We start from the raw sequence: 144179 nt of genomic DNA on the forward strand, positions 1-144179 counted from the left end.
ACTGCTTTTATTCAAGATCTTATGGAGAAATACTATAACTACCCACAATCCTAAGCGTAAGAACGAAGTCTCTTGTTGGTGGAAACGAAATGTTAAGCCAACCCGTGGACGGCTAGAGCGAGCTGCTACAATTGAAGTCTATGATCGTTTCTGTCTTGTACCTTTCTCTTATTGCTGGTTTAAAAATGTTCTTTTGCGCCGAATCATATTTCATGGTCACGATTTATCTCGTAGCTAGTTGGCTTGGTTCCAGGCTTAAAACTCTTTATATAAGCATTTCCTGAAAATGTAAATGGAGATATTGAACTGGGAAAACACTTCTGGAACCAGAGCCCACAAAAAAGTGGAGGGTCACTGTTGAGCTCTATACACACAAACACACATACCTCTGTCTTTCCAAGAATCTACAAAACCATACAGCATGTGTCATTGTGAACGACCTCAGACCAGCTTTGAAGTCCACACATCTTTTTCATAACTGACCATATCTGTTTTTTTTTGTTTTTTTTTTTCATTTAACATTTGTCAGTAGTACAGAGAATTGTCAAAATTGTTACCTGGCAGCCATAGTTGTTCCTCTGTCACACATTGTCAATCTCAATGGAAAAAGATGCTCTTTAACAAGCAATATATAAGGTATGATACACTATCTTTCATATCACCAGGATAATCAGTAAATACATAAATGAATGTTACATTTTTTAAACACCAGCAGAACTGCCTGTTTCTAACATTAAACTTAAACACAAACTACATGCAAGAAGAATATTTTACACATTTTAAAATGTTAATCCTTAAGATTATCAAATAAAAATGCCATTATATATTATACCTTTTCATTGATAATGTTGGGATCTACCTGCCAATATGCAACTTTATGCAAAGGAAATGCTGTCCAAAACAGAAGGCAAACAGTGGCTGTGGCTAATCAACCATTGGCATAGTTTTGACAATAATATATATGTGTGTGTGTGTGTGTGTGTTATTGGATTATCTTCAGATGTCCAGTTAAAACAGAAAAGGAGGCAAAGTTTGGCTCAATATTCCAACAAGTTTCCAAAGAAAAAGGCGATATCTTGTATCTCTTTTTTCCTTGGCACCACACTTTTGGCACTCTTATTTTTTTGACATTATGGAGCGTCTGCAGTGTGGGTAATGTAGGCACCGGGTTTTGAGGAAGGACGTGTGGAATATCTAATTAATATATAATCTCTGGTTCTGTTGCATCAATTTTGATCCTTTTTTCAAAAGCTGTCCATGGTGAGTACTGTGCTCTTTTAACGCCCGCTGGTTTGTTGAGGTTGTATCTGTATCTGTTCTGTTTTTTTTTCTTCTAATGAGGAATAGAATAACTAGTTGTAGACCAGTTGCTGCAAGGTATACCGCCTATATAAAAATACAATATGTGTGTTTGCCACCACCAATAGCCACACAGTAAACAATGGTTCAGTCAATACAGACGCAAGTTTTACATTACATGCATGTTTTCTTAAGGTTGTAGCTATACAGTTGAGTTCCTCTTCTTTTGAATTTTGGTGAATTTTGTTGCAGTACAGCGTATTGCGTTGCAGTAATGCGTGTTGCTTCCCACCTGAGGCCATCACTGTTCTGTTTCAGATGGGACTCTTGCTATGTGCACCAGCCACCACTGGGTGTCGCCACACCCATCAAAACATAGAAACAATCTGGAGGATTAACAGTCTCAAAACACAAACAACATAATAACACAGTTTACCAGCAACTGTTATAAGTAAATCATAGTTACACACCTATCACCTAAATAAACCATCTGTTGTATATTTAAAAGGAGTGATCAAAGATTAGTCTCACATGTATCAGAGATCTGATTTCCCTCTATTTACCCTAAAAGTAACAACAAGAACAGCTGACCCTGAATCTGCACGTGAAAACATTTTAAGCCTGTTTTATGGTTCTGCAGAGGCTCCACGCAGAGCTTTCGCCGTAGCCTATGTAAGTGGCCTGATGTTTACACTTGTGCGCTGGTGTATGCGTCGAGCCGGCGTGTGTGTGTGTGTTAGAGCGAGGGAGATGCAGATTGACGGTGATCAGCTTCAGAGTGAGTAGCGACTCTAGACTCATAGTGAGAGAAACAAAGTGTCTCCCCTGTTCTTTCTGACCACGGTGGGAAATCTTTAGCAGGAAAAGTTTACCCTCTCCTTGATTTCATGTTGTTTATGGAGAAGGAGAACCAGGAAATGAGTGGGGGGGGCTACCAAGCCATGACATGCGTCGCTGCAACGTGTAGTTAGATTTTTCGAGAGGTGCACGTCAGGCAACGGCGTAAAGTCTGGTGTAGACGCAGAGGGGTCTGCGGGGGTACGCCGTCGTTTCGACGCAGAAGCATAAAACAGGCTTTAGTGTTGGTGTGGTCTTTAGTACATTATCTCCAACATCTCTACCTTAACTGTGTGTTTAGACTTTGAGAGTTGTGTTCAGCAAAGTGATGCTCTGATGCCAGATATAGAGCTAACCAAGGAAGTTAAAAAAAACAACTCAATCTCTTTCATTTCCTTTCCTCCTTTCTTCTTTTCCTCTTTCACTAGTGTCTGTCTCACCGAACTTTCCAGCGAGTGGGATGTTGACTGACACAGGCGTGCCATCCAAAAGGAGAAGTCAGATTTTGTAAAGACACACAGCCCGGTTGAACCCTTTTAGGTCTCATGGAACCCTGTTTGTTAGAGATAATGGTCCAAACTGTCACAGCTGGGAGACAAAGCCCCCGTTTAAACCAGGCCCCCCACATACAGCGCTCAGCCCCTCCGCTGATTTTGTCCAGTGGCCACTGGCCGTATTGCAAAGAAAAATCCCTCTGCGACTCAGAAAGGATTTTCCCCAAAGGCCACCATTGTAAAAGAGACGTGTAAAACTGCTGTCAGGACACCTCCACTGCAAACAAGCTCAGTTATAACTCTTTCTATTCTGAATTTTTAATCCATGGCCTTCTTATTTTTGAAAAACCTCCCTCGAGCCAAGAAAAGCGATTCAAAAATCTGTGATGTCACCACAATGTAAAGTCTATGGGCCGAGTGAGAGAAACACTATTGTGCATAGTCAGTGGTCACATATCACGGAAGCAAACACGGAAGCTTGGAAACATTTTGGCGGATGCGCCACTGAACAACTCTCATAGGAATGAACGCTTGGCCATTAAAGCTGCATCCAGGTCTTATAATACATCCATGGGTTAAACTTTCAGTAACCCTCTGTTACAGTCATAGAAATATAGAGCTGCTGCTGATGTGGCTGGGCGGCAGACTGAGGCTCAGAGTGGGGCTGAGGCCTGAGCTGAGAGTGGGCTGGGGGGAGGGGGCGGACATATCTATGCTGAGCTGATTCAGGTTGGCGTGGGAGCTGTTGAGGTTGGGTGTAAGATTGAGGGGATCTGTCGGCGAGGCGTCGCTGTTGGCCACGCGGCGGAAGACAAAGTGGAAGGGAGTGGCCTGCGAGCGGCTGAGGAGCTCTGCCTTGATCTTCTGAGGGTGGGTGTCTGGCGCCAGCTGCTGGCTGCTGCCCTCCATCAGCAGGAACAAGCCGTAGTTCTCAGGGTCTGACACTTTGAACTTCTGGGCGCACAGGCGGCACACCTCCTCCACTGAGGCGTACGGGCGGACCTGTATGGTCTTGGCAGTACAGCCACTGTCCAGCTCCTGCAGCGCCACCCGAAGGTAATTCTGAGGGACAGACAGAAAAAAAACTCCATCAGCCTTGGACATTGGAGATCTGAAAGTACTGAACACAATTTCTGGGTGGTAGCTAAAAAGCAACTACTATAAAAATGCCAAGGTGCTTGTGACTTTTGTAACTTTAAGAATGAGCTACGTCAACATTACTATTGGGAAAGAAGAGGATTGAAGGCGAAGCCTCCAGTGTGACTGTGCTTCTACCTGGAAGTCATCGATGGATGGGGCGGAGCGCTGGGTGGTGCGTCGGCGGTGCCACTGGTGGAGGGTGTTCCTGGTTTCAGAGCTCAGCACTCTGGCTGCCTGCTCCTCCTGGAAGTTTCGAATCAGGGACATGGCTCCATATGCGCTGGTCAGGTAGTAGCCGCCTGAACACACACAGGCACGGGGATAACAATATTAACATAGACGGTCAGAAGTAAAATGTTCTTTTTCTGTGGGGTGTTCAGGGTGGAGGCTCTCAAGTTTGAACCAAACAGACCTTCTCCATGGAGCAGAGAGGGGTCCAGCAGCTCCATCATGTAAAGGATCTCGTTGTCCAGCTGGGGCATGTCGCACTGGGCCAACACGTAGGTCAGCATGGGCAGGAAGTCATCAGCACCGTACAGACGACCTGAGAGGCAGACAGACCACACTGTGAGATCCTGCACTTTCAATTTCATCATTTGACACTTTTTAACAGATTTTTTAAATTGTATTAATTGTAGGTCTGTCAAAATTAACGCATTAATAACGAGTTACCTCAAATTCTTTTTAACAGCCCTATTTCTTTTTTTACGCGCAATTAGCGCGTGATTAGTCTATATCCACGATGTTCCACTTCCGGGATTTCTCCGTTGCTGCCGGAAGTTTCGCCATTTGTCCTTCTTTTTGGTTTTTTAGCTTGATTTACCTCAACTGAACAGCTTCGGAGTCATTGGAATGGTTATACGACTTTTTTCGGGTTGAATGGTGGTCGTCTCGCTTCCCCCTAGCGCCTGTGAGCGGAAAAACCACCTTTGCAACTTTGGGCCGGCGAGCTGCTGGCCTCAGCATCAGGAAGTATCGCGTAATATCAGGTCTCGCGATGTAACGAATTGCTTCACAGCACTGCACACATACGGGAACTGGCTAGCCATAAGAACAAGGTAGAAATGGAGTTTTTCACACTATCGTCATGGCTGAGCTGGCAAAGAGGAAATGGCAGACTGACCTAGCGAGGAGTCAGACACGAGTAAACATCGGACCTGCGTTTTCGGATAAACTCTGTTTAATCTTTGTATTTCTTGTTATTGTGACCTCAGGATGTTTGCTATTGTCTGTAAAGGTTTTTATTATGATCGCTGTCCGTTACGGGCTTACTAGCTGTCTACCTCAGTGGACATGGTTCTGTATGTTCGCCGGCTTCTATGAAAACAAATGCACATGACCAGAGGGAGAAGATGGGAGGGGGGGGGTCGCCAACGAGTTTTTACAGTGTTGCCAAATATCTATTCCGAAGCTGTAGGGGGGGCTCTATAGAGAAACCTGCAAGCAAAAAGTGAAGAAATTGCCAAAACTGCATAGCGCCCCTTTAACTGCTCCTCAGATCTCTGCAGGGTAAATCCAGACAGCTAGCTAGACTATCTGTCCAATCTGAGTTTTCTGTTGCACGACTAAAACAACTTTTGAATGTACACATGTTCCACTAAAACAAGCTCCTTCCTGAGGCTATTTTGCAGAGGCACCGGGCTCCATTCGGTGTTTAACGCCGCCCAAGACGATTGTGATTGGTTTAAAGAAATGCCAATAAACCAGAGCATGTTTTTCTCCCATCCCGGAATGCTGTGTGGACTAGCCAGACCCTCCTTCGCAGCGCTGTGGAGGAAAGTCTGGCAATGCGAGACTAACGCACGTGTGTTCTGTGATTTTGCTCCGTAGTTTGCGAAATCAGGAAGCGATGCAGAAGTAACATTGTGGACAGTGTTGCAAACTTGGCTACTTTCTCGCTAGATTAAGTGACTTTTTCAGACATTTGGAGACAGAGCAGGCAGTCAGTAGTCAGTAGGGCTGGGTTCATATATCCATGAATGGGAGTGGATGGATAGCAGAAACAAAGCTTCCGGAGCACAAATGGATACGGAAAAGGGTTTTTGAATGGCAATTTGAGTTTCAAAGACCTTCAAGACGGTTCTCTCCACAAGAATGAAGTTATTTGCATGTACTGTCGATATGAATTGAGTTACAACGGAGTATGTTGAGTCTCTAATACCACTTGAGCATTAAAAACTTAAAAAATATCCCTTTTAAAGTACATTTAGAACTGATGAAAAATGTGTGATTCATTTGCAAGTCAACTGGGACAAAATGTAATCGATTGACCGCCCTAATTAATTGATTTGAGGATCATTGTGTTTCTCATATTGCAGAACATTGGTGCAGTGCTCAGATGTTCACCTGAGTTGTCCTCCATGATGGTGTAGATGAGCTTGCAGACTCTCAGCAGCATGGTGACCTTCTTCTCAGGGGAGTACATCTTACTCATGGTGTGGAACTTGTGCTTGATCTTCTCTATGGCCACGGGGTCCGGCGGCAGTGTGTCAGCCACGCCCATTTCCTGCGGCTGCCGGGCCTTGGCCAACGCCAGGTTCTCCTTCAGCTCCTGCCACTCGCCACTGCGCACCTGGAACTCCTGCAGGGCGGCGCTCACCACCGGTTTCAGGCTCTTCAGGAGGCACTTGTGCATGGCTTTCTCCAGGACTTGGTCTGGGGAAAGGAGAAAAACAGTTGAGCTTTCTTATAGGGATCTTCTTGCAGTTGTTCTAATTTAACACGGTTCAATACGATTATCCTGTCAATGATTTGAATCAATTTGATATCACAAAGCATCACGATGCGTCACCTCCTCAATTTTATTATATATTATTACACATGGTTTTCATCGACAAATTCAAGCAGTCAGAGATATATATATATACTCCCCTTTTTATTGTATCTGCTCTTGAAAAAGACACTTCCTGAATGTAGCGGAGTCTGAACACAGCAGACAACAGACAAAAGGCAGACGTAGCCCCCAGTTTGTGCCTCTCATGTGTTACCATTGCATTACCTTACAGATCCGAGAATCAGTTTTTTCAACTGGTGCTTTCCAGTTTGGAAATACCTTCTGAAGTGTTGTTAAACCACCCTTTGCAAATATTGCTAAGTATTATTTTTTTTCAGAGAAAAAAATTCTTAGCACTGTGACTTGAATCTAATGGTGATACATGAGAAGCAGAAACTGGCATACACATTAACAACCCTTTTAAAGTGCTACAAGGACCATTTTTTCTGCCAACAGTGGAAGAGTTTTGGTTATTTCACAAGAGAAACAAACGTCCACTACTGTCATCACGCGTTGGTTATGTTGCCAGGCTAAACAGTCCTGAAGCTTGAGTGTTGCACTCCTAATAAGTTAGAACTAAAGAACGTTAACTGTGATTGTTGCTTATTTAGCCATAAATAATTTTGTTGATTAATCTGTTGATTATTTTTCTTGATTAATCCATGAGTTGTTCGGTCTATAAAATGCCAGAATATGTCAATCAGTGTTTCCCAAAGCCCAAGATGACGTCCTCAAATGTCTTGTTTTGTCCACAACTCAAAGATATTCAGTTTACTGTCACAGAGGAGTGAAGAAACTAAAAAATATTCATTTTCATTTTATTTAACAAGCAAGAAGACTCAGAGAATTTTGACTTTTCATCTCAAAAAATTACATTTGACAGCTTTTAAAATGTTATTTTTCCTAAGAAAAAAAAGGAAATTCCTGAACACACTCTGCATTGGTTTATTTGGTAGCTATTAATGGTTCTATAAAAACTAAAGAGATTTACAACAGTTCTGCTGTGTTCCTGTTTTTACTACTGACATTCTGCAATCCACTAAGCACTTGCTGCACTTTACTTTTATTTATTTCTAAATTCCGAACTACAGGATGGCTAAATACAACCGTCAGATAACAGCGTTGTAAAAGAATCCACAGATCACATGGACTGGTAAACATCGCCTTGTATTCCCACCTCTGAAGACATGCACACTAGGCTTATTTGTGACCCTAATTTGTCTTTATGTTTGTTTGTGTCAGTACTTAGGTCTTATCACACAGTCTTATCTGTCCACTGTCAGTCTATTTTGAGGAGATTTCATTTCAGAGCAAACACGTCGAGGTTAACATCCCATTCCTTATCGGTCTTGTCAGTCAGGAGCCACAGGCTTCCTGGAGACTGCCAAGGCAAGGCCACTACTTTTGTATCACTTCACGTGGGAGACTCAAGGCCGTTTTACAGTCGCCGCATCCGAGCTTGCGCACGCCAATGTGATGTCAAAATGACGTAGATCTCGCTGGCGTGCCAGGATTTTGAGTGCGCGTCCAGAGGGCACCACTCTATTTTTTTTAGCGATGTGCAACAAAGCGGAAACAGGAAGCATAAACAAGCTTGAAGGTAACCGGATGCCAGGACTCTCAGAGTGACTGCAAGTCTCTCTTGTAAACTTACTGTGACACGCGGGAGTATAAACAGTTACGGCGCTCCCATGACGTCACACTGGCGCTCGACAGGTCGGCTACGGCTAGTTTACCGCACGTTTCAGGCTCTCATTGTTCTCCATGTGAATACATCAAAGTACAAGACAGCTGTGTGTGGTGGTGTTTGGAAAAAAAAAAAAAAAAACAATGTAAAGCTAATATATCGATATTATCTCGATATATGAGGCTAGATATCAACTTAGATTTTGGATATCGTAATATCGCTTTATGACACAAGTGTTGTTTTTTTCCTGGTTTTAAAGGCTGCAAGTGATGTCATAACCAGACTTACCAGACTGTTCTAGCTGTTTTATTATTTTCCTTTACCCACTTAGTCATTATATCCTCCTTTTGGTAATTATTTATCAAAACTCTCATTGTGTTGATATTTTGTGAAAGCACCAAATGTCAACCCTTATTGATATAATATCGTCGCAATATTGATGTATTTGGTCAAAAATATCTTGATAGTTGATTTTCTCCATATGGCCCAGCTCAAGCTGAATGAGGAAAAAACTTAAATTATTTTAATCAGACCCTTAAGCGAGAGAAGAATTGCACTAAATGCTTGGTGGCTTTAAATTTTAATTCTCATTTTATCAAGGTTATTAAAACATTCTTCTTTCAGTCAGATTGTTTAACTTAAAAAGATGCTGAAATACTCACTCATGCTTTTACTATCAGCCAATTAGACTGTTGCAATACCATTTTTACTGGATTACCTAAAAAAGTCTAAAGAAACTACAGCTAGTTCAGAATGCTGTGGCCAGAGTCTTAACTAAAACAAGAAAAATGGATTGCTTAAGACACTGCACTGACTACCTGTATCTTTTAGAATTGGTTTTAAAGTTATTCTACTTTAAAAAGCTTTAAATGACCTCGCTCCTCCATACATCAGCGATTTTCTTTTTTTTTTTTTTTATGTTCCAGCAATATCACTAATGTCTTCCGCTATGGCTTTCTTTTAAATGTTCCTTATGTTTCCCATAAAAGTACCGGGGAAAGTGCAATCTGTTTTTACACCCCTCAACTGTGGAACTCACTGCCCCCGGATATTAGAATGGCAAGGCAATTAAAAACCTTTTTTCTTTTCTTTTCAATCTGGCTTTTAATTTGGAGTAATGTTTTTTTTTTTGTTGCCATTTTAGGCCTTTATTCAATAGGACAGCTTAGGCATGAAAGGGGAGAGGGTGAATGACATGCAGCAAAGGGCCGCAGGTCGGAACCAAACCCACAGAGGACTGAGCCTCTGTATGTGGCCGCGCGCTCTACCAGGTGAGCTACCCAGGCAGCCAATCATTGCTTTTTTAAAATCATTTATTAACCCTGGTGTACCTTTTGTTCTGTTTGTTTTATTTGTTGATTTACTTAACATTTTATCATCTTGTTTTTTGTATTATCATCTGTGTTTTAATTGTGTTCTGATAAGAACTTTGGGCTGCATGCTTGTATGAAAGGTGCTATATGAATACAGTTGAGTTGCTGCTGGAGCAGAATTATCCAGATTTCAGCGTGCGGCCAACAACATGTCAACATCAGCGTTTACAAGCTCAGTGTGTGCAGTCTGACTATCTAAACCATGATATCATAACACAGACAGGATGGATGCAGAGAGGGAGGCCAAACCACAGCACTCTTGAATAAGGACTGTGTGTGCGTGTGTGTGTTTTGCTGACTTTCCTCCAGAAATGGGGTGAAGTCAGCAGTTTTTTTTTGGCTGAGCACATCTGCAGACGCAGATTTTACTTTCCACCACAGCCCGATGCCATTCCCAAAAAATCTGTCTCTGTCAGTGTTAGGAGGTGTTGAATTTCACCTCCCTCACTGTTCTTACTGGAAAATTGTCTCCACAACTGCATTACTGATACCTTTGTTGGAACTGAGCCAGACAGAACATTCTCACTTCCTCATTCTACAACTAGATACCGATAGACAGTTGCCAGTCAGTGAGGGCAAGCCTGGCATGTTTAACTGGCATCAGCACGATTAGTGTTGGTTTGGTTCTGTGACACAGAGTGTAAGACTGAGAGGGTTTGTTGATCTTTGACAGCTAATTTTAGTATTCCAGGATGAGACTTTCTGACTTTTTTGGATAAAAAAAGACAACCTGTCTAAGGGTTTACAATCGGTACAGCATACGGAACCCTCTGTTTGTGGCACTTTTCACAGCGCGAGAGTACAACCAGTGGTGTAGTCTACGTGATACGCAGGTATACGCCGTATACCCACTAGGAAAAGTCAAGGATTTCCGTATATACCCACTTACAAAAGCGCGATGATACGTAACAACATTGTTTTGTGACAGAACTTTCTCACTTTCATTCATAAATTCACCCCGTCTGTGTTGTGAAGCACTGACATTTGGACCTTTGGGGCTTCCGTGGCCGTGCCCTGGATCTGACGTGATGTCACTTAACCTTACTAAGCAACAACAAGTTGCATTTTTGCACGGTCTTTCCTTCTCGCAACTATATGAAACGTAAACAGACCCAAATAACACTACTTCAGTGTTTTCAAAAGTCTGTCCCTGAAGCTACTGCCGCGTCGGGTGACACTGCATTGCAGCTGCCACAGATCCTGATTACCCGATCGTTAACGTTACCGTTACAAAAAACCAGCCCGAAAATTCTACCGCAACGTTACTGCTACCTGGTGAGTGAGAGTAGCTTGTGTGTGTGTGTGTGTGTGTGTGTGTGTGTGTGTGTGTGTGTGTGTGTGTGTGTGTGTGTGTGTGTGTGTGTGCGTGCGCCTGGCCAGCAATGTGGACTGAAATTCAGGCTAGGGAGTTTTAAAACAGGCATCCTTGGTTAGAGTGGAGGGACAGAAAGTTAGGTAAATATCAGCACACATGCAAAGCTGATATAAGCAATGGAAATTCATAAGGTCAGTGCAAATTAGAGTAAATTCTTCAATCTTAACTGTGCATTACTTTACACAATTAAATTACTATATGGTAATGTTAGTTATCACTGGTCAGATAATTAACTAAAATAGAAAGAGTGGAGATTTGTTCTCCTTTCATCTGCTTTTTATGCATTTGTTAGCCATGGTGTTGAAGATTGTAAACAGTTTATTAAATCATTTTGAGTAAATTTAGGACCTGTTCAGCAGATGTTATTACTAATAGATACAAAACTTGTATGATGATGCTAATTATTAGTCATGGTTTTGTGTGCCAGTGTAGGGGTGTTGATTAAATGGCTCATTTGTGTGATGTCCTGTTGTGTTCAGGTTCGGTTGCGTTTCTCAAAAAGTTAAATCTGTCTCATCTTTTCTCAACTTCAAGTGTTGTTTTTCCAGGGCTCTAAATAAACGGCATCAATACTGAAATGTCAGTTGTCCGTGTACAGTTGGTATAGGGAAACGTCACAGTGCTTAGTGTATGGGGTGTCGCTCTGGGACAGGTGATTATGAGGCTGGGAGGGGAAAATCACAGTATACTCACTACAAAAATATAGACTACACCACTGAGTACAACTATGTTACGGATCAAGCTTCAAGATTCACGCAGCGAGGCTATCCAGCAGAATGGGTTGGAAAAGCCTATAAAACAGCCCTTAAAAAGCCTCGATCAGATTTACTTAAAAAAAGCAGAAAGTCTCTGTCACATGCATTACATCCTATTCTCCACACTCGCATATACTACGTCCAATCTTTAAAAAGTATTGGCACATCTTTAAAAAGTATTGACACATCTTGAAATCAGATTCCGAACTTTCCGAGACAATGAAAGACATGCCGCTATTTGTCCGTACGCGTGAAAAAAACTTAAAACATCTGCTGGTGCATGCAGACTTCTCCAGATACAAGTTGAGAATCGCCTCACAAAAGGTTTCTGAGTCCATTGCCCACTGGCAACTACCGCTACTACTACTCACAAGACCCTCACATTCCGCCACCCACACAATAACACGTCATTCCCAATAAAAAGTGTCATAACTTGTTCCTCTATACACATATTGTTCATCTTGACATGCCCATGTGGTCTAGTCTATGTAGGTAAAACCACTAGACAGTTAAAACAGCGTATAAGTGAACACAAAAGCACAATCCGCAGAAATGACCGGGATTACCCAGTAGCGGCACACTTCAACGATTGTGCCACAGAGAGGTGGTAACCATAATTTATTAATAAAAAGACGTGAAGCATACTGGATTTTCACATTAGAAACACTATCTCCCAAAGGCCTGAATGATGGGTTCAACCTAAATATCATGTTGTAATATATTTTTTCCTTTTCCTTTTCTTTTCATGCACTTTCTTATTTTGTCTTCTTCATCATTTAATTATGTATTTGAATTGATCAGATTGTATTTTTCAAGTCAGATTTCTAATATCTGTTAATGGAGAATGGTTGACAATATTCTGACTGTGTTAAGAGAGAGCTGACATTACCTCTATTTGTTACTCACAGATGGTGATGGAAAGTCACCTGTGAGCAGATTCTGATTGGTTCAGAGTAGTCAACCAAACTACTTGAGCGCACAATTCAATGTGAAGTGTAAATTCACCTGAGGAAGGTCTGTGTGACCGAAACATTGTGAAATAAAGTATTTGCATGCGTAATGGACAGTGTGCAGGACTTCTTCAACAAACGGAACAAGCTTTGAAATTGTAATACAGAAAACAGGTATTTTCCGACACAACCTGTAACAGGAACAAGGACTAATCAAATGTTTTAACTATCACACTTCCCCTTCTTCGGAAGAGTAATGTGAGAAATAAGAATTAGAGAAAAGAGATACAAGGGCTAGAAGTTCAAGACAAAAAAGCTTTTTCTCAAATTTCTTGTGTCATTGTTTTGCTAGACAATAGTACTAGAGCTGCAATTAACAATTTGTCATCATTATTGACTAATCTGAATATTATCTTATTGATTAATCATTTGATTGATAAAATAAAAACGATAAAATAATGAAAAATGTCCATCACAAGTTGAAGTTGATGTCTTCAAATATCTTGTTTTGTCCAACAGTGTAACCCCAAAGATATTCAATTTACTATTTTTTATATGTATAAAATAGAGAACTAAGAAGCAGCACATATTCATCAGGCAGGTTGGAACCCTAACCCTATGTTACAGTGATTAAAGGGCTCTGTTTATGTCATTCTAAAAGGGAGAAAAGTCCAAATGTACAGACATAGAAAATGAGACCGCTCAAAGTAAAGGTTGTGTGTGTTACAGGCTTTTAAGTTTAGTTTCAATGTGGCCATGAGTTTTCCCCACTTTAGAGGAGTGGCCAACAGGGTCTATAATCAACACTCGCCAGACAGCAAATGCGGGGCCAATTTTCCGTTTGGCGAGTAAATTTCAGAGGGCTATCTGCCACATGGTGAGTAAACCTGTGTCTTCGTTTTGTCGAAGCTGCAGCTAATTTCCTCTGTTCCTCTGCTGTCTGCATGCCATTTTTTTTTATCTACCCGCCGACTTGGCCGGTGAGTAAAGTTGATTTCGGACACTGGCGGCCAAGAGTGAATGCTTACCCCTACGTATTCCTGTGTCCTGCTCTGGCTTCACAGGGAATCCATGCACCTCGCTTACATGGCACTGTGACTTACCTCCCTCCCGTCTCCTTTGTGTTTGTTGTATCACAGACGGAAGGTAGGAAACACAGAGGAGTCAGTCTGCAACAATCAGACACAAACAGGGCCTTCCCGCTTGATATAAACATCCTCTAACCAAACATCCTCTCTGTCCTCTTCTAGCCTTTAACTAAACATCTTATCCTTCATAACTCTACAAGGTAAAGTCAACTGGGGTTGCACAATTAATAGCAATTTTATCAAAATCGCATTATGGACTAGTGCAATATTCACACACTATTTCTTAAAGGCAAAATGTGTGTAAAACACCATTCTGAGTTGTGGTGCTGCAGAAACGTCCCGACCTACAAGTTTTAAGAAAAAAAATCTTTCTTTGGTACAGATCCTCGCAAAAATCACACCATGATCCTTTTAACATATTTTTCAATGCAAATGAGAATTAGGATGCAAAAATGACCATTTCCTCCAATATCATTGCTCATATCGCAATTGCAATATCAGTCAAAATAAACGCAATTAGATATGTTCCTCAAATCGTCCAGCCATAATTTATTAATTAAAAAGGACATGCTGCATTTATGCTGAATTTATGCAGCATGTATTTATCACATTGTTGTTATATATATAGTTATTTATATTTTATATATACATAGTTTTGCGATTCTTTGCCACGGTGGAATGGCCTTCAATGCTCATTCTCCCAATGATTTAAAAATGCATTTTATTCCTTTGTGCTAGAGTTTTCACTTCAACTTCAACATTTTGGGGCAAAACTTTAGGCAGATAGAATCACAGTAAACACACACAAAAGCACCCATACACACAGAAAAGCAAAGCCATGCAGGAAATGAAACTGTGTATCGCTGTAGTAAAAATAGCCTGGTGTAATCAGGAGGAGAGTGTCTTGTCACTTAACCAAGGAGCTCTCCTGATACATAGTAGATTGCTTACTTCCTGCTTGGATAATATACGTACATCTTAAAAATAGCCTTTGTACCTATCCTTGGGTCAAACAAACCAGCAGCGACCAGTGTGTAGAGATAAAGGTAAAGTATCACAATGGTGGTTATCAACTTTATTTGTTAACCCAGAGTTTCTCCTTTAGGCTCTGTGCGTGTTGCCATAAAAGCTGTGCTATCAAACTGTATGCACCGCGTTGTTTTTTTTTATACGGAAACCTACATGCATTCAGTTGGTGATGCAGAAAATCTGAGTAAGAACACTGTATGCTGTAAGTGTAATTTTTTCCCTGTATGCTTCAGGAAATATTGCCACATTAAATGTTATGTTATGTTATGTTATGGCATACCATCCACAAGAGTGATGAAGGCACAGCAACTACATACCAATTTGGGTTAAGTCTTTATGCTTCGTTTTGCACTGCTGGTATTTCAGCTAATAGAACACTGATTAGAAAAAGGATTAGTCTAATGGTATTCATCACAGATAATATTCAATCAACAAAATTAATTTCACTTTGATTTGGCCAAAAACTGAATTGTATCCATTATGGGACAGTGTCAGACGCAGTTCTTGAGTATAATGTTTAATCAAGTTCAAAGTTTAAGAGCTCTATGATGTGCAGTTGTCACGTTAGACATTAAACAGTAGGCATTGAGAGTGCAGTGAGTGGTAAAATAAATATATTAACTTTAACAAATTTACACAACTAGTCATTTTCTGCCAGAATTCGTCTCATGCCTAATTTGTTGCAATTTGCCTAAATTGTTGTATTTTCTAATTTCTTCATAGCTATTCATTTTAACAACCTGTTCCTCTTGACTGAAGTAGGTGGCACACATGGTCCATTTTGTGCGGTATAAAAGGCAAAAAAAAAAACGTGCCAAATGTCCCCTTTTATGGGAATGCGCACCACAAACAGGTCCATGACGTAGAGTTGTCTCAGGCTATCTGCCAGAGGAGAGCCTCGCTGTGCGGGATGAGTGGAATACAAGGAACTCTATTCTGCCCCCCCACTCCACCATCCCCCCGTCTGAACATCCTGAACCCAAACACACACATGTTTGGGTTGCTGAGTGAGCTACTAGAAGGGAACAACAACAGCATCTTCCATATTTGAAACACTGGTTTGTCTCCCCTTACTTTCTGCACATTTGTTGTTTTCACCTATAAATTGGCATAATTTAGCTCAAGTTTAACGGTAAACAACACCGTTTTTACTTGTATTTTTTTAAATATGTCCATATGTGTTTGTGTTATGTCGTGAATGTGAAAATGAACTGCTACCTCCTCTGTCAGCTCTAGCCACTAAAAAAAGAAAAAAGCGGAGAAATCAGGCCAATTACAAAGCTGGTCAGTCTGACGTGGTGTTGCCTGAGCTCATTACTATTCATGAGCTCGCCCAGTTGTGCTGGATAAAGGATGCTGATAGCCAGGCTCTCATTGGCTAGCTGTTAGCCAATCAGAGTCAAGCAGCTTAGCTCGTTGAATAGTAATGAGAACTGGCACAAATCATGCTGAGTCTTCCTGCAGGATTTCTATACCACACTAGAATGGCTTAAAACAAGGTAACCAAGGCATTTTTTCCACACAAAATGTTACAGAGTCCATGGTAGAACTTCAGACATTACCACAAAGTAATGAAATACGTGTGGCAGGGCACCTTTAAGGCATTAAAAGTTACCATACTGTCAAAAAAATGAGTCCCAATCCCCCATCCCTCCTTTACATTAAATACTGCGTGAAAGCACCAACAGTCATACCAAAATACTGGCACATTACTTTAAAGCAAGGAGAGCGGAGGAGAGAGAGAGAGAGAGAGAGAGAGAGAGAGAGAGAGAGAGAGAGAGAGAGAGAGGGAGGGAGGGAGGGAGAGAGAGAGAGAGAGAGAGAGAGAGAGAGAGAGAGAGAGAGAGAGAGAGAGAGAGTGTAAAAGAAACACAGAAACCAAGAAAAAATACAAAGAGTGTCAGAGAACGACAGAGAGACAGAAAGTGGAGGGGGCTTGCCTTAAATCTTCCTCACTGATTGGAGAGTTAGTTTAAAAGAACTGGAGTTGGAGTAAAAAAAAAAAAGAGAGTGGACGACTTGGCACACAGTCACCCAATGCATCTGGGCCAGCTGGCCTTTGAGTTGAACAGAAAACACTCTCTGAAGCGGTCACAACAAAATGTTGTGCAACTATTCGAAGAACTAAAACCGCAGCAGTTCCCATTGTGTCATTCCTGTGGAAAATAGATCATTCAGAAAACAGGCAACAGAAGGGGCAACCACTACACTCAACATACAAGCATACAAACTAGCACTATAATTAGGCACATGCCAATCAAAGCTAAAACGTTTTTTTGTTGTTTTTTTATTTAGGGAGTTTTATGCCTTATAAGAGAGCAGTAGAGGGCACCAATATCTCTCTTTTTTTATTTTACCCAAACGTGGAGAAAATAAATTTATAAAAGTGGTAACTGATTGGCCCCCTCACAGCGAGGGACAACTAATCACTCAACAAAATCCTGACTGTTCGCTGTTCTGGCTCCAAAATGGTGGAATGAGCTCCCTATTGACATCAGGATGGCCAAAAGCCTACGCATCTTCCGCCAAAGGCTAAAAACACATCTCTTCTGACTGCACCTCAGATAAACATAAAATAAAAGAAAAATAGTATATATATTTCTTGAAGCTGCACTTTCATATGGCTCTTTGTAGTTTTGCTTATGTAAAGCTAATGTACTTGCACTTACTACTTGTTGTCTGGAGTTTGCACCTTCAGGGTTGAAAGCTTTGGATAAAAGTGTCAGCTAAATGACATGTAATTGTGCATTTATATGTATTTAAATGTATTTATATGCCTACTCAGTTCTAATTAATTTTCAAAAATCCCAAACACCATAAAAAAAGACCACTTGCTGTGTGCCAAAGCACTTTTGCTGGAAAAGACCTTCTCACAGCACATGTTCAGAGCTCAACATGTTAAAGCAGTGTTGCATCAGTTCACAAATGCTGTAAGTGATAATGAAGCATTTGCTGTTGCTGTGTATGTCACTTCCATAATGTTGTTTGATTTGTGAAACACAGATTAAATTAAATGAATGAGCAAAATCAAAGCATCCAAGATCATTTTAGTCCCTAGCTGTAGTCAAGCTGGATCCTACATTTCCCATAATGCAACTGGATGGTCTTTCATTTGACTTTCAATGCTTGGTAAACACCCCCATCTTCCAAACTCCACACTTCAAATTTGTGATCCAGCCTCTCAAGACATTATACAACTGCTTTCACAGGATGAGTAGAACACACACGAGTAAACTGAACTTCCTGTGTAAAGAGGTTGAAGTGCCCCTTTAACAAAATACCGTGCTTTGAAAAGGAAACAAAGAACAGATGCTGACATTGCCACCAATAACATTTTCAAATAAGTTAAGTAAAAACATCATTCTTACAATTAAAAAGTTGCTAAAAAAACTAATATGAAAATGTAAAATGTCAGCATTCAAGATTAGTATTCATGTTGTGTGATGACTGATAAAAAGACAGCAGTTTTTCACCCAGTTCATGACTCCATAATTACAGCCCTGTGGTGAACCATTTGAACTGGGCCAGTAGAAACAGGTTGGTTCACCAGCTCCCTTCCTCCTGAGATAAAACCCTCTTTGTGCTTTCTGTTTACATGTTACTCTGTCCAAGGTCTAATGCAGCCACTGAATCTTCGCCTAAATGATTCAGACCGCTCTTCCGGCAGGTGTGTGTGTGTGTGTGTGTGTGTGTGTGTGTGTGTGGTTGTGTCGGGTCCCCCTTTCATGTTGCTCTCATGATATTGTACGATGCAATAAAAGGATGGATATAATAAAGGGCAACAAGATGGAAATGCAAATGTTAGGACTGGACCTATGGACTATAGGAGCTTTGCACTCCATTTCAAAAGGTAAGATTGATTTGACTCCATGTTCGCCTGTCCTTACTTTCTTTTTCAAATGGATACTGACTTACCAGGATACATGACAACGATTAACAAAAAATAGCCTAATGGCCACCAGGGATGTATACATATGCATAAACCCATGTGCACGCATCCAGCTGCAAACACGGACGATTTCCAATGTACTTACTGCTAGAATATTGAAGTGAAACCGCTGTGTCTGCATTGAACACACTTTCTGTGACACAGTGTTTCTGTATAATTTAAGATTTCTCTATAAATAAATCAGTCATTCACACTTCCTGAAAATAATCACTAAAATATTCGTAAACACATAAATAGATGACTCTCACCACCCTCCGTGTTGAGTTGAGCCTGAGGTCATAATGCTAAAAGGTAGACATGTTGCAATCGAGCAGCCCCAGCATTTCAGCAGTAATCTAAGATGTATTTATTGTAATTGCGCCAGTTTTAACCAGTCAGCTAATTTTCAACTGTAGTCCTAGTTACCTAGAATGCATGTCTATATGTTGGGAGGAAACTGGAGCACCCAGAGGAAACACACAAAACACGGGGAGAACATTGAAACTCCACACAGAAAGGCCATGCCCGGGCCAGGGATCTGCAGTGCCTACTAGCTGTAAGGCAGCAGTGCTAACCACTGAGCCAACCACAGTAGACCTTTTAGGCACATGACATTAGGGCTGGGACATAGTCGATGTAATCGATTACATAAATGCGTCAGCACAAATAATTTGCGTCAACTTGTCACGTGTAGAAATCTATAAATAACCGGCTGCCTCCAGCAACCGCGCAAGTATGGATTCCTCGCAAGTTCAACAACACGTTGAGAAAAAGGCTCGCACACGGTATTCTAAAGTGTGGAAGTATTTTACTCTTAATGCCAACAACAACGTGGTAGTCTGTAGACTTTGTAAAATGCATCCCTGAGTCAGGATAACAGCAGCAAAACACTGTAAGTTCTGCTCACCTTTTTGTCCCTTTCCCTCCCAAGTAGAGTTTAGATTCTCTGCCAGAGCCCGAACTTGACCCACGGGCCGGCTCGGGCAGATATGTCCCGCCACTATCCTCGGGCCTTCATCAAGTATTTGTGTTTTTTTAATCATGATTTTATTATCGTTATTGGGTGGGGAGAAAGCTATGCCTCTCCAGCTTCTCCTGTAGCTCTGGATATATGTCCTGCACTGACTTGAGTGTGAGGTAAACTGTGCAAAATCGTGTCTCCCCCATCTGTAGCACTGTCTAATTACTAATTGCGCAACCAGGCCAGATTGTTTCAGATATCTCACGAGTCCTTTATAACGTCAGTTATAACGGCCCACGTATTAAAAAAATTGTCGGGTTAAAACGCCCGGGCTCATAATTCCAGTTAATGTGTCGGGCTGGGCTCGGACACAACGTGCACTGTAGACGTGTGCGATTATCAACAAAGTGACACGGAATGTGTTCCCAGTAGTAGCCCAACGGTACGTTAGTCCGTTGATTCGTTTTAATGCCCTGCTATGACTTAACATTAAGCATCATCAAACGCTGTCAATCGGCAGTACTATTTTTTTAGTTTACCATCATCATGAGTGACCCAATCGATTACAGACTGTTATATTAGACACTCTGCAACTTGCCTTATGTTGGATTTATTTGATACATCTGATTGTTTGTTTATTGCACTTTTTTACTGTAAGATTAAAGGGAGAAGAGCTTGGATGTTAAACAAGAGCTTATTCATTATGTTAAAAAGCAAATACAGGCTACTCTTTTGTTTACTTTAAGTTTTTATTTTTCTGAAAGTGACTTTATTTTGTTGTTGGATTGATAGCCTACATCTGGCTTCAGGTTGCACTACAAATTAATTTTACTTCAACAGTGCAGTGTTAAACAATTTGAATAAATAGAGACTTGAACCTTTGTTTTGTGTAAATTGTTAATAATTGAGCAATAAGAAAATAATCGCTTATTGTAAAATGAATCGTTAGATTAGTCGACTAATCGAAAAAATAATCATTTAAAAAATAATTGTTTTAAAAATAATCGTTTGGGACAGCCCTACATGACATGCGAACACCCACAATTACTGTTATTAAAGCATAAAGCCGACATTGTTCCAGAGAGAGGCAACAGTTACATTTGCAGTGCACAAGCCATTGCTGCCAAAACTAGTGAAATAACAAGTATGAAAAAACAGAGCTAAGAGTAAAAGATGGTGGAACTATTTCATTTGTTACTCACCGATCTGATCTTCAGGAATGAGGCTCTCAAGTGGTGGCTCCAGCTCGGAGCTCTGTCGCAGGTAGCTCTTCATCTGAGTGATGAACTGGCGGAGAGTCTGCAGCAGCTCCAGTCCAGAGGCGTAGCCCTGCCAGGCCTGGGTGCCCGCACCCTCTCTCATGTAGCTCAGGTAGTCCTGCACCAGGCAGCCGAAGTACGAGCTTTTATCTCGGGACAGCTCCAGCACCCTGCGAATCGCCCTCTTCTCAGGCGTCAGCAGCGAGTTGAAAACACCGCTCATCTTGCGCAGCTGCCCTCGCAGGGCCTTCTGCAGGACCAGAGCGCTGGCGCTGGGGCGGCGCTTTGTGCGGTGGCCCGGCGGTACCATGGTCAGGTCCTGATCTTGGTCCTGGTCGCTCTCCAGACTGACGCCATAGTCGGGGTCCTCGTCATCGTCGTCTTCCTCGTCATCGTCGTCCTCCATGCTGCAGTACGGCAGGTGGGACGGTGGGATGGAGAGGGGGAGGTGGGTGTTAAAATCCGCCACCGTGGGGGGACTGGGGTCATGCAGAGGGGGAAGGAAGAAGGCCGAGGACTGAGAGAAATCCAGAGAGTCTGAGGAATCTGTGGAAAGGCTCATGTCGCTCAGCCGCTGGCCGCCGCCACTGCATTCCTCGCCTGCTTCTTCTTCCTCTCCTCCTGTCTCAACTGCCTGCTTGCTTGGTGTCATCAGCGAAGGGTCTGGAGGACTACTGGAGTCCTGGGTGGAGGTTCTGGTAGCATTACACCGAGACAGTCTGGCCCTAATGAGGGCCTTCTCTATAGTTTGGTCCTCCAGCGCCAGGTGGCACTGGGCATCTTCCTGACTGGATGATGGGGAGGCCTTGGCCCGGCGTGGAGAGGAAGAGAGAGTTGATAGAGAGATGGGCAGGGAGGGCCGGGGGATGGATATGGGGGAGCTGATGCTAAATCTCTTGGGAGGGGAGGACGAGGGGCTGATGCTTAGCGAGGAGCCCAGACGAGAAAGGAGGCTGCTGCCCCTCTCCCTCTCCCTGTCCTCCATCTTCTCCTTGGGGATGTTGATCCAGGCGATCTTCTCCGGCATACTGCGCTGTCGGAGAGGAGGGGCTGAGCGTTGCAGCACAATGCTAGGCGGGGGTGGACGTGGAGGTGGGGACCGCGGCACGCTGTCTGCAGGGCTTAGCTTCTGGCTACTGCTGACGCTGGTTTGGCTGTCAATGTCCGGTAACTCTGTGTTTCTGTCGAGGCTCTGAAGGTTGCTTTGAGCGAACTGGCTGCTGTCACTTTGCTCTGAAGTACAGACCTGATGACTGTCTCTGCAAGAGTGTTGCGTGCCCGTGCTGTTGGTTTCTAGGCTGTCGCTGACAGTTTCCTCCCTCAGACCTTGCTTTGCTGTACCAGAGGGATTTGAAGCGGTGCTGTGGTCACCATCTGGTTGGTGAACCTTTATGAAGAGGGGGTTGATGAAGCAAAGTGCTCCATTAGACTGGCAACACTCAAGCTCTGATGGGGTGCGGGTTAGAAGCCGAGGGCGCCCTGGGTTGGTGGCCGAGGAGACTAGTCTCTGGGCAGGGGGAGGTGGTCTCTCGGGAGCAGCTATTCCAGACAAGGAGACCGAGTCCTTCCTCCTGTGGTAACACTGAGCATCCCAGAAGCCTGTGTGAGACAGTGAGAGAAATATGCTACCTATATTATGTTGACAAGGTGTAATACAACATGAAAGCACCACATTTAATATGTCTGGCCCCTGTCTCATCCCAAGGGGTTTACATACTAGTATGTGGCTTGAAGCCTTTTCACCAGCTTTCAGACAAAATAAAGAGTACTCCACTAATTTAGCATTGCACTCTTATAATGTTGTTGGACTCACGATAGTTAAATTATCAAAATCGATGCAGAAGAACCAGAGATATTGTCTTTGTTATTCTAATGCGTTCTTTTTCCTCATCAAAACCTGGCGCCTACATTACCCACAGTAATAATAACTTTATTTGTATAGCACCTTTAAAAACAACAGCTTACAAAGTGCTTTAACAGAAGAAACAGAAGCATAAACAAAACATAAATATTAAAAGGGCCCCGCCCGAGGATCTAAGGCTGCGAACAGGCTCATATGGGACAAGCATCTCCAAGATATAGTCAGGGGCCAGACCCTGACGAGCCTTAAAAGTGATCAGTAAAATCTTAAAATCAATTCTCATACGAACAGGGAGCCAGTGAAGTGAAGCTAGGATTGGAGGAATGTGATGTCGTCTGTTAAAACCAGTGATCCAATGCAACTGGACTGCCTACAGTTTGGGTATCTTATGCTAGTAGCTGCTAATGTAGCCTAGAACCTCCAGGCTGCAGCAGAGATGAGGTGTGTTTTTTACATTTTCAAACTCTTCAGCCCCAACCGACGCTGACCCAAGAGCCATCACCTGAGAACATTTATCAGACGCCACACAGCTCCATCTGGAGACACTAAAGGCTTCATACACCTTTTTTTACATATGCAGTAGACCTTTAAAAACAGACTTTGATGTGTAAAAGTGGTGAAGTTCCCCTTTAACAAACACCCATTCCAGTTATTTTCAGTAGATCATGGAACACTTTTGAACACATGAATTTCCATCACTATTGCCAAAACCAGAAATAGTGTCACTTTGTTGGCAATGATTTGTCAGAAAATAGCTCCACTGAACACACTTACTCATTTGTGATGGCATCGCCTAGAAATGTCAATTACTGGAACTAGTCTAAAACTGGCTGAGTTGCAAATCCCTCTCTTACTTACTGCAGTTCCACGCAGGGCCAAAGCAATAGCAAATGCCACAGAAATATGTTTCCTTCACATTGTGGTGGCCCCTGCTTAGTCTGCTTGTGTGTTTGTGTGCTGCATCGCTTACTGTGTTTACCTATGTTGTTTTCAAGGTGCCAGAGGAGCAATAAAACTGTCAATTGTCAGCTGTTTGTCTCCTGCTGTTCTTTTGGTAGCTGACAGTTATATAGACTCAAACCAAACTGTGCTATACTACAGTGAACGGCAGCAAAAGATATGGACTAAAAAATGCTTAACTTAGTTCTGTACTCAAAATTCAGAACATTAATATAGCAGCATATGTAAAGGTATAGTGAAGTAATGGCATCCTGATCAGATAAATGAAGTCACACTACCTCTGTGTGTGCTGTAAACCGAGCTTCTTTGTTCTTTGTTTTGATAGCTGGTCCAGCTGTGCGTGCATGTTAGTGCCACAAAATGACGGCGTTTCACAATTGGTGGTCTGTGAGAGACGTGTGGAGGCAATCCCAGCCCACTTGTTTTCTTCAGTATTTTGAATATAGCCCCTTTAACTTTTGCCAACTTCAACTCGTCCACTCATCCACTCCCAATGACTCAATACAAGACCTGCAATTACAACCAATCTAAAAAAAACTCTAAGTGCTGCTTCGTGCAAAAATGCCTGTTTCCTTTAGCAGACTAGAGGCTCAGCCTGTCAGGGAGCGTATCTTTTCCTAGCAAACAAGAAAGAGGAAAAAAGCAATAAACTACTGTAACACAACAATTTGTTGAACCTTTAGAGTCCAAGCCGTACCAGACAGAGCAAAACAAGACAGACACACACCAGTGGGAACAATACGGCATGAGGAATACTTATACCAGACACAGAGCAGCCCCTTCACACAACTACAGAGCAGAAAGGAGAGGGCAACAATACTCACTGTGATCCTAAAGCTCAGTGACACACAGACGAGCTGTCGGTCGCACACTCAGTCAAACTTCTCTGTATGATGGTGTTGCGGAGGACACGCCGTTGTGTCTGCACAGGCTGAAGCTTCTCTGGCTCACTCATGCTCAATCTGTGTTATGACTCACTCCTGGTAATGTGTGTGTGGGCGGGCTGTTAGCACAGTATTCCCGCCTCCCTTCCTTGCTTTCCGTTGGAGTTTGTGGTCCGTCTCGCTCCTCTCTCTGTTGTTCTCTTTCTCTGACACACAGAGACACGTTTTTCCCATTTCCCTCCTACTCTACTCTTGTTTACTCTCTCTTCTATTAGTATATTCTCCTTTTGTTCTAGGGCTATGCAATGAATCAAAGTTTGATCGCGATTTCGATTTTGGCTCCTAATGATCACAAAGACAGAGTAATCGAGAAAAACGATTATTTTGCACATTAGGTTTTGCAAATCAACTTATTTTGTCTTGTGTTCTGAATGGGGAATTCAAATATTTTGAAAAGTATTAAGGGATATTTCACAATTCAAGGTGTTTTCACTGTTGATTTGTTTCACTGTTTCTATAAGTTCAATTTATGCAACATCTTTCCAAAAGTCAATGAGTAATTGTGTTGAATTTTTCAATATTGACCAAAATAATTGTGATTTTGAATTTTTCCATAATCGAGCAGCCCTACTTTCTTCTGTTACACGCTCTGAGTGTATCACTTATTACTGCTGCCATGTCATCAGATACAGTTTTGATAATTCTGTTTGTTCTCGACAATTCCAATTTCGTGGAATTGTTTTGATTACTCAGTTATACTTACAGGCATGTTCACACAAGTATGTGCCAAGCGCTGCTGTACAATCTTCAAACACACATACACACAGCATAGAGGAATGTGGTTTGGTGTGGTGATGTAAGAACTGGGAAAGTCAACGTTAAGTCAAGGGCAACTTGTAGAGACATAAATATGACAGCTGAACTGGAGCCATAAATAGACAGAGCTAACACACTGCACAGGACGTCAGTCACTTTGATTGGTGCTGAGCTGGGAATCTTTCAAAAACCTAATTACTCACTGGGCTTATGTATAATTTACACAACATATGTAGATCAAGCAGACATAAACTTATGGCATGTCAAAGTGAGCAGTAGATTAGACTTTGATTACCACGCTGCATGTTCCTAATGTTAATTAGTACACACTAACTAATTAATTAAATATATTTAATATATGTGCTATAAGTGCTTTGTGGATCTGGAGAAGGCGTATGACCGGGTCCCCCGGGAGACACTGTGGGAGGTGCTGCGGGAGTATGGGGTGAGGGGGTCCCTTCTCAGGGCCATCCAATCTCTGTACGACCAAAGCGAGAGCTGTGTCCGGGTTCTCGGCAGTAAGTCGGACTCGTTTCAGGTGAGAGTTGGCCTCCGCCAGGGCTGCGCTTTGTCACCAATCCTGTTTGTAGTATTTATGGACAGGATATCGAGGCGTAGTCGGGGTGGAGAGGGGTTGCAGTTTGGTGAGCTGGGGATCTCATCGCTGCTTTTTGCAGATGATGTGGTCCTGATGGCATCGTCGGCCTGTGACCTTCAGCACTCACTGGATCGGTTCGCAGCCGAGTGTGAAGCGGCTGGGATGAGGATCAGCACCTCTAAATCTGAGGCCATGGTTCTCAGCAGGAAACCGATGGAGTGCCTTCTCCAGGTAGGGAATGAGTCTTTACCCCAAGTGAAGGAGTTCAAGTACCTTGGAGTCTTGTTCGCAAGTGAGGGAACAATGGAGCGGGAGATTGGTCGGAGAATCGGCGCAGCGGGTGCGGTATTACACTCAATTTATCGCACCGTTGTGACGAAAAGAGAGCTGAGCCAGAAGGCAAAGCTCTCAATCTACCGGTCAGTTTTCGTTCCTACCCTCACCTATGGTCATGAAGGCTGGGTCATGACCGAAAGAACGAGATCCAGGGTACAAGCGGCCGAAATGGGTTTCCTCAGGAGGGTGGCTGGCGTCTCCCTTAGAGATAGGGTGAGAAGCTCAGTCATCCGTGAGGAGCTCGGAGTAGAGCCGCTGCTCCTTCGCGTCGAAAGGAGCCAGTTGAGGTGGTTCGGGCATCTGGTAAGGATGCCCCCTGGGCGCCTCCCTAGGGAGGTTTTCCAGGCACGTCCAGCTGGGAGGAGGCCTCGGGGAAGACCCAGGACTAGGTGGAGGGATTATATCTCCAACCTGGCCTGGGAACGCCTCGGGATCCCCCAGTCGGAGCTGGTTAATGTGGCTCGGGAAAGGGAAGTTTGGGGTCCCCTGCTGGAGCTGCTACCCCCACGACCCGTTACCGGATAAGCGGAAGAAGATGGATGGATGGATGGATTTAATATATGTAATAATACTGTTACAATGGTGGATTATCTTTGTAAATGTCGGGGCAAATAGTTTGGAAAACAGGAGCCTCTCACGTCCAGGAGGTAAAGCAAACCTGCAGCAGAGCAAAGTAAAGTAAAACGCTTGGCTTCCTTCCTTCTTTTAAAGCAGCCAATGTCAACTGGCGGCCCGCGGGCCACATCCGGCCCGCCAAAGCGTTTAGTCTGGCCCGCAGAATAATCATGAATTCAGAAAATGTGAATAGGAAAAAATGTGTTCTGTTATTTAGCATTTCAAGCATTTACAGCAGGTAACATTACAAAGGTAGAGCACAAACCCAGCCCCTGTATTTGCATTTCTATTCACATGCCGGGATTCTGTACAGATGCCTGCGCTCCACACACACAGCTGAGCCGAGATGTGTGTGCGTTAAAACACGCAGTACCTGACTGGGAACGATACAAAGAGGATTACCAACGGCCGCTGGGGCAGATCAACTTACACTACTCTCGTTACTGTAAGTAGGCTACAATAAAACCTTTGTGAGTAAAAAGTCAATACTTATCAATGGACTCACCTGTATAGACAGGCATAAACATGTAGAAAGCGATATTTCAATCTGCTCTGTCTGCTCAGTCCACTCTTGTCCACCACGCTGTTTTACGCGAACACAGCTCTACTCTGCAAATAGCAAATTTTTACAAACAAGCTAAAACAAAAGCTGTCGGTTTGTAGTCTAACTGTTTATCTTAGTTTGCTGGGAATCTTGAAATTTGGACTAATTTTTATAAATGTAACTGTTGGCTGAACGAGCCATCCTCTCCGCTGGAGCGGTAAATCTATGGATGTATTATAAGACCACAACAGACGCATGTGGCTACTTAATATGCACGTGAATGACGCGATCGTTATGTTCGCGTTCTTCATTGTTGATGATGATGCTGGTTGTATTATTTTGCAACAGCATCGTTTCATTGCAAATGGGGCATACATGAGGAATGCATGGCCTGCTTATCAGTCCATTCATCATTCACCATTACCTGACAACAGCCATTTCTTTCTGCAAGCATTTTCCACCAATCAGGACGCTGCATACTACAACCATGTTTCCCTAATCACAGACTTTAACCATCACTCCTCAGTGAACTGCCTCCTAGTCTGAGATTTTTTTCTAGTTAAAGAGCCAGTTATCATTATGGAGTTTCTATGTTTTTTAGGAGTTCACTCACACTAATACATGTAAAAAAAAAAAATGAAATATAGCATTAATTCAGTAACAAAGTGAAAATTTCAAACAAGAATAGGCGTATTAGGTATAAATTCATTTCATTTTCTTTATTTGTAAGTCCGGCCCCCGGAGTGTCTGCTTAGAAACATTCTGGTCCTTGGAAAAATGTAGTTGATGACCCCTGTTTTAAAGGCATTCATCTACTGTAGCTGCAGAGGGAAATATTGAGATTGAGATATTGAGATTGAAATTTGCTAAATACGAGATGGCTTACATGCAGATTGGTGATGAGCAATACCAAAAACAATGCCATGAATCAGAGATGCTCACAAATCTCTGAGCTAAAAAGCCGAGCCAAGTCTCACGTCTTTGAGTAGAGTCCACATGTTTTGCATTCAGCGCTTATTTTGTTTGGGCCTTGTTGTATGACGTTTTTAAAGCCAAATTCTGATGAATGGCACAGAAGCAGGTACGGTCGACATGCTGTCCTCTCTCACGTGTAGCGCAGCAGATCAGTACATGTTACGTGTTACGTAAGTACTGTAGGTTATAGGTTACGCAGGGAGGGGAATAACCTCATCAGACATTTCCTGAGAAAAAAAGATTGTTCACAAGTCCCGAATCTCGAGCTGAGTCTGAAGTCTTTTGAGGACGAGTCTCAAGTCAAGTCTAAGGTCACTATGTGTGTGACTTAAGTGCGACTTGAGTCCAAATCTCAAACTCCAGTACCCATCTCTGCTATAAATACAGAATCCCAACTGTGCATTCATTCTGCAAGCAACACGTCAACAAGTCACTAGAAGACAATGTATTTAATTTATTAAATAAATTAGTTCCACTAAACAAATACACAAACAGTAGTTTGACAAATAATCTCAAGGTCCATTTACAGCGTCTTCTAACTGCATCTAGCAGGCATCCTGAAGACAACTTCATTGTAGCCATTTTAAGTTTCCCTTTTTGAAAGACTACAGAAAAAAGGCCTTAAGAAACGTTCAGGGTGCAGGTTTTTTCAGATAATCAGCATTGATTACGTTACTTAGTTAATGCTACATAGCTGATATAGCTTTAGAAAGGAAAAGCCGAAGTAGCAAAAATGCACAACCCACTTGTTCAGTCAATATACGTACAGCAACTAAACAGTGTTGGCGTCCTACACTGACTAAATAAATGTTTATTAATAATTGATAGCACGAACACATCATTTTCTAACATTGACAAAGATTAGTGTCTCTGTGTCCCAACCGGCACCTGCAGACGCTTCCCACCAAGAGTCAGGGTCTCTCACAGGTTTCTGCCTAAATGGAAGTTTTTCCCACCACTGTCGCACTAAATGCTTGCTCTTGGGGGAATTGTTGGAATTATTGGGTCTTTGTAAATTATAGTGTGGTCAAGACCTCCTCTATCTGTAAAGTGTCTTGAGATAACTCTTGTTATGATTTGATACTATAAATAAAACTACATTGAATTGAATTGAAAGACATTTTATTAAATGTGGATCAGTCACATCTGGTACCTGATCCCCTAAATAAGGTCAGTATCAGCCCGGGTACCAATCTCTTGTAAAATACACCACCAAAGCACAAATGAAAACTGCAATGGTTAGGGCCCTCTGTCAAAATCAAGTTTAAATACCTAATATTTTAGTTTAACTCAGGTTTAATCAATTATAACGAACTGACAATGAACCTGGAACTCCAGTGTAGAAATTTTAGTTGGTTTCTGGGAATGTCAGAAAAATAGGTTGGGGGAACATGTGTGTGTAGGGCTCCATAGTGGCCAACAGGTCATTTTTGCCCAATGGTGGGTTACAACAAACAAACTGCCTCCTAAACCAAACTGTCATTACAGGTGGAGAGTCATATAACAGAACGTAAACAATACGACACTGTGAAGAGCCAACAGTACTGTTCTCATCTTTCCCAGCCATTAAGGTTGCACGTATGTACCTACGTAACAGCCTTTTAGATCAACTATCCACTGCCACTCAAGTACCTTAACAGACACAAAAGCCGCCATTGTGTCACCTCACTAAACAAGAACCCTTTTGTGAATAGAGAGAGAGAGAGAGACAGATAGAGTGACATAACTGTATTGTGTTGTGTAATGGAATTATTTTGTAATAGTGTGTTGTATAGCGATCTGTAAAGTATAGAATGTCACACCTATGTATTTAATATGTGATATGTATATGAATTTGAGAGAGAGAGAGAGAGAGAGAGAGAGAGAGGAATACAAGAGAGGGAAAGAAATAGAAAAAATTTTTTATGTCTGTAGATCATTTGAGACTATTTGAGACTACAAAAGACTCTGATCGAATCATTGTGTGTCATCCTGAACTCTTTCAGAAGCTGTCCGGCAGAGGGACACTGGAAGTCTGGCCGAGTCAGCCGAGAGTACACATAACAGCTCAGAGCTGAGTCACAGAACACGAGCCTGAATGCACAGAAAGGTCACTCTAAGTGGGTTATGGAAAGAGCAGTGGTGTGGAAAATAAATCCACAAACATCTACACAGTTTTAAACCATTATTTTTGCCTCAACTAGGTGCAAAAGTACATAGTATAAGTTAGGAGAGGCAGGTAGTCAAAATAATGTCTGCTCTTCAAAGAAATACATAAATGAAATGGTTTTGTGATAACAACATGGTCTTCATTACAGTAAAAATGTCTTCACCCTTTTTTGAGATGAAGGTGTCAGATTATATGAATGAAAATGTCCAGCGTTTTTAGGTGATGGCTGTAAGAAGGCCGAGGCCTTCCGCAGCTGGGAGGAAAGCGGAAAAAAAGCTCCAGAGGAACCCAGCTCTCGCCTGAGTCCATGCCCAGCTGAGCAGCACTGATCTGGGCCTGGAAGAGGCTTTTGTCCCTGGGGGGGTGAGTCATTTAGCAAAGGCATGCCAGTTAATCTTTCAAGCAGAGGGGAATGTGGTTGACAGGGGCTTTACGAGTGTAACGCCTCAGGAAAAAGGAAAAAACTCAATTTTTACAAGAGATGTGGAGTGGAGTAAAACACTTAACTTTTCTGAATCAGCTAGAAGCTGACAGAGCTACACAAATCAGTTTGGCTGCAAACAACTGATGCAATACTACCAATAATTGATTCAAACTGGCTGGTGTCTCTGTTGACACAATAAGGAAGATTTATAACAAACACAACTTATGACATGACACACTGATACTACACCACTGCACACAACCTTTACATAGTTTACATGGTAATCCTTTCTGGAGACTCCTCTCTAGTGATTTTAACATGTCTCCCTATCCTACAACTCTATATTTTCATTACTTAATATGATTATGGGAACACCAAATGATGTACATTTACATGCCTACATCCAACATTACACATACTATGTTTTCATGCTCGACTATTACTTTTTTTTACATGTGTTAACAGCTTCATTTGCAAATGTTATAAGCCAATTTTCTAATTCTTTCTAGATAAAAAGCAATCACTTTCCCCATGAAGCATGATTATTTCCTTTATCTATTGTGTTTTTATCTAAATCATGTTGCTTTCTGCTGCAATGGAATCAAGAAACGTCCTCTTCAGTTTCCCACCTTCAGCTTGCAATCAGTTCACAGATTCCCCCAATTGCATTCTTGTTCCCCAAATATATATTCAAATTTGAGAACAAACCTGCTCCAAGTTTAGCAACCTCCTCGAGATCAGCAGACGTTCTGGCTGAAGCGATGGCTTCTGGAAGCTTCAGAGTGAAGGGCAGCACATCCCTAAGAAAAAGAGAAAATATGGAGTGTAAGGGAGAAAGACCTGGTCAACAGAGAAAAGAAAAGAGGGCGGGACTGACAGCCTTTTCAAAACGTGTGTGAGTCACTTTGTTGAAAAAGAGGAGCATGGTGTAGCTTGGGTATGTGGTGTATGTTGGACCAGACAGCTGGAGGGTAATATATGCCCGCTGCTCTCCTCCCTGTGGGTCTTTACAAGCTTTTCAAAGTTCTCAGTCAAGCAAACCCGAGTCACCAAAGCTTAACATTTTACCTACTGATTTGTGAAGGACATAATAATTATAGTGTACGTGCAATTAAGTGAAGTCCGGGTCAGTCCTGGTGAAGTCTGTCTTGTGCCAGCGCACCAGGATATAAACAATCATTATCTCGAGCTGATGTTAACTACAAAAGCTCATAACCGTAAACTTTGCTACATAGCACTGGTTGGGAACATTCCAATGATCTGCCACTGCTGGTAAACAAAGTGACTGTACTGAGAGAACCTTAGTGTTTCCAATTATAATTCTGATCAAACCTGCTTTCATTGTCTGTCCTGTTTAAATTACATAACAATGAGTAGTTGTTTTGTTCTGGCACCAGTGGTGCTATGTGCATTGGAATAGTAATGCACTAGTGATATATTTCTATTTCAACTATGTATCCATCTAAAGATGCTTCTGTGCTTCCCTGTTAAGATAAAGGATGACAACATTCTTGATACCTCCTTCCTGGCCTTTGTTTTAATTTGTAGCTTTCATTTCATTCTTAATGTTAAATAGCTATATTATGTACTGTATGTGTTATTTGTTTTTTTATTTTATCGTTTTTTTTTTTAATGCACCATCAACCAAAACAATATTTCTTAAAGGCAGTGGTGGAATGTAACGAAGTACAAATATTTTGTTACTGTACTTACGTACATTTTTCACGTATCTGTACTTTACTTAAGTACAATCAATAGTGCATACTTTTGACTTTTACTTCGTTACATTTTGCAGCAATTATCTATACTTTCCTCCACTACATTTCTACAACGTTCTGTTACATTTTCGTTTCATTTCAGATCAGTTTTTCCCCCTGACAAAACGTCTTCCTGACCGTCACACGTTTGCAGCGGCCGTCCAGCTCCCGGTGCCGCTCGCGATATTACGAATCCCACTATGGCCACGCCAAGACCCGCCCTTCAATAGCATTTATTGGCCAAGCGCGTACCGCTCCCGGTACTACCGCTGCTGCTCCCGACACTCTGCTTGGTCATATGTGAAGCATCCGTTCACATAGGGTTAATATACAACCTGTATATCTATCTTAAAAACATTCCCGGTCCTCCTCAGCTGTGAAGCCATGTACTTGTTGTCCAAGCCTGTGTGTTCTTGCTAAATAAATGTGTGCAGCATTCACTGTCCCGTGGGAAATAATGCAAAGTCGAGCTTCATGCAGATCACCCTGATAGATAACCAGAATTGTAAGTCAGAATGCAAACTGGGCCACAGATGGTAAGCACAATTACATTAACCTAAAACTAACTTAATTAAAATGCCACAGCCCATACAGTTTTTTGTAAATTATTAGAATATAGACATTAAGAGAGTAAATCGTTATGCAAGTACTTTTACTTTTAATACTTAAAGTACATTTAAAATCAGGTACTTTTTACTTTTACTTAAGTAGGGTTTTCATTGTTGTACTTTTAATTTTACTAAAGTAAATATATCTCTGGTTATTTGTACTTTTACTTAAGTACTGAGATTCAGTACTTCCTCCACCACTGCTTAAAGGCAAAATGTGTGTCAAAATACCATTTTGAATTACGTATAGTTGTGGTCCTGCAGAGATGTCCCGACCTACAAATCCTATCCTACAGACTAAAGAAAAAATCTTTGTTTGGTACAGATCCTCGCAAAAAAATCACATTTTAATCATTTCATTTTAATATTTTTTAAATGAAAACGTGAATAATGATCGAAAAATGACGATTCCCTCCAATATCGTGAATTACATCATAATTGCAATTTCAGTCCAAATAATCGCATTTAGATATTTTCCTCATATCGTGTAGCCCTAATGTGTATGAAACATATAGTATTTCGGACTGATGAACTCACCTGCTGATGCAGCAGAAAGCCACCAGACGGAAAAGGTCAGCAAAGCTCAGGCCTGATCCCACCAAAGAGAAAGCTGTAGGAGCACAGAACAACAAGAAGATGATGATGAACACAGCAAACTATCAGAGGAAAATCATTAAAAACAAAAACAAGGTTTAGTCAAAACAGCTCCAAAATTAACCATTTCATTTAGTAGTTAAACTCTAAAGACCACCGAACCATACAAGATTTTTTTGATTTAATTTCATCAAAGAAATCCTGCGATTTTGGGCATAAACTGTAACTCTTAGAATATAAAACCATGCAGATTCCACATGCATCATGTTTTTACTTATTTTACTGGCAAGGGGCAACGAGGATATAGCTGAGAAACAAGCACAACAACCAGAGCAACTTGTTTTAAACCAATGCATGCTAAAGGAATGGTTTACTTCATCTTTAGAATCCCTCATCTAACTTAAATTCCCCTAAGGATAAAAGAATTAGACTGGTATTATAAGTGTCATATAAATAATCGGAACAAATAGCAACCAGAATGACTGTGGTGCTAACCACTTTCTCCATGTGGACTCAAATTGTTGCTTAATGCATTTGTAAGGGATTAAGTGCACACAGAACAGTTGGGAGGAGGAAAACTTATGCAACTTGTCGGTAATACAATAGTGAAAACGTTTTTTTGCTATGGGCACACAGTTGCAACAGCTTACAGTCATGCCTACTGGCACTGTACTCAGTGTTTTCTGATTATCGACAGAGATAACAGGCATATCTGTGTGTTGTAAGATAAGCAGTGTGAGATTTTATCAGTCAATAAAATGGAATTGTTTGCAGTTATGTCTCTACAGTACATTTGAATCCAAAGGTTGATTCAAATGGTTGAATAGGTTGAAGGATGCAGAGACAGCGAGAGAAGAATACAGGTTTACACTTTGGAGTGAATGAGAAGTGGGTTAAAGCCAAACATATGTCTAGATGGGAGCAGGCCTACAACTTAGCACTCTCCTTATCTGAAATCCCCAATGAGCTATAATCTATCACACTCTTGTTCAAATATTGACATTTATAAGTGAAAGATTTATAATTATTATTTTTATCTAGCAACATCCAGTCAAAGAACTACTAATGAAAAATTTGCCCTTTTGGCTAATTCTGGCACTTTTAATCCATGTATAATCATGTGTTTTATTAATTTGCACTGGCCTTAAATAAACTGAATTGAATGGAACTAAATAAAACTACGGAAGAACCTAAGCCGTGTCAACTTTCGTTGACAGTTTTCAATACTTGGCGCTATGAACACCAATTCAATTCTCAAAATGTGCTGTGGGTTCCAACACCCAAAATAACATCAACACGGTGGGATGAAACAGTCAAAAACAGCCGCAAAATCAAACATGCGTTACATACTTTAGTTCTAAAGTCATCAAACCATACTTTGGATAGAGAGTTTTGATTTGGCAAATGGGCCAATAAGACTTATTTGCTTCATCTGCACAGACTATCTATCTATCTATCTATCTATCTATCTATCTATCTATCTATCTAATTTATCTATCCATCTATCTACTAGGATACACTAAACAATTTTACGCAACTCAACAATTCTCTGTTAAAGAACACAAGTTCTAACAGGCCACAGGACAATGTAATCCTCAAGTAGCGTGAGAGTAAAATGAGTCACATACAGTAAAACCGAAATCCAATTCAATCAGGAAACTTGTGCCAAGGTTTTAGTCATTTATTGGAAGAGAATACACACTTAAGCAATAACCAGATTATCAGTCATGCTAATGGCACGGCTTTATGGGTGGCAATATCATTCTGTTGGTCAGCCCAGCACTTTGGTTGAGACTTAAATAAGGCTTTTACTGAAATATTTGTTTTGGATGGATGGATCGCCACAAAATTTGGGATCCAGTCAATGTGTCCAATTCTTTGTTTATTGAGCAAATATTGGTAAAATGTATGACATTTCCATCAGCCTCAGCTCTACTTTAGTTGTGTTTAAGCAATTGTTAGCATGCTACCATTCTAAAATACGGCGAATGAACATGGTAAGCGTATCTGTTTCGCATCAGCATGTTAGCATTGTCACTATGGTTCTGCGTAGAATCAACGGCGTACCCACACAGACCCCTGCAGACCCCTCTGCGTCTTCGCCGGACCCTACACCGTAGCCTGACGTGCACCTCTCAAAAAATGTAATTACACGTCGCGGCCACGCACGTCGCTCGGCCGTGACTCATTTCCTGGTTAGGGTTAGGGTTAACTTTTCCTGCTACAGATTTCCCACCGTGGTCAGAAAGAACAGGGGCAACATGGCATCATGACTGCGTAAACATACACGCCACTTTCCTAAAGCCAAATGGCGTGTTATCTGTACGCATTTTGGGCTACCCACATGTATGTCTACGCTGTATACAGCAGATGTAAACATACACACCACGTCGTGTCACCACGTGGCGTGTAAAAAAAAAAAAGGTTGGGTTTAGGGAAAGAACATTGGGAAAGGCTTTAGTAACACTAAAACATGACAAAAACAAGACGTTGACCAACGCTTACGAAAAAAATAAACTGTTGGGTTTAGGAAAAAACATTGGGGAAGGCTTTATTAAAGCAGCCATATTATGCTCATTTTCAGGTTCATAATTGTATTTTAAGGTTGTACCAGAATAGGTTTACATCGTTTAATTTTCAAAAAACACCATGTTTTTGTTGTACTGCACCGCTCTCTCTCACTGCTGCAGCTCCTCTTTTCACCTGGTCTCTGTTTTAGCTACAGAGTGCTAGCTGGGAGACTTCTAAATGAGGGCGCACATGTAAGTAGTTCTTTTGTAGATTATGGTGAACTTGTGTATGTTGTAGCAGTGCTTTGCTATTGAGAACGAGGTAGCATGCTACCGTTAGCATTAGCGTTAGCATGCTAACACTAACGCTACGAGCTGATGGTTGCGGTTAGCCTGCTCGTTTCGGCTTGTGACGTCACAAGCCGTGCCGATTTTGAACAGCTCACCCAGAGACTGAAGGCAGGACACATTCAGAAACCGTATCTCACTCTAAACAGCATGGATGGATTTTTTTCAAAGTTTGTATGTGTGTGGAAGCACCAGAGACACCAAAGAACACCCCAAATCCCAGAAAAAGTGATTTTTTCATAATATGGGCACTTTAAAAAAAAAAAAAAAAAAAAAAAAAGGTTGTTAAACGCCACACGCAGGACGCAATCGCGGCTCTCCTGGGTGAAGTCCTGTGTTTTACCCTCCGGAAACCACACACCCCCTAGCGTTCTGGCGGTGAAATGCACCGCGATGCAAAGAAACACGTTCAACCGCGACGCAGAACTCCGAAAGGGTCACAATGCTGTAGGAGCGACAGCGTAGCTACGGCATGGAGTTTATGCACAACCATAAAACAGTTTTTATTGTTTATTTTGTTTATTAGTTATGATGTGAGCATGCTGACGTTTGCATTTTTCTCAAAGCACAGCCTCACAGAGTTGCTGTAGACTCTGAGAGCCTTCACAATTTCATTTTATAGTGTCAGATGAATCATAACAGAAGTTATCTCAAGGACACTTTACAGACAGAGTAGCTCTAGTCCACACTCTATAATTTACAGAAATCCAACAATTCCCCCCAAGAGCAAGCATTTGGTGTGACTTCCTTTTAACAGGCAGAAACCTCAAACAGAACCTGGCTCTTGGTGGGCGGCCATCTGACGCGACCGGTTGGGTTGGACCGGTTTTCACACCTGAAGGTGCAAACCAAGGTTTCCAATTCTGCTACATTGTATACATTTGATCCGGTCAGTTTTGGTTTCACATTGCAATTTTAGCAAGCGCACTAAAGAACACTACATGATATACCTTTGTTCTGTAGTCATCACAATGGGAGCTGCGTCTCCCTATACTTGCAATTGATTGGTTCGTAGATTGACGCGCACCTGTCAATTCTGCTGGAAATTCCACCGGATGTCCTTCTTTTCTGCAGGATGTCCGTCACCTTCCGCATTCTAAACTCTGGTGGATTTATGAGGACTATGGTTAACTGCTCCTCAGATCTCTGCAGGGTAAATCCAGACAGCTAGCTAGACTAGCTGTCTAATCTGAGTTTTCTGTTGCACGACTAAAACAACTTTTCAATGTACACATGTTCCACCAAACCACCAAGGCTATTTTGCAGCGGCAACATGTCTCCGTCCTCCTCCGATTGTGATTGGTTTAAGGAAATGCCAAGTTTTTCTCCAATCCCGAAATGCTGTGTGGACTAGCCAGACCCTCCTCCGCAGCGCTGTGGAGGAAGGTCTGGCAATGCGAGACTATGGCCGCTATAATAACATTGTTATGAACAAATCACCTGTGGCGTCCTGTTGTTTACTACAATATTATTATTATGGCATCACTACCAGCAGCACCTTTGTATACTGCTGGCCAGTGATGGAGTACTCGAGTCCTGGACCCTGGGGATATATATAACGAGACTCGACTCGGACTCGGATGAAGATCTGACTTAATAGGTTATAAAAATTTGATATAAGATGTTACACTTTCTCCTGTTTCGGCCGGGATCTTTTTTCCCACACAGCCACACATACGCTTCTCAGTTGGACACCGCTACCGCTCGCTCTCCTTGCTTGACAACACACTTACTGACGTCACTCGCTTAACGCTGCTAATGGCTGTGTTATAATAACAAAAGGTCTACATACTGTAAGCACTGGCTAATTGAATGTGCATCAAATCAACACTTTTTGTGATGCTTTGTGTTGTGTGTGATTACCAGTTATATGGCCACTTGGCCAGTGCGAATGCAAATGGAAAAAACGGTTTTGGGGGAGAGTAGCTACCAGTTTAGAAGTGGACTGTCCCTATAAATACGTTCCTGTAACTACTTGGTCGCAAAGAGACTCATATTCACATTTGGAAAATGCAGAGATGCGCCCCGGATCGTGAAGTTTGCCTACACGGATTTTGCACCCAGAAAAGTAAGTAAAATGCTTTCCATTGGCTAACGTTAGCTTTAGCTTATGCCACTTCGCTGTTTTATAAGCCCGTTGTCTGCGTGGGGTTTTGACATGTTTAACCACAGTTGCGTACGCTATATCGGCATTGCTATCCTTGTAAACTGCACCCCGTTCACATAATCTGCGCCGCCGGTGATTCACATACAGCGCATACTCTCACTAGGTAAGCATTGGGAAATTCCAGTCTGGTGCCAAAGTGTGCACACACAGGTAGAGGAAGAAGAAACTACACATTCAGAGCAGTGAGATGACTGTTCAAAGCTTCAGGAAAATCCCTGTGTTTCAGGTAACTGAAAATAGAACAGAACAAAGAAGAAAAGATTGTATTGAAGCCTCTGACACATTAGATTGAGATAACCCTCTAACTCTGGAACAAAGCCTCAAGAGGAATTACTGTACACACAACAGAAGGTTAAAACAAAAAAAAACCAATGGTGCCAATAACATTGCTTGAAACTGTTTGTTATTTATTGGTTATGATGCTTTTGCAAACTAATTACATTGTGGGTGGTTTGACTGTAGTAGAAGTTGAGTTACTTTGAGCAAATCTTTGTTGCTGCAATGCATGCCTGTGTTAGTCAGGCTGTTGTAAGTCAATAGTTGCTGTCAGTTTCACCAAACAGGACAGCACCTTCATCATTTTGATTAAATTGATTTTACAACAAAATAATTATATTTCCGGTGACAACCTCTTCATTTCATTCTACTTTATAATAGTTTGTGTTGCTGGTGGAGGACTTAGAAACCTGATAGGCAGCTTCATCAGTGGTGGAATGTAACTAAGTACATTTACTCAAGTACTGTACTTAAGTACAAATTTGAGGTACTTGTACTTGACTTGAGTCTTTTCTTTTCATGCCACTTTCTACTTCTATACCGCTACATTTCAGAGAAGAAAATTGTACTTTTTACTCCACTACTAAATTTTCAATGCAGCACTTTTACTTGTAACAGTATTTACCACTGTGTGGTACTAGTTTTTTTACTGAAGTAAAGGATCTGAATACTTCTTTTAACCCTGAGCTTCATGCTTATTAAATGTTTATACACACACACACACACACACACACACACACACAAAGCACATGCAGTAGGGGTTCCCAGAATCTTACTGTACTGGCTCTCCTTGACAGGGAAGTCTTTGACAGGAACTGCAGATTCTTTGTCCATGCGTAGAGATATTACTTTCCTCTGCAGGCTAGTTGACTTCCTCACCACAAATGTCTGCAGGCCAGGGGAGGAAACATCCAATCAAAAACATATACTTCAGTGTTTACTGAAGAACTGCGTCATTCTTTATGAAATTATGCTGACTCAAGTGTATTTTTGAGAGATTAATGTCATAGTGGTTTTGTCTGTGCGCTTCCCTGTATTTTAAAGAGGACAGGCTTCAGTTGGGAAAAGGTTTTGTCATGTACTTTCCATGCACCAATCAGGATTTAGCAATAAGAAAAAATACAGGGTGCTCACGGTTGTACGGTAGTAAACACCAGGTGAATGCAAAATGCTCTTGGGCCCCGTTCCGACATGGTTTTAAAATCTGATCTGAGTGATGGGATCACAAGTGGACAGCTCTACTGTAGGTACGCGTGTTCCCACTTGGCAGTAGAATGTGTCTCCAAATGTGTCTACAGTGACCACTTGTGATCCAATCACTCAGATCGGATTTTACTACCAGGTGGAAACGGGGTGTTGAATTCAATCTGGTCACCTATAGAAAAAGAGAAGACACTAGGGCTTACTTAAGGCAAACTTGCACCGAGCAAAGGATGTACTGTAGTTAAAATGCCTTAATCAGTTTAGGGCATATAAAAGAAAAATATATCACAAACGCCGACTGGTTTCGACCACACAGGATCTTTCTCAGGGCGAGACTGGAAAGAGTTGCTTTAGTCTATATCCACGACATTCCCCTTCCGGGATTGCTCCGATGCCACCGGAAATTCCACCGGATGTCATTATTTTCGGAAAAAAGAAATGCCAATTAAGACATAGATGGATCATAGGTAACCTTCATGTTGGGCTGGGCAATATCTTGATAATATATCGATATATGAGATTAGATATTTTGGAAATCGTAATATCGTAATATGACATAAGTGTTTTAAAACGTGTTTTAAACGCTGCTTACGCCCAGCTCTACCTTCATGTATAAAAGGAAACAGCTGATTTCAGGTGGGTGTTCCATTGTTCATGAGTTCATGTTTGGGAATAAACATAGGAAGGCGTATAATGCCTAAAAAAGGGTGCTGAACTTGGATTGTATATAATAAACTCTCTACATTTTGTGTTTAGGTGATCAACCACTGCATCTGTCATCACTACAGCCCTACCCATCACATACGGTTTTGTTCTCTTCTATTCACAAACACAGTAATCCACACAAATGAACCTATGCATTGGGTGACTCGTAGGGGTTGGGGGAAAAAACGATACAGCATAGTATCGCGAGATTTTCCGTGGTAATACTGTATTGATACATGGACGTTAATATCAGTCTTTTATAATAGAAATTGCACATGAGAATTTAACATTTTGGTACTAGAATAATAAAATCAACCGCTTTTAAGACCAGATAAAACCGATGTTTACAAAGTTTTCCTTTGGGACATAATGTGAAGTTTAAGAAAAAGGTCATAAATAATGAAGTAGTAAGAAGTATCGTGATAATATCGTATCATGGGGCCTCTGGTGATTCCCACCCCTACTGACTGCAGTTATTTTCAAGACTGCACTTTGTCTCATACTTCGCTAAGTACACTTTTGTTGGACTGTGTTAAAAATGAGTTAATTGGTGGCAATGATTTTGAATGCTGTAGTAACACCGAGGAGGCGTTGAAATGATTGTTTCAACAGTGTGGATACAAGGAGTCCCAGTGGCTGCTGTTCCCTTACCCCAGTGGGTTGGCTCTGCAGTATATGTATGGCATCCTGGTGGTTGAGGCCCAGCTGGAGCCACACAGCATGCGTCTGCACCAGTCTGTCCAGAACACTGAGCCGCCGATGCAGGGAATCGTAGCCCGAATCTCTGGCTCTGGCCAGCCCCGCTCCCATCCCGGCACAGGGGGAAGCCTGCAGGAAGAGACCTCCCACCTCTTCACCCAGTCTGATAACAAGATCAAACAAATATGAAATATATGCTACAGAAACTGTGTCTTAGAAAATGAATTACCAGAAATGCACACTAATGATTCCAGCAAAGGTATGCTGGGCTTTAGGGCTGCACGATATAAAGAAAATATGCGATATGCGATAACATTGTTGAATATCGTGATAACCATATTACTTAAATATATACATAAATATACAGATAAAGTGAACTCAGTTTGGCATTTCTGTTGCTTTCAGTATTCTGCTAAAATTAAACAAATTGCTTGTTGAATTTGAAACAAAGGAAAGGAAATCATTACCAACATTCTTATATTGAACAAACTGAACATTGCTTTGAATATAAAAGGCACCACTGAAAAAACAATGACAGCTATGTTATGAGTGCAGTTTTCTTTTCTTTTTTAAGATTTTTTGTTGGGCATTTCTGCCTTTAATTGATAGGACAGCTAAGATATGAAAGGGGAGAGAGAGGGGGAAGACATGCAGGAAAGTGCCGCAGGTCAGACTTGAACCCTGGGCCTCTGCGTCGAGAAATAAACCTCTATACATGGGTGCACACTCCACCAGGTGAGCAACCCGGGAGCACAAAGTGCAGTTTTCTACTGATATTTTTTTTCAACTAACACAAAAAATCTCTAAGCGTCTTTCACGATATGTTGTAGCCTTTCACAATATGTATATTGCGCCAGTTGATATTGCGATGACGATAAAAAAACGGTATATCATGCAGCCCTAATGGGCATGGTCTGAATTCAACTTGACATTATTCACATACACATTCTGACTCTTCTTTTCAAAGCTTATATTGTATCATCATCAGAAGATTGTCTGGGATCTCAGTTTTCTACAAGGGTAAAATAAGGTAAGATGTCATTTAGGTTCAAAGACTTACGGGACAAAGTCCACACACACACACACACACACACACACACACACACACACACACACACACCCACACCCACACACATTATACCAGTTCCCGGAAAGCTTATCAGTTTGTTATGCTACCTTCTGATTCCTGACACAGCTACGTGACAGCATTGTGTCAGTATGTGGCCATCACATTTGTGCCATCACATAAGGCCTTATAAGAGTGTCCTCTGTTGGTAGTCATGAAGAACTGCACTACATTGTAGCAAATGGCAATACTGGCATGGAAATTAAAAAATAAGTATGTACACTTACACACACTCACACACTCTCACACACACACACACACACACACACACACACGCACACACACACAAACAGAAAACTGTCTTATGTGCAGACACACTCTGAGCTCACCCAAGGAGTGTATCTGTATTGTGGTCTCCTTCTGCAGGCTTAGTCTTCTTCCCCATTTCCTTCTTCAAGGTGCCGATTTCCCAGGCAAATGAGTCGATCAGCTACAAACAAACACACAAATATCTGTGTTTTCTGTTCTATTTTTTTAAAACATTTAGCTTTTAAAAAGTGATGGGGACAAACAACCATTTCAAAAAGTGGTGGGGACCTGTACCCACCACGGGTGATGACACCTAATGACCTCCTAAACTCATGCATGAATGGTGCACACACACAGATTTGATCCTAAATTGTGTGTAAGAACAATTTAAAAACTTTTTGTGGCTTTCATCAAAACTTGCCTCCCGCTTGTTCATCAAAACTCAAGAGTGCCTTAAATGCGTTAGCCAATATGCACAGGAGCCAAGTTGCATTTTGGGTTGTGAAATATTGAATGAATGACAGCAATGCTAACAGCCTTGACCAGTATGACACTCTGGCCTGATTCAACACCTAACTACAAAAGTTTCATTTTTAAAATGTAAAGTTATCGGACTTCCACTTCATGGTTTTTATTTTCTCTTACTTCTAAATGATTTAAAGTTATAATTTCTAATATTATCCTAAAATTAAACCCCAAATATCACAGGGAGTAATGGAGCAGGCTCAGTGAGCTGAACGAGAAAGAAAAATGTAAGTCTTGATTTATAGGAATACTGTAAGCAATTATTTCCCTGGAACTAAGATTGAGCCTAATTCTTTTCAGTGTTGCACTGCCGTCATTTGTTTCGTTTCCCAATTATCTGTCTAGTTGGGCAATGTCTCTGTTGAGTAACGTCACGTCAGCTGCTTTAGCATAGAGGAAACAATTAGCTTAGCTGTTCCAAAGGAAATTACAAATGTTGACTCATTGGATTTGCCAAAGGCACATTTAAGGATCACAACCTTAAATTTAACTATAAAGCAACAAATATCAGTGTGTGTGTGTGTGTGTGTGTGTGTGTGTGTGTGTGTGTGTGTGTGTGTGTGTGTGTGCGTGCATGCCTATTATTAATTTTGTGTAACCAGTAACATTTCTCTGAAGGTAAATGTAGTAGTACAATGTTTTTCTCCGAAGTAGAAGTACACAGTTAAGTCCGTAGTTTACAGTTGAGTTGCATATTTTTAAAGTGCTTAGAGGGCCTTCTGTAAGTTATTTTGGGATACAATTTCTTAACATAATATAACAACAATATTCACATTTTTTCACACATTTATTTTTTAGAAGATCATAATAAATCTTTAGCTTAACCGCAGGCCAAGCTATCGACCCGTTCCGAACAGGCATGTTTTTAACGGGCACTGCACTAGTATTGAAAATCACATTCTGACATAATCAGATGCAGAACAAATTTCACTTTGTTAGTATGCTGGAAAATATTTGGAATATTATTTGAGAAACTACAAAAGCATGAGGTTAAACCATGAAAAACAGGATTGCAAACTATGGGGAAAGAAAACTGTGGCCACATTTGGCGAGGACACTGCCGCTGACACAAAATGGCAACCAGTGGCACTGCTTGAGATTCCACCAGGTCTGTATGCCCACTGCAAGCAATAAAACCGCCTTTAACTAACAAAATTATTCTTCAGGCGTCATGAGGAAAGTATGTGTCCTTGGCATTGGTGCTGGCCAAACGCCAGAGAGAGCAAAATAAATATTAAAAAAAGAGGCTGGAAAACTGCACTCACTGTTATACTGTTATACTAAACCTCCAAGTGACGCGTTTTGCGTCAAACTTTGAGTTTTTTCTGCTGGTCTGTGAGTTAGGGAGATCTGGGCACTCGTAAGATGGAGGGAAGTTTAACATTGTTCATTTGCACCACCAACATTATTATGATTCAAATATAGTTGAATGTCAGCAAAGTATCCCTTTAATAGTTCTATTTCTACCCCACCTTTATTTTACTTTTTTGTTTCGGCTAGCTTGCTGTGAGGTGTGGTTATGATTTAAGGCCATGTGTGTTTAAGGCAGGCCTGTAATTATCAAGGCTGCAGATAAACAGTGACACAGCCTTTACCCTCAGGCTGGCAAGGATCAGTCTTTGAACTGCCTGCTGGATAGTTGAGCACACTAAGCACCGTCCTCTGAACGAGTGAACTACAGATATAGAGAACAAGGTGATATTGTGCTTTGATTGTTTCCTCTTTTGTGGGAATATTTGATGAGAACCTTATTTCCCATTGTCTGATGAATATTACGCTCACTATTACATCTTCCTTAAAAACAAATCTCTGTTAAACAACTCAGGAGAAACTGAGCTTGAAAAGCCTGACAGGAAAACAAACCACAGAGCTGTCCTCTGCTCCTCTTTAATCTTCTCCAGGATTTAGCCTTGAACTGGACCTACGTTACCCTACAGTGTAAACAGAATAATCCAGGATCTTAAGGTAAACTAGAGTTGCTAATAGGGGTGGGGGGGGGTTTTTAGAAAACAATTAGTTTTTAGAAATGTCTCATGATATATTGTCTCTAAAAGGTGTATTATTGAACTTTTGGTTTTTGTTAAAGAAGGAAAAGAAATCGCAATATTATTGAATCACAATCTTTCGAGAATCGCAATGAATAAAAATAAATATACAAATACAATCGGCACCCATGTATTGTGAAATAATCGAATCGGGGAAAAAAGCATATAGTCCCAGCCCTAATTGCCTTACAGATCTGTGTGCAGAAATGATTTTGCCCCACGGATATAAATATTTGAGTGGCAAGTACCTTGAAGAAACTGCCTTTCCTCTCTTGCTTGCCGGGTTGACTGATGGTACTGGTGGACATGGTGTCTGTGGAGCCTTCTCTGTCCGTCTCTGAGGAGAGGAAAAAAGACAAAAAAACTAGCAGATCAGAATCAGAACAGCAACACAAGATCCTAATCCGTTCAGCCAAGGCAATTGCTATGACTTGTCTACCGATCATTAGGTTGTTTCATTTATCAAGATTGTTTTGTCGACTGCTGTTTCCAAAGACACAAATGCAATTTGAACCTCAACTTTTAAGCCTATGGACAAGAAAAAACTTTAAATTTGCTAAAACAGTATGTGAGATTTTTTTGTATGTCCGAAACCTCAGTATGAAACTAGTAGTACGTGAATTTCATACTATTTCCGATGAAATATTACAGTATGCAAACACTGGACAGTGCACCGGCATAAGTATCCCACAATGCAATTCGGCAGTAACGACAGCGTTCATAATAATTAATAATAATAACAATTTATACTAGAGGTGCAACGATGAATCGATTAATCGATTAGTTGTCAACTATTAAATTAATCGCCAACTATTTTGATAATCGATTAATCGTTTGAGTCATTTTTTGTATTAAAAAAAATAAGATTTCTCTGATTGCAGCTTGTTAAATGTGAATATCTTCTAGTTTCTTCTCTCCTTTGTGACAGTAAACTGAATATCTTTGAGTTTTGGACAAAACAAGACATTTGAGGATGTCCTCTTAGGCTTTGGGAAACATTGATCCACATTTTTCACCATGTTTTGACATTTTTATAGATCAAACAACTAATCGATTAATCAAGAAAATAATCGACAGATTAATCGACTATGAAAATAATCGTTAGTTGCAGCCCTAATTTGTACTTTATTAATCCAGCAAGGGGAAATAACGATGTTTAACAGACAAACCGACAGAAACCAAGCAGCTCTGTAACGACAATAATTTACATTTCTACATATTTAAAATCTGTGATTATGTCACCTGCGACTGTTGGTCTAGTTATTCACATCTTTCAGTAATTAAAGCATCATCTGGCGATGCCGCTGGACCAGCCTGCGGATGGTGGCTAGTTAGTTAGCTTGCTAATTCCACTGTGCTTTCATACACTAGCAACATAGCAGATAGCTGAAAGGAACATCGCGACTGTTGTGTGGAATAAGGTTGGCAAAAAAAAGGCGCTACTCTTTTCTGTGTCTATTTTTTCACTAAGAGGAAACTCAACAAAAAGCCATTTGCCAACACTAAATATCAAACAAAAGCCAGACACTATAGTATTAAGTTGCTGTGAGCTGTGGCCTACATTTACCACTTCTAACCAGAGGCAGAATATAAAGTAATCTCGGAGATTATTCCTTCACAGCACTGTGCAATGCGAGAAAATCTCAGAGCTGAACCGGGCAGACACAGTACTTTTCATCAGACTCACCCCGGGTTAATTAAGTAAACTGCTAACTAATAACACTACCGTCGCCAAAATACCCCCGCAAATCAAATCCCCTACTTCACTGTTAACTGTCAAGCCACTAAACCTAAAAATGAACACCTCTGCTGAAATGTTAAATTCGTTAATGATCATACGACACGAGACATCTCTCTCTCTCTCTCTCTCTCTCTCTCTCTCTCTCTCTCTCTCTCTCTCTCTCTCTCTCTCTCTCTCTCTCTCTCTCTCTCTCTCTCTCTCTCTCTCTGCACACACACACACACACACACACACGAACACACACAAACAGTCCGGTTCTGGTGGTTGATGAACGCAGATATGTGCGGATTAGCTCTCATAACGGGCCGGATGGGTAGCGCACTCTCATGAATCCATGAGACTAATGTCTGACTACTCCACATTGTCATTGTGATATTTTGTGATTACATTCTGAATCTGCAACGTTCTCTGTCAGGTAAATCAGTAAGTTAGTAGTAAGGTATACAGGGGAGTTGCATATGAAGTGGTTTGGGGTCCTTCTGTAAGTAATTTTGGTGTACAATTTGGTTTTGATTAATTCTACAAGCAACAATACCACAGGCCAAGCAATCGGCCCGTTCCAAACAGGCACATTTTCAACGGGCACTGCACTAGTCATTTTAAAACCAGAACACAACAATGAGGATGACTTATTTTCACTCCTGCCACCTAAAAATTTGGCAAACATTGTCTGACTATTTTAAAAGGTACATAACAATGGTAGGATAGGAATCTGGTGTAGACAGCATTACTAATTTTAAAAACCTATTTTCAGAGAATAAAATATTGGACCACCAGAAGCCCCCCCCCCCTGGTACTGGCTAAGAAACACATTGAGTGGCCCAACCATGCACATTTAAACACATGTGCAGTGTGTAGCTATAAGGCTTCTAGTTTTTGGGCTAAAAAAAAAAAAAAACATTTGGAAAAAGGCTGGATTATATTTCCATGTTTTTTACAAAAGCAGAGGGGGAAGAGGTTATTTCCTGGAAAGCAACAGAAGCCAAAGAGTGACAGAAGGCCTGGAACCTTGCTGTTTTTTTATCTTCTGTCTCTCTCACTCCGCCTTTCCTCCTCACATCTCTAGAGGGGCTCTGTTGGGCTAACCCCTCTTGTCAAAACAAAGCAGTAGAGTGGACTTTTGGATTTGTTTTGATTGGGGCAAGACGTGCATGTGTTTTCATGTGGGTGACCGCAAGCTTGTGTGTAATTCACAGTACTTGCCTGGTAAACAGGAAGGCCCCTGGGGTTGTCAGTCCAGGAAAAACAAACACTGGGATGCCAGCTGGTCAGTGATAAACTAGACTCGCATTGCCAGACCTTCCTCCACAGTAGGGTTGGGTACCGACACCCGATGCTAATACGGCAACGGTGCCTTAACAACTGGTATCTACCGGACCGAATAGTAACGCATATTTCGGTGCCTCATTTCGGTGCTACTGAAATGCCAGCGCTGCCCTCTTGCTCCGAAACGGACGTTAGAGGCAACCGAAACATCGCTGCATGTGACGCTAGTTAACATAATACACTTGGCGGCAGGTAACGTTAGCCTACCGTTAGCTAGCAGCTGGATTAAACACGGTTAAAATGCTGACAGCTAACGTTAAACGATGTGACTGTATTTCACTGTCGAGGGTTCTAACACCGAGACGTAACAGTCTGCAGCTGCTGTTGTCGGAAAAACAACACAGACGGTACGTTCACTTGAAACTCGCCTCGCCGGCCTCGTGGTGCATTCAAAGTTATTGTAAAATTCCCTTTTTCCATCTAGTGGTTGTTTTTGTCGTTTACCTGCAATTCACTGGTGAAATAAGTTATTGTTATAAGTTATTATTATTACATTTTTAATAAATCATTTAATTTTGACCATATGGCCTTAGCAATAAACAAGCCGTTCTTAAATGTCGCCGACTGTCGTTTTGTGCCCCTTTTTTCTTTTTTAAATATATACATAAAGTATCGGTTCAGGCACCGGCACCGTTTTAAAAGTATCGTTTTAGCACCGGTATCGGAAAAAACCCAAACGATACGAGTCGCGACAGGACAGCAGAGCGTCTGTTAACTAAACTGCTGAAGTCAGTTGAACAGGTGAAGTGAAGATAACGTTGTCGATAGGCACCTGTGTTTTTCATCAGATAATAAGATATATCAGATAAAATCTTATGTGGAATCAGTTTGACTAAAATGACAAAATTGGTGGTTTTGGCAAGACTAGATTAACTAAAATGTGTAATATATGAAGATATGGGGACCCCAGGCAAACAGCGTCTTGCTTTAAGTTTAACCCTTTCTCTAACTGGGAATGTTGATATTGGCAGTGGTAGAAGAAGTACTCAAAATGTTTTTTTTCCTGAAGTAAAACTATTGTTACTGCACAATACAGGTCCTGCATTCAAATGTTTCCTTCAAGTGAAGAGTGAAAGGGAGGCATTATCAGCACAATGTACTTACATTTACCTAACGTATGTTCAAGGTGGACCTTTCAACTCCAATATAATGCTACATAGTAGGGCTGAACGATTTTTGAAAATAATCTAATTGCGATTTTTTTCCCAAATATTGCGATTTCGATTTGATTATTTTTTTAAGCTCTTTGTCTTCTGTATTATTCAACAAAGACAAACAATAAATCATTTTATAGTATGAACAACACACAATTACACACTAGACAGTTAAAAAAGTAAAAATATAGTATACACACACACACACACACACACACACACACACACACACACACAACAGTGTATTTTTTTTTACAGTGCACAGAGAGGAGCTGCCTCCAGCCCCTCCCTCTCGTGAAGTTGCGTGCTGCCGTGTGCACTTGCTCAGAGAGGCTTGGGTTGCGTTAGCTAGTTGCTGGTGTTCTTGCCGTGGGATTAACTGTACTAATAAAACCGTTGAAACACCGCGGCCACGCTGCTGTGAAAGCTCCCCGAACGTCATTTATCAGAGTCTGGTTGTTACCCCTCTCAGTGGCAGCTCCTCCACTCCATATCTTTATAACGGAGCTAACCGCTAAACGGAGCTAACCGCTAATCAGAGCTAGTTGCCAACCGAGCCTTCAGTTCTGCGTGTCTGTATTCATTAACTGCACATATGGACTCGAACCAGAATAAAACCCTTCATTTTATTAAAATGGCTGTAAAAGTTTTAAACTACAACTCAGAGTTGTTTGAATGACAGAAATCTGCTCAAGGTACAGTGTAGCGTTAGCATGCTAAGTTGATGCTTTCTCTGCGGAGTGCAGACTGATTTGCTCTCGCGAGTCATGTGACCAAATCGCAGCCTTTGCGATTAGGAAATCGCGTTTTAACATATCGCGATATTATCGCAAATGCAATTAATCGTTCAGCCCTACTACATAGTTGAATTAATTATAATGCATCATATTTTAACTGTGATATTTTGTGAGTAAAATCTGAATCTGCAATGTAACCAGTAACATTTCTCTGTCATGTGAATGCAGTTGTACAATGTTTTCCTCTGAAGTACAAGTACAAAGTGAGTCAGTAGTATACAGTGGGGTTGTTTTGGGGGCCTTCTGTAAGACACAGTATTTCAGGGTACAATGGTTCTGGAGAAAGCTGCAAGCAGCGATACAAGAGGACAAATAGTCAGCCCGTTCCAAACGGGACTGCACTAGTTTTACTAAAGCAACGGAAAATCTATGTTTTAAAATGTATTGTTTTTGTTTTTTTTTTACTTTCATTTGTCATCCATCTAGACATACACAAGGATTATATATGCACTCTGTGACAATTAGTCATATTTGTATGATTAAACTTTAAAAAAGCTGGTGGGTCTCTACAGTTGAAATACTAACAGAACACAAAAAGGGGAAATGGGAAAATAAATCATGCCTGTGTGTGTCACTTGTCTTCTTCACAGTAAAACAGCGACCATGCAGTTAAACAAGCGCAATATCTATAGTCTTCAAGAATTTTCCCAGGAGTTTTCTTTGTTTATTCCACTGTGAAAGCAAACCTTTCTGCTTAGTGAATATCTAAAGTTACATGTAAAATGTTTGAGTAATTCTGACTTCTATTAGTTGAGAGTTTGGTAACACAAAGGGGATGTCAACAAATGAGCCTCTTCAAAACAAAAAGGAAAAACCTGTGCTTTCATATTCTTGGAATGTAAGTGACAAGTGAGTAAGTGTGTTGAGAAATACCAGCTAATGCCTGATTCTACAATCCTGGTTAGGCAAGAGGATCTGAGATGACTTATATCCTCTAACCTGAAAGTTCCTTTTACAACTCAGGCATATAGCAGAAATTACACGTGTCACATGTATTGTAGGCAGGTTCCTGGTATTAGCTGCTTCTGGATAATCCTTGCACTAGTCCAAAAGGTATTCAACAGGGGGTCTGGGACCCCTAGGGGGTCCTCAGAGTTACTGCAGGGGGGCACCAAATTATTTGTTTTTGTCAAAAATTAAAATGTCTTTACATTAACATGAATCCAACATAATAATAGCAAAAATAAATCATCCTATTTGTGAAAAAAAAATGTACCGAACATTGATGATAGGCTTACTGGCCTATAGGTAATCTAGCCACTATGGTAGCCATCCACAGATACAGTTAAGCTTAAAGGAACACGCCGACTTATTGGGACTTTAGCTTATTGACCGTAACCCCTAGAGTAAGACAAGTCGATACATACCCTTCTCGTGTCCGTGCGTGTTGTAACTCTGTCTGACGGTTCCACCGGTAGCTTAGCCTAGCACAGAACCTGCAGGTAACTGGTTCCAACTAGCCTACTGCTCCGAATAAGTGACAAAATAACGGCAACATGTTCCTATTTACATGTTGTGATTTGTAGAATCACAGCGTGTGCAAAAAACAACGTAACATGAGAATATGTAATACATGTAAATAGGAACATGTTGGCATTATTTTGTCACTTATTCGGAGCAGTAGGCTAGTTGGAACCAGTTACCTGCAGGTTCTGTGCTAGGCTAAGCTACCGGTGGAACCGTCAGACACCATTACAACACACACGGACACGAGAAGGGTATGTATGGACTTATCTAACTCTGGGGGTTACGGTGAATAAGCTAAAGTCCCAATAAATCGGCGTGTTCCTTTAAGGATTCACTGTGTCACATGCATGTTTAACATTAAAACATGGTGTATAAATATATGAATATGCACCATAAAACGCTATGTGTAAAGGCCTTAGGCCTCCCTACACATTATTGTAGGCCCAGTATACAATATTAGTGGGGGGGGTCCCCTCTCTTTCAGCTTAGGGGTCCTTAGCTTAAAAAACGTTGAAGATCCCTGTACTACACTGTGATAAAGCCCATATTTTGTGTGTTAGTCCACTATGTTAAGAGTGAGTCCATCAGCAAAAAACAAAAACAAAAAATAAAAAATGATGAACCCTTTAAAAAAAGTCAATAAAAGTGAGCAAACACCTCAGTCTTTTACTTTTAAATTGCACATGGCCTTATTGTGATTATTTATGTACTGAAATTGTAATACTTACATTTTAACTGATTACAAGTGGTCACCCAAAGAAGGTCAGTGTTTCATAATTTATAGCAATGCTAAACTGTAGATGAACTAATTCCAGCCCAGGATTTCAATCCATCAATTTCATATCACTTCTCCAGTGTTGGGGCGCGCAGGGGGCAGGATTTTAACCCAGCATTGTAGGGCTGCCACCTCTTAGTCGATTAGTCGACTAATCGGTCGTTTTGGTCTTAGTCGACTAAGATTTCTTTAGTTGATGAGTCATTTTTATGCTTAATTACTCATTTCCAAGAAACTTATGAGCACATTTCTGGTAAGCACAAGATTTAAAGTGGTGCTTTTGCAGGATTAATTGTGGAGAAACTCAGTTTTACAGATGGTTCATTAAGAGACTAGACTAGAAAAGCACAATATAAATGTAGTCATTTATATTGTGCTTTTCTAGTCTTAACCACCTCTCAAAGAGCACAGCTCTGTCGATTACATCAACTAATCGATTAATCGACAAAATCATATAAGTGTTAGTCGACTAAGAATTTCTTTAGTCGAGGACAGCCCTACAGCATTGGACAAGCGACCATTACACCTTGGACAGTTTGCAAGTCTTTTAGAAATACATTCACAGCTACACAGGATTTAAAGTTACCTGTTTACCTCATCTGCATCTCTTCAGATTAATCCCAATTCAGAAAAAAACTCACCGCAGCGACCGCTGGTTCGGTTCCGACCTGCGGCCCTTTTCTGCATGTGATTCGCCTTCTCTCTCCCACTTTCCTGTCTTAACCTGTCCTATAAATAAAGGCAATAAAAGCCAAACTAATACATAAATTGCAGGGTGAATTTTCCTAGTTGGGAACTAGTTTTTCCAATTATTCTGACACCACATGAATCTCCCAACGTAACAAAAGTGAAAAATAATTTATGTATCCCCCCCATGATTCAGATCCACTCCAACATGTTATGGGTTCTTCCTTGGCCCATGCTACACCCTTCCACCAAGTTTCATTAAAAATCGGGCCACTAGTTTTTTCGTAATCCTGCTAACAGACAGACAAACAAATCAACAAACAAACCTAACCAAAAACCTAACATCCTTGGAGGACACAGGTCCGCAGGAAGCGCGGCGGGCTTTGAAGCCAATTTGATGTAGCGGTTTAAAAGTTCAATTACAACTTCTGTGTCAGTCACATGATGCTATGGGGCCCAAAAACACTTTTTCCTATGGACTTGCATAGTGAAAGAGACGTGTAAATCAATGGATAAATCTTTTTCGAGCGTTACAACCCCCCCAAAATGACTTGTTTCACTATCAAAATTTGATTTATTCTGTCTGATAACATTTGGAAAATCTAGAAGAACTGCAAGATTAAATCCCCACTCAGGTAAGTGGCACGCTAAACTGAAAGTAGCCGGCTCGCCTGGCAGAGGTCTCTAGTGCGCCTGCTCTATGGCCCTAGGGCTGGGCATATGGAGAAAATCAAATATCACGATATTTTGGACCAAATACCTCGATATCGATACCGCAGCGATATTGTAGTGTTGACTATTGGTGCTTTCACAAAATATTTACACAATGAGATTTTTGATAAATAATCATCAGTAATGTGGATATAATGACTAAGTGGGTAAAGGCAATAAATAGAACAGTTACAACAGTCTGGTAAGTTCAGAAAATGACATCACTTTACTGTGATGCAGCCTTTAAAACCAGGAAAAGACAACACTTATGCCATATTACGATATTACGATATCCAAAATCTAAGACGATATCTAGTCTCATATCACGATATTGATATAATATCGATATAGTGCCCAGTTCTATATGGGCCCCATAGTTCAGAAGCAGCATCTGTCATCTGGGTAATTTTATAAGCTGAAGTTGAACTATTTTGGCTTCATGTGCCACTGAGCAACTCTCATAGGAAAGAGTGTGGCTCCGCCTCGAAAGCTGTATCCAGGTCTTACTATACATCCATGGGCGGAGGTATAGAAACTGAGAAAAAAGAAACAAAAATGTCACTCCACCTGAGCAAAGAGAGTGAGCTTGACATTCAAAAGGAATTGGTCAGACAACAAACCAGGCTGCCAGAACAATGCACTCTTGAATTCCTGAACTGTGACTCAGGTTTGAGGTAGACAACACAACACTAAGCACATTAGCAGATTTCTGAGGAGATTGAAAAACCAGGGTCTTGGCCTGTACCATGAAATACTTTGGCTTTACCTATGAGAAAAAAGTTAGGGAGATGATATGATGTGCAAGGTTGGGATAATAGTTGAGGTTACAGTCCGAGAACCCTGCGAATGCCTGACAGCAACGTTTGAACAGCAGTCTAATTGCCATGCAAACAATAGATGACACACCAATCTGTGAGCTGGAAACTTTCAGGGGCAAAAGAAAGCAGAGTCTCAGGTCACCAGCCACAAAACACCACTGCAGACAATTGGATATCTAGGCTGAACTGAAATCACACTGCTCACATATCAACGGATGCTCCACGCTCTGAGAGTTTTGGGGATAAGCATTTTGTTTTCTTGACTTGACGTAGTCTCTTAAATCACATCTCTCATTGAAAACTCAACATGGGTTCTGTATTAAAAGTTGTGTAACTTCTAAATCTGCACAAGATGTGATTTAGACAAGTACATGCACACAAGTCGTTATAAATCACCAAGTACACATCTACAGCATACACCAAACTCAATTAAAAAATGTGCCTATTATCTATAGCCTATATGTAGTTATAGGCTTAAGATTATTGATACTGGCCATGGACCGTATGGTACAGGAACAAACCGCTTATAACGTCCTGTAAGATGTCGACAGCCTACTTCAAATGCCTTAAAGTTTAAACCACATTTATTACGGTTTATAATGAATGACATTTTTGAATGATTTTTTTAGATGCCGAATTGAAGCAAAAACATCTTAAATGGGGGCGCCTGGATGGCTCGCTCGCCTGGTGTGCGCCCCATATACTGAGGCTAGGTCCTTGCCACAGCGGCCCGGGTTCGATTCCGACCTGCGGCCCTTGCTGCGTGTCATTAGCCCTCGCTCTCCTCTTTCATGTCTTCGGCTTTCCTCTCGGGTAAAGGATAAAAATGCCCCAAAACAACTTAAACATCTTAAATCACAGTTTATGCTCTATGTGAACTCGCAAAGCAACACATTTTATACGAAATGTTATGCGTATGCCTTCGCTTTCATCTGTGCTGGTTACACACTGACGACGTGCAACAGGTGGTGATAACTTGTACAACACGTCCCGCAGGATTCAATGCTGCCTTATTGTTGACGGTGCAACGATTAATAATGACCCTATGGCTGGGAGTTTTGCTTTCTCAAGAGACGGAGCTAACTTTGAGTTTGGAAGTTAGCTACAGACGACAAAAACACGAAACCACCAGAGCAGAATGTCAACACAAAGGGAAGCTTTAACGGTAACGTTACTTGCCTATCACGGTGTGAGTGTTATTCCAGTCTGGCAAAAGAAAACTCCGCTGCTCCGAAGAGTTGCTGCTGGACAGGTAATTGACATTATAGCTCCATGTCGAGTACCTTCGGTGGTTGTAGGTTGTGATAATTAATACTTACTTAAGTATTTGTAACTTTCAGGTGAGGAAAAACAAGTAAACAGAATCTGTCCTGTGTCAGGGCGGCTGCCTCCATGGTCCTAAACTCTTCTGAGAAGCTTGCCTGCCTTGCTGGCGTTGTTCTCTTTGTGTAAAACAAGCCACAAGAAGAAAGAACTTCCGTTTATACGTTTCAAAATAAAGTATACATTGTTAGCCTACATAAATCAATACAATTAAAAGTTGATTTTCAGCTATTTCAAAAGTTAATACCATCTAAACTAACCTACCCTATAAACAAAATGGTTTATGTACATTTTGGGTAATAACTTACTTCCTGTGTTATTACCAATATTTATACTTCAAAGTACCCAGTGCAACATAGTCCGCTCAGTTAACTAGTGTTTTAACTTGATTGACCAGACACTAGAGTAAAGTTACAGTAGAAAACATGTTGCTAATGTATGACAGAAACAGTAATTTCTAAATAGATAAAGCAGTAATGTGGTCTGGGTAAAAGGGATAGTATGTGTTATTTATAACATGTTTTCCAGTCTCTCTAAACTTTACCAAATATTTTCAAATGTTTTGACAGTTGGTCTAGTAGGCCTATAAATCACTTCCTAAATTTACCCTGGTCTTATGCCCTAATGGTGCCACATCTGTGATGCAGCAGAATTTCTTTCATGACATTTTTAAAGCGTCACATTTCATGCTTTTATTTTAAAGGTAAAGCCGCACTACTTCCGGAGGTTTACTTCTTCTAAGCCAGCTTGATGCCACTACTGCCTCAATCTCCCCACGGAACTGCAAATGAACAAAAACAGACTAATATCATCATATCACGTGTCCATAGAATGACAAAATGTTATGCCCCCTTTACAAAGCTTGAGGGTTTCCCCCCAGATCAGAGCAATTACAACTTACTGAGATGCCCTTTTAACAAAATAACTCGACAAACAGATCTAATTATTCTTCAAATAAGACCTACATGTTCAAACCATAATAATGGCAATATATAAGCAACAAACCTAAACTGCAGTGCAGTTTTGAATCACTGAAATGGAAGGAGAATGTTTTTATTTATGAGTTGGTGATACCACTGCTAAATATAAAAACATGTCACAGGTACATGTTACCTACATGCTATTATATTTATCTGATTTTTGTCATGTTTCCATGCAGCTCAGTATACTCCGTTCATTTAGGTCTTATTTTAAAAGCTAGCATTGCTATCAGAAATGGAAAGAGGAACAGAAAGAAGGCAAACATTCATACTTTGCAGAAATTGCACTTCTGTAGAAGCAAAAAATCCAAGTCTAAAAGCCTACTATAACATTTAACACAGCTCCTCCGCTCTGGGTAGAGTCACTGAGTTTAAACAGAGTGGGATTGGATTTAGCTTGATCTCTGTCATGCTTTTCCATGATATCATTATACACTTTAAAGTCAGTTTCAACTATGGTAGTCGCTAGTAGTAGTTAGTTTGACATGTCCAGTCTGGTCTGGTGGAGTTGTAGAAAGTCGGACCAATGTAGCCCATTTTCCAACATACAGCAATATTCTAATAGCTTGAAATACTGTCTCTAAAATGGGTGGTTTTTTTTGGCAATTAGTGAGTAACCATACTGAGTAATTCTTCAAAAGCTTGAGGAGCAAAACGGGCAAAATTCGCAAAAGCTGGAGTATCTTCTAAGCGAAGTTCTTGACACAAGTTAGGATAGACACCCTGTTTTGCAGGTTTACACCACAGTCTCCTCCTGGCTCGTCTTGATTGCCGTCTCTCCTGTACACGGCTAGCAGCTTTACAGGCCAGGTAGACCATAACTACTTTGGCCACATTCAACAAGGTCTCCACTTCATCCATGTTATATTAAACCAAAACTCAAATAAGAAAAGGTAGGACTAGCTAGGTGACAGAAGTCAGTCTTGTCTGTTACTGTCTGGGCAGTGTGGATTGGCAGTTGGGTTTATGAACATTCTAAAGACTACCAACTGACAATTGCCACTGCTGCCAACTTTAGAATGTTGGAGTTTGTTGGTATTTGTTGGAGCAGTGTGCAAGCTCCTTTAGTGTTTCTGACCCAGTGGCGGATCTAGAAAATTTGACATAGGGTGGCAAAGGGGTGGCGAAAGGTCTTGGCAGGGTGGTATTGGAAGATGGTACACGGAAACCTCATATGTAAATGGCTTGTGTGGCAAATAGAGGAAAAACTGTAAAACTGCATAACATAATTCTATCATTTGTTTGACCTTTTGGTTGATCATAATTAATTATATAGTAAGACAAATAGAATAGAATGTGTCTTATTTTATCAGTAATTATGATTAAGTGTGTGTGTGTGTGTGTGTGTGTGTGTGTGTGTGTGTGTGTGTGTGTGTGTGTGGGCGGGGGGGGGCAGTTTGACAGGCGACGCGACAAGCGGGCACAATCCCGTGAAACTCGCGTTCGTGCTCGTCACATGCGCACGCAAGAGTTGAATTGTGTTGAACTTTTCCCTACGCGAGCAACACGCCGTGCAAATCAATGAACAAGAGACTGATTATTGCTGTTTGTGAGTTCACTAAACTATAAAACTGTTTTCTAAACAGTTATCAGGACATAGACAGCCGGACTTCTGCGTGTCAGAGCATCGGCACAAGACTGAATTTGTCGGGTAACGTCCGTAATTATGACTATGCTAATTGAGCTAACTTTAGCTATCAACAATAACAGATCGTGGTTAGGAAAATACTAGGATTGCCACTTTTTGTTATGAATGGACCTGTAATTAGGGATATATGATACCACAGTCAGCTGATCTCATTCAGTTGTACGGCAGGGATACAGTAGTGCACAGAATCCCCATGGTTACCACACATTGATCGCCTGGCGTTTAATCGCGGAGCGTTGTCCTTCACATGAGGAGCGAGATCCCGTGGATCCACGCGACTACGCGGGCGAAGTGTCGCTCCCCATGTGAAAAGCCTTTTATTCCCACAATGGGGAAATTCTCACTGTTAGGGCAGCAGCGAGGGATAGGGAGAGCTTCATATTTCGCTTCCTTTACGACAACTTTTAACATGTACAAGATAAACATGAGCAGGGGCTAAACGGCTTTTCAAATCCAACATAAAAAGTATTGGACAGTTTGAATAAAAGTAGAAGAAAAATGTTTTATTGTGTTAAATGCACATCTTAAATAATAGGTAGTTGCTGAGCGCACATGGTTATTGGAGTTAGAGAAAATGGCGTCCATCTTTTTCCTTTCCATATTTCGTAAAGTGTTCTTTCTTTGCCATATTTTAGGAATCATCAGAAATCATTACATTCATACTGTATATTCAAACATAAACAAACTGGTATCCCATAGCAACAATAGGATCAAAGATAGAATGGAATAGAATCAATAACCATTTGGATTGAAAACATAAGAATACATGTTGTTGTCATAACGACACACTATGAATACTGGGACCCAACTTTAGTTCTGACACAAATTCACTCAGACAGCAGTTTGTATCAGAGAGTCATTTGATTGTGACAATCCAAAGGTGCACATTGCAACAAGAGAAAAGACACTGGTCCAGCAGAATACAAAGTTGGAAAACATGGAATTCCACTCCAGAGAGATTGAACCGCAAATGAATTTCAGTTCACTTGAAGAACAAGTACGGTGTGAACTGAAGGACAGCGAGGCGAGGCTCACCCAATGTGAATCTGAGGAAAGAGTTCACCTGATCATCCGAGAGGACTTGCTGGCCAATCTCCTCGATCAGCTCCAACAACAGAGAGAGGGCAGCAGTTGGAGGCATGAGAAAGAGCTGATGCAGAGGGAGATGTGTGACCTGAAAGTTCAGCTTGCTGAACGTGTCCACTCCCCACCCAGGGAAACAGAGTATCTGAAATCCCACCTGGGAAAAATCAGCAACAGGCTGCGAAAAGCCCAAAAAGATCTCGACCTGCAGTACTTCATTACTGAAGACCTGAAAGTCGAATTGGAGCAGATGAAGGGAGAGAAGGAGGCCCTTAAAAATAATGTGGAGACTCAGAAGATGGAGCTTCGTAAAGAGAGACGCTCGCAGAAGCTAAGACCACCAACGTAAGGTTGGAGAGCTATCTGGAGATTGAGAGGTCTCAAGCTCAGGAGCTAAAGGATAAATTGAGCAAGATGGAGGAAGCTCTCCTAAAACAGGTGGAGGGAAAGACGATACTGGAAAGATCCCAGGCTTCCCATAGAGCCCAGCTGGAGATGCAGGACAAAAGCAACAAGAACCTCATGGCTGCTCTTGAGAAAAAGTGTGAACATCAGCTGGAGAGTGAGCGTGTCCTATGGCAGCAGGAGAAAACCTCCCTGCTAGAGGAGAGCGAGAAATCAAGAGCCTCCTATGTGGATCAGATTGACAAGCAAAGCGTTGTGAGTGACTGCCTCCTGGCTTCTCTGAAGAAGACTGAGCAGCAGCTGGGGAGTAATCTCAACCAGTGGAAGGAAGACAAGTCATCCTTCCTTCAGGCCATAGAAACCCTGAAGCTGACTCAGCAGGAAAAAGAGCAGCAGTGGGAGAGGACTGAGAGCACCATGAGGTCCCAGCTGGTAGATCTTCAGAGCCAGATAATGACAAAGGCCAAAGAAGAAGAAGTGGTACAAAAAGCTTTTCTAATGCCTGGCTGAGGTAAAGAAAATCCATTTGTACTTGTATAGTGTCTGTCTGTCTGTCTGTGTCTGTCTGTCTGTCTGTCTGTCTGTCTGTCTGTCTGTCTGTCTGTCTGTCTGTGTGTGTGTGTGTGTGTGTGTGTGTGTGTGTGTGTGTGTGTGTGTGTGTGTGTCTGTCTGTCTGTGTGTGTGTGTGTGTGTGTGTGTGTGTGTGTGTGTGGGTCTGTCTGTGTGTGTGTGTGTGTGTGTGTGTGTGTGTGTGGGGGGGTCTGTGTGTGTCTGTGTGGGTATGTGTGTGTGTGTGTGTGTGTGTGTGTCTATGTGTGTCTATGTGGGTATGTGTGTGTGTCTGTCTGTCTGTCTGTGTGTGTCTGTCTGTCTGTCTGTCTGTCTGTGTGTGTGTGTGTGTGTGTGTGTGTGTGTGTGTGTGTGTGTGTGTGGGTCTGTGTGTGTGTGTGTGTGTGTGTGTGTGTGTGGGTGTGTGTGGGGGGGGGTCTGTGTGTGTCTGTGTGGGTGTGTGTGTGTGTGTGTGTCTGTGTGGGTATGTGTGTGTATGTGTGTGTGTGTGTGTGTGTGTGTGTGTGTGTGTGTGTGTGTGTGTGTGTGTGTGTGTGTGTGGGTGTGTGTGTGTGTTTGTGTGTGTGTGTGTGTGTGTGTGTGTTGGTCTGTGTGGGTCTGTGGGGGTGTGTGTGTGTGTGTGTGTGTGTGTGTGTGTGTGTGTGTGTGTGTGTGTGTGCGTGCGTGTGTGTGTGTGTGTGCGTGCACGCGCACGTCACTGCAGTATTGTTGGAGTATTAATGCCTATAGGTAGTGCATGCTGCTTCTGCTTGCCACTCTCTGCTTTCAGCTACTGCCACCGGATAGCCCTTTGTTTTCAGGGGCGAAAAGAGGAGCCGAGTGTGTAAGCTTCCTCAGCCGGTACATAGCCTCTCCACTGCCAAGATCTCGTACACGCCTCCCCGTGGCACACATGGTAACTGGTCCCTTGTGGTTCAAGGCTAAGTTGTACGGGATCTTGGAGCAGCAGTGGGCCCCAGAGACGTGGCATGCAGGCCCATCGGTGAGTGGAAACGCCCTGATGCCCGTCAACCACTGTCCCAATTATGGGTAAATAGCCCCAGCTATGGGTAAATAGTGAAGACCCCAACGGCGCCGGCAGAAGATGTGGTGTGAAAACCACCACAACGGCTGTGCAGGCGGAAGAAGGCAACCCCAGAGCCACGTGGGTTAACTCGGGAGGGTACAGTGGCTAGGGGAGCAAACCCCGAAGACAAACCTGCACCTGGGGACAGGCACAGCCGGAGTCCAACTGACCGGACCACCGGCAGCCCCCTGCAACTCCTGCCAGACGAAGGTGGTCATGGGTTCCCTCATGCCACTGGAGGTCCATCTGGTAGGAGTGAAGATGGTGGGAGTGAGGTCTGCGCACCCACACCCTCACCTTAATCCTCACCTATGCGCAAGCTTTTTGCTGCCAAAAAAAAAAAAAGTCCGGCGGCGATGTGAGAAAACTGAAACTAGTTCTTACAACTATATAATAACCACTGCATACACACAAACACTAGCTACACAAATAATCTTTTAAAATAAATGCACAAAAATGATGTCATGGTTGCCCTGGGCCTGTCGTGTACTGTGGTTTGTCTTGTTAACTTGCAGGTGTAGCGATAATGAGAATGTGATCACCTGGCCGGTCCTCCCAGACTATTTAACCCCACCTGCCCCGAGACCAGGCAGCCGCATTCTCCCGACTGCACACCAACATGTTTTCTCTCCGTTTGAGTTTTCCCTTTGTTAACTACTGACAACATGCACCTCACATTCTCCATTACATCCATACACCTTCATTCATCACTGATACTGACAATCACATCTCATCATTCTCTTGTTTGCATCATTATTTTATCATAACTTTATTATTGTTACGTTGCTGTGCATCTCCCTCATTTGTTGTCGTAACAAGTTGGGGGCTCTTTTGCTGTGAGTATAAAACCAGGACCTTGTTTGTGGTTTTCTTTAATTAATCCTAGTTAGTTGCTGTTGAGGCAATTTGGTTTAGTTGAGCTAGTCTATTGTTGTTTAAATGTTAAGTTGCACTACAGTCAAGTGTAAAATAGTTTGATGAATAAATCAGGGGACAAACGCTCATTTACAAAATATAAGTTGGCTCAAATTATTTTATATGTTAAATATAATATACTAAATATAGGTTTTTGCCTGGAAGTACATGTTGGTCATCCAAAGAAAATAATTAAATTAACAATATGGGAGCATTTCTTTCAGAGACATTTTGCAGGTTTACTACGAGTCTCATGTAGCTTTAGACTTTAAGACAAAACAGGTTTATTTAGTGTCACAGAGCCTTCCACACAACACACACAACACAGCTGCAATTCAAAGTTTTATGAAGAAGAAATGCTTTAGAATATACACACAAATTTGAATTATTTGGTAAAAATCAATTATCAGTTGACTTTTTTGTTTTGGGAATAATAAATAAATCCTATGATTTTAATACATGTAGTTTTGTGCGGCCAAATGGGAAAGTTGTCTGTTGGGCCTGTGAGGAAAAAAGAAAAAAAAAGGAAAACCTTGTGATTAGAGGACACAAGAGCATGCTGCTTTATTTTAAAGGGTCACAAGCGGAAAAGGTTCAGAACACTGGCATACCGTCTCCTCACACTGTGCAGGATCAGCATCAATATATTTATGTATTTAGAAAAGGGGGCTTCAATGTTTTTTAAACCAAGGACCCCTTAACTGAAAGAGAGACGGATCAGGGACCCCATACATACAGTTGTGTTCAAAATAATAGCAGTCCAACATCACTAACCTCATAAATCATTTTTTTTGGTAGAAGTGATATTTCTACATGGCAAATAATTTACTAGTAAGTGTTGTAGAGTCATAGAAAACCAACAGACCCAACAGTCATGACATGCATGCTGCTCATTCTGTGTAATTGAATCTGTAATTGAAAGGGGCACGTTCAAAATAATAGCAGTGTTGTGTTCAGTTAGTGAGGTGATTGATTCTGTGAAGAAACAGGTGTCAATTATGGCCCATATTTAAGGAAGGAAGGAAGCAAATGTGCATGCTGGTTATAGTGCATTTCACACTGAAATACTCAGCAAAATGGGTCGTTCCAGACATTGTTCTGAGGAACAGCGGACTTTGATTAAAAAGTTGTATGGATAGGGGAAAACATGGCATTCAAATGCCTTGAAATGGCATCCAAAGCCTGAACGACGTGGGAAAAAACGGTCAACTACCATTCGAATGGATCGAAGAATAGCCAAAATGGCAAAGGCTCAACCAATGATCAGCTCCAGGAAAATCAAAAAAGACTTAAAGTTACCTGTGAGTACTGTTACGATCAGAAGAAGGCTATGTGAAGCAAAGCTATCAGCTAGAAGCCCCCGCAAAGTCCCACTGCTGAAAAAAAGACATGTACTGAATAGGTTGAAATTTGCCAAAGGACACATTGACTGGCCAAAGCAGAAATGGGGCAACATTCTGTGGACTGATGAGAGCAAAATTATTCTTTTTGGGTCTAGGGGCCGCAGAAAGTTTGTCCGACGACTCCCATGCACTGAATTCAAGCCACAGTACACTGTGAAGACAGTAAAGCATGGTGGTACAAAAATCATGTTATGGGGATGTGTTGGTCCTATTTATCGCATACCAGGGATCATGGATCAGTTTCAATACATCAAAATACTTGAAGAGGTCATGTTGCCTTATGCTGAAGAGGAAATGCCTTTGAAATGGGTCTTTCAACAAGACTGACCAAAAACACACCAGTAAGCGGTACCAGTAATGTTATGGAGTGGCCAGCCCAATCCCCAGACCTCAATCCCATTGAAAAATTGTGGGGTGACATCAAAAATGTTGTTTCTGAGGCCAAACCCAGTAATGCAGAGGAATTGTGGAATGTAGTTCAATCGTCCTGGGCTGGAATACCTGTTCACAGGTGCCAGAAGTTGGTCGACTCCATGCAACACAGATGTGAAGCAGTTCTCAGAAATAATGGTTATGCAACTAAATATTAGTACAGTGATTCAAAGTAAAGCAAACCCTTGAGACATTTTTCAGTTCATACAGTAAATGTTTGAGTTTGTAAAGAAAAATGCAAATACTGCTATTTTTTTTGAACAGCCTAATATTCCTTTTTCTTCACTTTCTGTAAAGGTATAACACAAACTTGATCAATTTTGGTCATGTTTTGATTTGGAATTGAATGTGCAGTGTTTCCAATGCATTGATATTATGGAATTAAAAGCTATTCTAAGGATTTTGAGCATTATTCACTTTTTTTTAAACACACTGCTATTATTCTGAACACAACTGTATATTATATAAAATGAAGTTGCATATAAAACAAGGCCTATAATAACATGTAAGACAGCCTAAAGCCTTTATACATTCCTTTTTGGTGCATAAAATACTAAGCTATTAAAACAGCCTAATCATTCTTTTTTTGTTTAAAGTGCCCATATTATGAAAAAATCACTTTTTCTGGGATTTGGGGTGTTATTTTGTGTCTCTGGTGCTTCCACACACATACAAACTTTGAAAAAAATCCATCCATGCTGTTTAGAGTGAGATACGGTTTCTGAATGTGTCCTGCCTTCAGTCTCTGGGTGAGCTGCTCAAAATCGGCACGGCTTGTGACGTCACAAGCCGAAACGAGCAGGCTAACCACAACCATTAGCTCGTAGCGTTAGCATGCTAACGCTATGGCTAACGCTAGCATGCTAACGCTAGCATGCTACCTCGTTCTCAATAGCAAAGCACTGCTACAACACACACAAGTTCACCATAATCTACAAAAGAACTACTTACATGTGCGCCCTCATTTAGAAGTCTCCCAGCTAATCCTGCCTTGTAACTGACCGAAGTTGTAGAAACAGCCTTTCTTTTACTGTCTATGGAGCTAGCTAGCTGACATGATCTACATCTGAGCTACTGGGCATGTGCAGTGCAATCAAAGATAGTACAGAAGAAGAAGAAGAAGAAGAAGAAGAAAAGAGGTCTCACTCTGTAGCTAAAACAGAGACCAGCTGAAAAGAGGATCTGCAGCAGTGAGAGAGAGCACTGCAGTACAACACAAATATGGTGTTTTTTGAAAATTAAACCATGTAAACTTATTCTGGTACAACCTTAAAATACAATTATGAACCTGAAAATGAGCATAATATGGCTGCTTTAATGTTACATGGGGTGGCAAAGGGGTAGCGAGAGATCTTGGCAGGTTGGCAGGGGAAGACGGTACATGGGAACCCCCATATGTAAACGTACTGCTATACCCTACTATGCCCCACAACACCCTGCTACGCCCTGAACTGCTACAATTATTATTTCTAGTCATAGTTCCATTATCTTTATTGATACTATAATTGCCACCGTTCATCATACAAACTGCTATAATTATTATGAATCATAATTCTCTATATCTGTATGTCTGTATCCGTCTCTGTGTCTCAACCAGCAGCGGCAGATGGCTGCCCACCAAGAGCCTGGGGCTGTCTGAGGTTTCTGCCCAAAAGGAAGTTTTTCCTCGCCACTGTTGCACCAAATGTTGGGGGAATTGTTGGGTCTTTGTAAATTATAGAGTGTGGTCTAGACCTACTCTATCTGTGTTTTGAGAAGAGTGAACTCTTGTTACAATTTGATACTATAAATAAAATTGAATTTAGCTGAAATTGAATTAAATGGCTTGATCATATTTACTGATACAGAAAAATAGAACAGAATGTGTATTATGATCAAACAAAAGGTAAAACAAATTCTATAATAGAGAAACTGTAAAACATCATTAGATAATCTATGTATATGTACATATTTATATATCTAACCATATAACATATACTACAGAATGGAAATAGCCAAAAACTGAAAACATGTCATTTCACTGAGTGACATGACATGTTATGCTACTGTTCTGCAATTTATATGGAAGGAGAATATAAACATACCATATGGTCCAGGGGTAACTGCAGGCCTCTTCCTCCCTGTCATCTTCATCTGCCTCCTTCTGATCACTCCCTGCCTCTGTCCCTCTCTCTAAATCTGCAGCCTCCTCTTCATCCCTCACAGTCAATTCTTCCTTTCCCTTTTCGCTTTCACTTATTTCTGCATCTCCTTCTGTGGTCTTCTCCTGCTCTGACCCACCTGGTCTCTCCAGTTTACTGCCTTCTTCTTCTTCATTTCCCTCCTTCTCTTCATCCTATGCACTACTCAGAATTTTCTTGGCTGGCAATATCCCCACTTTTAGGCTTCAGCTAATATCTCCAGTTACTCTGGCCTGCAAAAGTCAAGATGTGAAAGGCTCTGGTTATGCTTGTATTACATTACACTGCAGGGCCCTGTAGCTAATAAGTAGCCTAGCCTAACAAACATAACATCAGAAGAGATTTATTACATGCACACAACAGTTATGTTTAGACTAGCCTTCTTAATCCCATTGTATTTGTTGTTTTCCCAGTTTGACAGTAAAGGATGTCACCTGGTTTAATTTGTGCAGCCTTCACAAGTCTCAGCAAGCACTGTGTAGTGTGTTGTAACGTAACGCCACCGAAACGGCAACCCTCTGTAAACGTTATGAATTCAAACATGCCAGTTTGTGTTATGCTGTTCTTGTCTTTACTAAAATCAAAGCTAATCAAAGGGCAGAATGCTCTTACAAATCACGAGGGAGCGATTTGACTTTTGGCTAACGTAATAGACGCGCTGTTGTTGGTGCTGATTCGCCTTTAGCATACATTACATTCATTACAAATTTAACTTTGCTATTTCTACGGACTAGAAGAAGAAGAAAAAGGTAAGCAACAGCAGAACTGGCAGCAGCATTGACGTCAATGCTTCGATTTGATGACCTACTTCGTCAGATCAAACCTTTCATTCGCCATAAAAGAACGCATCTTAACCCAGTAAGTTTACAAGACTTGCAGTCACTCTGAGAGTCCTGGCATCCGGTTACCCTCGAGCTCGTCCATGCTTCCTATTTCTGCTTTGTCGTGCGCCGCTGAAAAAATAAATGCGGGCGCGCCAGTGAGATCTATGTCATTTTGACGTCACATTGGCGCGTGCCACCCCGGCTAGTATACCGCACGTGTTACAGACGCCGTAGCCGAGCTGGCACGCGCCAATGTGACGTCAAAATGACGTAGATCTCGCTGGCGCGCCAGGAGTTTGAGTGCGCGACCAGAGGAAACAGAAAGCACGAACACGTTCGAGGGTAACCGGATGCCAGGACTCTCTCTTGTAAACTTACTGGGTTGAGTTCTTTTATGGTGAATTAAAGGCTTGATCCAATGAAGTAGGTCATCGAATCAAATCAAAGCATTGACGGCAATGCTGCTGCCAGTTCTGCCATTGTTTACCTTTTTCTTCTTCTTCTAGTCCGTAGAAATAGCAAAGTCGGTAGCCTTTCCTCATTAGCGCCACCTCTGTTCAGGAGAAGACTGCAACTAGACTGCGCGAATATAAACAGTTACGGTGCTCCCATGACGTCACACTGGCACTCGACAGGTCGGCTGCGGCGAGTATACCGCACGTTTCAGTCGCTCCAATCTTTGCCGGGATGCAGGGCAACCGCACCGCAGCAGACTCGCTGTGTGCGAGCCAGACTGTGCAAACGCCACTCTGCACGTTTGATGCAGGGACGTAGCTAAGTATTTGAGGGGCAGGGGGCTAAGATTACGTCTACAATTATTATTTATTATTAATTAATATAAATGAATTGTTGTTTTCAAAATAATGCATCATAGTTTAATTGTGATATTTTGTGGGTGAAATCTGAATCTGCAACGTAACCAGTAACATTTCTCTGTCAGGTAAATGTAGTAGTACAATGTTTTCCTCGGATGTACTAAAGTACACAGTAAGTACAGTGAGGAAAATAAGTATTTGAACACCCTGCGATTTTGCAAGTTCTCCCACTTAGAAGTCATGGAGGGATCTGAAATTGTCATCGTAGGTGCATGTCCACTGTGAGAGACATAATCTAAAAAAAAGAAATCCAGAAATCACAATATATGATTTTTTAACTATTTATTTGTATGATACAGCTGCAAATAAGTATTTGAACACCTGTCTATCAGCTAGAATTCTGACAAAGACCTGTTAGTCTGCCTTTAAAATGTCTTCCTCCACTCCATTTATTATCCTAAATTAGATGCACGTGTTTGAGGTCGTTAGCTTACCCATACAATCAGTAAGAATCCAACTACTAACATGGCCAAGACCAAAGAGCTGTCCAAAGACACTAGAGACAAAATTGTACACCTCCACAAGGCTGGAAAGGGCTACGGGGAAATTGCCAAGCAGCTTGGTATAAAAAGGTCCACTGTTGGAGCAATCATTAGAAAATGGAAGAAGCTAAACATGACTGTCAATCTCCCTCGGACTGGGGCTCCATGCAAGATCTCACCTCGTGGGGTCTCAATGATCCTAAGAAAGGTGAGAAATCAGCCCAGAACTACACGGGAGGAGCTGGTCAATGACCTGAAAAGAGCTGGGACCACCGTTTCCAAGGTTACTGTTGGTAATACACTAGACGTCATGGTTTGAAATCATGCATGGCACGGAAGGTTCCCCTGCTTAAACCAGCACATGTCAAGGCCCGTCTTAAGTTTGCCAATGACCATTTGGATGATCCAGAGGAGTCATGGGAGAAAGTCATGTGGTCAGATGAGACCAAAATAGAACTTTTTGGTCATAATTACACTAACCGTGTTTGGAGGAAGAAGAATGATGAGTACCATCCCAAGAACACCATCCCTACTGTGAAGCATGGGGGTGGTAGCATCATGCTTTGGGGTGTTTTTCTGCACATGGGACAGGGCGACTGCACTGTATTAAGGAGAGGATGACCGGGGCCATGTATTGCGAGATTTTTGGGAACAACCTCCTTCCCTCAGTTAGAGCATTGAAGATGGGTCGAGGCTGGGTCTTCCAACATGACAATGAGCCGAAGCACACAGCCAGGATAACCAAGGAGTGGCTCTGTAAGAAGCATATCAAGGTTCTGGCGTGGCCTAGCCAGTCTCCAGACCTAAACCCAATAGAGAATCTTTGGAGGGAGCTCAAACTCCGTGTTTCTCAGCGACAGCCCAGAAACCTGACTGATCTAGAGAAGATCTGTGTGGAGGAGTGGGCCAAAATCCCTCCTGCAGTGTGTGCAAACCTGGTGAAAAACTACAGGAAACGTTTGACCTCTGTAATTGCAAACAAAGGCTACTGTACCAAATATTAACATTGATTTTCTCAGGTGTTCAAATACTTATTTGCAGCTGTATCATACAAATAAATAGTTAAAAAATCATACATTGTGATTTCTGGATTTTTGTTTTTAGATTATGTCTCTCACAGTGGACATGCACCTACGATGACAATTTCAGACCCCTCCATGATTTCTAAGTGGGAGAACTTGCAAAATAGCAGGGTGTTCAAATACTTATTTTCCTCACTGTATATTCTAGTCTAGTTGAGGATTTCAGAAACGTTGATAAAAGGGGTTGGTGATGTAATGTAAAGTAATGGATGCTGAATGTTGAAGATGGTCGTTGTTGATTATATTGTGTCAACTTTGTAGTCACACACACACACACACACACACACACACACACACACACACACACACACACACACACACACACACAATGAAGCTCTGCATTCACACAAAATCTGACAATGAGGTACCTTCCCTTGGAGGTGTGTGTTTATTTGTGCTTTAGAAGATAACTGCAGTAAAACAATCATAAAATAAAATGTAATCCTTCAATTCACTGCTTTGTTCAGTGCTCCCTCTCTTCAATTACTCTCTAGCTCGCTTGACCACCCTGCTCTCTCTCTGAGTGATACCTACTACATATTATACATTTAAGGCAGGAGATGACAGAAAAAAACTTCTTAACTTTAAGACAAATGTTTTGATTTGGTTGCCCCCTACAGTATAAACTGTGAACACCCACTGTACAAACGCTCATAACTTCAGTAGAGTTACAACACTGCATCAGGCATTAACCCTTGTGTTAAGGGTTAAGTACATAACTAAGGATTATGTACTTCTGTTTACTTTGTTGAGAATTGCTCTCTAAACCCTGTCTCTTGTAAAGTAAGTAAGTAAAGTTTATTTCTAGAGCACATTTAAACACAGTTTAAGCTGACCAAAATGCTGTACAAAAAAACACTAAGGTGCTGTATTAACCCTTGTTTTGTCCAACACAAGGGTTAAGAAGGGAGAAAATATTGTTGGTGTACAAGGTATGAAACAATGCTTTAACATACATAAAAAATCATACAGTGAATGGTATCATTCCAAGACACTACACATCCATTTATAAACAACTGAGACTGATATGCACTCACCGATATTTTTTAAAAGAAAGATGCATTCAAATGTTTTTTTTTCTTCTCCATTTTTCTTCTCTAACACAGCTCACTGAAATGAAGAAAATGTCTTCTCATTCGCATCTTTAAAAGGACATTTGCACTTTTAGCAGGAAAAGGAAAAATACAAAAGTGTACAGTGTGCAGATGTCTTTAAGACATAATAATTCTATTGCTATCATAACAGAAATAATTTCATGCATGTGTGTTTTATTTTTTACATGTGGATATCTTGTCCCAGAATGGAAACCATCATGTTTAGGTATCTTGGGATACCATAAGTGTCAGTGTGTGCAGCTCTGGTTAAAACTCTCAGTTTCCTCGGAATCTGGAAACTCCACAGGAGCTTTGTAGCAGCGACGGCCGGTCCCTCCCTGTCTGAACGGAGCAAACCGCAGCCATTTCTTCACCACGTCAGCGTACTGGTGATGTGTGGCCTCCTTACCCACCGGTGTTCGTTTCAGAGCGCCTAAAAGAGGAGAAGCTAGGGATTATCCTTTGTACAGCTCACCATTATTTATTTACCATCCTTAATAACATGTTCTTTTGTACATGTTTTCTTTCAGATACAGATTAAGAACCTGCAATCCAAACCAAACCACTTATTTAATAACAAAACAACTCTAATCAGTTAGCATGAGCCAAACAATATGATAATGGCAGTTAAAACCTGAAAGAAAGTCTCATTTACGCATGACTCAAAGTGTCATAGTGTTGCAAGTGGAACTTCTTCCAGGAGTCAGCGACCAGCGTTGGGAGTTACATGTTGCAAAAGTAACGCGACAACAGTAATGTATTCCTTTTTGCTGTAACGCAGTAATATAACACATTACTAATACAATTTCGGTAACATTATAGCCGTTACAATATCAGTAACGCGAGTTACAATGCATTTTAACGCAACATTTAGTGGCGTTTGTTTTTTTAAGAATTCACCAACACCGCGAAACATTTCTTCACAGGAAAAAAAAGCTGTGAGTGTTATTTCCTGTCGCTGTATTTGATGGTTGAGATGACTGCAGAGACGGATACATTTGCGAGATGGACATTATTTTCAGGAGTTATTACGCTGCGTTAAAGCGAGCTGTCCCGTCACTGTTCCCGTGGTCAGAGCCAGAACCAGAGACGGTACGGACAACGTCTGTGTCCCAACAGGTGACGGTACGTCAGCGCAGACAGCAGTCCGAGCTGCTGACAGATAGAAACAGGTCGGGAATTAATGTTTAGCCTTGCTACACATAAACGTAAATATCACTGCATTTTGTCAGCCATGGAAAGTAACTATGCTGTACTTCAATACAACTAAGGTACTTTTAATTGAGTATTTTCATTTTCTCCCACTTGCCTATTGTACATTTTACTTCTCTATTTGTATATCTTTAGTTACTTTGCATATTCATATTAATTATACAAAATATTGTGAATAATCTATGATGTATTAAAGTGGATAAAGAGGAGACTTTATTGATCTGGTGGTGAAATTCACAAGCTACCTGCCAAGTCAAACTTCCGCTGTTATTTTGGTACTAAAAACTAAAAAGTAATGCAAAAGTAGTGTAAAGCATTACAATTCAGAGACAGTAATATTGTAATATAACTAATTAATCTCAAATGACATTAACTAGGAATCTATAATGTATTACATTTTGGAAGTAACTTGCCCAACAATGTCAGCGACACAAGAGGTTAATCAAACAGTGTAGAGCACATGTGTCAAACTTAAGACCCGGTGGCCAAATCTGGCAGCTCACAAATTTTGATTCGGCCCCCATATCAATTTAGGTTCACAATAAATCGGAAACTGTTTTTCAAACTGCAGAATTTGCAGACTTTGAGACTCAGAAATTCCAACAGAACCAGAGGGTTTGCATATTCAGGTTGCTGTGTTGTTGGCTGTGTGGTAGCCTGCTTTTAAAAATGTACTCTTTGTTTTGCTTTATTTGCTAAATTCTACAGCCGCTTTCTGACCAGAGGGATTTTTGCAGTTCCTAGAACATAACGTTCCTAGAACCCTTTTTTTCTCCTGTTCCGACTGGACCAATTTGGGGATTATTAAGTTCCTCTGGCCGCAGTTCCTGTAACTCTTTCAGCTCCTACTTCAGGTCTTTTCCCTTTTCCGCATAGTGGTGGTTAGATGGCTGTGCTATAATAACAAAAGGTCAGTTCCTATGGCCACTTGGCCAGCGTGAATGCAAATGGAAAAACCGGTTTTGGGGGAAGAGTAGTTAGTAGAACTGTTTAGAAGTGGACTGTTCCTATAACTACATTCCTGTAACTACTTGGTCGGAAAGAGGCTATGATGGCTAAGGAACTTTTTTTTCTAACTTTTTTAGGGTTTTATGTTGGCCAAACTGTAGTCTATATCCTTTGCCTTCCACTTCGGGATTGCTCCGGTGCTGCAGGAAATTCTGCCAGATGCATGAATTTTCTGTTTCCTTACGCTTTCTTTGTGTTGGAATTTTAAATTCAGTGGATTTATAGAGGACTATTGTTAACTGCTCCTCAGATCTCTGCAGGGTAAATCCAACTAGCTACACTATCTGTCCAATCAGAGTTTTCTCTCGCACGGCTATTTTGCGGTTTGCGGAGTTTAGCACCGCCAATAATGATTCTGACTGGTTTAAAGAAATGCCATTAAACCAGAACACGTTTTCCTCCCATCCCCAAATGCTATGTGGAGTAGCCAGACCCTCCTTTAGTGTGCTTTGGAGGAGGGTCTGGCAAAGCGAGACTAGCCAAACTGTAAGTGAGAAAGCTATATGAGACATGCAATAATACAGTCAAAGATATTTTACTTTTTCAATTAAATAAAAGCATGTCAATAAACTAAACATGTCTGGCCCTTGATGTGATTTTCATTTTTTAGTGTGGCCCTTAGTGAAACTGAGTTTGACACCCCTGGTGTAGAGGTTTCAAACTGTGAGGTGCGCCTCCCCAGGGGGCCATGGGAGAGTTGCAGGGGGGGCACGGAGGGCAAATATACTGCATAAGGTGTTTGCCTTTTATTTTGTTCTGTTTGCCTTTTATGTTGTAGTTATTATTATTACGTTTTCGTTTGCTTTTTATATTGTTGCCTTCCATTTTAACTGTGTATTTTTTACATAATGTTGCACTGCACAGCACCTTGTAAGTGGGACGGCACGATCGGGAACGGCGGTCAGGCACCTTCCATTGGTAAGTAAATTAATCTTATTGGCAGTTTCATTCATAATGCCAAATATCCATTCCAGCATTCCCCCTATTCATTCTGAGCAGCGCACCACTGTGCGTCCATGAACGAGGAAAGTGTCTGTGGTGAGTTTAATGTCATGCTCGGTAGTGAACGATACGGTAACATGTTGCAGATCCGGTGTTTTCTGCTGAGCTAGACGGAGAATATTTGGTTAAAACAGATCAGTGATGCCGTTTTGCCCTCATTTTTCTCCGTGAAGTTAGCTGGAGTGAAGGTAGCCCCGGTGTGTTTTAAGCCCCTGACACACTAACCCGACAGCTGACCGTCGGCAGAAAAGGCAGTCGGACTGATCAGTCTGCTCCCTGAGGTCCAAAAAGTGCCTTCGAACACACTGAAGCGACGCCGTCTTGGGCGTACGTTCTGCGCGAAACATAATACAAAAAATGAAAACCGGAAATGACAACGCGTCACGTGAGTCTGACTGCCCGCCCTCCGACCCAGCAAGTCAGGTCGGCCAAAATGAAGGCCGACAGCTCCTCCGACGGACGACGGCACGGAACACACGGAACGGACTCGATTCACTGACCTCGCCAGACTGTCTGACGTCCGATTATCGTGTTGGTGTGTCAGGGCCATTATGTGGAGTGACTGCGTCAGACTCTGTTTAAAAAAAGTAGCCTTTTAAATGCTTGTCAGTGACCGGTCATACGGTAACTCAGGAGGCAAGTGTGCCTTGTGTGCTCTGATTAATTTGGCATGCAGTTAAACTCCTGGCAATTGCTCCTAGTGTTTTTTACCACTGTGTTGGAAGAAGGAAACGAGAGTAACAGGTAAACTAGGTAACTATGGTGGAGTTTGGCTCGCTCAGCTTATCAAAACATTCATCAGAAGCAGTGGCTGTGTCACAAAGCTAATGTCTTCTTTTCAGGGTTTTCCCCGCCATTATAAGGTTTAGGTGCACCACCCGAGCCGTTTTTGGCAGCAACTTAGCTGAATGAATGTAAAATGCGGCCCAAAAAGTGCCCAAAAAGCGCCAAAAACTGCAAAAAAAAAGCATCAAACTAACTAAAAGACTAAAGTCTCAGATCTAATGATTGTAGTTACACTTCTTTAGCAAGTTTTGTCCTGAAGTTGTTTGAGTGTTATTTATTTATTTGTCTGCTCTAGCTTTTCCAATGTTTTAGACACAGATAACAATAACGGTCCAAAATTATGTCAAATTGCATTTCTTTTTTAAATTGAAAGACATCAAATCCCCATAAACCCCCCGTCAAATATGCGCACCCAAGTCTTCCACAAACCAAGGGAAAACATTGCTTTTGCTACTGTGACACTTCTTTCTCCCTGTGTGGGATCACAATAAAGTTGATCTTATCTTAGATTTAGTAGATTAGAGCAGCATGTGTACTTACAGAAGAGGACCCCTTGGAGGCGAGTGTTCCTGAAGCTTCTCTTCTGTCCGCGGCCCACCCAGTTAAGCTCAGAACCCACAGCGAATGAAAGCACAGCCTGCATAAGGCGTCTCACTGCATCTTCAACCGTAGCCCCGCCCATCCGGGACAGGTAAGACACCTTGAATTTAGACAAGGCATCAACAACAGTTTCACAGCACACACTAAGCATTCACACAGCAAACAACTCAAGGGACTAGGAGCCTTAAAGCTGCAGTAGGTAACTTTAACAAGTTAATGTCATGGTTTTGAGTTTCTGTTGGTTTTGAGGTTCTGTTCTTGTTTCCTGTTTTTGTTGTGTATTAGTTCTGTTTTCTGTTGTAGCCCGTGTTTCCTCCCTTGTCTTGTCTAGCTGTAGTTTCTGTCTTGTTTTCCTGTGTGTCTGTATGTTCTGTTTCCTGTTTGATTTTGATAGTCTGTTTTCTGTCTTGTCTTGCTTCCTGTGTTTTCCCGCCTTGTCTGATTGTCATGCCCCGCCCTGATGTGTTCCACCTGTTGTGTCACCTGTCCCTTGTTAGTCCTTGTTATCCTGTGTATTTAGTCTTTGTGTTTCCCTTGTCTGGGGTCCGTTTCAGAAAGCAGGTTTAGTGAAAACTCTGAGTTTGTTAACCCTGAGATGAGGGAAACTCTGGGTTTTCCGTTTCAGAAAGAGAGGTAACTTCGCCTCAGAGTCAGTTACTATGGTAACTGAGTCTGTGAACCTAACCTGGTCGGGAGCAGGTTTTCTTAAAGAAACCTTGAGTTTCTCTCAGTCTCCTCCCTCTGACACAGTGTCAGAGGGAGGAGACTGAGACAAACTCGAGGTTTCTTCTCTCTCATTTCCTCATTCATTCATTCAGTCTGTTATCAGGCGCATTTTAATGCAGTTTGTTATCTGCATGAATAAAAAAAATTATTGGTTTATGTTAGGCAGATTATAAAACGTTTTTTTCTCAAACATGTCCTTTTGTAGACGATCCCGTCGTTGAAAAAGCTGTATTAATTCACAGAGTTACGTCGGGAGATGATATTGAGTCCCGACTAAATGTATTTTCATTTCCACATAACTGATTTGAGAGGTATTTTTTTCACAGTCCATTAGATAGGCCTATGTAGATACTTTATCCGTCCTCATATCACTAACATCAACCATCGTGGACATGCTTTAACATCCCAGATTATTTGTGTCGCATTACGTTTTTTGCAAACGGCATTTATCTTTATTGGTGATGCGGATCATAGGCTACTGTAATAGTAAGCCACTGTAGCCGTCAGAAAAGTGTGACTCGCTCTGAAACGTTTTTTGTAGTTGTTCCCTGGACACAAACCAGTGAGAGCCATTAAAAAGAAATAAATGATTATAAATTATATTTCTGTTCTTCTGATCATGGTGCTGCAGCCTCAGAATGGGATATAGTAGCTTACTTTTTCTCCCGCAGGATTGCACCCAAATTAAATTATAGGTGTAATACAATTCCAGTTTTCACCAGTAATATTATAAGTTAACTGTGATTATATGAAATTAATGCATTGTCAATGCTTATGCATTGACTCGAGCAGCAATTTTCTCCCACAACAATTTCTTCTTTCTTCTGTTTCGGCGTGTACTGTTGGTGTATTCTGCTTTGGATTCTACCCTGTTATCTCTGCGTTTGGATTTCCTGTTCATTTGTTTTTTTTCACATTTTGGAATTAGTTTTGCCAGCTGCATTCTGGACTTCCTTTGTTGGTATGAACCTTGCTTTTGTTTAATAAATCCTCTGCTCAACCTACCCTTGCCTGCGCACTTTGCATTTGGGTCCAAACCTTACTTTTCCTGGCAAATCATGACAGTTAAAAAAACAAAAATCTAAAAAAGGTTTTAGTGCAGGGCTCCAGACTAACTTTTGACATTGGTTGCACTGGTGCGCTGAATTTTCATTTAGGTACACCAGCACATAATTTAGGTGCACCCAAAATGTTTCGCAATAATACATTTTAAGCATTATTAGATTATAATGTCACACATAACCATATTTGGGATTGCTATATATGTAGCCTACATAATGCTACTGCGCACCTGGCACCACGAGGGGAAATGGTGAAAAAAGCCAACCAGTGTTTCCCAAAGCCCAAGATGAAGTCCTCAAATGTCTTGTTTTGTCCCCAACTCAAAGATATTCAGTTTACTGTCACAGACGAGTAAAGAAACTACAAAATATTCATATTTAAGAAGCTTTAAGAATTTTCATTCAAAATGACCCAAACCGATGAATCGGGTTATCAAAATAGTTGCAGATTAATTTATTAGTTGACAACTAAACAAATAATCTTTGCAGCTCTAGCCCAGATGTGCCAAACCGGAGCCCAACTCCTTATCCCCGCTGCTTGCAAGCAGCCTTTAGAAGCTAACGCAAAAAAAAACAATAACTGATGCAATTGGCATATAGCCAAGGTGGAAGTAATTGTAGCACTCCTCCCTGTGCACAAGTTTTATTTTTTCTATTTGATCTGTATTGTCAATTTCCCAGCATAAGAGATGCTTGTTGTGCTAGTTTTACAGCCTATTGTAACCTGTTGCATTCAGTGTTCGTACAGTGTGATACAGAAGCGTGTGATACAGAACCTTTTACAGACTCCTGTGTAGGGCTGGGCAATATATCGATATTATATCAATATTGTGAATGAGACTAGATATCATCTTAGATTTTGGATATCGTAACATCGTAATATAACGTATACAAGTGTATTTTCCTGGTTTTATATGCTGCATTACAGTAAAGTGATGTCATTTTCTGAACTTACCAGACTGTTCTAGCTGTTTTATTATGCATTAATATTTTGTGAAAGCACCAATAGTCAACTCTACAACATCGCCGCAATATCGACATTGATGTATTTGTTCAATAACGTTGTGATATCTGATTGTCTCCATATCTTCCAGCCCTACTTCTGTGTACGGTTACACCCCTACATCACACGTAAACAGCGCTGTTTTAACTACCATTCTCTTCTGTATTCCTGCGTCATCCAACTGCCTCTCCATGTCATCCAGCTGCTCCAGGGTCCTCAGGGGGAGATCCATGTCCAGGGCCTCAACATCCTCTACCTCATAGCCGGCTGGACCCTGCAGGCGGGCCTGAAGATCCCTCAGCACTGCCCACTGCCGCTGCTGCTCCTCTTGGATCTCCACCAGTAGGCAGATGATCTTCCGCTGAGCAGCCGTCTCTAGAGAGGAAGAGTTGGAGAGGAGTTGAATGTGACAGGATGGGATAAGGGTATGGTGTAAGTTAGATAACTACATCTGGCTAGTCTGGCAAGTGATATTTACTGTACATGTTAAGCCCAGTTCAGACCAAAGATTTGTGACGAATTAAAACTTGCAACTACTTCGATCTGCAGCGTTCTAAAACCTGCCAGTTCACACCAAGCCAACGAGATAAGACGTGTATCATCTCCATAGCAACAACTCTTTGTACTTCCATCCTAACTTCCGACTTTCAGGCTTTTTGTAGTTAAAAAATATCATTTGTTTCGTCTAGATATGAATGTGGATAACCAGCAAAACAGACTGAACGCAGAAAATGCAGAAAATACATGTTATGTACTTCTTTACAAATGAATGTGATGTGCATTCTTTTTAGAAAACAATTAGTTTTTAGAAATGTCTCACGAGATATTGTTTGTAGAAGTGTATTTTTCATTTTTTTTGCAATACTTAATAGTAAATAATCGCAATACTTCTAGAATTGCAATAAATGAAAATCGCAATAAAGATCGAATCGCACCCATGTATCGTGAAAGAATCAAATCGGGACAAAAGCATATCGTCCCAGCCCTATTATAAAGTGATCAAAGCCATTAGAAGAAAGATCAGGAGAGATGGATTCTCCCAACATCTCTTAGTTACCTTTCTTAACCCTTCATTTGGTATTGTTATAATATAACTGTTGCTTTATTATGTGATTTATAGGCTACCAGTTGTATAACTACAGGGCTGTAGGTTGGTGGTGATGGTAGGCTTGGATCCTGATGTTGATAATAATGATGTTGATGGTCATGATAATGCAGAAAAGGCAGTTCTGTTTGCTAAGCTACTGTATTTATTGGTTGGATTCTTATCTCCCATGGTATTTCTTAGTGTTTGTTTAGGGCATTAGGGTCCGTTTAGTCTTATTATTGATTGTAGTGGTTTAAATTTGTAGTGATTGTCTGTAGTTTTATTTGTGATGGCACTTGCTGCTCAGATGTTATTAGAGATTGATGATTTTTTTTTATCTGAATTTTATTTTTTTATCTGAAGTTTTGCACTAGCACTTTATGATGGAAAACCTGGCACTTTAACTATGGAACGTAGGACTTTACATATTTTATTTTAAATGACGTGAATGTATGGTTGTATTCCGTGTGCTTATTATTCAGTGCCCCACTTTTTTTGGATCTCCCTCTTCTGTTGTCTTTTGTTGTGCTGTGTGTCTAATTGTCTTGTATGCCTCGCTGCACCCCAATTTCCTCTTGGGGACAATATAGTTGAGTAGTTAACTATTGATTCAAGTTAGGGTTTAACGTTAGCTATATACCTTCCTTCCTGACTGCTGTCTTAAGTACATACACATACATTTATAATATGGATTATATAAATTGATACATTGACCTTGCTTCTCAAAGCTAGGACTGGGCCATAATCCAACATTATTGTTTATAATCATGGCCAAAAATCTCAAGAGATATTACGGCTCACAGTTGTTTAGTCTAAATGCCATATGCTTGTTTTATGTATTGGTTTTATTGCTTATCTGTTTTTAATGTGATATATGTGCTGGTTTTTACTGTAAAGTGTCTTTGAGTACCATGAAAAGCGCTATATAAATAAAATGTATTATTATTATTATTATTATTATTATTAAATGATCTCAATCAAAATCGTCTCATATTCTGTCACAGCTTGAGAACTTCTGTCTATAGCATTTGATTTTTAAAATTTAATTTAAAGAGGTGAACATTTAAATGTTTTACATTGTGCTTTTGAATGCTTTAATAATATATTCCAAAAACTGCTGTCCAAATTTTTACATATTCCTCGATACTTTAGCCTACTAACTAAAAAAAAACAATAATACCATAAATAAAATGAATCCAATAACTAGTGAATAATAATGATAGTAAAGGGATTTGAAATTCTAGATTAACAATAAATTGTACTAAAATATGATGATATATGATTATCAGACAGTGGCATACAGTGAAAACAGCAGTACATGTACATAGAAATACTATTTTGATAATAGAAATTATACAATGCGACACAATAATGTTCACTTGACGTGCATTTTTGAGGTATCGCGGAAAATTCACTTAACATCCTAAATAGGGTTAAGTTTAATGGCTAACGTTGACTTTATTGTCCTACTTCCTGACAGACCATTTAGATCCAGATTTTGCTGTGGAGTGAAATAAATGGTTCGCAACTAACAGTCTACCTGTGGATGGGGCAGAAAGTAACTTGTCTGCGGCTCCGGAGCTACAGGCGGAGCAGAGTGGCGGCTGTACACCGAAGCTCACGTCACCTTGCCGCGGGTCGTCTTTGAACTCTTCCCCTGAGCGTCTGGAAACATGTTCGGCCAGACTGTGCATCTCATCTGACACGGCAGTCAGTCTCTGCTGGAGGGTTTCTCGAGCAATGTCTGCCATGTGTTTGTTTACAAAACCCTCCACTCGTCGTTGTATCGACCAGTCGGGGTTATCCCCATTACCGTGCTCCATTTACGTTTGTGAGCCGATGAAACGTTTCCGAAATCCTTTATAAAACGTTTGGTAACGTTTCTTTGCTCTATCACTACAGAGAAAAAGCGGAAGTTGATATAAAAACCAGCGGACGATATCACGTTGCACAAACGTCACCAAAATGTTGAAAGAACATTGGGGGTGGCTATCCAACTACATTTCCCACAAGGCAAGCGCCGCATTGCTAGGCAGATGACCGCTTTTTTAGGAGTTTGAGTATTATAGTATTATAACAAATATACCGCCGTGCTATACGAGTGACAGTCACTACAGTGTCTACTCGTCTTATTTAAAAATGAGACCTAAATGATAGAATAGTTTAACCAGTGCCAACAACCTTTTCAATTTAGTTTGGGGTGAGATTATTCTGTGACATTTCCCACTACAGGGGTCGTTTTTTGAGAAAACAGTTTTACTTCATACAGTAGTTGCATAATGCTGGAGCAAAACCAGAAGTTTAAGAATTTGTATTAAATTTAAATATTATATTTTGTGTATTTGTGACTTGGCCACTGTAACACTGAAATTACGCAGGGAGATTTAAGGAGTACTATCAACCATTGTCAGGCATCATGTACAGTATCTCACAAAAGTGAGTACACCTCACATTTTAATAAATATTTCATATCTTTTAATGGGACAACACTGAAGAAATTACACTTTGCTACAATGTAAAGTATTAAGTGTACAGCTTGTATAACAGTGTAAATGTGCTGTCCCCTCAAAATAACTCAACACACCGCCATTAATGTCTAAACCGCTGGCAACAAAAGTGAGTACACCCCTATGTTAAATTCCCATAGAGGCAGGCAGATTTTTATTTTTAAAGGCCAGTTATTTCATGGATCCAGGATACTATGCATCCTGATAAAGTTCCCTTGGGCTTTGGAATTAAAATAGCCCCACATCATCACATGCCCTTCACCATACCTAAAGATTGGCATGAGGTACTTTCCATAAAATCATCTCTCAGTGCAAATCAAACCGGCTATTAGGCTAACCGACATAAAACCATACCAATCTCTAGGTATGGTGAAGGGCATGTGATGATGTGGGGCTATTTTAATTCCAAAGGCCAAGGGAACTTTATCAAGATGCATAGTATCCTGGATCCATGAAATAACTGGCCTTTAAAAATAAACATCTGCCTGCCTCTATGGGAATTTAATATAGGGGTGTACTCACTTTTGTTGCCAGCGGTTTAGACATTAATGGCTGTGTGTTGAGTTATTTTGAGAGGACAGCACATTTACACTGTTATACAAGATGTACACTTAATACTTTACATTGTAGCAAAGTGTAATTTCTTCAGTGTTGTCCCATTAAAAGATATGAAATATTTACTAAAATGTGAGGGGTGTACTCACTTTTGTGAGATACTGTAAGCAGAGCCAAAGAATCAGAATCAGAAAGGTTTTATTGCCAAGTACGTTTTTCACGCATACACAAGGAATTTGTCTTGGTGTTGTTGGTGCATGTCTCAAAGTAAAAAAACGTTGACATGCCCCCCCCCCCCAAGTCAGTTGTATAATCTGCATGATTTCACATCGTATTTAGTCTAAATACTATTTCATACATTGGACGATCATTTTCACCCACTGTTATTGTTATTCTAAGGCAACTCTCACCTAAAGCACAAATCACCTTCATTTTGTAAATGTGTGATCTGCTAGTGGTATACTGCAACAACATGAAATTTAGGGCAAGTTTGGCATTTCAGTATAGGTGGGTAGTTTAAACTGTTTAACACCACTGCCCCCAAGTGACTGAAGTGAGTTTAGCAGCAAGATCATTTCTATAGTTAAGTTTGAGATCCTTTTAAGTGACAAACCAAAAGTATATACAACCCATCTTACATTGATAAGTGGCTTTAGAGTACTGTATGAGCACCTCCCTGTGGAAAGTATATTAAAGACAGCAAACAATAGTGCAGTCAATAAACAAACTTTATTTTTAGACATTAAAATATCACAAAAGGGAATGCATGCCTGTTTAATACTATACTACATCCTCCTCCAGAACTGCCATATCCTCACTGGCCTCCTCCATACCCTCACACACATACCAGTACACAAAAGGCAAATACAACTACAGCAATACATTTAGAATTCAGAAAAGGTTAAATCAACAAAACAAGCAATATATTGTACTCCTGTACTTGTTAAGGAATGACACCTAAGTCAGATTTATTTATTATTAGTACTCCTCTCCTTCCTCCTCCCCCTCTCCCTCAATAGAGTCGACTCCAACCTCCTCATAATCCTTCTCCAGGGCTGCCATGTCTTCTCTGGCCTCAGAGAACTCTCCCTCCTCCATCCCTTCACCCACATACCAGTGAACAAAGGCACGCTTAGCATACATCAGATCAAACTTGTGGTCAAGTCGAGCCCAGGCCTCTGCAATAGCAGTGGTGTTGCTCAGCATGCACACGGCTCTCTGGACCTTGGCCAGGTCTCCACCAGGAACTACAGTGGGCGGCTGGTAGTTGATGCCCACCTTGAAACCAGTGGGGCACCAGTCCACAAACTGGATGGAGCGCTTGGTCTTGATGGTGGCAATGGCGGCATTCACATCTTTGGGCACCACGTCACCACGATACAAAAGGCAGCAGGCCATGTATTTGCCGTGGCGAGGGTCACATTTCACCAGCTGATTGGCTGGTTCAAAGCAGGCGTTGGTGATTTCTGCCACTGAGAGCTGCTCATGGTAAGCCTTCTCAGCAGAGATGACAGGGGCATAGGTGGCCAGAGGGAAGTGGATACGGGGATACGGCACCAAGTTGGTCTGGAATTCTGTCAGATCAACATTGAGGGCACCGTCAAAACGAAGGGAGGCAGTAACAGAGGACACAATCTGACTGATCAACCTGTTCAGGTTGGTGTAAGAAGGACGCTCGATATCGAGGTTCCTACGGCAGATATCGTATATGGCCTCGTTGTCCACCATGAAGGCACAGTCAGAGTGCTCCAGGGTGGTGTGGGTAGTCAGGATGGCATTGTAGGGCTCCACCACAGCCGTGGATACCTGGGGAGCTGGGTAGACGGCGAACTCCAGCTTGGACTTCTTTCCGTAGTCCACAGACAGACGCTCCATCAGCAGGGAGGTGAAACCAGAGCCGGTGCCACCTCCGAAGCTGTGGAAAACCAGGAAGCCCTGAAGGCCAGTGCACTGGTCAGCCTGAGGACAGAGAGGGAGAGACAGCGGTCACATATGAGATACAATTGTGTCAATTAATACATTTGAAAATGAGGGACGAAAACCCTCCTGATATCAAGTTACCCACCAGTTTGCGGATCCTGTCCAGCACCAGGTCGATGATCTCTTTGCCGATGGTGTAATGTCCACGGGCGTAGTTGTTGGCAGCATCCTCCTTGCCGGTAATCAGCTGCTCAGGGTGGAACAGCTGGCGGTAGGTCCCAGTACGCACCTCATCTAAGGAGACCGATTCAATCAGAAATCACTTGAGGGTTTGACTTCATGAAATAAGGTAACTATGACATCTAAAGTTTAAATCAGAGTTTACCGATGACAGTGGGCTCCAGGTCCACAAAAATAGCCCTGGGGACGTGCTTTCCAGCTCCAGTCTCACTGAAGAAGGTGTTGAAGGAATCATCTCCTCCTCCGCAAGTCTTGTCACTGGGCATCTGTCCGTCCGGCTGGATCCCATGTTCCAGGCAGTAAAGCTCCCAGCAGGCATTGCCAATCTGGACCCCAGCCTGACCAACGTGGACAGAGATACACTCACGCTGTGGAAAGAAAAGAACATGGTTATTTACCAGTACGCATTATTTTAGGCATGTGACATTTGAAGAAAACAAAATGGTGCACTCATGGTGGGGGGGAAAAAAAACATTAATACATTGCAATAAATCTATGTTTTATCTTTTAACCATGTTTAATTCAATGATTAAGATAATCATCTCAAAAGCTAACGTTAAGGTCCATAAGGAAGGAGGAAATAAAAATTGACTATTTCTAAAGACCCCAAAACCACATCAAATCACCTGACACATGCTGCACTTGGTCTTAAAATGAACTCGCTTGTTCAGACATAATTATATAACTATTAATTATATGCATGACACGTTAATATTAATTACATAAAATATCTGTGGGAGTCTACCAAAACCAGACCGAGCTGTGGTGATATTTTCCATACACATGCAGCTTTTATCACCAGTAACGTTAGCTGCCTACTACAAAAGATTAAAATGTCAAATGAATACATTTTATTATTAGAAAAACCTAAAGTTGCAGGCAGGCCCTTTCAAATGGGCGGTAAAGCAGAGCAATGTGCCAAGGCTAACGTTAATGTAGCTACTTAAAAGTTATAACGAAAAAAAAAACCGTTATAACGTTAACGTGCGTTATTATGGAACCCACGTAACATCTAGGAAAGGCCCGCCCTACGAAGCAGCTCGATTGATTAGGTTAGGCATTGACCTCGAGTGGTTAAGGTTAAGATAGCCGAGCCGATTGGTCAGGGGATACGACCTGAACAAATCGGGGTACGTTACCTTGCGTAAGCATGGACGCCTGGCCAATAGTGTGTGAATGTTATTGGAAGGGCGGGCCTTTCCTAGAAGTTGCGTGGGTTCCATAATAACGCCGTTAGCGTACTTAACGTTAAGCTAACGTTAACGTTTAGCTAGCTAGCTAGCTAGTCCAACTGGGTCAATGTGCACACGGCACAGACAGGAAAAAACAAAAAATAATTTATAAACGCTGTCTTTTCCATTAGAAAGATAACACCAACAAGTTTATCTACATTTAATATTAAAAATTACAATTACAGGTAAAACGTAGCATTGCCATTAAACACAAACCGTCGCTAACGTTAACCGCTCTTCCCATCAGACTTTTCATTCCAGAGCTAGCTAGTTAGCTAGCTAACGGTTAGGCTGAAAGTTCGGCAATTAGCCAGCTTGTTATCGTTAATGCCCATAAATAGTTAGCTTAAATTGATATTTAACATGTGGACTGTGAGCCTGGTTAAATCAAAAAGAAAACTTCCCATTTTTCCATACTCACCATTTTAACTAACACTACTCAACAGCGGTTCAAATAAAACTAGAAATAAAATTCTCACAATTGCGCTTAAATAATAGTGCTGTTGCTAGGCGTGGCCTCGCTGTTACGGAGGCGAAAGAGAAGCTGAATCTGATTAGTCGAGAGTCACAGCAGCTCTTTTCCTATTGGTTAAACAAAAACATTCGTCTTTATGACATAGACAGTTTATGCTTTATGATCAAATTTTCATAAACAAGCCGTGCTGGCCTGAAAACTAATTTATAAACATACTTTTCACCAACCAATTACTACACTTAGAATAACAATACTATTCAATGTAAAAATAAATCTCTGTTTTATGGAACATAGGCTGACAATGATTTTTATTATAAGGCAGAGATGAAACGAGACCATTTAGGCCACAAGATGGCAGTAGTCCAACAATAAATATGCGACCTGCGACAAAAAATAGCGGTGAAAAAGAGGAAGACTTCCGGTTCCAGTGGGATGTACATGTACTTCCTGTGTCGCCATGCACATGTGGTAAACAAGCCCTCTGAGTGCAAGCATGGACTCTTCATCAAAGTGGAATAATTTGCCAAAAGGTCCGAGTCTAAAGAATCTGACAGAGGGAGGATTTGGCGTCCTGAAGGAGTCTCAACATGCTGCTGTTCAGGATTTAACAAAAGCTCACATCGAGTCGTTTGACCAGGCTGTCACTGACGGACTCAGCCGCGTTGTGCAGGTCAGTTCAGCTTTCTTTGAATAAAGTTTTAACCACATGCTATATTGTTCCCTTAAGATACAATTAAACGTGTCGACGTGTCAGTTTAGCATTTAATGAAGCTGAAAACTTGTTTATCAAACTACAACGGCTTGTCTTTAAAGTTAACGTCAATTGAAATGACACCCTGCTAATGTCAAGTCAAATAATGTTAGCTTTTTTAAAGCGTGCATTAACGTTAACAGTTAGCATAACTGAACGTTATATGATTTGTTTTTAGCCGTGTTTGCTAACATTTGCTATGAGTAGTTCTCTAATTATGTGTTTTGTCAGTTCTGTTTGAGAAGCTAATTTAGGACACATAACGTTTTCCTTAGATAATTTGTAGCTTGAATCGACTTATGAAAACGAGTGAGCTGTATTTTGGCTTTGCTAGGTTACTAGCATCAATACTCAATGAAAGTTAGCCAGGTAGCTTTCCCCCCTTAAACTTTCACAACTTGTATTGTCCGTTTCAGTGCTCCTGTATACATTTGGTTCTCACACTCAACAACTTTGTTGTTGCTTGGGGTAACCTCCTGTCAGTATTTTCCCCGCAAAGTTTGAAATGTTTTTGTGGTGTGACATATCTTTCTCAGTCCATCCCCCCTTTGGAGTTCACATTCAAAGAGGACAGGATCAGCCTTGCGTTTGTTGAAGCCACCCTCTACAACCCAGTGGTCGCCAAAGGGAGCATCTGCAGGGAAATGAAGGTGTTTCCAGCAGAGTGCAGGGGCAGAAAATGTACATACAAAGGAAAGCTGGTGGTAAGTTTGAGATGTAATTAGTAGTGCTGGGACGCTATGCTTTTGTCCCGATTAGATTCGTTCATGATACAAGGGTGCCGATTCGATTTGTATTGTGATTTTCATTTATTGCTTTTCTAGAAGTATTGCGATTTGGTAGTATTGAGTATTGTGATTTTCTTTTCCTACTGTAACAAAAACACAAGTTGAATAATACACTTCTAGAGACAATATATCATGGGACATTTCTAAAGACTGATATACTGTAATCACTGTACATACAATTTTTGATTCCCCCCCCCACTCCTAGTCATTTTTTGTGTGATTAACAATTGCTTTATTTTTTAACAAAATACAAAACATACAACTCACAACATGAGCACCCCCCCCCCTCGTCATCACCACCCACCCAGACAAAAATCAAGAAAATATGACCCAGTAACTACAATATTCAGAACCATTCAACAGAATAATAACAACATAGACAACGAACGATAAACCAAATAAACACATTTATAAATGAAAACACCATAAGCCCATCATACACATCTCTCCCCAGCACAAAGCTTCTTAGGAGCCCTCCAGAAAGCTCAGGTACTTTCCCCATTTTCTAGTATAGACATCCAACCTGGCAAACCGTTTATATGACATTTTTTCAAACGCTGCCACCCTAGCCCACTCCTAGTAATTGATATAAACTGCATGTGAGGGGCATGATAGCACTCTGGTCAGTTCTTGAACTGCTTGTGTTTTGTATCACTTGCAGGCGGACGTCAGCTGGTCAGTCAACGGAGTTCCCAAAGGCATCATCAAACAGTCCATGGGTCAGGTGCCCATCATGGTGAAGTCCAAGATGTGTAACCTGCACGGCATGTCCCCCAAAGAGCTTGTTGAACACCACGAAGAAGCAGAGGTACAGAGCATTTTAAAAACATTTGCAAGATGAACAGAAATGCATTGCATACAACCATATTTATTAATAAGTTACAAACTCTGTCTTTAAAATGAACAGGAAATGGGAGGTTATTTCATTGTGAATGGAAATGAGAAGGTTATCCGTATGCTGATAATGCCAAGGAGGAACTATCCTATTGCCATGTCAAGACCGAAATGGAAGAGCAGGGGCCAGGGATACACTCAGTTTGGTAAATATAACCTTTTAAGAAAACGTGCAGAAGCACAGTAAAAGTAGTAGTGTAATAATAGTCAATAAGTCACTCAATAATTCCAGCTGCATATATTGCATATCTTTGTGGATGTCATCAGAAATACCTTCTCACAGGTATTTCAATGCGTTGCGTGAAGGAAGAACACACAGCCGTCAACATGAACCTGCATTATCTGGAAAACGGGACCGTGATGCTGAACTTCATCTACCAGAAAGAGCTCTTCTTCCTCCCACTAGGCTTTGCACTTAAGGTAATAACAAGGGTTGTTGTATTTCAGAAATTACCAAGCCTGCAGCATTCATTATTAAGTGAAAAAAAGAGATGTTAAATATCGACATAACAATACCTTAAAACAGTGTTTCTTAAATGGGGGTATGTGTACCCTTAGGGGTACTTTGGAGTACTGCAGGGGTTACTTGACATTTTTTTCAAAATGCTAATTTAAAAATATGTCATGCATAATTCCTAAAATAATTGTACTATAATAATGAATGAATTTATTGATGGATTTTAACCATTTGAAATGCAGCATTTAACCCTCCTGTTGTCCTCGGGTCAAATTTGACCTCTTTTTCTAATTGCCCCAAATGAGCATGGATGGTTTCATACAACGCTCTTAGCAAGTAAAATGAAGCATCGGATCAGTACATTGTTTTATTCAATTTTATAGCATTTGCAAAAAAAACGGTTTAAATAGTTTCAAAACCGTATCCTGACTAAACTTTGACCAAACTTTCCCTCTGATCTTAACTATTAGTCAAAATAATTCACAATTTCTGCTTTTTAACTCAAAAATTGGGTATAATTTCATATAAATGAGGTTAATTGACCATGAATTCGAAGAGAAAAACTGTAAACTAGTGGTAATAAGTTGGTGTAAGTGGTGTATATACAGGTGGTAGTGGGGGGGTGCGGGGTCAAAAATGATTTTAAAAAAAGTGTTCATTTTTAGTTTTGACTCGGGAGGGCAACACAAGGGTTAAATGGAGTAAATCTATCACTACCAGCGCTGTAGTGTACCCCGTACAGACTTTTGTTTTCTACCAAACGTGTTTTGCGCTGGTCGGGGGGTACTACAGTTCAAAAGGGATTACAATAGTGACGAAAGTTTGAGAACCACTGTCTTAAAATCTGTTAATCCAGCTAATTTTTTCTGCACACTTGTCCAGGCGCTGGTGGACTTCACAGACTTCCAGATCTACCAGGAGCTGATCAAGGGCCGCGAAGACAACTCCTTCTATAAGAGCTGTGCGTCGGAGATGCTGCGCGTCGTCATGGAGGAGGGCTGCACCACCCGCGCCAAGGTGCTCGACTACCTGGGAGAGCGCTTCAGGGTCAAGATGAGCCTCCCCGAGTGGTTCACAAACGAGCAGTGCGCCAACTACCTGCTGGAGTACGTTTTTCTGACAGATGTATTTTTTTATTTTTGTTTAATGATTAACATGACACACAAAAACATACAATTTGCAATATGAACATATCCCCCTCCTCCCCATGCATCATCACCACCCACCCAGACAAAAACAAGAAAAGATGACAGTAACTACAATATTCAAGACCGTTAAAAAAAAAGTGTATAAATGACAACACCATAACCCAATCAATCAAGTCTCTTCCCAGCACACAGCTTCTTAGGAGCCCTCCGGACTAGGGATTGACTGATACTGGTTCTTCAAGGCCGATGCGATTTATTAGTAGTTATTGAAACCGAGAACCGATATGCATTTACAATGAAAAAGAAAATCTTTAAGTCAAAATTAAGACTTTGGAATGTTACAAACTCCAACACAAAACCCTTGTGTTGTCTTCCCATCAACCTTGGAAAAAAAACTCTTTTTTTTGCCGTTTTTGCTGCCTTTTTTTCACAGTTTTTGCTTTTTCCAACGTTTTAAACTTTTAAATTTTTCTTCTACACATTTTCAGCGCTTATTTCTAAGTCCCATTTTTTCTGATATAAAACAAAAATTTAAAATGGGTCAACACAAGGGTTTAAATGCTTTAAGCAATTATTTAATAAATGAGAAACTTTCAACATAATAACAGTAAGGGATAGTCATAGTGTGGTGGGCGGGACATTAAGTCAGACTCAGTGGTGAGTGAAACCAAAGCAGAGGGACAGACACAGAGCTGTAGCGGAGCCAAAGTAGCGCACTTTTTAATTCATTAAAGGAGAATTCCGGTCGATTTCACCCCGTAGCTCTGTTGTTTGTAAATTTGGAGTGCTGTCAGTAGCGAGAAAAACAAAAACAATCAACACCGTATTATCCTCCTGCTAGATTTTGCAGCCAACAGGCTTAAACAGTGCAACTTTTAAACTTGTTTTTAGCCTGCAGAGTGGCCGGCTGGAGTTCAACAGCTATCGCACGTGCGCATGCATAAGGTAACCATGGCAACGGTGGTGACATGATACTTTGTTTGAACTTGTAATGACATTTCAAACATGTTTAGAGGCTAAAAACAAGTTTAAAACTCGCCCTGTTTTAAGCCTGTTGGCTGCTAACTCTAGCAGGAGGTTAACACGGTGTAGGCAGCACCGATTGCTTTCGTTTTTCTCGCTACTGACAGCACTCCAAATTTACAAACAACAGAGCTACGGGGTGAAATCGACCGGAATTCTCCTTTTGACTTTATCGGTTATCAGGCAAATAAAACGCAGATACAGATAATCTGCAAACTGCCAAAAAATGGCCCGATAATCGGCCTATCCCTACTCCAGAAAGCTCAGGTACTCCCCATTTTCTAGTATATACATCCAATCTGGCAAACCGTTTCTATGACATTTTTTTTCAAACGCCGCCACCCTAGCCATCTCACAAGCCCTAGTCTGGCTATCATTAACTAGTCTGGACCCAGCTTCTTATGTGCTTATCCATCCTGCTTAGAATTGACCCATCACCCAGAACATAATCTTGTGCTGAATGGAACCTGGGTCTCTGCAATCTGACATAGGTTATCATGTTACCCGGTCCAAAGCTCCTGGACCTTATCACAGGACCATAGGACATGAAGTAATTGCCTGTCCTCTGTCTTACATTTCCAACAATTTAGTGTGTCTTTCAGACCAGTTCTTAACACACTGGAGGGAGTCCAGTAGAAGCGATACGTAATCTTGAACTGGCAGATTTTATTTTATTTTTACCCACAGCCTGACAGAAACAACACGGTTATGTTTTTTTTTTTTTTTTTTTTTTTTGGTTACGCTTTAGTAAAATGAGTTGTGTTGTGTTTTGACCAGCGAGTGCATCTGTATCCACCTCAAGTCAGACGTGGAGAAGTTCTACCTGCTGTGTCTGATGACCCGGAAGCTCTTCACGTTTGCCAAGCAGGAGTGCATGGAGGAGAACCCTGACAGCATCATGTGTCAGGAGGTGCTCACTCCCGGTCAGCTCTATCTCATGTTTATGAAGGTAAGCTCATCCAGGGACTTGAACGAGCACTGTCCTTTTATTGGCCCCTGGCGAGTGCATTACACCGAAGGAAACCAGGCATTCTTCTTGCAAAAAATGTAGAAGCCTTTATTTAAATGGCTATTTCATATTGAAATCTTATTACATCAAAAAGCAGCAACCCACGCGTAGCAGCACAAACGGCCCTCTTCGGGGGGGGTTATTAATTATTATTATTTTTAGATTATTTTTTTGGGGCTTTTCCCTTTTTATTATAGTGACAGTGGATAGACATGAAAGGGGGAGAGCGAGATAGGGGATGACACGCAGCAAAGGGCCGCAGGTTTCGAACCCGGGTCGCTGCAGGACTCAGCCAACATGGGGTGAACGCTCTCACTGGGTGAGCTAGAGGCCGCCCCAATTATTATTTTTTTCTTTGAAATTTTGAGTTATGGATTTAACCCCTTAAATATTCCCAACAGGAGAGAATGGCTGCCTGGTTGCTGTCTGTAAAGCTGTCCTTTGACAAGCGAGGCAGCAGACTGAGTGGAAGACTGAGCGCTGAAAACGTGATGAAGATATTCAACATGGGTACTGACCTGACCAAACCCTTTGAATATCTGCTGGCCACTGGGAACCTCACCTCCAAGACGGGTACGGCCATATGAGTTTAGTATGAGGCTACATCCACACTACTACGTTTTGGTTTAAAAATGAATATCTTTACTAAGTTTACGCCCCGCGTCCGCACTACTTCCGAGCCCGTAAGAGGGAGACATTTGGTAGGGCTGGATCCAAATATTCGTTCGATGGGTAGGTATTCAACTTTCAATTTTGGGATTAGAATATTCAGGGTTTTTTTGTTTGTTTTTTACGTGCAAGCAGGCTCAAATTCCCTGGGGTGTTTTGTCTGGATTAAGCTGCAAGCTAAATGTCCGCTAGCTGCTGGCTAATTTTTGCAGCACTATGTTGTCCATCTCAGCCAAGATCGGAGAAATGTTGAGTTACATGCAAGCAGGCTGATGTTAGTACAGGTCTGTATGGTTATACTGTAGCAGCCTGGTGTCGTTTTCAGGCAATTGTGTAAAGGTAAAGACAGTACGGATGTTCAGAATGCTATTGCTCTAGTGAGGCACCGGCTGGCTGAGCTTTCATTCACAAACACTGCGTCGGTAGTCACTTGTCAGACAGTCCGGCAAAAACGCAGGTCTTTCCATTTGTTTTGAATGCCTGCGGCAAAAAGTTAAGTCTGAATTAACTTTTGGAGAAAAGCAACCCAACGTCAACCTGCTGTGGAGAATCATGTAACCGGAGATCAGACTCGTCTGTCCGTATCACGGCGTGAGAGTCCTGCATCTCAAGCTTGGTCGCCTTTTATTTTCTCTTTTTTTTCAAAGCTGCCTTCAAGTGTGATGGGAAATGTTGGTTTTCCCTGCTGCCACTGCCGAAGCTTCTAATATTCACTGTTGAAAAGCCCCGAAGCTTTGAAGCTCAAAAAATGGTATTCGGTACAGGCCTAACATTTGGAAACACTGCTGCCCCCGGTTTGGTTTGGGAACCCTGGGGTTGCTTTGTAGTCTGGACGGGCAGAAACGGAGATGTTTGGAAACGACGACACACGTCAGTCAGTCTTATCGGTTAGGTAGCTGACATACCTTTCAGGAACCTCATCGTTGGTCCAAGATAATAAATCCCTGCTCTTTCTTTTCCCCATTGTTGTTCTTTCTCCAAAGTGTTTTCTGTATTTTATACATCCATGATTTACAACCGCAGAGTAAAGTCAGACAATCTGCTTCCTGTTTACACCAGCACACGCATGCCTAGCGTGTGTGTGAATGGTCATGTGATATGTGTTGTCAGACGTGTTAATATGGACAGAGATTAAATCTGCTAGTTAAAGTTAAAACTCTTGTGTGGACGGAGATCAATTTTGTCTTAAAAGGACAGTGTAGATGTTAGGGTATAGAAATTAGGGCTGCATAATATATTGGTTTATTTTTTTTAATCGTCATCCCGATATCGTAAACACTCATGAAAGGCTGCAACATATCGTGAAAGACATTGAAAGAAAATATCAGAAGAAAACTGCACTTTAAAATGTAGCTGTCCATTTTTTTAGTGATGCCTTTTTAAATTCAATTCAATGTTCAATAAAAAAATGTTTGAAAAGATTTCCTTAATTTGTTTTAAATTCAACAAGCAATTTGTTATATTTTAGAAGAATACTTAAAGCAGCACTTTAAAATCTGTTTATTTATCGCAAGTAATATCGTTATAGCGATAGTCAACAACATTATTGCATATTTACCTCATATAGTGCAGCCCAAATACAAATGTAGTTAATCTATTAAATAAACACCGTTTCCCACTGTCTGTGCACAGGTCTTGGCATGCTGCAGAACACAGGCCTGTGTGTGGTAGCTGACAAGCTCAACTTCATCCGCTACCTGTCCCACTTCCGCTGTGTGCACAGAGGAGCTGCCTTCGCCAAGATGAGGACCACCTCTGTCCGTAAGCTGCTGCCTGAGTCCTGGGGCTTCCTGTGTCCCGTCCACACTCCGGACGGAGAGCCCTGTGGACTCATGAACCACATGACGGCCATCTGTGAGATTGTGGCCCCGAGCTTGCCCACCACATCCCTGCCCGCTCTGCTCTGTTCCCTTGGTGAGTCAACAATTCGGCTACATTAAGCCATAGGGGTATACATATACACATACGATACATCGATCTGGATCGCTATATCGATCCAATATTATCGATACAAAGTGAAAATATCGATGTATATCGTCATCTTTAAGCCTCGCCTTTATTTTTAAATTCCCACTTTGTATTTATTCTTTTTACTAAAAAGAGTTGTTTTTTGATAATTTAAATGTCTTGATGAGTTTAGTAATGAAATTGTGAAATTATTAGGGCTGTCAATCAATTAAAAAACGTAATCTAATTAATTACATACTCTGTGATTAATTAATCTAAATTAATCACATACATAATTGTTGCTGTGAAAGTATTTTAAATAATTCAATTCAAATGAATCAATGAATAATCAGCATTAGTGATATTAAAGTTAAAAAAAAATCTTTATATTATTATTTTCGGCTTGTTTATTGCTAAGGCCATATGGTCAAAATTAAATGATTTTAATAATAATGCACAACCAGCAGATGGGAAAAGGGCATTTAACATTACCTTTGAATGCACCACGAGGCTGTAGGTTACCAGTTTCATTGAACGCACCGTCTGTGTTTTTCCGACAACGGCAGCTGCAGACTGCAGACAGGTGTTGGAATCCTCTACAGTGAAATACAGTCAAACTTTACACCGTTCAGCGTTAGCTGTCAGCATTTTAACCGTGTTTAATCCAGCTACTAGCTAGCGGTAGGCTAACGTTAGCTGCTGTCGAGTATAGTGTTAACTAGCGTCACGTGCAGCGATGTTTCTGTTGCCTGTACTGTATGTTTCAGAGAATCTGAGAGAAGCGCAGTGGCACCGAAATGAGGTCAATATGGAATGGATTAATCTGCGTTATTTTGACAGCCCTAGAAATTATATTTAAGTTCCTTTTTGTAAATATATATAAATGTATCCATCCATCTTCGTCCGCTTATCCGGTCTCGGGTCGCGGGGGTAGCAGCTCCAGCAGGGGACCCCAAACTTCCCTTTCCCGAGCCACATTAACCAGCTCCGACTGGGGGATCCCAAGGCGTTCCCAGGCCAGGTTGGAGATATAATCCCTCCACCTAGTCCTGGGTCTTCCCTGAGGCCTCCTCCCAGCTGGACGTGCCTGGAACACCTCCCTAGGGAGGCGCCCAGGGGGCATCCTTACCAGATGCCCGAACCACCTCAACTGGCTCCTTTCGACGCGAAGGAGCAGCGGCTCTACTCCGAGCTCCTCACGGATGACTGAGCTTCTCACCCTATCTCTAAGGGAGACACCAGCCACCCTCCTGAGGAAACTCATTTCGGCCGCTTGTACCCTGGATCTCGTTCTTTCGGTCATGACCCAACCTTCATGACCATAGGTGAGGGTAGGAACGAAAACTGACCGGTAGATCGAGAGCTTTGCCTTCTGGCTCAGCTCTCTTTTCGTCACAATGGTGCGATAAATTTATATAAATGTATGTGTGTGTTAAATGGGCTTATGTATTACCTCGTATCGGTCGCAGGCCGCTGCATTGGATCGAATCGAAATCGTACCGTGGCAGACTTTGTGATATTGGCAAATATTTAATCATTGTCCAAAGAATCAATGTAGTATTGTATCGTGATTAAAATGTGCGACTTACTGGGGCGGCCTCTAGCTCACCCAGTAAGAGTGTTTGCCCCATGTTGGCTGAGTCCTGCAGCAGTGCGGGTAGAATCCGACCTGCTGCCCTTTGCTGCGTGTCATCCCCCCATCTCTCTCCCCCTTTCATGTCTATCCACTGTCACTGCATAATAAAGGGAAAAAGCCCCAAAAAATAATAAAAAATGTAAAAAAAAAAAAAAGTGTGACTTACACCCCTTAAAAGCTATGAGGCACAAATACATTTTGGATCAAATTGACGATTCTGTCTGACGCATTTTAAAGTACATGTCAGTGGGCTGAGTTGCAATAGTACAAAATCTGTTCTGTCTCTGGCGCTTAAGGTGTTACTCCAGTGGATGGATCTCCAGGCCAAGCCTTTTCCGACTGCTTCCCCGTGGTCCTGGACGGTGCTGTGGTAGGCTGGGTGGAGACGGAATTAGCCCCGGTTGTGGTCGACTCACTGCGCAGGTTCAAGGTACGTCAACTGTATAAGGTATACCGTGTCCACTATGGGTGGGAAAAACAATCATATGTCATGATTTGTTTGCGAAAAAATAGGACTGGACGCGCTCAACTCACTTAGATACTTAGAAAGCTTTGAATAATCATAAATAAAGCTACTAGGACTGCACTCCAATTTGATAGTTTATTGCCACACAACGGAAGTTTCGGGCAGCGCCCTTCCTCAGCGTGTGCACAGACTGTTAAATGATTTTTTTTTGGCAAACATTTTTTGATTCTTTTCCCTAGAATCTTTTATTTTTATTTTTTTTTTAAACCAATGATTCACCTAAATATTTTCTGTTTATACGGTACAGCCGACGTTGACTACATCATATCCGTTTCCAGCAAAACAGACGGAAAGCAGAAAATGCAGAACATCCATGTTATGTACTTCTTTACAAATGAAAAATGTCTGACTGACATGTGATTATTCTTCTTAGAAAACAATTAGTTTTTAGAAATGTCTCATGATATATTGTCTCTAGAAGTGTATTATTCATATCTTGTTTTCGTTAAAGAAGGAAAAGAAAATGGCAATACGCAACACTATCGAATCGCAATACTTGTAGAATGCCAATAAATGAAAATGGCAATACAAATCGAATCAGCAGCCATGTATCATGAAAGAATCGAACGCCCTGGTGTCAACTGTCTGTACCACCCACACTGTGTGTGCAGGAAAACTGATATTTCAAACAAATACCTTCAGGTGCTAAAAGAGAAGAAGATCCCTCCCTGGACTGAGATTGTTCTGGTTCCAAAAACAGGCAAGGCCAGCCTGTACCCAGGCCTGTTCCTCTTCACAACACCCTGCCGCATGGTGCGGCCCGTACGCAACTTGGCTCTTGGCAAGCAAGAGTTGATCGGCACCTTTGAACAAGTATGTGTACACTATGATTTTAAAAAAAAAAAAAAAAAATGACGTGGTCATTATATTAGCAAGATATCTGAAGCACACAACTGTGAATGTTAATTTGTTTTGCATATCGGTTGCTGAAACTTTTGTTTAATAGTCTTTTTCTCTGTTGCTCTAGCTTTACATCAATGTAGGCATCATGGAGGATGAGATCGAGCCCGGAGTGACCACACACCAGGAGCTCTTCCCTCACAGTATGCTCAGCGTGGTGGCTAACTTTATTCCCTACTCGGACCACAACCAGAGTCCTAGGAACATGTACCAGTGTCAGATGGGTAAGTCTTAAGACGACTGTTAAGGCGCTGACACAGTAGGCCGAAGCCGAAGACAAAGAACTATTGGCGACGAAGACCGACTGTGGCATCGCCTGTGTTTTAGTCAGGATCAAGGAAGCTCATTTCCAAATAATTGCCTGACACCGGCGTGATGTCCCTCTCCTTCTGCTCTCTCTGTGTGTGTTGCCGTTCCCAAAATCCCTTCTCTTCGGGAAACAACAACAAACTTCGAGCCAGCAAGCTAAAAGCTGAAAATGGCAAGTTTTAAAGAAAATTTGGATCGTGCAACAAGGCAGGCTTGCTTGATTCTTTCAGTGAATGATTGTAAAGATTTACAAAGAATATGTTTACTTTACTATCTAACTGGGAGGTTTTGAGATTGATGAAATTGCTGTGGACGAAATACACACAGCGATACACTGGAGCAAATTATGTTTAATCATGTATCCAGCTAATTTAAATAGCTCACATTACTGTATTGTGTGAGCAGTTAACTTAATTTAATGTTGTACGTGGCATTTTCTTTTGCGGGGTGCAAATGTACCACCAAAACAAGTTGGTTCACGAGGCTAATTAGCAGAGCCACCGTCGCTGCGTCCAGAGCTTAGCGCCGGCCAAGACGATTATGATTGGTTTAAAGAAATGCAAACAACCCAGAGTGTTTTTTTTCTCCTATCCCAGAATGTATGTGTGGTGTAGCCAGACCTTACTCCACAGGGCTGTGGAGACCATATAGATAAACCGTTGCTATGATACATAAAACAAAACAGCATTTTATTTACTTTTCATATATTACTTTTTTTTTTTATATCCTGTGTAAATTATTTTGGTTATTTCAGTCCGTTTTATATTACATACATATTGTATGTTTACTGTCCGAGTTTGTTTTGCACTGTAGTTGAGCCACATCTATGTTGATTTTCTGTCATGACAGACGATAAAGTTTTCTGAATCTGAAAATTTGCCCAAATCAGCTAGTGGCAGCACAGAGCCTCTGCTTCATTCCCTGTGAAACCGCAAAAACTACGGCGACGGGCGCTCATCGTCGTGCCTAACTTATGACCGACGGCCGACCGACCTTTTCCCTTGTGTGTCAGCACCTTTGGGGGCCCCGTGCACCTACACAGGTGCATAGGCCGATACAATTTAAATACTTCAGTCTTTTTATTACCATTTTGAGCTGCTGTGAAGCATTAGTCATGACACATTGTGTCCATCAGAGATGAATCCCCTTCTCTTTTCAGGTAAGCAGACAATGGGCTTCCCCCTGCACTCCTTCATGGATCGCTCCGATAACAAGCTGTACCGGCTGCAGACCCCACAGAGCCCACTGGTCCGGCCCTACATGTATGACCACTACAACCTTGACAACTACCCCAGCGGAACAAACGCCATCGTGGCCGTCATATCCTACACAGGCTACGACATGGAAGATGCCATGGTGAGGAAAACACAACAGTCACTGTCATTTTTTTTTTCCTGGTAGAAAAGCAGAGTGAAATATAATTGTGACACAATTTGATCATATTAGATTGTGAACAAGTCGTCATGGGAGAGAGGCTTTGCCCACGGAAGTATCTACAAGACTGAGCTGGTGGACCTGGCAGAAAAGGTGCGGGGAGAAGACAGCGTGGTGTTTGGGACCAAGCCAGGTGACCCCAAAGTAAACGACAAACTGGACGCTGACGGACTGCCATTCATTGGCTCAACACTTCAGTACGGAGACCCCTTCTACAGCTACATCAACCTCAACACTGGCCAGACCTTCGTCAACTTCTACAAGTAATTTCATCATCAGAAAAACATTCTTTAGTGTATTTAATTTAGGGCTGCAGCTAACGATTATTTTTGTAATCGAATATTCTAGCGATTATTTCATCGATTAATCGAGTAATCGGATAAAAAATGATTTTGCCTTAACCTCTCAAGGATCACTGTACCGTGGACGGCACACTGTGTGGCTGTGGCGTCCCTGTAACCTCCATTCACGAACGTTTTTATAAAGCATTAAATCTTCAAAATATACAGCCATGCGACACAACAATTGAAAGCTTATGATTCAATTAAGCCCACGTACAAAGCATAAGATGATTTATAGCAGTTACACAACTGTTATAAAACGTAGCTTCTTACCGATTTTTCCTGCTAAAAGCTAAGGAGTTAGCCATCACGGGGGTGTCTTTGGTGTCTTTTTAGCCTTCAGAGGAGTTTTTCTATCCAGCCTGGAAGTTGTGCCTTTTTTCGGAATTGTTGAGCAATAAATCCAAACTCTTACATCCTAGATTTATCCACTTGATGTCCATAATTTATCACGTTTTCGGTCATTACTGCCGCAAGCTCCGTGCTACAGTCTAGCATAATTCTCCCATGATGCTTTGCGAGATTGTGTTGACGTCTTTTAACCAATGGGAAGGCAGGTCCGTCATACAAAGACTATGTAGTTGAAAAGAGAGATCACTCCAGCGAATCTGAGCGAGAACAAAGGCTATATAGTAGGAAAGATAGGTCACTCCATCTATCTAGTCATATCAACTCACGACATTAGGCTACAACCGCTAAAAATACTGCACGTTCTAGCTAGCGCTAGTACGTTAAGCTAACATCAATACGTTACCTTGTGTCGGCTGGGCTTGGTGAGCTGACACTAACAACAGGATGTTTTCGGCTCAGGTATTGGATCATAGTTGATGTGCTGTTGTGGTACGTAAGTTGTAAGTTCTACTTTGCAGTACACACATTGTACCTTGTTACCTTCTTTTTTTAGTTTGAAATGATCCCAAACCTTTGACATTTTTTGCCTTTTCCTGGCGGTATCTTGGCTGTCCACCATCGCGCCACTGAATGTTGTGTGCGTCGTTAACGGTGCGTGTGAAACAATGACTGAGCGGAGCGGGCCGCATAACGCGACTGATTGGAATTAAACGAAGCTTCGAGGCAGAGAATTTGCCTCGAAGCTTTTTTGTAATCGAATTATTTGAATTATTCGAGTAATCGTTTCAGCCCTAATTTAATTTTGCAGCTAAACCTTTTCAAATTACTGGTACCGTCCTCGACTAAAGAAATTCTTAGTCTACTAACACCCACAGGATTTTGTTGACTAACTGATTTAAATCGACAGATCTGTAAAAAAATGAGTTTCTCCAGAGTCATGCAAAAGCACCCTTTTAAATCTTGTTCTTTACCACAGATGTGCTGATAGGTTTCTTTGATATAAGTCACTCAGCATGAAAAAGGTTATGAACATGACTAATAGACTAAAGAAATCTTAGTCTACTGAGAACAAAACGACCGATTAGGCGACTAAAAAGGGGCAGCACTACAATTTACAAACCACAATCTGAATGTGTTTTGTTTTTTTCTCCTAGGAGTCAAGAGGCCTGCGTTGTGGACAATATAAAGATCTGCAGCAACGACACTGGCTCAGGCCGTTTCAAACGTGTCTGCATCACCATACGAGTGCCACGAAACCCCACCATCGGGGACAAGTTTGCCAGTCGCCACGGCCAGAAGGGAATCCTGAGCCGCCTGTGGCCGGCCGAGGACATGCCCTTCACAGAGAGCGGCATGGCCCCCGACATCCTGTTCAACCCGCACGGCTTTCCCTCCCGCATGACCATCGGGATGCTGATCGAGAGCATGGCCGGCAAGTCGGGCGCCCTGCACGGCCTGAGCCACGACGCCACGCCCTTCACCTTCTCCGAGGAGAGCTCGGCGCTCGAGTACTTTGGCGAAATGCTCCGGGCGGGCGGATACAACTTCTACGGCACGGAGAGGCTCTACAGTGGAGTGAGCGGCCTGGAGCTGGAGGCCGACATTTTCATCGGAGTCGTCTACTACCAGCGGCTGCGTCACATGGTCTCCGACAAGTTCCAGGTGAGGACCACGGGAGCGCGGGACAAGGTGACCAATCAGCCGGTGGGAGGCAGGAACATCCAGGGAGGCATCCGTTTTGGGGAGATGGAGCGAGACGCCCTGCTGGCCCACGGCTCGTCATTCCTGCTTCACGATCGCCTCTTTAACTGCTCGGACCGATCCGTGGCTCAGGTGTGCGTCGACTGCGGCAGCCTGCTCTCCCCTCTCTTAGAGAAACCACCACCCTACTGGTCGGCCATGCGCCACCGTAAGACTGTCTGCACTCTGTGTGGTAAAAGCGACTCTATAGACTCAGTGTCTGTCCCTTATGTGTTCCGCTACTTTGTAGCCGAGCTCGCAGCAATGAACATCAAAGTCAAATTAGACGTTAAGTGAATTTTGCAGGACCACCGGTAAAGATGCATGTCTTAAACGTGATGAATCAAAATAAGTTTATTATAAAACTGCTGTTTGTTTGATTAAAATTGGTCTTTATACCCTATGAAGCTGCTACAATTAACCATGCTAAATAAAGATTAAAAAAATAAACTGTAAAGCCATGTGTGTAAGAATAGCCAGGAGCCTGAGAAGTTAATCTCCTTCGTCAAAAGTGTTATATTAGCCAAGATTTTGAGGAAATGACAGAAAAGCAGCATACGATGGAATGAATGTGTTGACATATTTTAAAGGTGTGTAAAAAAAAATAACCCAAAGGTCTTTTTGTACAGTCACACTGAGTGTTGAATAAAAATGCTGTACCATTGTACCAATTATTCAGATCCTTTACTTAAATCTACATTGTGTAATTTTTGTAGTTGATTTGTAGTAGCAGTCAAAACGCGATTGGAATGGGAGGGGCTAGAAAGTAATATTCAGTTGGATGTCATATACAGTTTCACTGCTAGATAGGAGAAATTCTTACACAATGTAGCTTTAAGTAAAAGTACCAACTCACACTCCATGTGGATTCTGCAAATAATAGTCCTGCTTTAAAATGATATCCAAGTAAAAAAAAAAAAAAACGTATTATCAGCAAAATGTACTTTAAAGTAAAAGTACTCATCCTGTGTGCCATATTATGTTGTTAGATTGTTGATGCATCAAAACATAAGTAGAATTTTGTAGCTGGGTAATCGTGGAGCTAGTTTAAACTACTAACCTTTTGAATCTTTAACAATCTATTTGATCAATGTATCGTGTTTCTTTCAATGTACATCCTTAATCTGTACAGTAATTACAGCTGTCAGAGATGTAGTGGAGTAAAAAGAACAGTGCTTCCCTCTGAAATGTAGTGGAGTACAAGTAAGGAAGTACAATTTTGAAATACTTGTACTTAAGTGCAGCTGTGTGAGTAAATGGTTCATACCTGAGTGCCCACACTTGTGCTGCTGACCGAATCTTACTACAGGCTCCATGTAGTCCTACAATGACAATATGTTAGCGTGTAAGATCCCTAGCAGAATGCATAAAACAAGTGAAAAAGCACCCATGTTGAATTTTGTAAAATTAATCATTAAGGCTGGGTATCATTCAAATTTGATACCAATACCGTAACTTTGATACAGGTTCCTGAACGGTACTTTTACCAATTTAAAATCCATTTTAACAAAAAGAAATGACAACATTACGGCACTTACTACGTGGGCCCCGTCTCTGTGTAACGTCGAGTTTTCCCTGCGTGTCTCTACGACGTGCAACGACAGCAGTTTTCAGAGTTTGAGCTATTGAACTCAGGAAAGAGGTACAGGGTTCCTCTGTGCAAATATAAGGTATAAGCACTCATTTGTTCCTCTCTCAGTCAAGCTCATTAATGAGCAGCGATGAACGTATGACTATGAAGTCATTAATGTATATCTGTGACTGAGTGTATGTATGAATGGAGGAATGAATGCACATTTATAACAATGTATGGATATTTATGAATGGATAAATGAATGTTTATTTTATGACTGAATGCATGGATGCTTATGGAAGTAGGAATGAGTGTTTGTAAGGCATGTATGGGAGAACAGAAGAATGTAGGAAGGATGGCTTTTTTGCACAAGTATAGAAAATGGTAATTTGCATAGCTCTTTGAGTAGCCCAAATGTTTACTGTCCATTTGTCTTTTAATTGTTTTAACCCTGTGCTTGTTGTGTGTCTCTGTTGTAACTCTTGCAGCAATTTCTCTCAGCGTCCAAAACAAATTTCTCCTTTCTCCTGACTAATAAAGGTACTTTGACTTTGAGCAAATCACCAGCATTATTAGATCTTGGTAGATGCATGCTGCATGCTTATTGGCTCACTGACGCTGATGAGATTTACTACTTAGGTATTGAAATTTGGTATTGAATGACGAGGCATTTTTCGATACTCAATACTATGGAGGCAATTCAGTCTGTCTAAATTTGGTACCCAGCACCATTATTAACAGCATTCATGTTTTAACATTTCCATTCCAACTAAAGAAAATCCCACAAAATTCCCCTCATTCACTTGTATTACACACGGTTTCAATCACCAGTTGTCATTATTCCAGTTGTTGCAGAATATCTGGCAGGTCCAACACAGTAGGGATAGTGTAGTCTGGTTTCACTGAACCATCGGGCACAGCGCCTCCTGCACTGCTGATCCAAACGGTAGCCCGTACTCTAGCGTTAAAGCCCCCCTGAATATCTGTGTCCAGAGAGTCTCCCACCATGACACAGTCCTGGGCCTCCACCTCCAGCATGTTGAAACACAAAGTGAAGATGGAGGCGAATGGTTTCTGCTCCGCGTGTTCTCCCCCGATCACGATGGCGTCGAAGAACTCCTCGCATGCGACTGCCTCCACTTTCTCCCTCTGAGTGCGAGCTTCCCCGTTGGTCAGCAGCAGCAGCTTGTATCCGCTGCGCAGTTGTTTCAGGAGACTGCAGATCTCAGGGGACAGACTGAGAACCTCCAGGCGACTGTTTTTCCACAGGTAGTAGCACTTAGCGGCCAATGAGGGTGTGGAACAACTGCCCACAGCTTCCTGGATGTAGGCCTGTAACAATTATTACATAATTGTCTCATCGCAATTTTTTATGTTTCTTTGTTTAACTTTAATTAATGAATTAAATTAATTGCTAACTCCTAAGGGCTATGACTGTTGATGATAATTGTCAATTTGTTTTTTTGGGGGGCATTTCCACCTTTAATGGACAGAACAGCTAGGTGTTAAAGGGGGGAGAGAGAGAGGTGGAAGACATGCAGGAAATCGTCACAGGTCGGACTCGAACCCTGGACTTCTGCGTCGAGGCATAAACCTCTACGCATATGTGCGCCCACTCCACCAACTGAGCTAACTCGGCCACACAATAATTGTCAATTTTATGTTCATTTAAGAAGAAAAAAATACAATGTTTTATGTGATAAAAAGGCATGGTTTACTTAATAGGCTGTGTACCTGTGTTATTACATTATCTGGGTCACATAACCGAGATATAACCAAAAGATGAATCCTGGGATTCATTCCAAACTTGAATTTCTTTGAAAAAGTAATACATAAAAAAACATTTTTAAAATTTGACTGAAAGAGACAATTATATTATGAATCACAATTATTTCTGAGATTAATTGTACGGCAAAATTTTGGAATTGTTATAGCTCTACCTGTATGCTCTCCTCCCAGTGACCCACCCGGACCTCATCGATGGATCTGCCGGCTGACGGGTCAAAGCACTCATGGAAAAGCTTCTGCTTGAACTCGTCACAAATGCTGCTGATGGTTTTGTCGTCAAGGGCCAGTGTGCTCTTCAAAAGTTCACTGGTCTGTAAGATTCAAACACAACAGATAACACTTTAAAATTGAAAATGAGTATATCTAATTAAGCGAGAAACCACGAGGTCAGCCTCGAGATTGTTTTAGAGGTTCAGGCCAGAGATCTTCATTATGGGGTCCTCAGTGTTATTGCAGATACAGTTCATCCTAAGGATTCAGTGTGCCACGTGTATGATTAACATTAAAACATGATTTATAAAATCAATCCAATAATTATTAGAAAAAAAAAAAAGGTATGTGTAAAATCTTTAGGCCGCCCTACGAGTTATTGTAGGCCCAGTTTAATAGGTAACTTAATTTTATAAAATATCTAGCGCAAATCTTTTCCCAGGCTACGCCCCTAGCCTGGGAAAACCCTGACGAACTTCCGGCAAAATTGAGATTTGCTCTGCAATCAGTCTGGCCAAGAACGCATTCAAGCCCATTTCTAATTTTTCCAAATGGGAGGCACCAATCACAACCGTTGAGGTGGGCTTCACACGATGATAGCACAGCAACGGCAAGCAGCTTTTTGTTTACATTCAATTTTATTTATAGTATCAAATCATAACAAGAGTTATCTCAAGACACTTTACAGATAGACTAGGTCTAGACCACACTATAATTTACAAAGACCCAACAATTCCAGTAATTCCCCCAAGAGCATGCATTTAGTGTGACAGTGGTGAGAAAAAACTCCCTTTTTGGAAGAAACCTCGGACAGACCCAGGCTCTTGGTAGGCGGTGTCTGACGGTGCCGGTTGGGGGTGTGATGAACAGTGGCAATAACAGTCACAATAAAGATAATGGAACAACGTGACGGCGACCGAAGTGCAGCAACCCGTTGATGCCGCTGTCGCTGTTACGTCACCCGGATTGTTCGTCTGATTGGTTGGACTATCTACGGTGGCCGAGAGGGGCAAACGCCCTGCAACTTAAGAAAACACACGCAAATAGACAAAACACAAGCAAATTAAGAAAACAACTTCATTAATTTGACAACACATGTGCAGCATTCAGCAAACGCGCTGCAAATACACACAACACAACCAAATAGATAAACGCACTGCAAATATGAAATTATGCAAAAAGAAAAGCACACCAACCCAGAAAACAAATGCAATAAAAAAACGCTGCATCCAGATTACACAACGGAAGTTCTCCAGACCTCTAGAGGGAGCACAGCTAGTGGAACAGCTGGATTTTCGACCTCACGGGGAGAGAGGGAGGGAGAGAGAGAGAGAGAGAGAGAGAGAGAGAGAGAGAGAGAGAGAGAGAGAGAGAGAGAGAGAGAGAGAAACTGCATAGACTGTAAATATTAAATCTATGTTTGAGATCTGTTTTCTCTCGTTTGGTGGGTGTGTCTTGGCTCAGGTCAGGTGATACTCAATCAGCAGAGACGTCTGTAAACTCGTGGTGATAAAACATTTAAAACTGCATCAGCGTTTAACGTTGACGTTTGTTTAAGCCATATTACATGAGAGGGTTTAATTTCGAGGTCCGAAATTACTGAAGTGTAGGCCTCCTCAAGTGTAATATTGTGATTATACAACAACGGTTACCAACAAAATAAGTGATCAATCTGTATTCATATTGTGGAGCAATTCGCTCTTGAGATACAAAAAACAGACAGGATTTCTAGTCCCTCCCTGTTAGTAAACCAGCCAATTTACCGTGGGATTTATCAAACTGAATAAATCCCGCCCGCACATATAAACACAAAACTGCTTTGCTAACTCCATCGTGTTGTAAGTAAGACATCTGCTGAAAAAGTTATTGTATTCATCAGCATGATTGCCGTACTGTTTAGTTCACAAACATCCAACACACCAAAGTACAAACACATAGCGGACCAGACGCGAGCTTTTATTTTGAAAAGCCGAAGCTCGGGACAGCACCAGCCGGGAGGGCATGAGACGGGAGCATAGACTGTATATTAATAATATATTATGTTATTAATAATAATAATAATAATAATAATAATAATATGAATTTAATATCGGTTAATAACGGTAGAAAATCCAGCTGTTCCACTTAGCTGCTCCCTCTAGAGGTCTGGAGAACTTCCGTTGTGTAATCTGGATGCAGCGTTTTTTTGTTGCATTTGTTTTCTGGGTTGGTGTGCTTTTCTTTTTGCATCGTTTCATATTTGCAGCGCGTTTATCTATTTGGTTGTGTTGTGTGTATTTGCAGCGCGTTTATCTATTTGGTTGTGTTGTGTGTATTTGCAGCGCGTTTATGTATTTGGTTGTGTTGTGATATTTGCAGCGCGTTTGCTGAATGCTGTGCATGTGTTGTCAAATTAATGAAGTTGTTTTTCTTTTTGCATCGCTTCTTTTTTCGGGGTTTGCGTGCTTTTCTTTTTGCATCGTTTTTTATTTGCAGTGCGTTTATGTATTTGGTTGTGTTGTGGTATTTGCAGCGCGTTTGCTGAATGCTGCGCATGTGTTGTCAAATTAATGAAGTTGTTTTCTTAATTTGCTTGTGTTTTGTCTATTTGCGTGTGTTTTCTTAAGTTGCAGGGCGTTTGCCCCTGTTGGCCACCGTAACTATCCAATTGCGCCCAGAGGCATTTGAGCGGCGTCCGTTGGTGATGCTCCCTTTGGAAATGGGCTGTGAATGAACCTTCCCCAGACCCACTCTCAGTTACAACGGACAAGGGTCTGGTGTCAACCAGGCTAGTAAGGACGTCCTGCTCCTTCTCTCTTTCATTTAAGGGGGTCCTTGTCTTAAAAAACATTGAAGACCCTTGGTTTAGGCTTAAGTGCAATACAACCGTCAACTTTCGACATTCTATGACTGCTTGTAAAATATTTAAAAAATAAAAAAAAAGTAATGACTTCTCATCTCTTGAGGAACATTATGGACAACATTGCCAGATGATTTAAATTGGTTATTTATTGTTATAAACTTTAACTGTAAGCTGTATATTTATGTGCACATTGTAAAAAAAAAAATACTCCCTGTACTGTTACTTTTTTGTATTGTAATAATACTGTGTTGGTAATAAAGTCTGTCAAAAAAAGAAAAGAAAAAGAGAACAGTGGTGCCCAAGTTAATTTGTAACACCTGTGCTTTTCCTGCTCTCACAATTCAAAAGCTCTGCTGTGTAAAAGGCCTGTCAGTGTACATGCCCACACAGTAGGAGAGTGGGGACGGTTGCAATATGTGGCAGTTGCAACATTGCTGATTTCTCCAATCAGGAATGAGCTAGAGTCATGAAACTCCTAATGCACATGCTCAGTAGGCCCCTCCATCCGTCTGGAAGTTAACAGCCACATGTCATCGTTCCTTATGGGAGAACTGAAATTCAAGGTGAAAAAGTAGTTTTTACGACCAGATTTTTTGTCATACTGTCTAAACTGTTTAAGTATTGATCTTTATCATTACCGTATATAGTTTGAATGTGCAGTTTCTTAGCTCTTAACAGACTTCAGTACCATGTGTTAAAGCTAATGTGTTAGGCTAGCATCACTAGTCCCCATAGTTGTTGCAACATTTTTCAGGGTCCATTTGAGTTCAAATGACTTCCATATTATCATATGTACACATGTTGCAGCAGTATGGGCAGGTAGGTGACATATATGGGTTTAAAATATATATTTTTTGTCTTTCTAATACAAACGGTTGCTGAGAAACTGAAGGAAATGTAAAAAGTGTTGCAACTGCCCACACTCTCCCCTACCTTTTATCAAGTCAATGCAGAGTCCTGAGAGGAGGTGCGAAAACACCTGTGTGGGTGGACCCCTTGTGTGCGTAGTAAATAGGCTTTAAGCGAAGTACAGGTGTCTCAAAATTGTAATATAGTAAATGTAGTTAATTTACTTTACACCACTGACAACAGTTACACACCATTATAAAAACAAATAAAAAATGGACAGCGGTGAAATAATATGTTCTGGCTAAAATTAAAGCTTGTTAAATTAGCTTTTACAGTAAACAATCATCACACCTATTTAGCAACCTGAATTAAATTAACGTTATCGTCTGCATGGTAGTTAGAGACAAGTCACCAGTCTACGTAGTACGTTGAACGCGTATAGTAACGTACGTTACAAATATGGAAGCTAACTTTAAATGCTACATGAAGAATATCAGACTTTATCACCTTTTGTATGGCCACTCTACCTGCCCGACTTGTTTCAACGAGCGTGTTGTCCAAGTCAAACAATATCGCCTTCACAGCTTTACCGTCCATTGCCGCAACACACTGTTCATGCTACACAAATACTAAATACACTGCGGAAGTACTGCCGGGTAAACTGCATGATGGGAGTTGTAGTTCTGATAAATGCGAGACTGTTGCAGTAAGCATACTTGCGAGCTTATTCCTCGAGAGGGCGCCATTAAATCAAATATTTTTTTGCAAGCAGTTCATAAGATTTATAATGTGCTCTCCACACGGACTAAGCGCTGATTTCCGCTGCTCCACTTATAATGACTTTATACATGTAATTACATGAAACCTTGTTTGTGTCATTTAAAGGAAATATAGGCAAGAGAGCTGCTTATATATAAGCAATAGAAATGTACAAATATTACAGTTTCAAAGTATACGCACATGACACATTAAAACACTCCATAGAAATATTAGTGAATATAAGTGGTTATTTTGTTAGAAAAAAAGGCCAAAATGGAGAACTTTGCCTTATTTGACCCACCACCACACACCACTCACCATTTTCCATAATGTTGTGTTTCCATTATGACAAGTTTTCCATTTGGCTATAACCGAAACCTGCTTATATTTCACTCCAAAATTATTTATAGAAAGGAATTATCAAAATGAAAGGAAAACAATGTGTATTATCACTTCTAATTAAATGCCCTATGTCACTCTGGACTATGCATATTGCCATTTCAAACACATTCCGTGACGCCCTCTTTCAAAATCAAAACATACCTCAATTCTTATGCAACCATGTCCTCTCTCATCTGGCAATGGGCCAGAGGTTGACACGCAACAGTGTGCAGTGTGCCTGTTGCACCAGCAGAAATCACAATAATCCTTTCTTGCATTACCTGACAGCATTTGGATTGCAGCTCATGTGCTTGTGTCTTTAAGAGAAACCTGACCTAATCATTTCAATTACCTTGGACAGAAAAATGAGATAAACTATAAATCAAGGAATGGTGTGAGAGGCCTAACCTGCTATTATCTATCAGAACAAACAACACCTACCGCTTGCATGTGAAGGAGAAATGTGCTTGATTAAATGACAGACGTGAGGCAAATGAGCTCAAAACCTTCTTTTTTTATTACCCTTAACCTTAAAAAAGGGGAAGAGAAACATAAACAGTGGATCTGTGAAGAGTGAACTTACAAGTGTAAAGATGGAATTTCCCTTTTGATGTAGAGGGGGGCGAAAAAGAAGCAAATGACTGGTCGCGTGTGACTCTTCCAAGAAAGTGCAGGCATCTGAAGGACCGGTGAGGCCTGGTGTCTTTGTCTGCACGACACCATTCCTCTTTTATCTGTGTGGGTGGCCGTGGCTGCACATAGTCACACGCTATCTCTCAGCTGGGCAACAATCCCCTGCAAAGGCCCGTTATTAAGGGTGTCATTCCAGCAAACACCTCGTAGCTTTGCAAGCTAACACTTGAGTATTGAGTATTTTTTAAAATACTAACAATTTCAATATGAAATAGCTATCTAAATAAAGGCTTTTTTAGCTTTTTGCAGAAAAGAAGAGTGCCTTGGAACCTTTCTTCTTTTTTGAATATTTGCGTTCCCTTCTAAAGAGCACCTTCGTTATGTGTTTGAACTTGTGAGCACTTCAGACCTTTTCTCATCTTGAGTATATTTGATCTGCCTCATTTTTCCATGAGTTAAAATGCTTTATAATCACCTTTGATGTTCTTGTGACCCTCCCTTGATTCTATATCATTAGGGGCTTCATCTGGACACATTTGTTTTGGTCAATTTATTGAATATGTTAAAAAACTAAAAGTTCAAACACAACATAAAACCTTATAAGCAATAAAAAAAAAATACAGACAAGATCCTCAGCAACATATAAACTGGCCCTTCCCCCTCTTCTTCAAACCTTTTGGACAAGAACAAAATAATCTTAACAGATGAACCAAAAAAACATTTTGGATAGGGCGACTGTACACACCAAGCTGATAATCGGCCGTTGGACAGTCTGGCGAGGTCAGTGACTCAAGTCTGTTCGGTGTGTTCCGTGCCGTCGTCCGTCCAAGGGGCCGTCGGCCTTCATTTTGACCGATTTGATATGGATAATCGGAGGGGCGGGCACTGCCGGCAGTCAGACTCAAATGACCCATCTGATTGGTAGAGTGCTAACCCAGAAACGGGGAGCGGAATGAGCGTGACTAGAGTCTCTCAAAATCTGAGGAAAATCTTTTAAACTGACCTTTGTCGATCTGAAATGAAGACAGATTCAGCAACTGCACGGCCTATTTCTCACTTAAAATGTTTTCAGAAACGGTGAACTATTTTAGTACAATGTGAGATCGTATTCTGAACAAGCCGCCATGACAGTCTGTCTTTGAATTTCCGGAGAAACCAGACCCACGTGACGCGTTCGTCCAATCAGCTACCGGTTTTCATTTTTGGGCAACAGTACAGATTAGCACCGCCTGCTGTTATGGAGACGTATTACGTCTCGTCGCTTTGGTGTGTTCCGAGGCACTTTTTTGACCGACTCGGGGAGACTGATCAGTCCAACTGCCTTTTCTGCCAAGGGTCGGCCGTCTGATCAGTGTGTCTGCAGCTTAAGCCAAAGGGACTTGTGAGTCTTTAGGCCATCAGAGAAAGGAACTTGTGATTCTAAGGATGTTAGCTGCTTCGGGGTTCTAATTATTGTCAGGTAATCTGAAAAGAATAAGACCCTGAATTGTATTGGCACGTCCTGAGCTCTACGTGACACCAGACACGTAAAATAGGAAGTGCGCAGGTGACCTACAAATCAAGATCTCTCAAGTATTCGCTCACACAGATAGCCTAGGACACCAAATTCATTATCTACTTATCTAAATATTGAACATTCTTCAGAGCTGAAAGATTTGGATCAAATATGCCCTGCAATAGAAAGGAGAGTGATACCTGGAACTCAGCTGACCTTTCTTTGTCAAAGTGCTCCTATCCAGCCTTGCCTCGGATTTAGAGCCAAACTACGGCCACACACACACGTAGATGTGAGATTTTATCGCGGCCAGGGGAATGTATGAACTACAGTCTAAATAGAGAAACACGGGTGTGCCTAATGGCACTTGTCATGGCAACTAGGGGAGTCTGGCAAACTGCATGTACACAAAACCAAAACAACATGATCTGGGGCAGGACGGTGCCTCTTTGGGTGGTTACACAATGTTCTCCGTGATCAAGGAGCGATATGCTTTTCTGCAAAGCTTGTGTAGATTGTGTGTTAGGGGCCTCCAGCAGTCTCTCGCCCATAGACATCAGTATCATTGTCAAATTCAATCAATTGTGTCTGTGGGGTTTACTCTTTGAGGCCAATCTTTTTTTTTTTATCAACATAGATTGGCCATTTTCTTAGTGAGCTTTTGTAGACAAATATTTCACAACATGTGTGTCAAGTATGGAGTGTGTGTGTCCCTGAAATGACAGGAGCTCTGTGAAAGTGACCCTGCATGAAACATTGTTTTATCATTTATTCAAGTTTTGATTACTGATACTCTGCTCACTTGGCTCCTCTGTAAACAGAAGAATGTTGTATTTAATGGCCCTGACACACTAACCTGATAATCGGCCGTCGGACAGTCTGGCGAAGTCAGTAACTCGAGTCTGTTTGGTGTGTTCCGTGCCGTCGTCAGTCGGAGGAGCTGTCCATAGACAGTATATAAACTGGACCAACAGATCCCGTTGTTCTGGATGGAGACCAGTGAAGGATATTAGAAGCACTTTTCCAGTGAGCGCTGAGCGTTACTGCGCAGCCTCCAACTGAGAGAGACAATGTAAATGTGACGTGAGCAACCTGTCTGAAAGTTGGAAGTCTTCTGGTAGCTGTGCCAAGAGAAATCTCAATCATTCCCAATCTTGCAGAGACGGAGAGCATAGGTATATGTAAGGAGATAACATAGGCACAGGCTAATTATTGATCACTAAAATGCTAGTTAACATTAGTAATTCAACTTAAACAGTTAATGTAAGTCGAAACTGCCTGCAAGCTTCTCCTGTACTATACGGTAATTCCTCTACTGTGCGACAGTAAGTTGCGTGGTTATGACACAATCGTTAGCCTATTTTTATAAAAACGTCTGCTACGGAGCCATAACGTGAGATACAAGGTAATGGAGCCTTTTATACATTGTCGTGTTTCTTTAGAAATAAACAATGGACAAATAAAGTCTTTAAACGCTTCAGATGTAAAGTTATTCGCTGTCAAAGTGATGTCAAAATGAATGGCAGTCAATGGAATGCTAACGGGGGTGATCGTTTGGTAGCATCAAAATGGCGCCATAGGAGGTTCGCGTTCTGAAGCGAAGCTTACCCCCTTGGAGCTGTCGTCCTTCATTTTGGCCGACCTGACTTGCCGGGTTGGAGGGCGGGCAGTCGGACTCACTCCACCAATCTGATTGGTCATCTTTTAAACTGACCTTTGTCGATCTGAAATGAAGACAGATTCAGCAACTGTATGGCCTATTTCTCGCTTTTCACGTCACGTTTTCAGAAACACGTTTCAGTGAACTATTTTCGTAAAATACGAGATCGTATTTCGAACAAGCCGCCATTACTATCAGCTGGAGAAGCCAGACCCACATGACACGTTGTCATTTCCGGTTTTAATTTTTTGTAATACGTCTCGCGCACGCGCAGAACGTATGCTCAAGACGGTGTCGCTTCGGTGTGTTCCAAGGCACTTTTTGGACCTCGGGGAGCTGACTGATCAGTCCAACTGCCTTTTCTGCCGACGGTCAGCTGTCGGGTTGGTGTGTCAGAGGCTTAAAGCAACACCAAAGAACTTTTCCCGCTTTGGTCCCCCTACAGGTTGGAAGCGGAATTGTCCATTACATTATATTATGCAAGTTTGCCAGATCTTTTCGGTGAAAATCGCTGTTTTGAATGGGAAAATGTCATCCACGTGAATCGTGTAGCTCCAAAGAGTTTTTATTTGGGGGGGGGTCCAAGACCCGGTGCTAATACGTCACCGGTGCCTTACCGACCGTTATGCATATATATTAGGGCTGTCAATCGAAAAATTAATCTAATTAATGACATACTCTGTGATTAATTAATCGAAATTAATCGCATACATAATTAACGGTGCCTGAACCGATACTTTTTAAGAAAGTAAAAAAAGAAAAGAAAACTAAACAACAGTTGGTGACATTAAAGAACGGCTTGTTTATTGCTAAGGCCATATGGTCAAAATTAAATGATTTAATAATAATGTATAACTATAACAATAACTTATTTCACTAGTAAATTACTGTTGAACGACAAAAACAACTACCAGATGGGAATAGGACATTTACAATAACTTCAAATGCACCACGAGGCTGTAGTTTACCAGTTTCATTGAACGCACGTCTGTGTTGTTTTTCCGATGTCAGCTGCAGATTGTTACATACCGGTGTTGAATCCTCTACAGTAAAACACAGTCAAACTTTACACTGTTTACGTTAGCTGTCAGCATTTTAACAGTGTTTAATCCAGCTATTAGCTAGCGGTAGGCTAACGTTAGCTGCTGTCGAGTATAGTGTTAACTAGCGTCACGTGCAGCGGTGTTTGTGTTGCCGGTAACGTCTGTTTCAGAGCATCAGAGAGAAGTGCAGACATATCAGTGGCACCAGATTTCGGTAGCCAGGGTTGGCAGGAAAAAGATTTTTACAAGTAAATGTTCCAATCAATGATCCAGGCAGCGCATTCTCGTCTCCCTCCTTCATTTTACAGTCGAATGGTGGCCAGAACGGCTCCGGGTCAAACGTCAATATGGAATAGATTAATCTGCGTTATTTTTTCTCAGATTAATTAATCGAAATTAACGCGTTATTTTGACAGCCCTAATATATATATATATATATATATATATATATACATATATATATATATATATATATATATATATATATATATATATATATATATATATATATATATATATATATGTATATATATATGTATATATATATGTATATATATATATGTATATATATATGTATATATATATATGTATATATATATGTATATATATATATATATATATATATACATAAGTGGGGAACAATAGGAAGAATAACGGGAGTAACTCTACCTCCGATACATTTGTACCGGCGCTCTGCCAACGTACAACTGGTTGTTACAGGGCCTTTTCTTCTGGTTGACCTTAGTCAAAATCAACTTGGATAGGGGGGAGAACATGGTCTCCTTGTCCGTCCAGAAATGGGTCTTCTTGATAGTACTTGCCATGGCGAAGTCCTCAGTGGGTTCAACAGTTTAAAGCTTGTGTTGTTTTTGGCGCTGTTGCTTCCAACTGCTCTCATCAATTTCCAATCAAAAACCACTGCAGCGGAGTGCTCAGAAAGTCATTGTCTTCCTGACTTTTGGGTTTTGTGACAAGGTTTGTCTTTCTCTTATTATTGTACAATAATAATAACTATAACTATCAATTCATCAGTGTTGTTGTGCATTATTTTATGCTGGTCTAAGATTCCACGCCACCTTCCATAGTCTGGCAGGCTTCCAGTAGCCCCTGTCTGTGTGCTGATACACCTGAGTTCTCCTGACTGGCGACTGAACCAGCACAGCAGCAGGGAGGCAGACTAACTATGTGTGGTCACTGGAGTATAGCCTTGAGAGCCTGGACCCTGGAAGATCATCCAATCGCAATCCAATCCTGGCTGGGACACAGCAAAGTCAATAACCAGAGCGGAATGTGTGTGTAGACTCATGTTATGGGAACAAAAATCTTTTCACACAGTAACAATTATGGGACACGTCTCTAGCTTTGGCCGAAAAAGCTGGTCCCCGAAACATTTTAGGGTTAAAGGGGAACACCACCTAAATTAGGAATTACATCATGCTATTCCCACGGCCTAGGATAGTTCAATCATATTTGTGAACATGAGCTGCACTCTCTCAAAGCCAGAAACCACAGAAGTAAGTCTGAAACTCGTCCAACCATTTAGTATGTCTGGAGCTGCTTTATATCTAGACAATGAATGGAAGAATGATTTTGTATACCCAAATGAGCTTTATCCTGTTGTATAGTGTTCTCAGTTGGGAAACAGAAAATGTACCCATATACTCAAAACATTCCCCCGGGTGCCCTCAGTGTCATCTATAACTGTGGTTCCCAAAGTGGGGTCCGGGGACCCCCAGGGGTCCTTAAAGCACAATTCTGGCGCAAAACGAACCTAGGGATTATTAACAGATGTGTACCCACTCTGTTGCTCTCTGGGACATGTTTTCATGCTAATCGAATGTGTTTGTAGCTTGAAAGACGCTAGCGCGGACCGCTGATTAGCTTACAACGCTAGTATTCGGGGCACAGGGAAAGTAAAAACGAATCGCTATTTTGTACCACTAAAAAGGCTAAAAATATCACCAAACTTCAACGGTAGCATAATGAGGGTCCCTAAATGTTACCACCACATTTCACCACATGAAATAACATGTGTTGCAGAAAATGAAAAACCTTTTTTGCAGTGCATATACATAAGCGGGGAACAATAGGAAGAATAATGGGAGTAAATGGAAAATTGTTTTTTTGGTAAAGTTTGAGCTTCTTTTGAAACTATAGAATGTATTGCCATTAACTGTTAAGGAAATAATAATAATAATAATACTATTATTTCATCATGCTGCAGCAGGTTCACAGAAAAAAATCAAACCAATAAATCAGTCACACATAACCATGCCTCCTCTGCTTCACTTGAAACAAAAGTGCTGCTGACTCCCATACTCAAAAGTTATTGATTGACACTCCTGAATGATCACTACTACCTTCTTTGCAACTCCAGTTTCTGTTCTTAAATAAATCACATAAAGAATTCAGGATGTGCATAATGATGCATAATTGTGACTTTAAGTAATCTATGACTCAAATTTCTGTCAGAGGCCAACAAGTCGCAACAACCATAGCAGTTCACTGCTCCGTTGGCATTTTACTGACACTAATTATGTCTTCCTCCTTTTTGTGTGATCTGACAAAAATATCTGTTAAAGATACAATAAATTACTATATAAGAATACTGTATCAATCACTTACCTTATTTCACTACTAACCATAAACTGTAAAAAATAATGGATGAAGCTTCCAGGTCTGAAAAGTGAAGCCAACGTGGAAGTGCCTTAAACTTGCATTCTTTCTTTAATCATGAAATGAATGTGATTTATGAAATAAATGTGCTTTCAAATTTGTTTATATCATTTTTGCTTTTGTTTTGTTTGAATATAGGATTTTATATCCTGTACCAGAAATTTTCAATACATTTCAATTTTCCAACAGGGGGCGACTCCACTGGTTGCATAGAAGTCTATGGGAAAATGACTCTACTTCTCACTTGATTTATTACCCTAAATAAAAATAAAAACATTTTCATTAACAGTTTAAGGTCTCAATCGCTAGTTTCAAGTCTTCTTGAGTCTTCTCAATACAGCATGATGTTCATTTTGTAAATTATGGTCCCATTTATTTTAAAATTGACGATAAAGCAGGGGATGATTTAAAGCGTGGCTTCATGCCGACCTGTAAATCATAATAAAGACTAAGCAATGCTAACCATGGCACTGTGTACAAAAAATAGCTGGCAAGTTCTGTATTCTCGTCTTAAAGCAGCCATATTATGCTCATTTTCAGGTTCATAATTGTATTTTAAGGTTGTACCAGAATAGGTTTACATGGTTTAATTTTCAAAAAACACCATATTTTTGTTGTACTGCACCGCTCTCTCTCACTGCTGCAGATCCTCTTTTCAGCTGGTCTCTGTTTTAGCTACAGAGTGAGACCTCTTTTCTTCTTCTTCTTCTGTACTATCTTTGATTGCACTCGCACATGCTCAGTAGCTCAGATGTAGATCATGTCAGCTAGCTAGCTCCATCGACAGTAAAAGAAAGGCTGTTTCTACAACTTCGGTCAGTTACAAGGCAGGATTAGCTGGGAGACTTCTAAATGAGGGCGCACATGTAAATAGTTCTTTTGTAGATTATGGTGAACTTGTGTGTGTTGTTGCAGTGCTTTGAGAACGAGGTAGCATGCTAGCGTTAGCATTAGCGTTAGCATGCTAACGCTACGAGCTAATGGTTGCGGTTAGCCTGCTCGTTTCGGCTTGTGACGTTACAGTGCAGATTTTGAACAGCTCACCCAGAGACTGAAGGCAGGACACATTCAGAAACCGTATCTCACTCTAAACAGCATGGATGGATTTTTTTCAAAGTTTGTATGTGTGTGGAAGCACCAGAGACACAACATAACACCCCAAATCCCAGAAAAAGTGATTTTTTCATAATATGGGCACTTTAAACTTTGACCATCTCACTGTGTTTTGGTCGTCTAAAAATGTCTTGTTCAGCGTTCTGCCATCCAAGCTAGCTAGCTAGTGCTAGTGTATGCTTGTAACTTAAGGGTTAAAAGAGTAAACGTTTTTTTCTGTGTACTGCTGTACATGCAGATGAACGGCGCCAGTACCCACGTTTACCCGCCAGAAAATCTCTGCTGGATGACTCGCTTCAGAAGGGTTAAAAATCTGCAACTTTCCCTCCTTAGCGTTTAGCTTAGCGCAGCGCCATTGCAACACTGGAATGGCCGCGACATCCTCCCAAGCTTCACACTCTCATCAAAAATTGTCACGTCCGATTTAAAAAAAACAAGATGGCGATGGCCAAATTTTCCAAACTCAAGGCTTCAAAAAGGCAGTGCACTAACCTATGGTCTACCAACCAATGAGTGATGTCATGGCTGCTACATACACTATTTTTACAGTCCACTAACTCAACACTCCTCTTGTGGTCATTCTGGCTAAAGTAGAGCTTAGATCGGCCCAAAAAATCAAGCCCGAACCTGCCCGAGCCCGAGCACGTTGTGTCCGAGCCTGGCCCGGCCCGACACATTAACTGTAATTATGAGCCCGAGCCCGATTTAAACCCGACAATTTTTTAATACGTGGGCCGTTATAACTGACGTTCTCAACTACAAGAGTTACTACAGAGTTGTTTGAACTGGAGAAATCTGTTTAGAATAATACAACAAGGACGAAGCATGTAAACTGCGCTGTTTGTTTAGAATGGAACGGATCGCAAGTGGATCCGAATGAAGAAACGTAAAAAAAAAAAGAAACAATGATGAACAACATATTGTTGTCACTGCCCACGTCTTGTTTAAACTGCTTCCATACCTCCAACTTTCCTCCACACTTGCTCAAAGTTAATTCTCCTGTTTTTCTTTTTTTCTTTACATCTTCAAGCTCCATGTTGCACTTAAGATACACAATACCCAGGCCCAGTGTGATGCGTGCGAGAGGAGGAGACTCCGCGCATGACACTTGCTGCATTTTGTAACTGCAGCCTAACTTTTGTACACATTTGTTACTTTTATATAGCCTATATATATATTTATTATATTTCTGATTATGGCATAGCTATCTCCCCACCCAAATAGGATAATAAGGTAATGGATAAAAAAAAAAAAAAAAAAATTGCTTGATCAAGGGTCCGGCCCAGGCGCGGTCCGGCCCGGGCCCGGCCCGGCCCGAGGATGTGGCGAAAAATAACGGCCCGAGCCCGACCCGAGGTCCGGTCGGGCTCGGGTCGGGCTCGGGCCTGGGCTGAGAATCTAAACTCTAGGCTAAAGAGGCAGTTAAAACATAATGTTTTATCCTTTTATATATTCATTGCTTGATACAGTTTGAGTTGACTAATATAACAGACTGTTTGAAGATTACTTTCTTTTCGAGCTGACTCATCATGAGGTATGAGTAGCCTAGAGTAAATCGATATGAGTGTGTGTATGTCATGTGTGTGTGTGTGAGATGGAGTGCTGCTCACCCAGAAGAGCTATGGATTCTACATCACGTCACTGTATCCCAGACGTGCAATTTTCCAGCTGACTGGAGGAGGACAGGACAGGCTAAGACATGTGACTGGATAAGGTTTTACCAGAGGCTTTGATGCTTCTCTCTGACACACGCAAGCTGAACCACAACACAGACACAACTAGCTGTTACCAAGTTGATTATACTGTAGACTGAAAAGCAATGTAATCTCTTATCAAATCATATTACATGGCAGGGTTTGGAGATCCACCATGATTATATTGATAACAACAGCAAAAGGTTAACTTTAAAGGAATGGTCTCGGTTCTTGTTTTTGTAGTTTTGATCAACACAAATTTTGTCTGAAACTACACAATAATACTGTGAACGTTATTGTAGCACACTATAGGTTGAGACATAATGTAATTCAATACCAGGAAGTCAACTTTGTGGAAAACAAGTGTCATCTGACTTTAAAAACAACTCTGCATACTTCCCTGTGTGATTTTAAAACTCTGACATCATGGGTTTGCACACATTTGCCTTGGAAAACCCCTGCAGGGACAGTTACAAAGTTCAGTTTCAATTGACAACAGCTTGCAAATTCAGAGAATATATGTCTTTTAAAGTTGGACATCAATTATCACACAATTTCTCAGATCTTAGAATTGTCGTTCCAAACCTGGGGGTCCCAACACAAATCTGAGGGGTCACGGGATGAATAATGGGATGGGATTCAATCTAGAATTAGTTCTGCTGTACAAAATCCTGTTTAGTTTTCAATACATAATTACTGCTAATTTTGTGTAAAATATTGGATAGTTGAACCCCTCCAGGACTCTAAAATGTATTTATGTTTTTATTTTATGGGACAGTTAGTTTTTCATAATTTCAAGTTTCCTAAAAATAATTTAGTGATTTGGTATAGCAGGTTAAATAGTGAGCTTGCTGGTAGGCTGATTTTAACCTCTAGACAAAGCCAAACTAGTTATTTCCCCCTGTTTTCAGTCTTTATGCTAAGCTAAACTAACCAGCTGGTATATTTACCATACAGATGTGATATGTGTGGTGTCTGGATCTTCTACTCTAAAAATTGAACTATTCCTTTAAAGGTCCCATATTGTTCTCATTTTCAGGATCATACTTGACGTACTAGAACATGTTTACATGATTTCAAAAAAATATTTTTCTCATACTGTCTGTCTGAATATATACCTGTATTCACCCTCTTTCTGAAACACTTAATTTTAGTGCCTGTCCCTTTAAGTCCCCCTCTCGAAAAAGCCCAGTCTGCTCTGATTGGTCAGCCTCTCCGGGTCTTCTGCATCTGCACTCTCGGAATCTCTGCACCATCATTGCAGCCAGGGAATGACTGTGACGGCGCTGTAGCGGCACTTTCTAGTATAGTTGGGTATATAGTATAATTGGGTGACATTGCAACTGTTCAGAAGTCCTGAAGGCACAGTTTCTGAATATGAGCTGTGTGTATTTCTCTGTGGATTGAGTGTTTTAATACTTTCACACTATTTATATAGCAACTTAACCTGCTTTATAATAAAAAAACATACATAGAAATCCCACGTTTTACAATATGGGACCTGTAATAGCAATTCATTATTTAATTCAATTCAATTTTATTTATAGTATCAAATCATAACAAGAGTTATCTCAGGACACTTTACAGATAGAGTAGGTCTAGACCACACCCAACAAAGACCCAACAATTTCAGTAATTCCCCCAAGAGCAAGCATTTAGTGCGACAGTGGCGAGGAAAAACTCCTTTTAAGAAGAAACCTCGGTGATGAGAAAAACTTCTTTTAGGGAGAAATGTGTATGACGGTGCCGGTTGGGGGTGTGATGAACAGTGGCAATAATAGTCACAATAAAGATAACGGAACAATGACCAGAAATCGTAGTTGTAGTAGTTCATGGCATAGCAGGGCACTGCAGGGAGTTACAGGACTTAGCAGGGCACAGCAGAGCATATATGGGCGTAGCAGGATGTAACAGGGCATGGAGCAGGACCACCTGGACAGCTGCAACCATGATTTAGGTGCCACCCTAAGCCAAGGAAACATGCTGGGCGAAAAAAAACATAAGGATGCACACAGATGGAAAGAGAGAGGAGAGAGAAGCTCAGTGTGTCAAAGGAAGTCCCCCGGCAGTCTAAAACTATAACAGTATAATTAAGGGAGACAGGTTAAGGAGAGGAGCCTGGTCGGGCTAGAACTCTCCCCTGCCGGATCGGGCTGTACTGGCCTGCCTCCCTCTACTTTGATTATATCATTGATTATATGGTAGATTAATCTGACAAATATGAAGAGAAGCAGAGAAGAGAAGGGGTGCTGCGTCTGCAGACACACACCCTCCCCTGCCGGTTTGGCTGAACGCTGCAACTCCTCACTCCCTAAATATAAGCTTTATCGAAGAGGAGAGTTTTAAGTTTACTCTTAAATGTGATGACGGTGTCTGCCTCCCGGACACAGACTGGGAGCTGGTTCCACAGGAGAGGAGCCTGATAGCTGAAGGCTCTGGCTCCCATTCTACTTTTGTACCAATTGAAAAAAATCTTCATTTTACTTAAGTTAGGGCCACATTCATGGTTCTTTACAGGAGAATTCATATGAAAGAACATGAGCCCGGTTTTGCCTAAGGTTTTTGCTTGACCTAGACCTACTCTATCTGTGTCCTAAGTTAACTCTTGACACTATAAATAAAATTGAATGTAAGTGTTGGAGACTATTGGGAATTTATGAATCCTTTAAACTAAAGTATTGTCTAAATAGTTAATGAGAAGTGGCAGAAATCCCTTGCTTAACACATACTATTAAACCTGTGACAATGGGTCAACAAGTAGATATTGCTCTGTCCTAAGAGGACAAAAGCCAAAAAGGTTAAAGCACTGGTTTAAATTGCCACAGGAATCGCTGCAGTCCACCGATATGTCACTTTTTCTTCTCTTAAATTTTTCTTGCACCTTACTTTCCTTGTTTATACCCTGCCATATGCCCATGGTTTACACTGGATATTTCTGCAGGGATCTGCTCAAGGATGAGGAAACAAACCCAATCAAGTCCCCCTTTCCTTGCACTCCCTGATTGGCTCATGATGGGCGATGCAGAGACGCAGACAGAGCAGAGAACAGATGGTGTGTAGCTGCTTGACTCTGACTGCACCTGCTGCTGACGCTTTTCTATTTGAAGGAGGAGTGTTGATGACATGACAAAGTTCAGTGTCAGTTGGCGAGGTTTAAGAGGCTTCCAGATGGAGGGTCTGGCTTTGACGTGGAGGAGACATGACTCTGTATGGATTATATGTGTCATTCCTGCCTGTCCTTGTATATGGGTTCACTGTGAGATCATCCACCCGGCACCTCCATTATATGACTGGCATAAGCGGTTTTCTCTTTTCATATAGTATGAAAGAGTACTTCACAGCAGAACTTTAAAGGAACAGTCTGTGATACACTGCTTTTCAAACAAATTCAAATTATATTTATCAGTGTATCCAATTGAAGAAATACCCTATGCCTGCCCATGACTACATTTAGTTACATACTGTATGTCTTTGTAGGTACAACTGGTGATACAGATGCACAGTAGTTATGAATCTAAAGAACATAGACTGTAAAAATAGTTGAGGTAGCATCTGTGACGTCACCCATTGGTTTTGAAGCCTCAAGTTTGGCGATAAGGGTGTCACCATCTTGGATTTTTGCATCCGGATGTGATGATTTTTGACGAGAGGGTGGAGCTGGGGAGGATGACGCGGCCAAGCCAGTGTTGTTTATGGTTGCAATGGCGCTGCGCTAAGCTAAATGCTAAAGAGATAAAGTTGCTGATTTTCAACCCAATCCAATGGAGATTTACCGGCGGGTAAACACGGGCCCCCAGGTACTGGAGCCATTCATCTGCATGTATGGCAAGAACAGAAAATCAGCAGACTCCAGCTAACGCTAACACTAGCTGGTTAACTTGGTTAGCATAACACTGGATAAGACATTTTTAGGCAATCAAAATATTCCAATTAACTTTGATGAAGTGAAAACACACAGTGAGATGGTCAAAGTTTAAGACAAAAACACCCAAAACAAGTTCACGGCTATTTTAATATCCACAGTGACATGGTTAGCATTGTTAAGCCTCTGTTCTGATTGACAGGTCAGCGTGTAGCCATGCCCTAAATCATCATTTTAAAATAAATGGGACCATAATTTACAAAATGAACATCATGCTGTATTGAATAAGACTTGAAACTAGCAATTGAGCCCATAAACTGATTATGAAAATGTTTATAGGGTAATAAATCAAGTGAGAAGTAGGATCATTTTCCCAAAGACTTCTATACAGACTTCTTTTTGCAAACAGTGGAGTTGCCCCCTGCTGAAAAAATAGATAGAATGCAGGTTTAAGGCACTTCCGCATTGGCTTCACTTTTCAGACCTGGAAGCTTCGTCAATCACTTTTACAGTCTATGTTAATGAACAACTCAGCTCACGGTGTGTTATGGTACATGCTACTCGTCCAGCTGTCACAGATATAGTGCCAAAGCTGGTTTGATTTCTTGTTTTGGGAATAAACAGAACATAAAGACGTTACACACACACACACACACACACACACACACACACACACACACACACACAAACACACAGACACCGTTAAGTGCTAGATATTTCTCTGTTATACATCAGTAAAAGAAATACACATTCATGAATCAATGAAAAAAGCATTTAATATCAAATGCATATGCATATGCCATGTGTATTCATGAAGAAAAAAGTATTGTATTATTAGTTGTTTATATCAGACTAATTAAATGGAGTTGTGTTTATCATGCATAATTCACCTCAGGGAGTTGGAAAAGTCTGCAAAGATTTCTTCTGTTAGGAGTGACTGTATGGCTTATGCCATTACATAATTGGATCAAGTGGATTTTGTTTCCAGGGCAATGGAAGCAAGCATACTCCAAACTACTTACCAGTTCCCATTAACACACCCCTGCAAACATGCACAGTATACCTCGAGAATGTATGGTTGTCATTACATTTAGATCTACAGCACATAAAGGGAAGACAAATAAACATTTGACTGCAATTTAAAGGATACTCTTACATCTAATGACTAAATACTGTAATCAAAGAGGTTAGGGAGTGCTGGTGAATGACATTCCACACTGAACATCCTGGAGGTCTTTTTGCATGCCTTTCTCATGAAGCAGGTTCTTAGATGCTGATAAGGGCTGGTGACAGACGGCCCCCAGGGAGACCGATAACCGGACCTTTAGTTTATCTCATCTGGCTGAGAGGAACGGGACCTCTGACCGGGTCCGATGAGGCTCAAGGGAACCTTTGTTGTTAGCATGGCATGGTAGCACCAATGGATCACAAAGAGGCCTTCTCTGTCGGGCAAAAAACTTTTCTCATCAGCACAGGTTGTGCTCCGAGGACAGGTGTGTCTTTGTAGAGTCTGCAATGATGTGGGTAGAGCTGCAGTCCTTATCTGCTGTTATTTGGCTAAGGTAGATCAAATGATCAGCCCTGCTATGGCTCACTGAGTTTGCACATCACAGTATGGTAATGATAATAAACTATTACAGCAGGTATAGTTCTTGAAGCAGCGTGTGCAGCAGATCTTATAGAAAGGCAAAAAGTAGCGAGGGAAGATAAAAATAGGAAATGTGCACTTCAGTCTCAACACTCTTCAACCCAACGAGAACTCTAAACCATATGACGATTTAGGTGGTTTACCCTGTAATACGACCCACAGGAGCGGTTTCCATCATCATATCTAAACCAGAGAATGTAACGGTTGCGTTGCTAATGTTGTGAAACAGTTGCAGTTTGGTTACTTGGTTGAGTAAAAATAAGATCACAGAACATGACGTATTTCAGTTAGTTCCGTTTGTTATGCAAAATTGAAAAAAACTTGCTGTTTACTTTTATTTTCAAACGGGACACGAAACCCGGTCTCCTGGGTGAAAGTCCTGTGTTTGTTTCCTTCTGTGAAATTTGGCGCTCTTATACTTCGTCACCTTACTTCCTGCTTTGCTCCCGTAATATTAACGGGAGCTGCAGTAGACAGACCAAAAAAAAAAGCCATAAAGCTGTAAACTGCGGTAAAAACCCTGAATGCGCTGTATACATGTCCAAAGAATGCCTCTAAAACCCGAATAATACCGGAATATCCCACGTCTTAATCGGAAAATTCGGAAAAAGGCCTTATTCGGAATATCCAACCGGAGTATGCTGTTTACATGACCTGTAACAAATTCGGAATATTGTCATATTTGGAATAATAGTGGAATATTGGTGTGCATGTAAACGTACTCAGTGTCAGCGGCCACATCCACAACACAAATAAATGTTAATGTTGCACTGTGCCTGCTAGATGTTTCAATAGGCAACTCCATTTGCCACAACTTTACAGAGAGATTAAGTGAAACTGGAACAGAAGTAAGAAAGACTCCTTTAATAGCACTTTAACATTTATAATAATGCAAATTACTTAAAAATCCAGTCCTGGAACATTGCCCTATCCAACAGTATGACATACGGTTTATTCCGTATGTCTAGATAAGGATATTGTAAAAAAAAAAAAAAAAAAAAAAAGTGTTTTTAGCTGCCTTTAACATAGGCTACATCATTTCCTAAGTCAGATGCCAGTGAAACATCCCGAGCTCTTGAGTCAAGTCCATAGGACGAATGCCAAGCACTTTTCACTTTATTTGTGAGTTTTTAGTACAAACCATGTTCTCATTATGTGACTTAGTTTAATCATATTATGAAAGAGGTTATACGAATATGAAGAAATCATCCTGGGGAGTAAACACTACCATCCAGCCAGCATCCACTAACAATTCCAACTGTGATTTCTGAGAATTTGCACCCTGTGTTGTTGTAAATGGTGTAACCGGAGGCTGCATAAAGTAGATGTTGAGAATGATTTTAGAACTTAGATCATTTTCTGTAACTACGGAATGGTGAGTAAGCTGGTAATGATGTGTTGGGACTTGGGTTTGTGAGGGCTGGTATGGTGTGCTGGTACGCTAATGATGACCCAGACCATGGTTACATTCCTGGAATGATGTCGGTGACTCAAACTGGCTCCCGGTGGGAACAGCGTGTTTGTACCACAGATAATTGTTGGGTCTTATTGCCTAATCCTGACACATTATCTTTCTCATGACATGTGTGTGTGTGTGTGTGTGTTATACAGTAAATATGTATGTTTCTTGCAGTATTCAGGCTGTTCTCATGAACCATGCATGCACAAAGCTACAAAAACTAATGCACTGTAATTCGCATGTATCCCATGTATTTATTGCTGTATGCATCACATTGATTATATAAGAACGTTTTTTGGCAGTTTGCAGATTATCTGTATCTGCGTTTTATTTGCCTCATAACTGATAAAGGTAATTAATTAAGTGTTCTACTTTGACTCCACTACAGCTCTGTGTCTGTCCCTCTGCTTCGGTTTCACTCACCACTGAGTCTGACTTAATGTCCTGCCCACAACACTATCTGACTATCTTTTACTGTGTATTAGGTTGAACGTTTTTAATTCATTTAATAATTGCTTAAAGCATTTAAACAAAGTTTTGTGTTGGATTTAGAACATTCCATCTTAATTGTGACTTAAAGATTATAATTTTCACTGTAAATGCATATCGGTTCCAAATATCGGTTATCGGTTTCAATAACTACTATTAATTGGTACTGGTATAGGCCTTGAAAAACCAGTGTCGGTCAATCCCTACTTTTAAGCCAGGGAGTGAAGTTCGTGTCCCTGAAGAAGTTAAGGGGACTTAAGGGGGACCGGTGTTTTAATCAAAACCACAATCTTTTTCCAATCTTAACTAGTGGTTTTGGTAAACTTAACTGTTGTCGCCGCGTGATGGTCTTTTTCGGCTAAACTGAACTGCAATGGTCGCTGAAAGGACTGTCGGCTCACGCTGCCCTGTACTAGTCTATCCTTGACGTTCCGGTGCCGCAGGAAATTCCGCCGGGTGCATGTATTTTCACTGATGTCCAGCAGTGGCCGCGGGTTTGATTCCGACCCGTGGCCCTTAACTGCATGTCATTGCCCGTCTCTCTCCCCTTTCCTGTCGTCAGATATGCTGTCAAATAAAGGCCTAAAATGCCCCCAAAAAATATTTAACAATAAGTAGGTTAAAAAAAGACCGCTAAACTTAACTGTCATGTGACCGGTCGTCATGTAACAGGCCGATGGTCGCCACAATTTCATAGAATATCATGCGAATTGTTGTGCACAAGTTTTCGTACGATATCATACAAACCCGTTAATGAGAATGTGTTGCAGTATTACACTGGCAGTCTTATGAATGTAAAGAAAGTTTTAACACATTATCAAAGCCATCGCAGGGTAACCCTACCATATTTATACCTTATTTGTGGATGGATCTTTATTGAGCGCGCACACACACACACACACACACACACACACACACACACACACACACACACACACACACACACACACACACACACACACACACACTCCCTTTGAGCATTTGACTTCTGACTTCTACAGAATTGTAATATATGAAAAGTCAGTTAGAAGGTAGGGTAGAAGGTTTCCTTTTTTTCTCCATCCCCCTAAATCCAAAACCAGGAAGCTGTAAATAGTTTAATAAAAAGAGACAGACAAAATGGCACCACACTGTTGTTTACTGTACCTGACCTGACGGCTATTTTCCAACCCAAACATCAAAGTGACAAAACCAACTGTGCAAAGACAATGGCAGGCACCAGTAAATGCATAGCGTTAAAAATAGAAATGTGGCAGTGTCACGTACTGCAGGTAGACAATCACTTTTTAGGAATTATGCCAACTGGTGCATGGGGGTGGGCGGTATATGCAGACCGTGACACATATTGGGTTTTATTCTATCACCATTACCCACGAGGTTTCTTCTCGCTCTTCCACACCGGGTTCCAGTTGAGGTGCACTGCTTTATTTCCCAGGGTGGGACAGAGATTGCTTTAATACGCCTAAATGCTTGTTAAAAAACACTATCCATGGTGATGGCATTGTTGTATGAAGGCAGAGTCACGTCATACTTACTAAGTGAGCTCTAGTCGAGCTTATTTGTTCACAAGATAATTGAGCTTTGCGATGAAATAACATATATCTAGAACATGTATGATTAACTTGTGCATTTTGAGGATTAAGGGAAGACATTGCAGGTGAATAGGGAAAATTTTAACAAATAGATTTCACTATGAAACTTCCCCAGTTGATTACTTACATTAGGACAATATTCTTTTGTATTACAAGTTTTGTGAAATGATATTTTTAAATATGCAAATGAAGCTATTGCTGGTTAAATATGCTCTAATTTGCATATATTTCATGAACATAAAAGTGAACATTGGATGAAGCCAGGTTCAAAGTTCTTGTTTCATTTTGTTGACATATTAGAGCCAAAGGTTTTTACAGAGGGGATTTTGGATACCTCTTTATCACTCCATAAATCAGAAAACTCTGTCAACAGCTATTAAAAAAAAAAATCCATTTGCGCTATGTTTTTAGGTATAGAATGTTACATAAATCAGGCTATGCATTATATATAAACAAGCCCCTTTGTTAAAAGCTTCAGAATTTAGATAGGAATGAAACTGCAAAGTTTGGTGTATGTCAGTGCTACTGAAGTAGAGATTTCTAGCTTGAGTCTGAGAAATACACATTTTGAGAAAACGGCCTTCAAAGATATGGATTGTAAAATTCCTCATATTGTGAAGACACTACAGGTGTAGAGTAAACATTTTAACTAACAGATATCACAATGAAACCTCCCCAGTTGATTACTTACATTAAGACAATTATTTTTTGTATTACAAGTTTTCTGAATTTGTTATGTGAAATATGCAAATGAGGCGTTATCTGCTGCTAACTTTTGGTGAATTTTGGAAAAATCTACAGGCACATGTGTAGAGAGTGTGTCAAAGTGTAGAAAAATAAACACCTTAATCTGTAATTTGGATGTTATTTTCCACTAGTCTGAAAGAAGATGATGTTTTGCCTGTCTCCCCTTAAAGTGGCCATAATATGCTCATTTTCCGGTTCATAATTGTATTTTGAGGTTGTACCAGAATAGGTTTACATGGTTTAATTTTCAAAAAACACCATATTTTTGTTGTACTGCACATTGCTGCAGCTCCTCTTTTCACCCTGTGTTCAGGTCTCTGTGTTAGCTACAGAGTGAGACCTCTCACTGCTGTAACATCTTTGTTGGCAGTCGCACATGCGCAGTAAGATCACATCATTTAGCTAGCTGTTTGTTTCTACAACTTCAGCACAAGGCAGGATTAGCCGGGAGACTTCTTCTAAACGAGGGCACACTTCCAACTTTGTGTGGAATACCTGCAGAACAGGGACATGTAAGTAGTTCTTTTGTAGATTATGGTGAACTAGTGTGTGTTGTAGCAGTGTTTTGCCATTCAGAATGAGTAGCATGCTACGGTTAGCCACCTCATTTCGGGTAGTGACGTAAAAAGCCCTGCCGATTTTGAACAGCTCACCTGGAGACTGAAGGCAGGACATATTCAGAAACCCGTATCTCACTCAAAACAGCATGGATGTTTGTTTTTTCCAAGTTTGTATGTGTGTGGAAGCACCAGAGACACAAAATAACACCCCAAATCCCAGAAAAAGTGATTTTTTTCATAACATGGGCACTTTAAATCTGCATTTATGACCTTTGACCTTATGTATCCTATGTTTTCTCACGTGTACATAGCCTATATTTAACCTGCGGTGGGCGGGAGAAGGAAAGTAGCAGATGTTGACATCAATTAGCAACGGGTAAACATACAAAAACAAAGGTCTGTCACTAAGATCTGTGGAAAGTGTTAAATTCAGCACACGCATGTCAACACGGAGAAGGACTGGCAGGGTTTACACAACACAATGGGAAGCTGTCAGTGCCACTATCAGCAGTCCGGTAATTACCAAACCCTTATTTCAGTTGTAGTGCAGGAGGAGGCCTTGCTCGAGTAACACTGAGAAGGCCTCCATCAAAGAGATTACACTGAAGGGGCGGCTCTCAATGAAGCAGCACAAATCTTAGCATTTGGAAATGGAATGAGGCAGGATTATGGTTAACAGTGATGTAAACCCAGCAGAGAAACAACACAAGTCAACTAAATATGTTACCCATGAAAACTAGTAACAGCAGGTAACGTCTCCCAGGGGCGTCATGGTTTGAAGTCACGCTACCAGATTTGCCAAATTATAAAGCAAAGTGAACTACAATTTTGGGAATAATGAATAATGACATGCAAGGCATTATAATGTCAGCCCAGTATCATGAGTAATTACGTTCATTTTGGCTGTTTCTGTACCACACAGTGGTGGCTTCCATTGCAAGAAACCAGAGTCTGCGTCCTGTCACAGAGCTATAATTAAATTAGCCTTTTTATTTATTGAGTTTAGCCTCTTTTGTGTCAGTGTAGCAGAGGCGCCGGATTCATTTCAGGAGTGTGGGGGGGTGGGAATAGCTGTTTATTTCCTACCTGTGCTTTGATGAAACATCAACACTTATGCTGCAAATTGAAAAAAAGAGGGGGGGGGGGCACCTTTGGACTGTCCTTGTGATTTTAAGCTGTGTAAATAAAATTGATTGATGTGGTCTGTACCATAAAGTGTTCAAAGTAGGCCATCAAACTAGTCTGCACCCAAACGCAGATACTTGTCTTGTTTAAACCTCTTTCAAAATAGTTTTTTTTAAGCCTATCACTTTAACAAAATTGAAATGAAAAAAATGTAAGTCAAAGAGAGAGATTCATTAATTAATTCTGCCTTGTGTTGTAGTCGCCATCTGACAGACAGAACACAGGATGTGCAGGCTATATAGCAGCCTGTGTTTTAAGGTGGGATTTTAAAAAGAAAAGCCACTAGTTCAGTCGGCCTACACGCCTCAGACAGCGTTTCAGTGCCTAGAGGGCCTTCACTAACAGCTGGGGATAACTGGTTTCAAAATGTTGAATTTGCCATTCACACTGAGCACATCGTATAGCTGGAGGTGTATCTAGATTGTTATGTCAGCAAAAACAGTTGCATAAGATCTTTATAATTAACCTAATCATCAAAACAATCTGTTTGCCTCATTAAACCTGTAAGTGACATAAGTGCCCAGCCCCAAATCCAGACAGAAGTTTAGTTTATTTAGTTTAGTTTAGTTTAGTTTATTATAGGGATCCTCATTAGCTGACACCTAGATTACCAGCTGGTCTTCCTCGGGTTCAAAACAACATTAAATCAGACAATATTAAAATGGACAACATTAAAACATTTCATGACACATACAGGCTTGAAAAGAAAATGTACGATACACACAGGAAAAGAAAAGAAACAATTTTTTTTTTCTTCAAATAAATAATGCAATAATCAAATGTACTCTTCACTGTTTTACAAATTTTCTATTGTACATGCACTTTGATATGTGATGCTGCCTTTACTCAGTGAAACGTGAGCATTCATCTAATTTTTCATTTGTATTGTCACCCTCCTCCTGAGTGTGCCAGCCAGCAACACCACTTCAGCTCTGTCCAACTGAGACAGAGCTTTCAGCCCAATCTTGATATCCACTCAAGCTCCCCATTTATCTGATGCAACAGACTCTAATAGCTACTTCAGAGAGATTCTTCATTAGATATTGCACTGCGCTGCAAATCCTCCCCTCCCTCGCTGGATCTTTTCGTGAGAAGACGGTACAACAGAAAGTTGTCAGGGCAGAGCCACCACACGGCATGGCTGCGCTGCAACAATAACTCATCGACAGCTCATCTTACCTCTGAACACCCTGGCCAAGTCCTGCTATTCATAAATCACACATACAGTTTGGGAAAGGCGGCTTATAGTATGAATGAACAAAAAAAAAAAAAAAATCAATGCAACATGAATGCATTTGAATTGCAGATCTTCAAAACAATTTTTTACACATTTGAATGTGTTTGAGGCTGCAGAGCAAATCTCCCAGCAGGCGTGTTTGCGTGTGTGCAGCATGTGCAAGAGTCTGAAGCTTACAGAGCATCGCGTGCTTCTGCCGCTACAACCTTGTCCATCCAGTTTGGTGTATTCCATTGAGCCTGACACACACACACACACACACACACACACACACACACACACACACACACACACACACACACACACACACACACACACACACACACACACACACACATCTTCCATTACCTGGTTGCAAACAGGAATGTAAACTACAAAGAAAGTTGATGCAAAAAAAATGGCAGTCAGACACGCAGGGCAGGATGAATGGAAAAAGCCTTGCTCGCATACCATTCATAAATCCACCTGAATGTACATGAGCAAGCTGCCTGCAGAGAGGATATAATACAACAGACTGCAATGTTAAATTCAAATGACTTGTTGTTGATCTTTTCGTCACTTGCATCTGTAACGCTAAAACATGTACATGTCTCACACAGACAATAAGCTGATTTTCTTTTGGCAAAGCTGCATTGCTTATGCACTGCAAACACACTTGCCAGCTGAATAAGTGTCCTGTACATGGGAGCCAATCCAAACACAGAGAGGAAGCGTATGTTCCTCCAGCTTGTAAAAGTTATCTGAGGCTGTCAGTGCACATCAAAGCCCTGCTGAGACAGAAGTAATCCAGAGTGACAGGCCAGCCTCTCACCTCTCTGCCAGAGTGCCAAAGCCATGACAGCACTTCTTTTTTTTCAATCTTAAGTCAGAAAAACAAAACAGTCCCACACGACCCCTGGCAGTGCTTTGCACACCTTGCTAGCACCATGGCAACTACGGCGCCCGCCTGCCGTTAAAACTGGGAGTGGATGTGCAGTGTGGTATCAAGGGAAAAGCTGCAGATTACTCAAAACAAATGGAGGGTGTGTTTGAAGGCCTCAGTGGATGGACCATGATGCATCAGGGCTGTGTGAGTTAGAGGTCCTTCCGTCAACCCAGACAAGAGGAAGGGACTGAATCCGACCAAAATGGAGAGCTACCAACGCTGGAATCCAATTAGAGTTCAGTCAGAGTTATTAGAGCATGTCTGTCTCAGTGCCGTTGACCGTTAGACACGCCCAAACAGCAGCTGAAGACAGGCACCTACATACGTGTGACCTAAATTAAAACTTTCGCCGTTTGTATTGTAAGTTCCTCTACGCCTGGGGTCTTCACTGTTTCCTATGGGAGCCACGCTGGTAGGACACAGTCAATAGGAGAGCCACTTATGCCAAACACCAAAAAGCGCACAATGTTGGGTGCGTGATTTTAGAAATGGCGCACCAAGTTACTTCGCTTGAAACAGGATGTGTTAGGTTGCATATTAAACACAGAGGGTTGGATCCACAGAGGACAAATAAAAAAATAATCTGTTCATTTGTCTCAAAATCCCCTCTGTTCTTTATTATTATTTTTATTATTATTATTATTCAATTTTAATTATTATTATTATATTATATTATTATGATACTGCTGTTTCTGTCGTGGAATATCCCTATAGATCAAATGTTGAAAATGGGCAGGCGTGGCTGCTGTAAAGTCCTGTAGAAAGTTCATGCCAAGCTGTTTGGATTTGGATCGTGCAACAAGGCAGGCCTGCTTGGTTTTTTCGGGGAATGATTGTAAAGATTTACAAAGAATATGTTTACAGCATTTACTATCTACCTGGGACAAGCTAGCATGTTTGCCCACCGGTTATGAAAAAAAGTTTTATTTTCCAAGCATGGCCTACTGTCTTCAGTGAGCTAGTGAGCGAAATGTTAAACACAGAGACATGGCATGAAAATGCCATGGTATTGGTTGTGTTCCACTTGGTCGCGATAATTGAGAACCAGGTGAAGGGGGGTAGCTGCAGCTTATTACACCGGGCAAGATAAAGACACGGACGAAAAGAATTGCTGCTTTCTAGTTCTCCATCGTATACGGTCACCAGAAACATTTATTGCAAACGTTTTGGGACCGACTGGTAAGAGCAAATTATGTATCCAGCTAATTTAAATAGCTCACGTTACTGTATTGTGTGAACAGTTAACTTCATTTAATATTGTATGTGACGTTTTCTTTTGTGGGCTGCAAATGCAAATGTTCCACCAAAACAAGTTCCTTCCTGAGACTATTTTGCAGAGCCACCGTCGCTGCGTCTGGAGCTTAGCAATTACCAACCAATTATGATTGGTTCAAAGAAATGCAAACAAGCCAGAGCATTTTTTTCTCCTATCATACATATCATGTGTGTGTGGTGTAGCCAGACCATGCAAGATTACTAGCCACCTGAAATGTAAATCCAATACTGACTCTCCTTTTAGCTCTGGTTTGGTCTCCACCAGCTTGTGAGAAAAACATCTAGGTTTTCAGCTGCTAAATGCTTCTATGTTCACCAGCTAGTTGATGACTTTGTGTGTCTACTGTAAGCAGAGTAGTGTGCATTTCACAAAGCTTTTTTTTATTAAAAACAGCTGCCTGCTATTGTTGAGAATGAAGCCGATGAGAGCGTGAGAGTGAACCAAAACAGGGACGTTGAGGGCAGGTAAACCACAACAGTGTGCTGAAAGATGCAAAAACACTCAGGAGGGGGAAAGTGCCGAGTCAGGTGACTATTCTCTCTCTCCTCTCACATTACATGTAATCATTTGATCAATTGTAAACCCTTGTGTTGCCCTGGGGTCAAATTTTTGACCCGTTTTCAAAGTTTTCTATATCAGAAATATGGGTTTCTTACAACCAAATTGCCCCAAAATAACTTGGATGCATGCATGTACATTCTTTGCAGGTAAAAGTAATAATTACTTCCATTTCATTTTGGTTGTTTTATTTAATTTCATAGCATTTGAAAAAAAATGTTTGAATGGTTTCAAAACAGAATCCTGACTAAACTTTGACATAAACCAGGTCTGTGATTCCCTCAACATCCTCTGATCTTAACTATTAGTCAAAATCATTCATAATGTATGCTTTTTTAAACTAAAAAATAAGGTACAATGTCATTTAAATTAGGTCTATTGGCCCTGAATAAAAGAAGCGTCGAAAATAGAGCCAAAAAAGTTCTAAAAAGCGTTAAAAGCATTAAAAAAGCGCCAAAAAAAGTTCCATTATCAATTTTGACCCGGAAGGACAACAAGTTCATAGTCGACAGGAATACAACCCAAGGGTTAATATACAAATATTTATTAGTGCAGCTTTAATGTTTAAATTACCTTTAATGTTTAAATTATGACATTTCTCTTCTTCATTTCAAATTAAGGGCACCTCACAGTGTAGAAACACACTTATTGCAGCACACCACTCCCGTTATCAAAATGGTTCACTGCTCACCCTCCCATGCAGCCTGTTCTCATGAACCAATCTTTCAAAAAGCTACGAAAGGTTAAGCACTGTAATTCGTAAGCATTCCACATTCTTATTTGCTGTATTCATTACTTTGGCGGCCGCTGTATAAGAACGCAGCTGGCCGCATAGGGGGGCAGTTGGGGTGGATAGGTGGGCGTTAACACACAGGACTTTCAAGCCAGAGAGCAGAGTTCACTACCCGGGGAAAACTAAAGACTTTCACCCAGGAAATGCATGTATCTTAGGGGGGTATTAATCTAAACCACGATCTTCTTCCTAATCTTAACTAGCTGTTTGGGTGCCTAATCTTGACTTTCGTCGCAGCAAAACGCTCATACTCTGTGGACTAAATTTAACCGTAATGTCCGCTGAAATGACCGGCAGCTTGTGGTGCTTTGTACCTGACTCAAAGTCACCCATGTTCGGGTAACTGAACCACCAACTACCCCTGATACAACGGAGGTCTGTAGCCAACTTCACAAAGCTCTGTGTAACCCTTGTGTTGACCATGACAACGACAACTTTTTGTTTTTCTGGGTCAGAATTTCAAATTCAAACTATATATATTTTTTTTTTACATTTCCCGACGTTTTTGTCACTTTTTTCAATGTTGTTTTTACTTTTCCCTTAGTTTTTATCACTTTTTTCAACGTTTTTGGTCACTTTTTTCCACATTTTTGTCGATTTATTTTCTTCAAATGCTATAAAATTGAATAAAAACCCCGATTTTAAATAAAAGTAGTGAACTGATCATTTATTTGACTCGTGAAGAGCGTTGTATGGAACCATCCACGTTATTTCTTTTTGAAAAATTGGTTGAAAGAAACCCAAATTTCTGATATACAAACCTTTTGAAAATGGGTCAAATTGGACCCATTAAACAACTAGCAACTGCTGCTCGGCGTCATGGATCTTGTAGCCACCCGGCGTCATGTGACCACCCGGTGGTCTCCTAATTTCGTACAATATCATACGTATTGGTGTGCATACTTTTTCGTACAATATCATACGGACCAGTTCATGAGAATGTGTTGTCCCATGCCCTTAACTTTTTCTGCTTCTTTCAGATTGATTGTCCGAGTGTGCCTGTGTCCCTGGTGTCACCTTTATCTGCAACATGTTGAGGAGCTGTGACATTCTGACCATGTTGTGGCAACATGATGAGAACGTCATGCTTGAGAGATCTGTTGCCACTGTCTCACAGTCAGTGAGTCTTTTGTGTGTGTGTGTGTGTGTGTGTGTGTGTGTGCATGTGTGTGAGACCGTTTCCTCCCAACACAACAGGGGACCGCTACGCTTTGTGGGTTATTTATTTAGCGGGGGTCCTTTTGTCTTATAGGGGCCAAATCACCACTATTCTATTATCACATTAACTCCCAAAGCCATCTGGGGCCTATAGTCTGAGTTTGAGCTTTGCTTTAATGCAGATATGCCAAATTAAACTGGATTTGGAAGGACTGAAGCTGGAATTATTTAAGACTCAGATAAGGAGTCAAAAAGACAAAGAATGGTAATAAAAATGGCTTGAGTCATTGTTGTTGCTAATTTACATCTGCATGGCTTCTTCTTCCATGTTAATTGCTGCTTTAACGTGCCAACCTGCATTTACAGTAAAGATAACTGGGCGAGCACATGTTTGTTTTTGAAAGTTTGAAAGCTGCACCTTGTACTGTACCTTTAATTTTAATGCCAGGGATTTTATTTCACTATGCATTAGAGAAAGTGTGTCATCCAAAGTAAACATGCATCTATTTGCGTGACGTCCGTCACTCTCAATGTGATACAAATAAATAAAATAACTTTACAAACACAGTTTCTTCTCACCCTCTCTCAACCAGCCACGGTGATCAATCTGAAGAGAAATGTAATACTATCATAACAGTTTTTAAACTTTTACGATTATTTTCCTTGTCGAGTAATCTGTTGATTATTTTCTCGATTAATCGATTAGTTGTTTGGTCTAGAAAATTGTGAAACATGTAGACCAAAGCCCAAGATGACGTGCTCAAATGTCTTGTTTTGTCCATAACTCAAAGAGATTAAGTTAACTGTCACAGAGGAGTGAAGAAACTAGAAAATATTCACATTTAAGAAAGCTGGAATCAGAGAATTTTTAAGTAAGTAAATAACCCACGCCGGTGAATTGATTATCAAAAAATAGTTGGCGATTACTGTAATTTAATTGTTTGCAATCTTTGCAGCTCTACTTGAATGTGGAGATAGTTTACTATTACTGTTAATATATTTTAAAGGTGTTTAATTATAAATTTAAGGGGATGATTTTTGCCCCAAAATGTTACTGTCTATTAATAAGTAATGGTTTCCTTTGCATAATTTCTGATCTAATTAGGCAAATAAAACCAGAACTTGCATGTGTGTGTGGTGTGTGTATGTGTGTGGTGTGTGTATGTGTGTGTGTGTGTGTGTGTGTGTGTGTGTGTGTGTGTGTGTGTGCACGGTTGTTTTATTTAGCTCAAATGATAAGGTATGTTTTGCTGTGTTGCTCTTTCTGTATCCCTCCACCCTTCCTTCTCTCAATAGAATCAGATCCGCTGGGACGTGATTATTTCTGTACGGGGTTTTTAGTCTTTAGGGGGGGAAGAGGGATGTGGGTGGAGAGGAAGTACAGTTTGTTTCCAGGTTGTAGCAACATACTACACACTGGTATTTATTTCTCTTCATGGCTTTTTTCCCCCCCTTTAGCACAGGGGTGGCCAACCAGTTCAGCATGAAGAGCCAAAAATCAACAACCCTGCACCATAGCAAAGAGCCACGCAACACATGCATGTCCACACTACAAAAGCAACTATATCTATTGGCAATCTATTGACTAATAATTCATAATACATACTGTAGCAGTTTTTATAAAAAAGTGATAAAAAACTGATTCACAGACATGAGTTGCTGCAAACATTGACATTAACTTGAGCGCAGCCTGTTTAACATTGGGATATCTGTCTGTGGGCACTGTTTTCCAGAACTCTGTGGTTCCTTCTCCCAACCCATCCTCAGAAAGTTGAATCATCTCCAGGTGGGACGCTGCATCATTTGTTGCTAAAGGGGCTTTCAAACAGTCTGACTCAGCTTTGAAAGTTTCAATGAGGAAGGTGATCTTGGCTGCATTTTTTCCTCAGGCTGCAGAATCTGTCCTCAAAACTCATTATTATTATTACTCATTAGCATTATTTTTTATTTTAAAGTTGTTGGCAAATTTATTGGCACTATTGGCAGATGCCACTTACTTATCTGAAATATGTTTCACAAAATTAAAGTGGCTATATGTAACTTTCAGTTTGAGTTGATTCTAGTGGCCGCTTTGGACAAAAGTGGTAGCGTTTTTACCACACCTGCTGTCGTAAAGGTCATTTCTTTACGGTGCTTTATTGCCCACTGTAGATTACTGAGTTAGCGTTACCGACCAGGAGGTCATATAGTTGCGATGAATGTTTTGCTCAGACAGCCAAAGCATTAAGAGATTGTTATCGCAACCAACATAATATCACGCAAGTTATTTTATGAATGAAATAGACATATTACATACCTGAGGGCCAATTCGGGGACGTTTTTGAATCATTTATAATCCTGTAAATGTCTCTACCTGTTGATAGCCCGACTGAGACTGACTCGGGTTTTGCCCATTGTCTTTCTGTTTCCCTTTTAGCTTTTAGTTGTTCTTCGTTTAATGTCCTTCTTTTCTGTGATGGCCCTGTCCCAGTATCAGCCATAACTACAGCAGATAACTTCTAAAATAAAATAAAAATACAATTAGGCCTATATAAAGAAATCTCCTGCTAACCTTTACCTGGCTGGATACAATAACACAGGCTTTTCTGGTATTACACCGAAATCTGTGACCCGTCAGAATGTGTGCTCTGTAGCACCATCTAAATCATTTTGTGACTTCGCGGGAAAAATCTAACCCGGGCAGAGGCTTTACTAAAAACTATATAAAAATAGCGTTCTTTTCACTGTAAAGTCTGGTTTCCTGTTAAAGGTAATTTATGATCATCAGATGAAAAATTACACAGTTTCAGAAACATTAAAAAGTTACATACAGTCACTTTAATACATATTTCACTACTTGTATTATTAGAGTTATAAATATTATGGCATCATTTTTTGTATTCGAAATTGTATTGAAATAAAAAGAAACGTGTTTCTTTCAGTTTAAGCATTTTAAATAGTTTTTCTCTGCTGGTCTTCAAAGACTCTGACTCATCTTCACCAAACGTTATCACTGGGAGTCATTCCTATGGGCACAGTCATAACATATACCTGCACAGGATGTGTCATTCACTGTTTGCCTTTTGTCAGTGGTATTTTTATTATTACAGACGTCCTGCAATAACTGCATGATTCACAAATATATATTTCTTCACAAAAAAAAGTTCACATATTAAAACTCCAAACTATTTAGAGAATAAAGTTTAAGATTAAAAGAGTCTCATGAAGAAAAGGGGTCAAAAGAATGTTCTCACGCTGTACGAGTCAAGCTCATTCTTCTTTTTACCTTTTTTCTAATCTTGTTTGTTGTTGTTGATGAATTTTGTGGCTCTGCATGGACGACTGTTGAAAATATTGACAACTTAAAAGCGAACTTTGGTATTTTTCAAACTGCACCCTATTTTCCCATGTTTTTGTGTCTAAGTGACTAATGTGAACAACATTTTTTTTAAATTGGTCCAGTAATGATTGGAGCACTGCAACCGACAGCCGCAAACCGGGCTGCAATGTAATCCATGGGACAATGGGGACCGTTGGTGTACGTCCAATAGGATACAATTTCCACTGGGGACAGGGGGGACATGTGCCCCCCACCTTTTAAAATCCTGTTTGTGTCCCCCCCACTTTCAAGTTAGTTTGATATTATTTTATTTAAAAGTCTCGGTGATTGGCCTCTATTTAAACAATAAAGAAAGTAAGACATCTTTTTCTTATACATAGTTTAGCCTACTATTCTTTCTGGCATAATTTCATTATGGTCAACATAATAATTTCCTAGACTCTGTATCACCATAGTCCCTATAAATGTATGTAGAAATGCAGGAAATGGGATTAAAAGGGAAAACATTTTTCTGGTGGAGGACCCCCAGACCCCCTGTTTTGTGTCTCAAAACAAAGTTACACCCTTGCGTCCACTAAAAAAAGCTGTTTTTGCCACTGACAGGCTCAGATTGGTTTTAGAACTGTCTGACTACAGGACCCAACCGATACATAAGCCTTTTTTCTTTACCTTTCGCTGGATCTGGTCTGTTTGTTATTGTGTCTAAAAAAAGCCTTTTCAAGGAGAAGTCTTGTTCTGAAACGTCAAAAAATCTTCTAAAAATTCAGCCAGGACATCTTTTAGATAACACTACGCTTTCTGTACTCCAACACAACAAACCCCTCTTCTCTTCTCCGCACTCCTCTTTCCAACTCTCACTTACTGTTTCCACCGCTGTCTTCACCGTGGCAACAACACACCTATCGCCAGCTTTCAGACCGAAACTTCTCCTTGAGCTTGGTTAGACATAATAATAAACAGAGCAAATCAGTGAAAGGTAAAGAAACACTTCTTATTTCTCTGTATGGTCCTTCCCATAATGTTGACACTTCTCGCTCAATCCTGGACTAAATTCAATTAAATTGTTACTCCCATTAGTTAGTTGGACACTAATCTATATCCACGACATTTCACTTCCAAGATTGCTCCGGTGCCGCCGGAAATTGCGCCGGATGTCACTCATTTCGGCCGGATGTCACTCATTTCGGCCGGATGTCCATTATCTTCCGCTTTCTTTGTGTTGGCATTCAAACTCTGGTGGATTTCTGAGGACTATGGTTAACTGCGCCTCAGATCTCTGCAGGGTAAATCCAGACAGCTAGCTAGACTATCTGTCCAATCTGAGATTTCTCTCGCACGACTAAAACAACTTTTGAACGTACACTGTAGCCAACTTCACAAAGCTCTGTAGCGGCTTAACCCTTGTGTTGACCATGACAACGACAACTTTTTGTTTTTCTGGGTCAGAATTTCAAATTCAAACTATATATATATTTTTTTTTTTACATTTTCCGACATTTTTGTCACTTATTTCAACGTTTTTGGTCACTTTTTTCCACATCCTGAAACTATTTTGCAG

At 41.1% G+C, this 144179-nt stretch overlaps 5 protein-coding genes and 2 long non-coding RNA genes across 10 annotated transcripts; 2 read left to right on the plus strand and 5 right to left on the minus strand.

Annotated features, from left to right (window-relative positions):
• Positions 1-2570: 2570 nt before the first annotated feature.
• On the minus strand, positions 2571-56831 carry LOC116047870 (ras and Rab interactor 2-like). Of its 4 annotated transcripts, XM_031296894.2 has the most exons (13): positions 56578-56831; positions 46171-46259; positions 43433-43533; positions 41930-42140; positions 40147-40258; positions 34013-34085; positions 31819-31910; positions 20892-22547; positions 6117-6425; positions 4183-4314; positions 3906-4069; positions 3204-3692; positions 2571-3160 (listed from the first exon to the last, which is right to left on the minus strand). In XM_031296894.2, the coding sequence occupies exons 2-12, from the start codon at positions 46228-46230 to the stop codon at positions 3234-3236; spliced, it is 3369 nt and encodes a 1122-aa protein (XP_031152754.2). In that variant the 5' UTR covers positions 46231-46259; positions 56578-56831; the 3' UTR covers positions 2571-3160; positions 3204-3233. The 4 variants fall into 4 exon arrangements, with proteins under 4 accessions (XP_031152754.2, XP_031152751.2, XP_031152753.2 ...); XM_031296891.2 differs by having other exon boundaries at positions 2571-3692; XM_031296893.2 differs by having other exon boundaries at positions 2571-3692; positions 56574-56831.
• A 5717-nt stretch (positions 56832-62548) lies between these two features.
• On the minus strand, positions 62549-71559 carry LOC118493253. Its single transcript, XR_004895251.1, has 3 exons — positions 71387-71559; positions 68843-68848; positions 62549-62560 (listed from the first exon to the last, which is right to left on the minus strand). It is a non-coding gene; the product is annotated as an uncharacterized LOC118493253 (long non-coding RNA).
• A 369-nt stretch (positions 71560-71928) lies between these two features.
• si:dkey-187a12.4 lies at positions 71929-82216 on the minus strand. The gene is made up of 4 exons (XM_031296898.2): positions 81786-82216; positions 79310-79533; positions 76309-76468; positions 71929-72193 (listed from the first exon to the last, which is right to left on the minus strand). The coding sequence occupies exons 1-4, from the start codon at positions 82066-82068 to the stop codon at positions 72009-72011; spliced, it is 852 nt and encodes a 283-aa protein (XP_031152758.1). The 5' UTR covers positions 82069-82216; the 3' UTR covers positions 71929-72008.
• A 1801-nt stretch (positions 82217-84017) lies between these two features.
• LOC116047872 (tubulin alpha-1B chain-like) lies at positions 84018-87220 on the minus strand. The gene is made up of 4 exons (XM_031296897.1): positions 87121-87220; positions 85613-85835; positions 85373-85521; positions 84018-85266 (listed from the first exon to the last, which is right to left on the minus strand). Exons 1-4 carry the CDS (start codon positions 87121-87123, stop codon positions 84286-84288), a joined length of 1356 nt encoding a protein of 451 aa, XP_031152757.1. The 5' UTR covers positions 87124-87220; the 3' UTR covers positions 84018-84285.
• Positions 87221-87667: 447 nt separating this feature from the next.
• On the plus strand, positions 87668-103691 carry polr1b (RNA polymerase I subunit B). Its single transcript, XM_031296890.2, has 15 exons — positions 87668-87844; positions 88462-88629; positions 89375-89521; positions 89621-89753; positions 89891-90027; positions 90947-91170; positions 93013-93184; positions 93646-93817; positions 95546-95827; positions 97793-97926; positions 98665-98835; positions 98990-99146; positions 100391-100587; positions 100678-100928; positions 102512-103691. The coding sequence occupies exons 1-15, from the start codon at positions 87668-87670 to the stop codon at positions 103392-103394; spliced, it is 3405 nt and encodes a 1134-aa protein (XP_031152750.1). The 3' UTR covers positions 103395-103691.
• Positions 103692-104671: 980 nt separating this feature from the next.
• On the minus strand, positions 104672-111021 carry LOC116047874 (N-acetylneuraminic acid phosphatase). The gene is made up of 3 exons (XM_031296899.2): positions 110867-111021; positions 106611-106769; positions 104672-106002 (listed from the first exon to the last, which is right to left on the minus strand). The coding sequence occupies exons 1-3, from the start codon at positions 110954-110956 to the stop codon at positions 105508-105510; spliced, it is 744 nt and encodes a 247-aa protein (XP_031152759.1). The 5' UTR covers positions 110957-111021; the 3' UTR covers positions 104672-105507.
• A 12826-nt stretch (positions 111022-123847) lies between these two features.
• On the plus strand, positions 123848-129858 carry LOC116047875. Its single transcript, XR_004104495.2, has 4 exons — positions 123848-123858; positions 125393-125398; positions 127489-127490; positions 129754-129858. It is a non-coding gene; the product is annotated as an uncharacterized LOC116047875 (long non-coding RNA).
• The last annotated feature ends 14321 nt before the right edge of the window (positions 129859-144179 follow it).

The sequence above is a fragment of the Sander lucioperca genome, chromosome 15 (assembly GCF_008315115.2).
Source record: "Sander lucioperca isolate FBNREF2018 chromosome 15, SLUC_FBN_1.2, whole genome shotgun sequence".
NCBI classification, from domain to species: Eukaryota; Metazoa; Chordata; class Actinopteri; order Perciformes; family Percidae; genus Sander; species Sander lucioperca.

What these genes read in the sequence shown, in the direction of transcription:
- LOC116047870 (XM_031296894.2), bottom strand. Translation starts at nt 46,230, where the DNA reads ATGTCCACCAGTACCATCAGTCAACCCGGCAAGCAAGAGAGGAAAGGC. An exon ending in GGAAAGGCAGTTTCTTCAAG is followed by an intron (nt 43,534 to 46,170) that starts GTACTTGCCACT and finishes GTTTGTTTGTAG; the next exon opens with CTGATCGACTCATTTGCCTG. An exon ending in CATTCCTGAAGATCAGATCG is followed by an intron (nt 6,426 to 20,891) that starts GTGAGTAACAAA and finishes TCCTTTCCCCAG; the next exon opens with ACCAAGTCCTGGAGAAAGCC.
- polr1b (XM_031296890.2), top strand. Translation starts at nt 87,668, where the DNA reads ATGGACTCTTCATCAAAGTGGAATAATTTGCCAAAAGGTCCGAGTCTA. An exon ending in GACTCAGCCGCGTTGTGCAG is followed by an intron (nt 87,845 to 88,461) that starts GTCAGTTCAGCT and finishes TATCTTTCTCAG; the next exon opens with TCCATCCCCCCTTTGGAGTT. An exon ending in CATGTACCAGTGTCAGATGG is followed by an intron (nt 99,147 to 100,390) that starts GTAAGTCTTAAG and finishes TTCTCTTTTCAG; the next exon opens with GTAAGCAGACAATGGGCTTC.
- LOC116047872 (XM_031296897.1), bottom strand. An exon ending in CCTGGAGCCCACTGTCATCG is followed by an intron (nt 85,522 to 85,612) that starts GTAAACTCTGAT and finishes CGGTCTCCTTAG; the next exon opens with ATGAGGTGCGTACTGGGACC. An exon ending in TGGACAGGATCCGCAAACTG is followed by an intron (nt 85,267 to 85,372) that starts GTGGGTAACTTG and finishes CTCTGTCCTCAG; the next exon opens with GCTGACCAGTGCACTGGCCT.
- LOC116047874 (XM_031296899.2), bottom strand. Translation starts at nt 110,956, where the DNA reads ATGGACGGTAAAGCTGTGAAGGCGATATTGTTTGACTTGGACAACACG. An exon ending in GTAGAGTGGCCATACAAAAG is followed by an intron (nt 106,770 to 110,866) that starts GTGATAAAGTCT and finishes TGAATCTTACAG; the next exon opens with ACCAGTGAACTTTTGAAGAG. An exon ending in ACTGGGAGGAGAGCATACAG is followed by an intron (nt 106,003 to 106,610) that starts GTAGAGCTATAA and finishes TAATTGTTACAG; the next exon opens with GCCTACATCCAGGAAGCTGT.
- si:dkey-187a12.4 (XM_031296898.2), bottom strand. Translation starts at nt 82,068, where the DNA reads ATGGAGCACGGTAATGGGGATAACCCCGACTGGTCGATACAACGACGA. An exon ending in ACTTTCTGCCCCATCCACAG is followed by an intron (nt 79,534 to 81,785) that starts GTAGACTGTTAG and finishes CTTCCTCTCTAG; the next exon opens with AGACGGCTGCTCAGCGGAAG. An exon ending in CCTCCAAGGGGTCCTCTTCT is followed by an intron (nt 72,194 to 76,308) that starts GTAAGTACACAT and finishes CTCCTCTTTTAG; the next exon opens with GCGCTCTGAAACGAACACCG.